The sequence below is a fragment of the Amphiura filiformis genome, chromosome 5 (genome assembly GCF_039555335.1).
Source record: "Amphiura filiformis chromosome 5, Afil_fr2py, whole genome shotgun sequence".
Lineage (NCBI taxonomy): Eukaryota > Metazoa > Echinodermata > Ophiuroidea > Amphilepidida > Amphiuridae > Amphiura > Amphiura filiformis.
The window spans coordinates 55,712,488-55,830,489 of record NC_092632.1 but is presented as its reverse complement, the minus strand read 5'-3'; the positions used below and the strand labels follow the sequence as shown (position 1 = coordinate 55,830,489).

The 118,002-nt window shown below is 36.1% G+C and overlaps 6 protein-coding genes and 1 long non-coding RNA gene across 14 annotated transcripts; 3 read left to right on the top strand and 4 right to left on the bottom strand.

The window, feature by feature from the left end:
- The first annotated feature begins 9,543 nt into the window (after positions 1-9,543).
- LOC140153409 (26S proteasome non-ATPase regulatory subunit 14) lies at positions 9,544-17,810 on the top strand. The gene is made up of 7 exons (XM_072176162.1): positions 9,544-9,704; positions 10,165-10,284; positions 11,470-11,540; positions 12,085-12,235; positions 12,702-12,884; positions 13,967-14,092; positions 14,982-17,810. Exons 1-7 carry the CDS (start codon positions 9,582-9,584, stop codon positions 15,141-15,143), a joined length of 936 nt encoding a protein of 311 aa, XP_072032263.1. The 5' UTR covers positions 9,544-9,581; the 3' UTR covers positions 15,144-17,810.
- Positions 17,811-19,197: 1,387 nt separating this feature from the next.
- Positions 19,198-22,656, bottom strand: LOC140153408 (uncharacterized). Its single transcript, XR_011859105.1, has 2 exons — positions 20,534-22,656; positions 19,198-20,081 (listed from the first exon to the last, which is right to left on the bottom strand). It is a non-coding gene; the product is annotated as an uncharacterized lncRNA (long non-coding RNA).
- Positions 22,657-25,663: 3,007 nt separating this feature from the next.
- LOC140153407 (chitinase domain-containing protein 1-like) lies at positions 25,664-41,115 on the bottom strand. Its single transcript, XM_072176161.1, has 12 exons — positions 40,825-41,115; positions 36,912-37,055; positions 35,759-35,891; positions 35,127-35,171; positions 33,413-33,519; positions 32,839-32,900; positions 32,288-32,401; positions 29,851-29,955; positions 28,595-28,759; positions 27,921-28,010; positions 27,394-27,436; positions 25,664-26,733 (listed from the first exon to the last, which is right to left on the bottom strand). Exons 1-12 carry the CDS (start codon positions 40,957-40,959, stop codon positions 26,635-26,637), a joined length of 1,242 nt encoding a protein of 413 aa, XP_072032262.1. The 5' UTR covers positions 40,960-41,115; the 3' UTR covers positions 25,664-26,634.
- A 236-nt stretch (positions 41,116-41,351) lies between these two features.
- Positions 41,352-67,027, top strand: LOC140153405 (uncharacterized). 4 transcript variants are annotated; one of them, XM_072176160.1, is made up of 9 exons: positions 41,352-41,385; positions 45,983-46,122; positions 46,977-47,158; positions 48,319-48,454; positions 54,873-54,953; positions 56,439-56,570; positions 57,316-58,039; positions 60,489-60,543; positions 61,506-67,027. In XM_072176160.1, the coding sequence occupies exons 2-8, from the start codon at positions 46,030-46,032 to the stop codon at positions 60,497-60,499; spliced, it is 1,359 nt and encodes a 452-aa protein (XP_072032261.1). In that variant the 5' UTR covers positions 41,352-41,385; positions 45,983-46,029; the 3' UTR covers positions 60,500-60,543; positions 61,506-67,027. The 4 variants fall into 4 exon arrangements, with proteins under 4 accessions (XP_072032261.1, XP_072032260.1, XP_072032258.1 ...); XM_072176159.1 differs by lacking the exon at positions 60,489-60,543; XM_072176157.1 differs by lacking the exons at positions 60,489-60,543; positions 61,506-67,027 and having other exon boundaries at positions 57,316-58,210.
- A 2,374-nt stretch (positions 67,028-69,401) lies between these two features.
- LOC140153404 (uncharacterized) lies at positions 69,402-85,304 on the bottom strand. 3 transcript variants are annotated; one of them, XR_011859104.1, is made up of 5 exons: positions 84,850-85,187; positions 82,711-82,847; positions 79,627-81,716; positions 70,332-76,887; positions 69,402-70,029 (listed from the first exon to the last, which is right to left on the bottom strand). XR_011859104.1 is itself a non-coding variant. In XM_072176156.1 (4 exons), the coding sequence occupies exons 2-4, from the start codon at positions 82,814-82,816 to the stop codon at positions 76,507-76,509; spliced, it is 2,577 nt and encodes an 858-aa protein (XP_072032257.1). In that variant the 5' UTR covers positions 82,817-82,847; positions 85,200-85,304; the 3' UTR covers positions 69,402-76,506. The 3 variants fall into 3 exon arrangements, 2 of the variants coding, with proteins under 2 accessions (XP_072032257.1, XP_072032256.1); XM_072176156.1 differs by lacking the exon at positions 84,850-85,187 and adding an exon at positions 85,200-85,304 and having other exon boundaries at positions 69,402-76,887; XM_072176155.1 differs by having other exon boundaries at positions 69,402-76,887.
- Positions 85,305-87,043: 1,739 nt separating this feature from the next.
- LOC140152288 (uncharacterized) lies at positions 87,044-87,592 on the bottom strand. Its single transcript, XM_072174592.1, has one exon. The coding sequence runs from the start codon at positions 87,590-87,592 to the stop codon at positions 87,044-87,046; it is 549 nt and encodes a 182-aa protein (XP_072030693.1).
- Positions 87,593-89,541: 1,949 nt separating this feature from the next.
- Positions 89,542-109,946, top strand: LOC140153403 (adenosine deaminase-like). Of its 3 annotated transcripts, XR_011859103.1 has the most exons (11): positions 89,542-89,612; positions 92,743-92,814; positions 98,961-99,022; positions 100,078-100,200; positions 101,172-101,428; positions 101,965-102,080; positions 103,546-103,689; positions 105,017-105,114; positions 105,697-105,826; positions 107,179-107,416; positions 107,477-109,946. XR_011859103.1 is itself a non-coding variant. In XM_072176153.1 (10 exons), the coding sequence occupies exons 2-10, from the start codon at positions 92,770-92,772 to the stop codon at positions 107,269-107,271; spliced, it is 1,068 nt and encodes a 355-aa protein (XP_072032254.1). In that variant the 5' UTR covers positions 89,542-89,612; positions 92,743-92,769; the 3' UTR covers positions 107,272-109,946. The 3 variants fall into 3 exon arrangements, 2 of the variants coding, with proteins under 2 accessions (XP_072032254.1, XP_072032255.1); XM_072176153.1 differs by having other exon boundaries at positions 107,179-109,946; XM_072176154.1 differs by lacking the exon at positions 89,542-89,612 and adding an exon at positions 89,770-89,893 and having other exon boundaries at positions 107,179-109,946.
- The last annotated feature ends 8,056 nt before the right edge of the window (positions 109,947-118,002 follow it).

The following is a 118,002-nucleotide window of genomic DNA, read 5'->3' as shown; positions in this document are numbered from 1 at the left end:
GCAGTTACCATGGAAACATGTTCAGTATTACATTTCATCAATAAGCTTCTGGTTTTGTTTTAAATGTTTTTACATTTTAGTGTAGGCCTAAATTGCAATTGTGGAATCAAGTTCCATGAATTTCAAAGTGTTGCTTAAGTTTACCGTAGGCCGCTGGCCGCATCATGCGGGTATTGATGACTAGGCCTAATATTGTAGGTCTCAGAGTAGCCTATAGCATGGGTAGTTCATAGCATCTTCCGAATGGTAGTGCCATTTCAGGGGCGTAGCCAGCTTTTTTGGTCAGGGGGGGCAAAATAAAATTTCTGGGGCACAGACGAAAAAAATTTACAGTTGCATCATACAATACATAGAGACAAAAGGCTTTATTTGGACGATGTGCGCGCGTAGCGCGCAAAAATTGGTATTTTACACCCCCCAAATTAATTAATATTTTCAAAGTATTCTAGAGTACGGCACAAACTTGCTACTAATTACAATAGTGTTATATTAAATAAAAAATAAAAAATAAATAAATAAATAAATAAATAAATAAATAAATAAATAAATAAATAAATAAATAAATAAATAAATAAATAAATAAATAAATAAATAAATAAATAAATAAATAAATAAATAAATAAATAAATAAATAAATAAATAAATAAACAAACAAGTTCACAAACCACCTGAGTGGCAGGGCCAGAGGGCAAAATATGTTCCAACAGGAAGGAAAACGTTACAGGAAATGCGGAAATCACTTGTAGTCAAAATGTTAACCATAAAAGGGATGTGTGTGTCCATCTTATGTAGCCATAACCACGACCCTTTAAAATAACATATATGCTGTAATAATAATAATAATAGTAGTAATAATAATAATAATAATAATAACAACAACAACAACAACAACAACAACAACAACAACAACAACAACTACAACATCAACAATAATAATAACAGCAATAATAATAATAACAATAATAATAATAATAATAATGAAGGCTTTAATATTTCATAGGCCATGGGGTATTCTGCCGAGTCTGCCCTCCTGCGTACTAATATAATGGTTAATGGTTTGGACTCAAAGTCAAATCTAGAGTCTAGACCTCAATGAAGCCGTCACCCCGAATATATTCACAGCACAGATCCCATCACGCTAAAGGTGAAAGAGTGAAAAACTCACTCCGAAGAGTGATTTACTTATAAAATCAGTCAAAAAAGTGAAATGTGTGGTTTTTAAAACTTTAAAACTAGCTTCTGTTAAAAACGTTGTCCTTCATTTAACTCCTTGAACGAGTTGAAATTCACAATTTTAGAGCGGTTTTCACTCTTGTTTCACTCTTTTATGAGTGGTTTTATAAGTGAATCACTCTTTTGGTGAGTGAGTTTTTCTTTGGTCTTTAAAATTTAGATAGCGATCTGTGAATATATTAAAAAAAAGACTCCCCCTTTTTGTTGTTGTTGAATAAACATGATTTTTCATGCCATGCTAATTTATCATGTTTATAGCTAAATTGAACCAAAATGAATGAAAGCTCATGTACTCTCTTAAAACCAAAGATTGAAAAATCAATCTTAAAGATTGTGTTGAGGGAAAAGTCTAAAATTAGCTTAAAAATGCAATGGAATTTAGCTGATTTCTCAATCTTAATTTGGACTTTTCCCTCACCCCAATCTTTCATAGGCTTATCCGATGAAAATAGCCTATAGGCTGGCTCAATTAACATACGGGTCATAATTTACGATACTAGTATATCATATGTAAGCCGATGGATTCGGGGAAAACTTGTGTCCTCATATCAGGCCAAGTTACAACAATTTTGGTCAGTGGTGACCTTATCAGGTGAAGCTGGACGATCTAGGCCCGGCCTAAATGTTTGACTGAAATTAAACATTGCAAGTTCATCGCTTTATTGAATTGTATCTGCCAGATTGAGAACTTAAAATTGGGAACACTAAGAGAGCAGAATGATCACCGACAGCCGCCTGACTGAAGGCCTACTAGGGTTAGGCTTACTTGTCCACGGCACACAGTTCGAACACTGATGCCCCGGATCCGGCAAGTGCTCTCCAAGAGATCCTACATCAATTGATCAATACATATTTTCTTTGTATCTCACAGTTTTGTCAGTAATAAAGTTAATGAGTTAAATTACTGTTAACTGGTTAAGGGATCTAAAATGAGCGTTTATTGCGTTTCGACAGTATTTTTTGTGGGACATGAGAGCACCTCAGACCTATCGAATTGCATTCTGAATACGAAGCATGTCTTTCTGATATCAAATAATTTTCATTTTTGAAAATCACAATATAATACAAATTTTATGACAAATTATAAAAGTTTGATATTTTTCAAATTTTTGATATTTAACAGTCCTCGAAGTAAATTATATAAATCTAATGACATATTCTTAAAGTGTATGTAGCAGGAGGGAAAAGCCGACGGTCAATTGAAAATTTTGACCTTTCATATTGAAGATATGGATTTTTTCCCAAAAAGACCTAATTTTTTTGGTGTTTTGGGAAAAAAAATCCATATCTTCAATACGAAAGGTCAAAATTTTCAATTGATCGTCGGCTTTTTCATCCCACCTACATACACTTTAAGTATAAATCATCAGATTTATAAAGTTTACTTCAAGTACTGTTAAATATCAAAAATATCAATTTTAATGATTTGCCATAAAATGTGTATTAAATTGCGAATTTCAAAAATCAAAATTATTTGATATCAGAATGACATTCTTCGTATTCAGAATGCAATTCGATATGTCTGATGTGCTCTAATGTCCCACAATAAATACTGTCCAAACGTTCATACCCCAGCCCTTAAAGGCTCAGACAAAATACGCAATATTTATAATTGCTAAAAATCAATGCATAAATGCGATGTGGGGTAATTATAGCAGACTTTTGCCTTGAAACTTGGTCAAAGTGTTTCTGTGTTTTAATGTGTTAGGCCTATATTGCAAGCCGCTCTCTAATTTGCACAATATTAATGCGCTAATTTGCATAAATGCTAATAAATTATCATATATGCAAATTAGATGCCCGGAGGGGGTTCTCCTGGTTGAAGGTATACGGGGATGTGCCACGGTTTTGGGGTAGCTTTTCAGCAATTTTGGTATATCAATGGGTGGGTTTTCAGTGGAGATCAATGCACCCAATTGGGTGCATTTGGGCAAAATTGCCTCTAAAAGTGCCCAATTAAGGCAAATTTGTGTGCTTTTTGTGAAAAATTGGTATACTGATGGGTGGCAAAAACAGCAAAAAGTAGGCCCATCCCCGTAATTTTTTTTTGTCGAAGACCCCCCCGGATTAGATGGCGGCTAGACTAAGTTAGAACAATAGCACTTCGACCAAATTTCAGTTGGAGCTGGAGTAGGTCATGTAACTCATCATTACTTTCCTCAAATATCTACAATCAAAATTGAGTGAAAATGTTGATTATGATTTATGAATCATGCATTCTTTAGAAAGGACATCTACAACTGTACTTCAAATTTATACTGAGCCTTCAAAATGTAACAGATATTATGTTACATGACTTGGTAAACATTTCAAATCATTTCTGATAAGAACATTAAGCCCTCTATGATGCCGAAGGAATTTACTAAGCGGAAACCTAGTATCAACCGTCACTTAGATCGGATACTGTTAATGGGGCACTTGGGAGCTAATATTGTACTTTTTTATGAAATTTGTTTATGACTTTGACATTTTGCCAATTTGTTTCATAATAACGTAATCTGCGATCATTGGTATACCAACAAATTTGATTATGATCACTAGACAAATTGGGGCTGATGGCACGCGCATGTGGCACTCCATGTATAGGCCTAGCCTATGTGACCGCCATATATTAAAGCTCAGAATAGATTCAAGAGCTTTCAAGCATCGACCTTAGAAGCTCTTAGAAGGAAGTTACCATGGTCAAGATTGTCTTTTAGAGGTCTAAAACCCCAGATCAAATCAAATTTACTCAACAACATCTATATTATGTCAGTTTACAAATTTTCCTTGCATGATCTCAATCATTGTCAATTGAGATCATGCAAGGACAATTCGTAAACTGAATTCTATGCAAGTCGAGTTCAGTTCAGTCCAATCTGTTCTATCTCTTCCCTGAGATGCCATAGCGAGAAGTTCATGATAATTATGATGGTATCTTTTATTTTAATTAAGAACTTTGGTATGCCATAAAAGTCATTAAAGTGCTTGATTATTCATTTAATAAAAAAACTTCACCCAGCGGTATTTCTATCTAAGAAAACATGCTCTGCAAAGTCTCGTCGTACTGACACATCATATCTTTGATCTAAAACATAATATTTGTGAACTTCCTGATAAGTTTATCAAGACTGCCAAGCTAATTAGCGTCTAGGGACAAGGAATTCAACGTCATATTCTCCCTCTAATGGCAGACTCAGTCAAACATGATTCACTATGCTCTTCCCACGATTGCCGGCGGATTATAGACTCAACTCCACACCATAGCTATTATAGGTCCGGGCTGTAGCTAGGCACCTACTTTTTAACTTTCATCAATACTGCATGATGGATGACACACACACATACATACACTACACATGTACACACACCCCCGTCATACATATACTGTCAGTCAGTCAGAAAGAAAGTCAGAAAGAAAGAAAGAAAAAGAAAGAAAGAAAGAAAGAAAGAAAGAAAGAAAGAAAGAAAGAAAGAAAGAAAGAAAGAAAGAAAGAAAGAAAGAAAGAAAGAAAGAAAGAAAGAAAGAAAGAAAGAAAGAAAGAAAGAAAGAAAGAAAGAAAGAAAGAAAGAAAGAAAGAAAGAAAGAAAGAAAGAAAGAAAGAAAGAAAGAAAGAAAGAAAGAAAGAAAGAAAGAGGGGCGTTGATATCATAAAATAAATACTTTTTTTGATTGTAGGTTAGGACAACAGAGCAATTTTAATGTCTTTTAATAATTAGCTAGACATTAAATCCTACATATATAGAACAGTAAGTAAATAAGACAGTGAGTCATTTTTGTTTGTTTGTATTTTACCTCATTATCTTCCTGACAGTTTTTAAACTAAGGGACCGATCACAAACACTTGTAAAGGGGGGGGGGGCTGATGCAAAAAAATTTCATCGCGAACATTTTTCGGGGGCCCCTTTACAGACCTCAAAAATTTCAGGGCCCTTTTTGACATGAAAATTATGGGTCAACCCCATAGAAAAACATATAAACTCAATTTTCCCAGGAAAATGTGTGGTCATTTTTTTCAGGGCCCCTCCTTAGGAGGGTCAAAAATTTTCAGGACCCCCCCCCCTTTTTGCATCAACCTTATTACCTAACAAGTGTTTGTGAACGGTCCGATAATATTTATATTTGATAATTTCATTGCGGGCATAGTCATGTGACCGAAATTCGTTATGGATTGGATTTAAAGGAAGGTGACCTGAGCTAATAAATAGAATTAAACTTACACGTATAAAATGTTAGGCCTGTAAATGTAACTAATTCCTTTTGGAATTATTGACATTTATACAGCGTGATACTGGTAGTTTACAGTGATTTTATTAATGAAAATCATCCTGATCATGTAATAAATTGGTATCAAATGAAAGATCCTATTTTCCTCATTACCCGTATTGAAATTAGGAGTTCCAAATCGTGTATTTTCGAAGATATCATCAAAAAAGTGTTGAATTAGTCTCAAACGTGGTATACCACAGTCAAGACTAATTTGACAGTTTTTGATGATTTCTCAGAAAAATTTGGACCTTTTTGACCAAAAAGCATAAAAACCTGATTTTTTGCTCGCTACGCTCGCAAATTATTAAATTTGGGGACTTTTTGTTATACTTTTGTAAATGCGGAGGGTGCGACCGCACCTCCCCAAATTTACAAAAGTGTACAAAAAGTCCCAAAATTTCAAAATTAAAGAAAATAAGCAAAAATGGCCTAGAAAAAGGAAAAAAATACAATTGAAAAGAAATAAATAAAATACTAAATGAAATGGGTCTTCAAAATTCATCAAAATAAAGTAAAATCCGTCATAGATTTACCGTACAACGCCTGTCCTACCTCCCATTGCAGCCATGGTACCCAATCACCCATCCCAACTTTGCAAATCGCAATGATCGTTACAAGATTCTTGTGAAATTTTATTATGTCAGAAATGTGCTAAAATTACAAAGCGGAGAAAAGCGGAATTTAGCATAATAATTTGTAAAGCAGAAAATTCTTGGCTACATAACTGGAGAAAAGTCTATGAACTTTGAACAAACAAACCGCAATAATCGTTGTGAACTACACTGTTTGCGGTGTTTTTGTTTTTTGCACCTTAATTGAACGCGAACGAAAATATTCATATAACGTGAAAATCATATAATTGAATACTAAAATCGAGTGAATATATTAAAAGAGCATAAAACACATATTATTTACATAAATTTTACTTTTATTTCCTTATTTCTGAAAATTATAAAGATTTTAGAAACACCAAAATCACACAAATCGATGTGTATTTAGCAGCAGACTAACGTGCCAGGTAAGGCAAAATTTTACTGAATTTTCTGCTTTTCGTTGATTGATTACGATTTTTGGAAGTGTTTCATAACTTCTGAATAAATATATACGTACGTACGGTTACGTCACATTCATCAAAGCTCCTTACAATCTGATTTTCAGCTGGTTTATTTCACGTTCACTGAACAATGCAAAATTGCATTGTCACTCACACAGACTCATTTTGTGTACGATTAAGCTTACTCACATGCTCAGTGATTGTGGCAGGTTTTTTTTGACAGTAAGTACAATTGATTTCCGTTTAATGCTACTCTCGGGATCTGTTTACATTTAAACATTTAAAATAAAACAGTCAGGGGTCGAAATAAGCGATAGCCCGATAGCCATGGCTATTAGGTTTTCTGTCGGGCTATTGGGTTTTATCTCCATGTAGCCCGTCGGGCTACAGGGGTTTTCATGCGCGCAGAAAATGAAAACATGTGAAAGAAAAATAAAAGCTTCGATCTCCAATATTTACGGCCTGTCCAGAAATTATGTAACATAAAATGCAATGTAACGACATTTGTTGAAGTGAAGTCACCGTAGCATTGTAACATAATTTAAAAATAGAAATAAAATACACTCCGCCGGTATAATTACACAGATTGCGATATTGTCTAGAACCACTGCTGCAAAGTTATTGCAGTGCTGAATGATGACATGTACATGAGTTGGAAAATTGTCGAATTCTAGGGATCGGAAAGAAATGCTTTGTGGGTGGTGTGTAGAGATATGCCATCGGTGAAATACGACACAATGATCGGCCGTAGAAGAAAAAAAATGACAAAAAGTTGCCCTTGAATTATGTTTTATAGTCATCATACTCCAGTAATTCAATAAATATCATAATATTTGGCCTAAACTTGAACTCATTTGCAATGAAATGTCATTTCTTATTGAGAAATGCATGGGTTCCATGTGGTGCCAATGGTGTTGAATTCTGCACTTTGCCGAAGTTTACTGCATTTTGTGGAATTCAGGCGAACTTTTATGGCATAAAGCAACACTTTTATAGTAAGTAAACTGCTTGGGAACTTTCTTAAAAGGTGAGATAGTTGGTTACAGGCGAGAATCGTGGCGTGAAAAGCGAGATCACATTTTTTGCCGGGCTTATTTATACCATGATTCATGAATCTATACCGGTAACACATCATTCATTGTAACCAAAATCACAAAATCTGATACCAATTAATTAAAACGGTACATTCAATACTTGACAGATTCGAGATTAAGAACCCTTCATTTTAGGATTTGAGCGCATATTTTTAACACTTTCAGGGTTCTGAGAACCCTGGTTTTAAAACCTAGTGCTACCCCTGATTATGGGGGTAAGGGTTACTCACTAATAACTGAATATTTGAACAAACGATTGGTTTGAATTGTGCAAAAACAATGTCTTTTTTCAGGGCTATTGAATTTCCTTCAGGGCTATCAGAAAAAATGGCTAGATAGCCCGGATGGCTATCAGGAAATGGTCCCTTATTTCTACCCCTGAAAACATTGAATATTGTCAAAATACTAAATACGGGGCCTGGCCCGGTTAGTTATTTTAATTACTATTTTATAATTTTTAAAAACAGCTAAATTTTCACTGAACAATGTAAAATTGTCATAATTAGGCCAAGTAAAATAAATAACATGTATATCATCCCCGCCCTCACCGATTTTTGGAGATTTTCAAATATTTTTGTTATTCATGATTTGCTTTGCCTTGTTTCTAAAATTGTTGTTTAACTTGTGACGAAGAACATGTTAAAAAGTTCTTGGTTATCATTTTATAAACACATGTCATTGCAAACACTTTCTTCAAGGCAGCTAGGGGTAGGGCTTCGAGAAATAACAAACATATTAGGGGCCCTCCTCCCCGATTTTATGATGTGTATCATGTGTATTGACAAACACTTTGCAATTGCAATTTTACGCAGAAATGAATGGTAAAGAAAGAACATATTAAATAACAAATAATTTTTATAATAAGGACCTCCCTCACCGATTTTTGAAAAAGTCCGGATTATACATGTTATTTAATAATTTGTTTACGTGGCCTTATCAACTAAAGTTAATTTGGAGATCTTTTCTTTTAGTCCGTGGACCCGAGCTGAAGGTTGAAATTACAAATTTATCAAATTAAACTTTTGCTTATTTCTTTTGTGGTCTGGGCTGTGTGTATTGTGTACACGAATGTATTAACACAGAAGTGATAAACAATCACACCGATTGGCTGATCAACGGTCTTGACAACAATCGGTTGACCCATTGCTTGTAGAAGGGGAGGAGAAAGTAACAGGGGTGGTACATACACACACTAGGTAATCATGGCAATTGGAATTGCTTTCACCAGCTCAAATACACAGTTGATGAGTTACCATTGTTGCCTTCATGCACATAAAAAATTCTTTAGCAATGAAGCAGCGTTTCTTTAATGATTTTGTATGATTGTATCAAAACAAATAGTGAAAAAAAGTGCAGTGATTTATAGTGCGCTACGCACAGGCACAACGCCTTGATGTTGATCCACAAGCCTCAGCACACTTTACAGGTTGTCGCTGACCACTACGGCCCCACATCATTCCATAAACCATTTAACAACAATTCGGGGACTTCGCTGCTACAAGAGCGCACACCCTAGAATTTTCACAAATAAGCTTCGCAACCAGGATCAGCTCCCCAAGTTTCGTATAGGTTACAACGAGACAATAAGCGGTAAGGTTTCGTATAGGTTACAACGAGACAATAAGCAGTAAGTTCCTTGTCCAGGGGAATTTCAAGGTAACTCAATTTTTCCATGAGATCGTGGAAAACACCCTAGTACTTTCTCTGTCATTTTCTTTCATTTCTTCAATTTCTTCTGTCTTTCTTTCTCTCCCCTTTTGTTTCTTTTGTTCTCTTTCTTTGTTTTGTTCTCTTCATTCTCTCTTTCCTCCCTTGTTTGTTTCTATCTTTCTCTCCCATCAATTGAAATTTCAGACATTTTAAAAATCATAATGGTTGACCAAGACCATGATGTGTTTCATATAACAGTAACCTTTCTTATTTATCTGTTATCTAAATCTTTGAAGAAACCATGGATAGATTACTGAGATTGGGTACTGGGATGCCTGGATTGGGTCAAGGAGGACCACCAAGTGATGCACCTGTTGTTGATACTGCTGAACAAGTCTACATCTCGTCATTAGCTTTGCTTAAGGTAAGAGAGGGGATGCAGGATTCATGATCTCATGTGAAGTACTGTTTGTGGGGTTTAGAGTAATAATAATAACCACACCTTTGATCAGAGTTCTTTTGCATTTATTGGGCTGATGTAGCATGTATACAGCAGAAATATGGAAGTGGTGTCCTGATTTGAATCACATCTTGCAATATTGAAAAAGCCATGTAGCATCATGTGACCTAGTTCCTTTCTCACAATAAACCGGATGCATACTTCTGCAAGTGTGAAGGGATGTCACTGAGGACTGTAAAATGTGTTGAATTCTATTTTGTTTACAGAGTAAATAATGCATAAATTTCAACCAATGCTACTGGGCAGCTGTACATGTATTAGCTTAATCAAATGTTACGAAAATGTTATATTAAGTTTGATTGTGATTGTTAATTGCAGTGATTAGCTCATATTTTCAGACAATGCTATTTATGTTCTTCTTTAGATGTTGAAGCACGGACGAGCTGGTGTACCAATGGAAGTGATGGGTCTTATGCTGGGAGAATTTGTTGATGATTATACAGTCAGGGTTATTGATGTGTTTGCTATGCCACAGTCTGGAACAGTAAGTACAGCAGCATGACATGTTTGTAAGGCATTCAAAAAACAACAAATAAGTATCCCATCCCCCCTAAAAGATTGGCCTAGCAAACAAGGACTTTTTTCTGCAAACTTACTTTGGCGAAAATTCATTTTGCCTTTTATTTTGACAGATTCTTTTTCCTGATGAAATTTGGCAATAGAAAAACTGCCCATCCCTAAAGACTATCCTTAAGAAATTGATGATTATCAATAAATTGCATTAAAATTTACTAAATTTCCAATAATGTACCGGTACATCAAATGCATGAAAACATGTGATCTAATCATTTTGAAATGGGTAAAAGTGACAAAACAGAAAATAGCAGCAGACCAGCAGTGAATAAATTCAGAGAAATGGTACAAATGATATATGTCTGAAAAGTAATGATCAACTATACTGACTTTAATCAGTGAACACCATGAAGGCAGAAATCGGTTGCCCCAGTTTCAAATAAATCCAATGTTGTATGTATATATGCCTACATTGTATTACACTACTTATTTATATCTGAAAACTTTTCCCCACTGTAGTGCATGCATTGAAACATTGGCTAATTAAATCAGGTTGTGAAACATTGACACCTCATCAATGTTCGCTAACCAAACAGCGTAATTGTGATCCTGGGGTGTTTCCTTTCTTTTAATAATAAGCAGGGCACACATCGGCAAGTGTTTAAATACAATTGTTTCCACTTGGCATCAATACATTTTTGCCTGTTTGCTGGTAAAAGTGGCAAAAACTAAAAAGGTAATGAATGTTTCCTTTTCTCCTCAAAACAAATTATTTTAACATAATATCTTTGCCTCTGTTATTTGCAACCAAAATTTTCTTACGGCAAGAACTTTTTAAAGGGGCATTTCGTGATCCACAGCCTAATCCCCCCACTTTTCTTTAAAAATGTAATTATTTTTTTATACGACTGGAAACCTCTGGCTACACAATGTTTATGTACAAAAACAAATTCTTGCAGAAGCAAAAATATTAGGTTTTGCCAGTTTTTGCCATTTTGTTGGCAAAATCCAAACTGTGTTTCCTGATAGACTGTGTAAGTACAAGTGGATTGCAGGTGTTCAAATTTTTACCAAACGGATAGCCATCATGTTTAAGAAACCAACCTAATATTAAACACCCAACTTTTCTTTCTTTTTTGTTCCTTTTTTCCTACAGGGTGTAAGTGTAGAAGCTGTGGATCCAGTGTTCCAAGCCAAAATGTTGGATATGCTCAAACAGACTGGCAGGTAAGTTACACAAAATATTTTACATATGCAACACCCCTGTGTGTCTCAACACCATTGGTTTTCTTGGAAGTTTGCAAAACAGGGTTGTTTATATTGGCTATCATCAGTATATGTTCACTTGCATTATTACCCTAGTCATCAGTGCAAGTCATGCCATTTATGTGAATATTCAAACAGCATCAGGGGTGATTGGATTGGGACAGTCGGTGGTTGATTATCATCTCTCCTCTTTCAAACCGGGTGGCTAACTTAATATAAAACATTTGCAGATAGCTCGATGTCCCCTCTAAAGAATAAAGCACTAATGGTTCATCAACTCAAGAGTTTTGAAATTTCTCAAACAATTATGTATACCTAGGATTCAAAATGGCACCATTTGTACCATGTACAGTATTTCTTCTTGTTGCACCCAATACACACCATGGAAGTTTTTGTCACCGGAATTTATTTTCATGTGCTTTTCTTATTAGTTTAAACGCAATAGCCTTATTTTGAAGCTCTAGGTTAAACTCTTAAAACATTCACCCTCTTGTTGCTATTTCAGACCAGAAATGGTGGTTGGCTGGTATCATTCACATCCTGGGTTTGGATGTTGGTTATCAGGTGTTGATATCAATACACAACAGAGCTTTGAAGCTCTATCAGAAAGAGCAGTTGCTGTGGTTGTAGATCCTATACAGAGTGTCAAAGGAAAGGTAAGAGCATTCACAATTGCTATGACTCAATTTGATTCAGACTCTCAACCATGTTGACTTGGACAAATTTGTTGATTGTAATTGGTGTCAAAAATTAATGGCACAAGTGCTGTCCTATGAATTATGAAATCCATTCTAATAAAATATATTACACATGTATGATATTAGTTCAAATTCTTGATACATAATTTATTATGTAGCGTTAACTAGATTCTATGAAATCTAGTAATCTCATGTGAGCTCGTCTTGGCCAAATGTGGATTTGTAGCAACAGCAGATTGGTCATTCACAATGACTGGTTACATTAATTGAGAAAAGTCAGGCCATCATAATATTGCCTTACAAAAATAGTTCATTTATTTTTATATTCTCAGCTGAAAAAAGTTTGTCCAAAACAAAAATAATGCTTCAAAGATATCTGATCTTGTCTGACATTGTACTATTATTTCTTTCTGCTTTTCTCCAGGTTGTTATAGATGCCTTCCGATTGATTAACCCAAACATGATGGTTCTAGGACAGGAACCAAGACAAACCACTTCCAACTTGGGCCATCTACACAAACCCTCCATACAGGCTCTTATACATGGCCTTAATAGACACTACTATTCCATTGCTATCAACTATAGGAAAAATGAACTTGAACAAAAGGTGAGTTTGAGACTTGCAGTTGCATAAATAAGCCAGTCCAGTCGTTGAAAAATTGTACAAATATTTTATGTCGGACATAATTACTCCTGATGTGTTATCCATACCTGACCTTCTATCATCCCCAAAGGTTGTCAGGCTGTGGGGTGGTAGAAAATCTTTTGAGATACAGTCGAAACAAGTTTGATATTTCTATTGTACCTTCAATACTATGTTCACATCTTAAATAATACAAATTTGATGAAGTTGGTTTCTAGCATTTGCATACAAGTCAAAATTGTGCAACTCACAATAGGGGACTCTTTTGGATTGATATATAATAGTGTACACACAGAAGGTTGCAGCACTTGTGCCTACGTTCGCTTTGCTTTGCAAAATGCACATCTAGTGTGTCCTTTTTTAAATTTATGTGAGCGTAAAGAGGGTCCAGGTTTTTAAATTTGTTAAATTGCTGAGGGCTGAGAGGCTAGAATTGACTGATTTTGTTGATATGCTGGGGCTGGTTCTCCAACCACCACACACCTTTGTTCCATAACCATTAAGGTATAGGACATTTTTTGTTTTTGCTATAGCCCCCGAATGAAATGTATTTAATTATGTTTGTACTCACTCAGGTAGCATTGTGTGTGAATTTTACATCCAAACTAAGTGCTATTCTTTTTTTATGGGCATTTTAGTGTCTAAAATGGCCCAAAATGGGTTTTTTTTCAATATTGCCGTCCATTTCTAATCGTCACCCCATAGACTTTACATGTAAAATAAAAAGGCTCATAAAAATTTAATAGCACTTCGTTCAGATGTAAAATTCACACAAAATGCTTTTTGAGTGATTACAAAGATAATGAAATACTTTTCATTCGGGGGCTATGTGGAATTTTTTTTAAATGTATTCCTTGTACAATGACATTTAACAATAAAATGTCCATTGGAAACAAAGGTGCACACTCCTGGATACACAGTAAGAAACACCCAGTAACTTTTACTTATTGCAAGTTGAACAAAGAATAGTTTGTACTGCATTTTAGCATTTGCAGTGATCTTGTTCTTATTAAACCTTTTAAACCTTTTATCTGTTTTGCTGATAGATGTTACTTAATCTGCACAAGAAGAGTTGGATGGATGGATTAACACTGAAAGACTACAATGAGCATTGTAAACTCAATGAAGGCACAGTCAAAGGCATGCTGGGCTTGGCTAAAACATATAATAAGGTATGTAGTCACTTTGGTATGATAACAAGTATGAACTCAAAGAAGTGTATTTATATGCGACTTGATTCAAAATTGGGCACTGATTTGTCCAAACACGTCACATGCAGACATGCTGGTACATTATTCTACAATGATGAGCCCTGATTGAATTTGAAATGTGATATAGCATGGCACATTGTAGGCAGAGCATTACGAGTGGTCACATGTACAATTTTTCATTGATGTGTGTTGTCACTTGCTGTGGATACACGCTCTACCTTGATGTGAATTATATTATTCCCATTAAATCACACTATTTTTGCAGTAACATTATAGATATAAAGGGTGTAGCAGTATCCTTTACACCCCGAGTGTCCTCGGCAGTAAAACCGTTTAAATAATGTGTTTGGCTCCGACTTGCCCAGTACTTTTGTACTAGGACACATTATTTGGGTATAAAGGATATTGCATTACCCTTTCTAATTTCTGAAGTGATATGTATGCATTTAACAGGGTCAGAAATTAGCAACCAACTGCGAGAATCCAAATTTTGCAAGAATACATGGATTCTCACCATATAACTTTGTATGATAAATTAAAATATTTACGAGAATCCATTTAGATTCTTGCAATTTTGTTGACGAAAATCTTTACGAGTATGGATTCTCGGATTGATCCTGTGCAATGTAAAACCATTTAGATTATTAAAACAATTTAAATATAGATAAACAATAAATATACATATATTGAAATAAAGAGAGAGAGAGAGAGAGAGAGTGCTTATTGAGGACAATTTTATATTCAAAATGTTCAACAATGAAGATAATCTGTGTAATCATTGTTTTCTGCATAAGAAATATTAACATATAATTAATTACTTTTAATCTATTATTTATCTCATTCTCTTCAGGCTGTTGAGGAGGAAGACACAATGACTCTAGAGCAGCTTGCAGTCAAAAACGTTGGCAAACTGGACCCCAAACGGCATCTTGAGGAACATGTAGAAGTGTTGATGACAGCCAATATTGTACAGTGTGTAGGGGCCATGTTAGATACGGTTGTATTCAAATAGAGAAGGACTATAATATATACATACCATATTGTTGTACTCATTTTTGTCTTGTTCAATGTGAATGACAAGGGATACATAGTAACTGAGTGTGTATCACAGGATTTGATTTGATTGTCGAATATCAGTGACAGTATATCAAAGACCAATGGGGCATACAGATGTCATCATTTTGCTAAGTGGCATCGCTGAAGAGGCATGCTTGCGTTTGTTTTCACCGACAAACGTTGACCCACCTATGACATTGCACTCATAAAGTGCGGATCTACAGCAACTGAACTGTGGCTGTCAGCCACAAAAGCCCATTCTTTCAATAGTGAAATGTCAGTTTGTTGAGGTCCACGGTTACACTGTTAACTACATAAGGTCCATTTTTGTCGGTGAAAACGTGTAAGGGTGTCTGTGTTTGTGGTATCTGTATGAAATAGAGCAGAAAACCACTTCCAGTGCAAGGTGATGATGACCGTCACTCCCACATTTTTGAAAAGTTTTGATATTTTTCTTTACAATTCACATTAGAAGGGTGAAATGTATCATATTGCTCTTTTAAAATACATCTAATGCATATTCAACTCAACAGGTCTTGCAGTTCTTGAGTCAAAATATGGGAAAAAGTCATTTTGGCCTGTAATGCCGAAACAGCAAGAGTGCGATATTTCAATTCCTGACTAAGCATTACAGCCTTAGTTTTATTATTTGGAAACATTACGTATAAGAGAGAGAGAGGGAGAGCGGTCAAACCTGTTACGGTTGGGCATTACCTTGAGGGTAGTTGCAGAGCATTTTGTACTATTTATTTGTAAAATTGTGTCTTTGCAAACAACAAATAGACATTAAAGCTATATTGTAACATTTATAGGATACTTCAGAAATCTTACAATATTGCTTCAATATGTGTTTCAACTGAACTTGTAGCCATACACTTATAAACACTCTTGGTAAGGGAACGCAAAGAATGCTCCTCCAAGGTGATTGTTTGACAACAGAATAATTAGAAAGCAGCTTTATAGTGAAACTTGGCTTATATATAATATTGGTGATGAGAGAATATAATACTGCATGAGCCATGAAAATATTTGGCTCAGTTGATATTTTCATGCCACATGCTGTATATTGTTCGTATAACACAAAGCCATCCAATTTATTATGTATACAATGTGAAGCTTTTTCAATGCTCTATTAGCATGTTGAGTGATTAGTACAACAATAAACGTTGGTGCCATTTGAAAGCCATCATCAATGGTTGCCAGTGGTCAGGGTCTTAGCTAGAAATTGTGGGTTGCTCATCATTTGAATAAAAATTGCCTGTCCTAATTTGACCTTTAAAACATTTACCAGACATCTATAGCCCATTGGGGGTTCAAAGAGTTCAAATATGTGCTGATATGGCCTTGTTCTACAAATTGGGTCTACTAAAAAGGGCAATTAGCTTCTCAAAACATACAATTTATAATATAGCATCTGTCAAAGGCATTAATTTTGCCCGTCCCAGGAGCAAACTGGCCGTCTAACATGACGGCCAGACGGGTGGCTAGCTAAGACCCTGCCAGTGGTACATCATAACAAACTGCACTACTTTAACAAATAATGCATGGCATTGGCCTCTTATCATGCAGTGCTTGTCGCGCACATGAACCCTAAAGTGCAGTTTCAGAAAAAACAGCATGGTAAATGGCAGTATTTCAAATCTGTGGTATAAATAAAAGCTTCATATTGTAACATAATTTAAATTGGACTGAACATTAGTTACAATGACAGTTTTAGAGACAAATATCAAGTTACTCGATAATCCACTATTCCTGACATTGTTCCTTTGTTGGAGAAAGACACATGGTAGTGGATCACCATGGAAGTTGAATACCTTCTTGACTAATGCCAATTGAATTCATTCAAATTTACTCTCCTTTGACTGATTTTCAGTTGGAAAATCTCAAATATTTTTCTTTTAAACCAGAAAAAAATCCTGAGAGTCCTGAGAAGTTTCTTCTAGATGGTATGGACAAAATGGTGGTTGGTAGTCCTATCCCTCATGTTGGCATGGGCCATTGCGATACCAGACCTGCCAACTGTCCCTCATTTGGGGTTTACCAAAGTGAAAATGAGGGACAGTCCTGTTTTCTGACAATTTCAGTGATGGCAAATTTAAATGTAAGAACAACAGAAAATGATGAAAATATCTTTTTAAAATTTGCTATAGCATTCTCTTTAGTCCATTGTGATAAATTCAGACCTGCAAAACCTTCCCTGAATTCTGAAAGTATTGCACACCTCAAGTCTTTGAATTTGCCGCTACCTGGTTTGTGTACATGTACAAGGTTTTGGTCTCAATGTCCCTCATTCTGAATTCGGTAGGTTGGCAGGTCTGCGATACACGTTTGTGCTAAAATATTCAACCCGCCAGAGCAATTTAACTCAAAATGTAGAGAATTGTTTTGGTGAAAGGCTTCCATGCAAGGTAGAAAATACTGTATGAAAAAGATCAGACCAACTCCTTGAATCCAGAGAATTTTATGAAAACATACAAATTCCAATTTTAAACACATTTCAGATTTGAATGTTATATTGATTGAGAGAACTGTTGGAGAGAATTGTTAACTTGTATGCCAGTTTGTATATTGCATTGTACATTGTGTAAGTTCCTGTTGTCAATATTAAAATGACAAAAATAAAGCTCTGTGGTCAGTGGACATCCTGATTTTGTAGAATAAGGTATTTTTGACCATTTAGGACACCCTAAAGACACCCATCTGGCAAATGCCTTGTTTGCAGGAGTATGCAATTTTCCTGAGGTCCATTTAGGAACTGAAGTATCACAATTAACAAATCAATCAAATTGCATTTCAAATAGCGTTGTTACCTAATTTTAAAATTAGAAGTGCATCCACAGGGGTGCTAATTAGGGAAGGGGCTAATATTGGTTGAATACAATAATTGTATATGTTCAATATGTAATGAAAGTTGACCTTTAAACCCCATATATGGATTATTCCTTAATAATCACATAAAGAATGAACCGTTCATGTATGATACCACACACAGTGGCAACTCGCTAACACGAACCCTCTTAACATGAAGTTCACATGTTATTAGAGCTGGATAACACGAAATCCTGATAACAAGATTTCAAGAAGTAAAATTTGAATTCCGCACAACTTGGTGTTAATGAGTTTTCATTGTACTTGATCATGTAACAGCATTAGCATAAAATCAATAGGCTAAGGACACTGCAAAAGGTGGGCCTTTTAAATTCTAGTAAAGGCATGTGTTTAAAATGCCAAACAGAGAAAGTACATAAAAATTTGTCTAGTTTTGGCAATGAATTACACATGATTCCAGGTCGGCTTCTGTTAAAATATGAGACGTATCATTAATATGGTAAAATATGAGACATACTATTAAACTTGGCTGGAAATGGGACAACTTTGCAGCAACTTTCAAGGGAAGCAATAATTATTCATCAAAAATGAAAAAGCAGTTATTAACTATGATTATCTCCAAAATAAAAGAAAGGAACATAATATAATAACTGGACTAGTCAAATGGAAGAGCCAATATTCCGTGCAGCGAAAATGTAAGCAGCAAATCAAACAAACTGCGCAAGCGTAGGTGGGATGACTGATACAACAAGCTGGAAATGTATGAAAACTACAACATTTTATGAGTATAGGGCTCAAAATATGACAAAATGCTGTTAATAAAAATTTGTAACAAAACCTCATTTTGGCATGCTTAGAATCATGCATCATTCCAGGCATTTCCATGCAGTGTTTGTAGGCCTTGATTTTATGCTTACGTGTGTCAGGGACAAATGATTTGCGCTGAAAAAATAGGTTCCGCGCAATCTCAGTGCAATTGGCTATTTTTTCCGCGCAAATCATTTGTCACTGGGTATCATATATAAATGCGTGGTGTGAAAGACAAAGTTACATTCTTTATGTGATTGTACAGAAAATAAGCAAGTTGTTTTAGCAGGTTCGCTGTTGGACAAGTTTAGAACTGTCAAGAAAATGACCACTATCAGAAGCCAGACAACAAATAACTGACAATACAAAATAAGCATGGTAAAATTGTTTATTCCACTCTAGATATGTCAAAATATTGTACAATAAACATTTTGTGTATCCCACATTGCATTAGAATAACCATGCAGGTACCTGAGCAAGTTAGAAATGTCTTTTATGAGCCACTTGTTGTCTTGCTTGGAGTTGACAAGATTGAGATATCACATCATTTCAAGGAACATTTTGAACTGAAATAAAAAGTTATTTTTTCCCTCAATAGTTACCTGGATTCACATTTCAAATATGGCAACACTTTATCAACACATCAATGGCAAAAATATTTTAAAAAGACTTGTAACAATACTATTCATTCATATAATCAGAAAACTGAATTTTGGGTATAATAATAAAGATATTCTACTTCATCTTGAGCATGGTGGATAGTCACAGCGTTTTTCTGGCGGCGATTTTTTTTCCCGCCGATGAACAGAGACTTTGTCGAACTTGTTCAGCGGAAAATGCTAGCGAGTCCATTTTTTGCCGCCGACAGAGTTGCGATAGAAAAAGTTCCAGTAGAAATTTTTTCTACTGGAAACGATTTTAGCTGGCGATTTTCTGTGCTTGTCCAATTAGGTAGTGTTATTTCCCCACATGACTTGCCCCAAGTAAGTATGAAGAAATCACAGACACCATGGGGAACTTGACCGACCAAATTGAACAGCTTATATTAAAAGTGGAACAATATCCTCATCTCTATATCTTACGTCGGGTGATTATCGTGATGTCCAAAAGAAAATGAATTCCTGGCAATCCATTGCTACTCGTTACATATCGAAGGTGTGGATGCAGGGAAGAGAAAGATCTTTTGAGCGCAATTTAATAGTCAGTATTTGCATCATGATCATGATGATGTACGGTAATCTAAGCTACTTTCATGATCCTCAGTGGTATATGGCCTACCATACCACTGTATAATTATTATTAATATTTTACTATAGGCCTATAGGTTTTTAACCTGACCGTTTGACTCCGCCGGAGTATTGGCCAATATGCAAGACTCAAGACTATTATTTTCCTATATGTGATCTATTTCACGGTAAATATTCAAAGCACAAGAGACTGGGGAGAGAGCGGGAGAGAGAGAGTGAGAGAGAGAGAAAGAAAGAAGATCTTAAATTGTCCTTCAAAAATCACTGGTGTCCTATCATGCATTATACTTCATACGAAAATGACAGTGTTATAAAATGCATAAAAACGGACAAGACGCTATTATTTAGGCAACATATGTCACCATAATAGACTGGCAACGCCAGCCTATAATTCTTTTCTCACAATTGACAGCGTGAAATCGCGGCGAGTTGCCGCCGCGAGAAAAACACTGTGACTATCCACCAGGTTTAATACCATTATAACCTTGGGATATTCCCATAAATAAAAATACCAATTACCGACACCAGCCTAATTTACTTGTGTTACGTCACAATACATTTTGGTATATTTACACTGTCTTGATAGTACTGTTTATGGTTTATACAAAATATAGCAACACTTAAAGGAGTATTTCGTGATCCTAGCATCCTCTTTTTATGACATTTTCAGTAGATATCCACGAAAAAAGCTTATTCCCAAAATTTCAGTTGATTCCGATTTTGCGTTATGCGAGTTATGCATGATTATGTGTATTACACTGCTCCATAGAAAATGTGTTGTAATTTCGTTCTGGTATACCAGAACGAAATTCAAATTTCACGATATCTTTGCTAAATGAATTAATCTGCAAGAATCTTTTTGTATATAAACATTATGTAGCCAGAGGTTTCCAGTGATATAAAAATCTCAACTTTTTTTGAGAAAAGTGGGGGGATGATGCTGTGGATCACGAAATGCCCTTTTAAATAATTCATGATTAGTTTTTTCACAAAATTAATCTTTACATCCAAGGAAACCTACAAATTGGTAAATGAAATTTTAAAGCATTATATGCTTGGGTTTTCAAGACAACTATTTTCTTAGCCTCATGTATGAGAAATAAAATACTACATTGTATATATAAATAGAGAATCATTGATAATATTCCTTCACAATATTTTAGCATATGAATGAAAAAAACCTGAAAGGGCAAGAACTGCAACAGAAAAATGAAACAAGCAAATGATTTTACAAGAATAGTACACACTGGATTTGATCAAGTGCACTGATTTGCTCCAAAATGGTTACTTACTACTTAAATACAGCAGTGCTTAGTGCTATGGTAAATCTGCCATTATTATTGGTTTGTCATGTATGGAGATCTAAATAGTACAGCATTTATTGATAAGTGATGAAGGAGTCCATCATTCAATAGATGATAGACTCCTAAGTTTTTCTATCCATTTACATTTGATTTGCAAAATGAATAAAAACACATTTGTTCCCCACAGATCTTAGTGATACGTTGTTACTCTTGTTACTTGATCTATAATGGGTATAGAATGGTTGTTGCTGCTGTTCTCAAACAAACTACATAATCATTCAGAACATATAGAATCATCTAAAGTAAACTTGAATCATTGTCAATAGTACTGGAATGACTTGAATCACTTGATATCAACATTTAGGGATTCAATCATGTTTCACCGTTGTTCATTACCGTTTAATAACGATGCGTGCACGTCGTTTGTGTGATTTACCTCGCGAGGGTCAGCTTTAGCTCCCCGAGCGAAGTAAACCACACAGACGCGGGTTGTTAAACGGTGATGAACAACGGTGAAACATGATTGAATCCTTATCAATAACGAAAACAAGCTTAAGACCGTATAATTCAAAGGATTATTTCATGAGGAATGTCAGTTAATCATTGCCACTCAGCCTTACAAAAAGTTCGGTGATTTCAGCAATAAAACGACAGAATAAAGCTACCTCCAAAAATACGGAATTCAATTTGAAAGTGTGCATATATGTGAACACGGGTTCCAGGCATGACGAATTTACGCATATTACGCGTAACACGTATTTGCGCTTCCTTTTGTGTATACGCTATTGTACAAGTGTGGATTCATCACAAATTAACAACGGTTGACTCCTGTACAAATGTATAGGAAGAGTTGTTGAAGTATGAATTACTGATACGGACAATTATGCAATACAAAACATGATTGTATTTTTTGCACATTCACTCAACACAATCTCTTTTAACAACAAAACCCTCTGACACAAGTAGCATCTTTAGATAAAATGTACAGAATATAAAGAAACATGGCTACAAGGTATTTTGTAAAAATGATCAAAATTGGGTCACCATATCTATAGGAAAATGTGCAGCAAGCAACAGCAGGTAGCTTGTTACCTTGTTTTTGAAATGATCTTGTTAGGAAGGGCATCAAGCGGTACAAAAATATTGTCTGTTGTTACATAATATTTGACAAGAAAACAACCTGGATACCTTGACACATGAATATAATTAACACTGAATAGCTAAGAGAGTTGTGAACACCAATAATAAAGCTGTGCACAAGTAGGCCACAATTGCCATCACACAGCAGGTTGCAAGTACTGTAGGCCACAATTTATATCACACAGCAGGTTGCAAGTACTGTGCATAAGTAGGCCATAATTTATATCACACAGCAGGTTGCAAGTACTGTGCATAAGCAGGCCATAATTTATATCACACAGCAGGTTGCAAGTACTGTGCATAAGCAGGCCACAATTTATATCACACAGCAGGTTGCAAGTACTATGAATAAGTAGGCCATAATTTATATCACACAGCAGGTTGCAAGTACTGTGCATAAGCAGGCCACAATTTATATCACACAGCAGGTTGCAAGTACTGTGAATAAGTAGGCCATAATTTATATCACACAGCAGGTTGCAAGTACTGTGCATAAGTATGCCACAACTTACATTACACAGCAGGTTGCAAGCACTGTGCATAAGTAGGCTACAATTTATATCACACAGCAGGTTGCAAGTACTGTGCATAAGTAGGCCACAATCTATATCATATACAGCAGGCTGGAAGTACTGTGCATAAGTATGCCACAATTGACATCACACAGCAGGTTGAAAGTACTGTGCATAAGTAGGCCATAATTTATATCACACATCAGGTTGCAAGTACTGTGCATAAGTAGGCCACAATCTATATCATATACAGCAGGCTGCAAGTACTGTGCATAAGTATGCCACAATTGACATCACACAGCAGGTTGCATGTACTGTGCATAAGTAGGCCACAATTTATATCACACAGCAGGTTGCAAGTACTGTGCATAAGTAGGTCACAATTTATATCACACATCAGGTTGCAAGTACTGTGCACAAGTAGGCCACAATCTATATCATATACAGCAGGCTGCAAGTACTGTGCATAAGTATGCCACAATTGACATCACACAGCAGGTTGCAAGTAGTGTGCATAAGTAGGCCACAATTTATATCACACAGCAGGTTGCAAGTACTGTGCATAAATAGGCCACACTTTATTTTACACAACAGGTTGATTGTACTGTGCATATAAGTAGGCCACAATTGACATTACACATCAGGTTGCAAGTACTGTGCATAAGTATGCCACAATCTATATCATATACAGCAGGTTGCAAGTACTGTGCATAAGTAGGCCACAATCTATATCATATACAGCAGGTTGCAAGTACTGTGCATAAGTAGGCCACAATTTATATCACACCACAGGTTGCAAGTACTGTGCATAAGTAGGCCATAATTTATATCACACAGCAGGTTGCAAGTACTGTGCATAAGTAGGTCACAATTGACATCACACAGCAGGTTGCAAGTACTGTGCATAAGTAGGCCACAATTGACATCACACAGCAGGTTGCAAGTACTGTGCATAAGTAGGCCACAATTGACATCACACAACAGGTTGCAAGTACTGTGCAAAAGTATGCAACAATTTATTTTACACAACAGGTTGATTGTACTGTGCATATAAGTAGGCCACAATTGACATTACACATCAGTTTGAAAGTACTGTGCATAAGTATGCAACAATTAGCATCACACAGGAGGTTGCAAGTACTGTGCATAAGTAGGCCATAATTGACATCACACAGCAGGTTGCAAGTACTGTGCATAAGTAGGTCACAATTTACATCACACAGCAGGTTGCAAGTACTGTGCATAAGTAGGTCACAATTTACATCACACAGCAGGTTGCAAGTACTGTGCATAAGTAGGCCATAATTTACATCACACAGGAGGTTACAAGTACTGTGCATAAGTAGGCCACAATTTATATCACACAGCAGGTTGCAAGTACTGTGCATAAGTAGGTCACAATTTATATCACACATCAGGTTGCAAGTACTGTGCATAAGTAGGCCACAATCTATATCATATACAGCAGGCTGCAAGTACTGTGCATAAGTATGCCATAATTGACATCACACAGCAGGTTGCAAGTAGTGTGCATAAGTAGGCCACAATTTATATCACACAGCAGGTTGCAAGTACTGTGCATAAATAGGCCACACTTTATTTTACACAACAGGTTGATTGTACTGTGCATATAAGTAGGCCACAATTGACATTACACATCAGGTTGCAAGTACTGTGCATAAGTATGCCACAATCTATATCATATACAGCAGGTTGCAAGTACTGTGCATAAGTAGGCCACAATCTATATCATATACAGCAGGTTGCAAGTACTGTGCATAAGTAGGCCACAATTTATATCACACCGCAGGTTGCAAGTACTGTGCATAAGTAGGCCATAATTTATATCACACAGCAGGTTGCAAGTACTGTGCATAAGTAGGTCACAATTGACATCACACAGCAGGTTGTAAGTACTGTGCATAAGTAGGCCACAATTGACATCACACAGCAGGTTGCAAGTACTGTGCATAAGTAGGCCACAATTAAACATCACACAACAGGTTGCAAGTACTGTGCAAAAGTATGCAACAATTTATTTTACACAACAGGTTGATTGTACTGTGCATATAAGTAGGCCACAATTGACATTACACATCAGTTTGAAAGTACTGTGCATAAGTATGCAACAATTAGCATCACACAGGAGGTTGCAAGTACTGTGCATAAGTAGGCCATAATTGACATCACACAGCAGGTTGCAAGTACTGTGCATAAGTAGGTCACAATTTACATCACACAGCAGGTTGCAAGTACTGTGCATAAGTAGGTCACAATTTACATCACACAGCAGGTTGCAAGTACTGTGCATAAGTAGGCCATAATTTACATCACACAGGAGGTTACAAGTACTGTGCATAAGTAGGCCATAATTTATATCACACAGCAGGTTGCAAGTACTGTGCAAAAGTAGGCCACAATTGACATCACACAGCAGGTTGCAAGTACTGTGCATAAGTAGGCCATAATTTATTTTACACAACAGGTTGACTGTACTGTGCATATAAGTAGGCCACAATTGACATTACACATCAGTTTGAAAGTACTGTGCATAAGTATGCCACAATTTGCATCACACAGCAGGTTGCAAGTACTGTGCATATAAGTAGGCCATAATTTGCATCACACCACAGGTTGAGAGTACTGATAATAGAGCAAACCTAAATGTGACACAATCTGATTCAAACTAGACCAAAGGATGCCATTTTGAAAAAATTGAGCTATATACTTATTTACAAAGCACAGGGCACTGACTGCTTATATGGTAAAAGATCACATCCTCCAAGCAGCAGCCTTTCAACACACATCTTGTCTGTATTTGGGAGTGTGAATATACAAACAGCACCAGGTTGGATTGTGACAGTCAGGGTAAACACCCTACTCTGTTCAAAACTGTGATATATGTGTATAGTTATGGCTCTCTATATACACTGGACCGTTGACTTAACATCCCCTCAAAAGGACAGTGTAGTCTCATGGTTCACTTACCCATTGTAAATGAACTCTGAGGAGAGCAAAAGTCTCAATGTAATTCACAGATATTGCCAATTAAAGTCAACCTTTATACCCATGTCAATACCTAGTATTTCCTAGTCAATACCCAGAAAGTTACTACCACCAGGAATTGAACACAGCACCTCATGTACCAAAGCCTAGTACCCTAACCATTAGGCAATGCTCTCACACAACATCATCACCTTTTTGAGTAATCAAGCATATCTGCTTACATCCCTAGTAGACTTGCTTGAAAGATATGAGCTCTGATAATGATGAACATTTGGCCCTTTACTTTTTTTGCCTGTACTCAATTTCTCAGTTTCTGTCTTTGGTTAATTTTGATCAGATCAGATCACATTAAAGTTTGTTCGGTTTATATAAGGCGGAAAAAATAAAGACTCATAACACTGTGTATTGATATAGAATAGCATGCATGCACCCAGTTGAGTGCAATGCTTACACTAGTCGTGCGTTGCGTAATGCATGACTAGCACACGCTTATGTGAATTTACACAAGCGTGAGTTGGGACTTTATTGACGCGCACAGTAACAAAAGCCAAATAATTTCCGCCTTATATAAACCAAACAAACTTTAATATTTGAGGAAGTCATCATAGTAGATCATAGAAGTAATCCAATCCTTGACCTAACTCCCATATAGAGATTCCTGTGCCTAGTTCTGCTGCCAATTCAAGCCGCACCTGGATAGACTAGAAAGAGAGAGAGAGAAAAAAGATATTTATAACCCCGGATTATAACAAGGGTGAGTCAATGACAACAATTATAGAACACTTGACTTACTGACATAAAAATAATGCATATGAAAACTTCAAGCATCACTTAAACTAGCAGAATTATATGGTCACTAATTTGTATTTGAATTTCAACAATACTAAGAGACCAAATACTATTTACAAGAGTGCTATATCCAAATGCTATAATAATTAGTAATCAAATTTATTAGTGAGGGTTGAGTGATGTTTGTCATGTTTGAAAGTTTTAATAATGGGTTATGTGTATTTCTGGGTTGATTTTTGGATGCAAGACTGCAGGATTTCATCACTATCAATGGACATCATGTTCTTATGTGTGAATATACAATCACACAACACTTGTTACATATTTTAAAGAAGCATTACAAAATCACATTTGAAAATTATGATTGCCTCTATGGAAATAAAGACCCAAACTTGTTCACTTGCATGCTCAAGCTGTATCAAAGTGATCTGATACAACAACATTCTGGTTGCTCTGTTAATGAAACAAAAATAGCAAAAAATCTGGAAAAGGTTTTTGGAACTTTGACATCCTAAAAAATAATTGTGGTATCATGATAGTTGCCTACATTATAGTGTACAAAGAAATCTTACCTTGAGTGTAGGATACCATACTGTGTACCCGTTATATGGTCCCCTGAAATAGATTTAAATACAATGTTGAAATTATTGACTAATTTATCAAATCGGGCATCAAATGGCAAAGTCTAGCATCATTTGTTAAGTCAGTGTGGAGTATGACCTAGTGGTGTTTGCACTCAAATGTTGAGACAAATGAAGCTAACACACATGAGCAATGGTATGGGCTTTATAAAAGAGATCCCAAGTTTTGATTGTCATTCACACCTCATATGCATGATTATACTTGGGAGCGGAAAACACCAAAAACTATTGTTTTGATATATTATTGGCCTAAACTCAAGACCTATGGACAGATGCGATTATTGGCTTATTGACTCATTTCCGACAAGATCAATGTATTAATATTAATAAGGACACTGAAGTTTTTTAGTTAAATAGCTAAAACTTGAAAAATATGGCTCCCGCCACCCCACTCGCCTGGTCAGTCTATGCAGTGCAAGAGACAAATATGGTATACAGACTCAGCACTTTATACTTACTTATTCTTTATTGTGAAATAGTGTTCTTGATTATCAGCAACTCCTCCTGCTGACCACACTAATTCATGCTTTGGTAGTAGTTCAAGGTATCTGATGCAGACAAAGTCAATAATTAAATCCATGTAGTATAATTATGTTTTAGGTAAGCTAATTACTGTGCAAGAACCCAGGAGGAACCTGCCTTGTAAGTTGTCTTTTGAGACCCAGGTGCATTTGATATTGTTTAATACTGCTTAATACTGCTTTCACACTTGACATTGGTACAATTTGAACCACATGCTAATCTGAACTTTGAGGAATATTATTATTTAGGGTTGTCTGGTTTAGCGAATCATCGACTGTCCCTACAACCTTTTTCATTGCTACATTTAAAACTTTAAAAATCCAATGGGCACTACTACCTTTCTTACAGTACCTCTGATTGGTTATTCTTACAGTACCTCTGATTGGTTAATACATTATTTTAAATCTGAGCAACCAATCAAAATAAAGCTTTTAAATCTCTTAACAATTTTTACTAAGTCTCCTTCATCCTTCAGCCAGACTGATTATTCTTTCTTATCATATCTTTGATTGGCTCAATACATGATATATCCATCTTTGTAACCAATCAAAATAGTTCTTAGATATTTTAGATAATTTGACTGGTAATGCCCATGGGGCAATGTACTTACTTTGATGCCACCACAGGTTCTTGATGGGCTTCTATTCCATCAGGTGGTTGCAGGTATCCATAAAAGTTGAGGCCCAAAAGAATCTTGGATCTGTATTCTGAACCGTCTGGTGCCAACTCCAGGATACAAGCCTTCACCCATGGGTAGGGTGCATTAGGATAACCACTGTAATGATAAGAATATTTAGAGGTTAATAACTGCGCATCGGTTATTTGGAGGGCACTGTGAAAAATCTAAACATTTTGCATTTGGAACCGAGGAATATCCCGAGGGGCATAGCCCCGAGGGATATTCCGAGTTCCAAAGCAAAATGTTTAGATTTTTCACAATGCCGGACATATAACCGATGCAAAGTTATTATCCTCATTCATAACTGTCACTTTGATTTCTTCACTGTACAAACTAACACAAAATTTTGCTCAAAAGTTTGTAAAAATAGATGAATTTTTACATCTTCCCTTTCCTAAAATCGATCAGGCTAAAACAGGACGACCAATAACAAAAGTGCGTATCACAATCTGTGCAAATATGGTAGCGCGCAATCCAAATACGGCAGCCAGTGCGCGCAGTTTGTTCGGCGCATGATACAGCGCTCACGGAGGTTACTAATATTTACTTTCGAACAATTACGCATTTTGCGGTCAATTGTGATATATTAATGACCTCGATTTGCGTTCGCGTTGCTACAAATAATAAAATATGATTGGATCAGACGCATCGTGCATATTCATGAGGTTATGAATGATATTTAGTCATGCAAGTCCTAATTATTATGGATAAACTATATGAAAATGCAAGTGCACATGAGTATAAATACAAAGTCTTTCTGAAAAGTTACAACATTTGTAAAAAAATGTGGGAAAAGCTCAGAATATTAAACAAATCTGCATTTCAATGGGATAAAGTGAGTCAAAGAAATGTCGATTAGGTCACCCACCTTAAGAGGAAAAAAGAATTCTCTTAATTTTACCACATGTAAGGGTGACCAACTTTCATGTTAACATGTTATTAAGGCCTATCCCTCCCTGAGTGCTCCAAAGCTAGAAAAGGTTTTTTGAATTTTAACACCCATAAAAGCTTTTTAAACAGTTCCTGAACACTTCTAAACTGTTTTAAAACATGAATGCATTGATACAATAAAGACATATCCCATCTAGGCAAATTAGGCCTAAGTAAACATGTTTTTGCTATGAAACAGTAAACATGTTAAGTCTGGAACAAAAGAAATGTTATAATAATTGCAAAGATTTACTCACATTTCTGGACTAGTTCTTGGGTAATCGTAGGTCATCAGACTAAATGCATCCACCACTGGTGCTAGCATATCAAAGTCTGCTTTACCAAACATTCCTTTCATGTAACTAGAAAGAAAAGAAAAAAAAATGTTTTACAATCTAGTTGATTTACAGTTTCACTGAAATAATATCAGTTGTTTCCTCTTACCTGAGGATATGATGAGTTGAATCATTTAATTATAGGTTAATAAATGCGTCTCACTTGTTGGGAGTGAAATTGTGCAAAATAATGCAGCGTACTGAGATGTTCATGCATCTAATGCACAAGCCCCGAAGGGGGAGTGCATTAGATGCATGAACATCTCAGTACAAGTGCATTATTTTGTACAATTTCTCGAGCAACAAGTGATACGCATTTATTAACCTATTTCATACACGAGAAAAAATCTTGTGATTTTTGCTATTTTTATAACAAAATCGTCACTAAAAATGTTTGAAAAGGCAAGCAAATATAAATGCATCCACCCGCAAGAAAAATGAATGTGTCTGAAAGCACTATGCATCATCAAAATGCACTGATATGGAACAGCTTCCTGGACCACACTCACAGCCCAATAAATGGCACCCAGCACAAGAAATCTGTGAGCAAGTGGAATAGTGTAGAATAAGACCTGTTTCTTGAAGAAAGTATGTGAAAAGCAGAAATCTGCCCGTTCCACACTATTCCACTTACTCTTTGGAAATTGTCATCCGTGTAAGTATCTTATACACATTCTCACAGATTTCTTGTGCTGGCTGCCAATTATTGGGCTGTGAATGTTGTCCAGGAAGCTGTTCAATGTCAGTGCATTTTGTGTCAGTTGCACAACTGCTTGGTTACTGACATGTGTTTAGACTAGAGTATTGAAGTAATCCGGTGTTAATTTTGGTTCATTTTGATGCACAAGATTTTTAGATATGACCTTGTGAAAAATTATAAGTTTCTTTTTTGGCTTAGTGTATATACATCACTTGAGGTAGAGAACACAAAACACTGACATTGTTAGACTGCTCCGTAGTCCATTTGTCCATTGTGCATACTCTGGTTATTGCATTTAAGCTTAAAACTCTGATTTAATTAATTTGAGCACAATTGATAGATTTTCACAACTGATCTTTTCAGTCACAGTACCCCCTCTGTTTGTTAGCTTCCCAAGTGGACTACTGACTTTGGATTGCAGTTTGCATGCGTAACACGGCTGTCTATGGATGAGATTGTCGGATTTTTGGCCTACTAAAATTGGCCATGATGTAAGGCCAAATAAAAAAATAAACATGTTTCACGTCCCCTCCCGCTTCCTTTTTTGAGGTTTCCTCAAATATATTTTTATTTTTTGAAATTCAGTTATAACTTTTCAAAAAATATGTCTGGGAAGTTGAGATGCATTCTATAGCCTTGTTAAGATACAAGAAACACTTTAGGAAGGTTTTGTGATCATTAGAGGGGTGTAACTCTCAGAACAACAAATAAAAAAGGGCCTCCTCCTTTTTCCAGGCATTATTGTATACGCTAAAACAGCTCTAAGTATGGGTATTTACACCAATTTTGCAATAAAAAATAGAAAATAAAAAGCCCCCTCTTCCTCCTTTTTATCGAAAACCCGGACGTGAAACATGTTTTATTTTTTACTTGGCCTAATGCATCTTTAAATGGATCTGGCTTGTGATTGGTCGCCCATATCTCGTTATGGTTTAAATCCTCCGGGCACCTGCCATTACCATTAATAACTACATGGTACACAACTATGCGGCCTTTGTGTTGGCGGAACATTAAACTCCCAGTATAGTGCATGAGCGCGTCTTGTACCATGCTTGTACTTCCAAGCTTTGTGCGTGCGGTTATATTGGATTGATAAACAAGTATGATTGACAGTGTGTGTGTAGGGACTTTGCCCGATCAAAGTCCCGTTTAAAATGCAGTGTCCATAGTCGGTTTTTAACCCGGACTTTCGCGATTAATAAACTGGTAGATTCTAAATTCAGAATTGTTCAGTATTGAAGTGCCAATATAATTATGACATTATGATATGTTGTATTCAATAATATAAGCCTACATATACTTTACTTTTACTGCCACTAATATAATTATATAAACTTTTTCATAACAATTTTATACTAGTATTTTGATGTAATAAATATCAGTATAATTTCGAGTTCAACTGAATCCTATCATCATGTCATGATTAATGACATGTTTTATTTATCAAAAATCGACTATGGCATAGTCTATGACATTGTGGGTATTAATGGCTTCCCCAATTTTGAAAGCTCCCATTCTTGAATACCGATAACTGTCACATCTTGATATGCTAGATTATTTTTACATTTGCCATATGCATTGTTTATTTAAACACCCAACCTTATTGTGATGAATAAAGTGTTCTGAATTGGCAAATCACAGAATGTCACTTTAACTTACTCTAAAGGAGCTCCTGACTTTGGTCCACGAAATGGAGGTGGCACAACAAGTATACAAAGCTTCTTAGCTGTATGCATGGCATCGCATAAATCGATGACAAGATGATGCAGATTTCTGAAAGACAAAGTTGATTTCAATAAATAACACTGTGCATTTGCACAAACATTAGAATTAACAGGAAAAGATATTCTGAAGAAAAGTTGACTTTGAGCAATAAATGATGCTTTGTTTTATGGGTGGACATACTTTGCAAGTAGGGTCGGTTGGTTAAGATTTAAAAAACAAAATCTGGATGCTAGAATATCACAGAAATTTTTGCAAATATTTCCAGTCAAAACCAATCAGTTATATTGAAAAAAAACCCAGCAGATTTGCAACAAAAAGTTCTCCCAGAATGCAAAATCTGGGTCAATGGGCCCATAAAACAGAACTTTTTTCATCGCTCAATGTACCTTTAGCCAAATTGGGTCACATATTGTCTGTTGCATGTGACTTAGAATAGGGAAACCTAGCTGGTTAGCTAGTGGTGTGGCAAGGTCACCATTACTTACTCTCTCAGCTGACCACCAAGCTGACTCCATACTTCCAATACAACTCCATCAAGTTTATGTTTCTGAAAGAGACAAACAAGTCTATAAGAATTGCTCAGATTATGGTTGGGAGAGAACAATTATTAACAATTATTTTATTCATATACATGTACAACTGAGTCATAATAGGCTACAACAATAGAGTACCGAAATGATGACGTCACAGAAAACTTTTTTTGCATTTCAGCATTTTCATGACCATATTTCAGTAGAACATGATGAAAAACATCCACAGTCCAAGTTTGGTGGGAATCGGATCATGAGGGCCCGAGATATTGCCCCATGAATACCTAATTAGCCCCATTGAAATCAGTGTAAATTGGCCTGGTTCCCCAAAATTTGACTGGGATAATTTTTCATCATGTTCTACTGAAATATGGTCATGAAAATGCTGAAATGCAAAAAAGACAATTTTATGACGTCACACTTCGGTACTCTATAGGCTACAAACTGTATCCATCTCCTACAGTTTGAGAAACTCTTTTGCATTTTTTGTTTGTTTCTGGGATGATAAGAGAGTACTGTAAAAACTCACCTTGTAAAAATTGACAATAGTTTTTGCAAGATTCTGCAATACATCTTCGCTGTTAAAAACAGCTTTATAATCTCCCCTACTCCAGCCATCAAAAAGTAATCTAGGTACTACAGAAAAAGAAGTAAATTTAAAACAATGGCGTTTGACAGCAAAGTACATTTTATAGACAATTCTATTACCTCCACGACCCATTATTCAAAATCGCGCACTGTGATTTGTTGAAACGCGTCACGTGAGAGCCCATTATTCTGCAATAATGGGTCGAGCGCCGTAACACATTCTACGCACAGCATCACGCTTGGTTACGCGTGCAATATTTCCGCGATACGCGTTGTCACTTACGCGTACGCGCTCCACCTTGAAGTAAACAACTTAAAATATAAGTATTTCTCTTTAAATCACACTATCTTCTGGTAATTCAGAGATGTCACAGGCTGACCCAAAAATCCTGAACTTGCGGCGTAGCGAGCGGCTGTCGCGCTAACACGGCCGGGGGTCGGGCGAAGCCCGATAGGGGTCGAGGTTTTTTCGCCCCTCGAAGCCAGATGGTTTCTGCACATTTAGCACCACAGTAAAGGCCATTTCAGAGGGTAAAAAGAACAGTTCAAAGCTCCTGGCTTGTTCTACACTTTTAATAAAAAAGTGCTTCCTTCTTCCTGAAAACATCTGTTAAGCATTTAGCTCTTGGTCCAGGGCCACTCCAAAATCCGGAAATCCGGATAAATCCGGAAATGTGACATCTCTGGGTAATAGAATAGAAATAAAGGGTGCAGCATTATCCTTTACACGCAAATAATGTGTCCTTGGCAGTAAAAACGTTCAAATAATGGGTTCGGCTGCGCCTCACCCATTATTTACGTTTTACTGCCTCGACACATTATTTGGGTGTAAAGGATAAAGCATTACCCTTTATTTCTTAATTAATGCAAGAATTAGATACATGGATCACAAGTGTCGCAAGTTAATCTTAACTTTCACATACATATGTGTTGATAGTAGAAAAGATAATGCTTGGAGAGCATAGTTATATGCCAGGGTAGGCGATATACACCCACATTTTTGGAACCAGGTGTATTCAGTGACAGGGCAGTGATCAACAACATACTACTTGTTTCAACAAAATGTATCAAAATCTAAATACATATGCTGTCACCAAAAGAACTGTATTTTTTTTAATATTTTCTTTTTTCAAAACATTTTTGCCTGTTCTCAACTAAAACCCCCATCTTTAATGTTTTTTGGTTGAGAACAGGCAAAATGAACCAAAATCAGACCTTTGACAAATAATCACCAACACTTACAAATGTTTAAAAAAAAAAGAAAATATTTCAAAAATTACAGTTCTTTTGGTGAGAGCATATCGAGGGTTCAGAACCAGAAAGCCTTAACTCACTATGACCAGGTCTCACAAAATGAGCATAAAGTTGGCTCCTTGCTTTGTATTAAAAAATCAATATTATTTCCTCCACAATGTCTTTTGTTTTCTTTTGAATTTTGTCATGATTAATGAATCTTTTATAGTGCCTGCCCTGGTGACTTTATGCTCATTTTATGAGAGCATGTGATTTTGAGTTGAGGCCTTCTGGCTCTCAACCCTCGATATGTACAGTTTTGCTTAAAAACACAATATGTATGGAACAGAGATGATTAAGTAATCTTTACATGTGAGTCAACTGGTTAATAAGTCACTACCTGTCTACAAAATGTGACTTACCAACTTTGACATCTCTTTGACCTTTCTTGACATCTTGAACCCAACCTGCAATGATGAAAAATATGAAGATGCTCCATTTTAAATCTATATATACACTAGATTTCGAAGTTTTCCGTTTGACGGAAAAATCACGGAATCGGAGGTACAACACGGAAAATGGCATTTTTTTATGATGTGACAAAAATTGTGAACAGATAAGAGAAATAAATGTTTAAAACAATCATGAGTTGTGTGTGTCAATTTTTATGATATAAATACTGTTTAATAATACCGAAATAAAGGTATATTACCAAGGCAACCCCCTATATCACTCCAAACATCGTAATAGTCGGTCTATTACCGTGAGAATATTCCAATCAGAGCATATTGATCGCGATATTGAAGACTTTATTGTGACATTAATATTATAGTTTATACATGTTAAGCTTTATTCATGGCACAGATTTACAAATTTTACAACACAGATTACAACATGGAAAATGGATTTTAGAAAACAGTAAATGTGAAAAAACTTTTTGAATGCTTCTTTACTGAAATGTGGGATATAATAAACCATAGATCACTATGTACATTATCAATATCATCATGCATACACCAGCATATTCTAATTTATGTACAATTACAAAACCTACCTTTGTCTATATCATGTCCTCCATTAACAACAAAGACATTATTGCCTTGCCTTTTGACCTGCAGCCAGACTGGTGAAATCAAGCTAAATTTACCTCCAAATATTTTGGCAACATCGTATCCATGGTTATACCACTGTCAAAATACAATTGAAGAAGATAAGCTACATATTTTTTTTGCTCGCTTTACAAAATTAATGAATCCCCTTCTGCAAAATAAATGGCTGATTTTACACATGTATTTAGTAAAAAATAAATTTGTTGGGCCCACAGAAACAAGGTTTATTTGTTTGTTTTTTTATCACTTGCGTACTTGCATGCCTCAAAGACAATGCCTGATATATGTTTATAAGCAGGAACCATGCAGAGTAAGCCTACCTCAGTGAGCTCATAGGTACTACCGGAAGTGAACACATGGTCACCATGGAATTTGTTCCTGACAAAAGTGAAAACTAAAATGAAATATGTACACCTACTGTAATGTAATTGGTGGTGAAGTCCTTGATATTCAACAGCAGCAAAATGGTCCAGTTCATTCCATTCTTGAAGATCATAAGGTTCATAAGACCTGCTGACTTCACTACTAATGACATGCTAGTCCGAATAATCAGTCCCAGAACAAAATATTCATTTACTGACATGATCGTGTTCTATCTGGGTCAAAATCTTGATGGCAAACTGAACAACAGAAGTACATGGTACCACTTCACAGATTTTTAATCCCTATTCATGTTTTGTGAATCACTCTATTGTGGACCATCCTTCTGATACTTGAGTGTTTGGACAACCGAAACAGTTTTGACAGGTCTTTTATCTACCTCTCTGTTTGTAAACAGACATGGATGTCAAATTGTCATCCTTGCCGAATAGGAAAGTAACAGCGTAAGTACGGCACTGATGACATGCATGTTGGTACAATGGCATTGATAATGAAATAACAGAAAGATGAGATCATAATATTAGATTTGCTGGCGATCAATGTGGGTGAGCCTTCAATTGGAAAACTTCCATTTTGTTGACATATATGTAGAAGTGTTAAAGAAAATTGAGACAGGTGCATTCAGATATGTAGTGACCATGTTCAAAAATGAGAAGGAAATGTACCCTTTTCTAATGGACTTTTCTCTTCATATGTGCTTGAAACATTTTCACTTACAGGTGTAACATATCCTAGGACAGAACCGGCAAAGTTTTTATCATCAACTTTAGAGTAGTAAATACCATGTTCCTTTATGATATCTTTATAACGAGGTGACATTGTCACTAGTCTTCTATCAACAACTGTCTTAGCTGATTCATACTAGAAATAAAGAAGAAATTAAGAAAGAAACATTAAATAATATAAATTAATAAACACATAATGATACTCACAAAGCAAGAAGTGATTTTGATTTTCCTATCAGTATAACATAAACTGAGCTCAAAAAGAATAATTTTTCACATGGTCATATCTTGAAATCCTGTCTATCAAATTCTACCAAAATTACACACAGGTTTACTTCAATACTCTACTCTTAAAACACATGTCAGTTACCAAGCAGTTATACAACTGACACAACAGCAAAATGCACTGACATGGAACAGCTTCCTGGACCACATTCACAGCCCAGCCCTGTTTCATGAAAAAAGTGTATGAAAAGCAGAAAGCAGCACCGTTTTATCATCTGTGCAAGGATCTTGTGTGCATTCTCACCAATTTTTTGTGATGGGTGCCAAATGTTGGGCTGTGAAAGTGGACGAAGTCCAGGAAGCTGTCCCACGACAGTGCATTTTGCTGTTGTGTCAGTTGGACAACTGCTTGGTTACTGACATGTGTTTTGAGTAGAGTATTAACAAGTTGTAAAAACAAGTTGTAAAAAATTATAAGTTTCTTTTTGAGCTCAGTTTACATCAAAAGTCAGAACTTACTTCAGCACTTTGTTGAGGCTATGTACCATACTGTGAAATATTGTGAGCTTTAACAAATCAGAAGGTACAGCAATAAGCCACCATAGATCGGGTCAGCACAGATTGTCAGCTCAATGCAACCCCACCGACTGTACCTCCACCGAGTCCACCCTTGACTACTTGGACATTTACCAGTCAAACTTTTTTATTTGTCATTCAAATGAACTGGTTTTTTTAATATTATTTTTAAGAAAGTTTTAATGATAAATTGATACGGACTTCCAACTTAAATTGATGTCGCAACACAAAAAATAAAAATATTTGTTTTTAAAACTATTCCACCTTTTAAATATTTGATGAACCAATTCACGACATATGACCTTACAACAATGTCAATGGATTGAATCTGTGTGGCGGGTCATAAAATTGTTAAGGCCGAAATAAGAGGGATCATGAAAAATGTACCCTGCGACCGATGGGGGGGTGGGTCTAGTTCGCAAGGCAAACTTAACAAACCGTGCAAAACAGACGTGTCATTTATCGGTATGACATTTTCATTATTGATGCTGCCCTATTTTAAGTTTGCAAGGAAGAGGCATCTCAATTTGAGTGCAGATTTGTCAGTAAAATCACACATGTACTCACTCTAAATTGTTCATAAAACTGATCCTACGTTCCTTATAAAAAGAACCATTATGCTGCATTGTATGTACAATCACCACAAAAGATGAAAAAATGCATTTAAAAAGTTATTACATGTAACCTTATGGCACTACAATCGTAGTCATATTTTTTGTGTCAAATTCTAATTACACAGGGCAGGATTGCTCCAAAGGTATGTCTGGTTCCATACAGCAATACGCAGTATTGCTGTCTGGTAAGCAAGTACGAATAATTCTGCATGAATTGAGACGTCAAAGCAGGTCAAACACAGAGGACATCACGTAGTACTATCACTCAAACAAGCAAATCTCTTCACGAATTGACTCACCTTGCGATCCTACATCATCAGTTGAAACAAACATCTAAGTGTCCAAAAACAGCTTTGTCATTCCTCAAAACTACAAGTAACTTCATTAATAAAAAATTGAAATCCTACTATTACCCGTTATTGAAAATTTTGTTCGATTTATGTCAACCAAAAGAACGCACGAGTCCAGTTCAGTTGACCAAAATGGTAGCTCCTGCCTCCTGGTCACCTCAGATATGACGTCAGTATCAAGCTGCTTATTAAATATTCATGAAACCGACCATGTGGTCACAATCGGTGGATCGGATTGGTTGAAATCAACGCCACATTTTTGACCTTTAGAGATATGCATATTCATGTATGAAAACAGCGATGCGGATATAGTAAGCCCTCGAATTAAGGATCTGAAGGGGCATGGCAACTTTTTTAGGGCAAGTTGATAATTGCCTTGGAGTTTCACTGAAAAGGCAAGGCAGCACAGCAGTTTGTAATATTTCAAGAGGGCATCATGGCAACTGTTGAAAATTTGAGAAGGGCACCAAGGCAATTTCTCAAAAGTGAAGAAAACACACACAAACAATCAAACATAGATAGATGATTATATAATAAAGGGGCAGGGCTGGGGCACCCACGGCAACTTCATTAGAGGGCACAGCAAGTGACTGCCTTGGGTAAAGGACATATTTTAAGGGCATTACGGCTGTTTGCCATGGGTGCCGTGGGTTAATTTCGAGGGCTGGATATAGTATCATCACCGGGACTGAGAAATGCGACATTTTCGATGTTTGTACCGGGGAATTTCAGACACGAAGACTCCGCAGAGATTTCTTCAAAATTCGTCCAAAGGTAACCAAAGGGTTGGGGATCGAACAGTGGGCGGTAAGTGACCAATTTGACTTTCAGCACAAGTGTTTGGCCTTACTCTAGGTGCTCCAAAGGCTTGATTCAAAGACAAGTGCATGTTGTTTTGTAGTTGATTGCGTGCGGCCATGGGTGGCCTTACACGTGGGCTATTGCCATAAATCTCACAATTGATGCTTTTGTAGCGACTGGGAATTTCCCCAGCCTAAGAGCTGACAGCTGATATTTCGTATTTACAGCACTAAAGTTGAAGTTGCATTGGAATTGTGTGCTCTGGAATCCTTTTTTTTTTACAGGATTCATAATTAATGGAGTATTTATCCCAATTTCAAACATACATAATAGGTAAGAAGTACAACAACCCGTGTAACTGTATAATATTTGGATAAACATGCAGCTATTTAAGCTACAGTCACAGCCAGGAGCCTTGTATTGTTAACTACAACCTCTAATTGAAATTATTTTGCACTAGTTTTCTGTATACAGATCATCCAATATCGATACTGCAGAGATAAAATATGTAGGTAACCCAGGCAAACCTTAGTTAACACATTTGCTAGTCAGTCAAATTCGCCGACAATGTCAATGCATATTTACATAGAAATTTAAAACAACTGGCGAAGAAGGAAACATACATAAATATGTTTTCTATACTTCACTTGACCCAAATATATGATTTTTTATGGTGATAAGTCACTTTCGCACATGGAATTTTAGAGGATTTGGATAGCAGTTCCATTAAAAAAAGCTGCTATCATAATGAGACTAAGATCTAGAAACACCCCCGACATGCCGTTTTGGGGAATTTTGCTAGCTGAACCTTTTTGATGAAAGTCAATCTTTGACAAGATGAAACTTTGCTACAAAAGTGCTATGAAAAATGGTTTTCAGTTTTGGCTTTGTTTACTCAAGGGCTTTAATTTGATATATAAAATGATGCAGTTTGATGGCAAATTTGAATTCACCTAGCATTTTTTAATGGAACTAAAAAATTCCAGGTATGCTAGGTGATTATCAAATTGCCATAAAAAAATCATATATTTGGGTCAAGTGAAGTATAGAAAACATATTTATGTAGGTTTCCTTCACCCACCTATTCTCGAAAAAAATTCAAATTTCTATGTAAATATGCATTGTGTTGGGGCCCCGGTCTCGGCGAATTCGCTGACTAGTAAATGTGTTAACTAAGGTTTGCCTAGGACTCTAGGTTACCTATAAAATATGGGTTCCCTGGCCTGGGCTCAACTTGGTCAGAAAAAAAAATTGTCTCCAACATAATAATGAGTATGACTCCCCCTTCCGAAGGAAATGACATCCCTGTTATTAACCATGTGTCATATGATATGATTACCGTTTTTTTCTTGTTCTTCTTCTCTCCCTTCTTCGGAGGCCCTGCTGCTTGAATTTCGCCAATGGACGTACACACAATGAATACTGCGAACGAGCAGACACATATTTTAAACCACGAAACATCGCTCAAATTCATTTTTATGAAGTTGTCTTGATCACTATTTTAAATAAAAAATGTCAAGATTATCTATCAACTGGAACATTTATTTAATTATTGATATCGGTTGGCATGGAACAAAAATATATACAGAGCGAAAACTGATCATTACTTTCTGTTCATGGGCGCAGCCATTTTTTTCCCAGAATGCCCGACTTTCCCCCCAGTCTTTAGTAACTATATCAAATATTTTCATATAAAATCATTGTGAGAAATAAGAACCTACTGAAATATATTCATATATTTTTACAAATACAATCATATAGAAGGGAAATAAAGTATTTTAAAATACAAAGGTAAGTTTAAGAAAATACAATTTTAACTTGTGAGAACGAGGATTACCGGAAGTAGATGTCAAATTGACTTTTGACCGGCGCTGATTTTTAAAGTCGACACAGTTTTCAGGTAACAAAATTGTGTAAGCTTATCCTAAAAAGACCACATTTGATATGATTAAAAACAGGCATGATATTTTTCCTATTTATGTAGGAATCCCTACTTTTTTATAGCCTATATTTACTGTAGTAAAGTAAAGTTTTATTCAGATTTCCTTTTACAAATTAAGCGTACTGCTTAGTGCCGTACTATTACGCTGACTTTCGTATTCGGCGAGGAGGACGATTTCGACCTCCTGGTTTGTTTACAAACAGAGAGGTAGACAAAAAAAAATGTTCCGATTGTCCAAACACTCAAGTATCAGAAGGATGGTCCACAATAGCGTGATTCACGTAACCTGAATAGGGATTAAAAAGCTGTCACGTAGAACCATGTGCTTCTTTTGTCCAATTTGCCATCAAGATTTCATATGGAAACAGTTCAGACCCAGTACAAGATCATGTCAGAAATTAATATTTTGTTCTGGGTCTGATTATTCGGACTACGTACTGCTAGCCGTCCAGCGCGTATTATTTTGCACAAGCTCCAATGCACACGCTTGGCGTCGCGCGCGTATACGGGATGGTGCAGCTGTCAAAGGAAATCTGAATAACACTTTAGGTATGCATGGTATGCTAGGCTAGGCATGTTCACAAAATTTTCAAGTAGGATATTTCGCATGGAAATTATTTTGTTTAAAAAGGAGATTATTTAACTTAAAAAATGAGGGGTCAACCATGTCTGTAGGTCAAAAACTAGCGAAGTTATGGGCAAATATGTCTGTTTTTAAAAAACTGCACTTTTCTGCGACCATCATTGACAATGCCTTACAATGACTTACTGTACAAAAAAAGCATGCAATGCATCATTTTTTACCACGATGATCCATTTTAAACAAAGGCGATTTTATTTTATGAAATCTAACTTTCACTGCATGCTGACTTCTGATTCTGTATCAAGGATATAGTACCAGCACTTTTTAGACTACGTCGTCAAGTTTCTGGTGTCGAAATTTCAAATTTTTGTATTTCCCTATGGGGATTACACAGTTAAGCCATTGACTGTGAGCTACTGTGGTCCAAACTTTTTGGATTGAATGTCGCCCTCTATAATAAGCAATGTGGACATGTCTAGCTAGGACGCTAGGTGAATTCAAATTTGCCATCAAACTGTATCATTTTATATATCAAATTAAAGCCCTTGAGTAAACAAAGCCAACACTGAAAACCTTTTTTTTCATAGCACTTTCCGTAGCAAAGTTACATCTTGTCAAAGATTGACTTTCATCAAAAAGATTCAGCTAGCAAAATTCCCCAAAACGGCATTTCGGGGTGTTTCTAGATCTTAGTCTCATTATGATAGCAGCTTTTTTTTAATGGAACTGCTATCAAAATCCTCTAAAATTCCATGTGGTCGCATGTCATAAGTTGGGTATGCAAAAAGGGTGGAGGGATTACATTTTCGGAAAATTGTGTTACAAATTTGATTGGCTTTCCGTAACGTAACCCCATATCCTACAGCAGTGGTTGATAGTACCTCATTTTAAGCCTAATTTTATACTCTTTCAGTCTACCGAAGCATATAATTATACATTATTCAATAAAAAAATCACATCAGTTGAAACGAAAAATGCCAGGGCTGGAGGAGCAGGCGGATGTTGAACCAGCGGAAGAGGGAATGTGCAATAGGGCCTATGTGAAAATTCACATGTCAGCATGTCAAAACTACTGGTTACTTTTTCAAATCTAGTGAGGGTATGACGTATTGACAGCTTTGAATGTTGAATTTGTACATCTAAAACAATTATTGACTACTTAAGGTGGTACTACACCCCGTGATAAATTTTTTGACTAATTTTGCATTTTTCTCAAAAAGTAACTACACACTGGTAACAAAAGTTATGTATATTATAGGGGTAAGGACTCCAATTACTTCACACTGAAATTTCAGTGATTCAAGACAAGGGGTTCATTATATGTGTTAAGAAATTAGGTACATTCTAGCGGTACCTCTTTACTTATCATAAATAACATACCACTTGTCTTGAGTCACTGGAATTCAAGTGTAGTAACTGGATTCCTTACCCCTATAATATACATAACTTTTGTTACCAGTGTATTATTATTTTTTGAGAAAAATGCAAAAATAGTCACAAATTTATCAACATGTATAGCGCCACCTTAAGGGGGTACTACACCCATGCATTTTTTTTGTGCATTTTTTTGCATTTTGTGAAGAAATGAGAAAAAGAAATTGGACAAAGTGGTATGCAAAATGAAGGGGCAAATCTTCTCGTTCAATTGGTGGCATCAGTATCAATGAAGCGTACATGCTTCTAATGATATAAGCCAAAAGGTGGTACATCACTGATGTTTTTAATCCACTTCATTTTGGAAAGCTTACTATCAACAGATTTCGTTAAAATTTTGGATATGTGTTGCTAACACATTAGGGAAATAATGTTGATATGTAAAATGGGAATAAGCGGTCCCTGATCTCTTTTATGACTTCATGAACTTGGTGCTCCACAACTATCAAAAAACGCGACCGGTTAAAATGCTTCTATTTTCAATGTTGAGCTATATTTTGTATTTTGAACTTGCGACACTATTTCACTGAAACTTAATTAAGCCATAGGTAACAGGTTACCACAACCACACTACAGCAATGTTGAAAAAGATTGTATTTTTTGTCACCCATACCACCATATTAGGTAGTTTACCGTAAGCTTCATTTTTGTGATTTTGGTAACTATTTTATATTTATTTGCCCAATTCATATCAACTAGGCAATCTAAATTGTACTCACCATTTACATCCCAAGGTATTTTAGTATATCCACCTCACATATTTCCATTATATATCCAGTAACAAAATATCAAAATTGATGCCTCATTATGACATGTTTATATATCACAGACTACCACATGTTGATGCCTGAATTTGACCTGAACCAATTGACCTATAACCTGACCTTTGATGACCTTATAGCCTTTTTTAATCTCTTTTCCTAACACCACATTACATAAGATAAATACATGGTGTACTATTAAATTGTCTATGTGTAAGAGATTAGGCCTATTTAATTTATTCAGTGTTATAATCAGTGAGTACATTTCTATAGATGGTATAACAAAGGATTTAATGTATCCTATTCATGCCCCCTACTTGAACATGTTGAAAAGAATAAATTATGGACAATTTATGGTTTGTTATGAAACAAACATCTGAGTTACCAGGATACATGTAAACAAAAAATATATGGGGCTAAAATGACTTACTATACAATGGTTTAAAACCACCTTTTTTATTATTATTTTATTTTTTTCTTTATTTCACATGATCCGTGCATATATTGCCTAGCTATAAATGAAAAAATATTTTTTTAGACCAATCAAACCAATACATGGGTGTAGTACGCCCTTAAAGGGTTATATGTTCCATTTTTTTCATTTTTGATGAAATCCTAGTTGAATTTCAGTATTTTTAGCAACATGCTAATGTACATTTCTCTTCTTGATATTCATTTCCTCAATAGTAGAATAACCGTCTTGCTAATTACTCGTAAAAAGGTCATTGACCTTCACAATGTAATTAATATACCGGTACGTACAATTATTTTAAATAATTCATTGGAAGCATTAATGTATTGAGAACATATCCTCCAAATCTGATGACATTCTTGCATAAAATAAAAATTTTACAGTCATTTTTGTAATTGAGGTCCGATTAGAGAAAATGCATTTGAAAATTGAGATTTACATAGACGCCTGTGTATTAATTAATTAGTAATTAAGCATTATCTCATAAATTAAGCATGTGTTATGGTTAAAAATGGTGTTAATTATTAGAGGTTGTCAAATACAACATATCAAAAAATACATTTTTTGTCATTTTTGACCATGTAATTGAAATTGTACCCAACTTATGACATGCGACCATGTGCGATTGTCTTATCACCATAAAAATCATATATTTGGGTCAAGTGAAGTATAGAAAACATATTTATGTAGGTTTCCTTCTTGACCAGTTGTTTTAAATTTCTATGTAAATTTGCATTGACATTTTCGGCGAATTTGGCTGACTAGCAAATGTGTTAACTAAGGTTTGCCTGTGATACCTACAATGAATACTAAATAGGCGTACAGTAACAGTACGGCACTAAATAGGTATGCCAGGCAAACCTTAGTTAACACATTTGCTAGTCAACCAAATTCGCCGACAATGTCAATGCATATTTACATAGAAATTTAAAACAACTGGCCGAAGAAGGAAACCTACATAAATATGTTTTCTAACATGATTGTACAACAAATACAGCCCCCAAAATGGTCTACTTTTAGCGACCCTTAACTCCGAAACAGTTTAGTCAAAGTTAAAAATGCGATCCCCAACCCTTTGCTTACCTTTGGACGAATTTGTAGTAATCTCCTGGGTTGAAAAATGGCCGGTACTTGGTTCTGTATCTTCAACTATTATAACATTCTTGGTGTGCGTAGTCCTGCTTACACGTATGTAGGTGCAATCATTTTCGCAATACAGATCCTGTTAGAAATAGTATAAAGCTTAACTTGATTTCATGTTTTCTCCCATAAACACTGCTTTCTGTGTACTTTCCCCCCTTTTAGCTGCCAGTGTTGAATGATTTGATGGTTTTCAGGGCTACTGATATACAATGGATCCGGACCCGTATCCATACCATGGATACATTAAAAAGCAGAAGAAATGTGCAGAAGTTTTTCTTCCTGGATTATATGAATTCCACAAAGTAAGTATGCACGGTATATATTGATTTCAAATGATAAATTAATTAAGTTGTTGAAAAAATCTTATGTTTCATCAACAGTTTTTTGCCAAAATATCTAAAAAACAAATTTTGCTTCCAATCCAATCAAGACTGTTATGGCCATGTGGTTTTCATTTTCACATCAAATATGATGAGAGTTAGTTAGTTTTGAAAAAAAACACCGGCCAAACATAATCTAGAAGCACCAATGAATTATAGATTTTTCATCCCTTGTTTAGAATCTGAGGTATTAGAGCTCGTGTAATTCATACTGCTAAATTGGGATGATGGGGTGGCTCCTTTTGATTATAAAAATGATAAATGACATCTCTTGAGCATTGCACATGTTTACACATTGAGCATATATTAGTGCATGTTATTGACACGTTATGGAGACCGCAAACAAGCACACAATACTTAGTTAAAATATCTTAATTTGTGTGGCGGAGGCAAGATGAAAATAATCAGGAGGTTCACAAAGTTCAAAATACAACTTTATATAAAAATTTGCTCTTGGTTCACGAGCGAAGAATGCAGACTTGCAGAGGCAATTTTAATGATTTGACCCCTTGCACAGCACAAGAAGAGTTAAAATATCAATTTTCTGTCTTCACATATCTCATGAATATTGCTGTCCTATTGGTCAGTGCACAGAGTTGATGATTTGTCCATGTGCAATTGTTTAAAATTGTAGAGGACATGCACTTTTTTCAGATGACTTACGAGCGCATTTGTATGGGGTAAATTTTGTTGGAGGTCCACCTCTTTGCCTCCCATGAGTAACATGCAAATATGACATCTTTGACTAACCTAATCTCATTCCTTTTCCTCATTAGGAAGTTAGTAACTACATAAATGCATTGTTGAATACACTTGGAGGTATCATCAAAGTTGGCATAGGAGAAGATGGCTATGTTAAAGGCGTCGCCTGCCCTAGGAATGTAGAGGATAACATTAAATTGACTGTAGATAATACTGTCAAATATTATCAACCAAAAATATCACCATCATGTTACAGGTATGTGGCACACTTACTTTCTCATTAAAACTGATAAGCATGTTGCCTTTGGTCCAAGTTTGAAATTTAACTAGATCCCCACCACAAATAAATACAAACCTAACTTGACTGTGGTGAAAATCCCCGAACTGGAAAAAACTTAAAATATGTTTATTGTACCCACTCGGATCCTGCCAGTGATTACCGGTGTGGTCTGTACACGAATATTGAAAATTTAACGCAATTAAAATTTAGATTAATTTTATATAAAACTTCTACACTACGGTATGGTACTTTGCTTACCGGGAGCCTTTTGCAGCCCACTTCGGCATCATCAGCCAGATGATGTCAGCTCTGGTGGTTCTTGTTAAAGCACAACGTTTTATCCTTTTCATTTTGTGCTAATTTTTTTTATTGTTTACATATGACCCCTCGGCACAACTGAGCCCGGATGTCGCCAGTGCCACTATTGAGATATGCTCCATCGAACTTAACAATAAACAATAGGAAACAAAGGATTTATTGGCTGTTTTATTGATTTTTCACTACTTAAATGTCAAGTACTATAGACATGATATACATCATTTTAAAGCTAATTTCAAGCAGAATATTTTGGTTGAATATCTCAAAAATGATGATTGGCGACTTCAGGGCTCAGTTGTGCCGAGGAGTCACATATTTGCATACGTGAGATGGCCCAAAGTATGTATTTTATGTTATGTGTTTGATGCATGTGTCTATTTGGATTCTGTACATAATGGTGGAGCTCTGATGATGGAGGATCATGTGTAGTAAAGTCACTGAGTGGGCACTTCTAGGGACATGGGTGATTAATGGAATGAATACGATATATATCTGCATTTGGATGACACCATGCATTTTTAGTTTGCCATATAAATTTTCTTGAAATGTATTTAAGTGATAAGTTTGACTATTGAATTAGGCCACTATCCTCTGATTAAAAAACAACTGATTGTTAACACAATCATTTCGTCTCTGCTCCAGACAGCTTTGTATAATCAAACTTCTTTATAATTAAACTATATATATGTGTGGCAAAGGAGCCACAAGGTGCAAGGCAGACTCAAACTCATTCCAGAGAGATACATGCCTTTTGAGATTTGATTTAAAGAACAGTATTAAGATTAATGACACATTTTTATTTGTTTATTTTAATTCAGGTTAGATTTTGTACCATGTGAAGTCACAGATCATATAAACTGTGGATATAGCTATCCTATTCCTGACATCAAAGTTATAGAAATCCATGTATCGGCAGGTCCTGAAATACTCTATATGGATAAAAACAATCAGAAGGTACAATAGCATTTTATTCTTCTCTAGCTATCTTTGATTTGTTGTTATTTTCCATTGATTGCCATTCTGTTACATAGAATTGAAAGATTATAGTGAGTTGTTACTGTAACGGCGGCGCGGTGACACCCCGTATTTTATTTTTTTTTGTAAGCTTTCCTGTTTCGTATTTTTATTTGCCTTAGTCACGCATTCGCGATCGATTTTCCCTGCCAAATCTTAGCTCACCTTTCTATTAAACATCTCCATCAAAATCCCATGTCTTTATTTATTCCATTTCGGTAGTATTTTGCCTTCAAAACCCAAATTTAAATTAGATAAATACCACGATCGTCTGTGCAAGTCGCCATTTCAATATTGCGATTGTGCATAGAGCGAAGATCCTGCATACACCTTAAGGTCGCGCTGCGCATTTTTGGAACTCGCTATTTAAATTGCTTTTAAAATTCCTTTTTCTTATTTATTTGTTAATTCACAATTACCCCAACCTTTTTGGTCATGTTAGGAACATCTCCCGTTTTTATCTGGACGTTTATTCAAATTTGGAGAGTTCTTCCACCCTTTTCAAAAGTCTTGTTTTTCTGTTTTATCCGCCATCTTCAAATTTAGGCCTACTCCTCCATTTGGACAATCAGGAGCCTTCAAGACAGAGTTGTTATTCCATTTAATTCTTTTTATTCCTTTGTTTTTCTTCAGCATGGTCATTGACATAATGAATATTCATGAGTTATCACTTTAGACCTTCCAGCACCTTCTCTCTGGAAGCAACCAATCATACCTCTTTATTTTTTCATCCCTTCATGAGCCATAAAGTTCTCGTCCAATCAGAACCTTTCTACCACCTCATTTGCATATGAGAAGTTTTGGAACAAAGGAGGATGAGAACTCCAAAACAATTTGGTAGCACTTGTTATCTAGTCTTCAGAGGGACAAGACATACATTTTCAAGTGACATCTTGACACTGATTTACTGATTTACTGTTTCAAGCAAGTTTGGTCATCCAAAACGAGGTATGATTGGTTAATTACAAATGATTAATTAACCTAACCTCTGGATAGGAATTCCTATCCAGATGGTTATTTTTGCTGTTTTAATGGCAAAAATGTTTTATTTTTATTTTTAATTGATGATGGATCATCATCTCGTATTTTGACTTGCTGATAAGAAATTTTCTTTTCTTTTAAAACAACCTTTCATCTTAATCATCACCGGCGAGTTACAGCCAACAAAACCTTGTTGTGTTTTGTAAGGATGATCGATTTTTAAGCTTCCATAAAATACGAGATGAAATGCCATCATCAACATTCTTTTATACATGTCCTCTCCCATTATTTTTGACAGCGGTTGGTCAAAAATAAACCCAAAATATTCATAACAATTGTTATGAATTAATACTTAGGTTTTGCATCCATAAAATAGGTCCTTTAACGCGGCTGTGTACTCTAGCCATTGTTTCTTTCTCAAAATTGAGTTTTTATGATATGTTTGTACCTTGTTATGTTTTTTTATAAATACAAGGAATGAAAATCCAGATTTGTAAACTCCAACTGCAATATTTTAAGGATTTTATTTCACTATTCCACTCGTGTTTGAAATTGAAAAGAAAAGAAAATCTTTGTTGTACCAGCAAAGGTACACGCTACGAACAACTCATCGCGTTGCGTGTCGCGCAATTTGTTAACGCACAAATACGCCGACGCGACACTGCTGACGCTTATCTGCATCGCCAAGTGGCGCATCTTATGGAAACACTACGGAAGCACTGATTTCACAAAAACCTAGTGGTCAAATGGCTCCGTTTTAGCTGATAAAATGTGGGTTTTTCAAGTTCTTTCCCCGATTTAAATATCAAGTTATGAATGGATTTCGCTCAAACTTCTCAAGGGGCTGTGGATTTACCCGATGTTCACGTAATATAAGTTACAAAAAGCGAAAACTGCCGCATTCTCCTGTGAGATACGATGAAAGTGCAAAATGTGACCACTTTAAACTTCAACGGCCATTATTTCAATGTTCATTTTCTCGGTAAAATGACGATTTAGGTACACGATAACTCAATAAATACAGCATCTATAGGTAAGCAAATAGGATCATCGTAAAAAGCATGATCGACTCAAGAAACGGTTTTCTCATTTTTTTATATTTTGGTCTATTTCGATTTTGGGCATCATTTTGTGCAAATAGGCGTTTTGAATTTAAAAGTTCATTTTGATGCCTTATATGGTCAATATCTCAAAAAATAAGGCCAATATCAAAAAATTAAAAAACCGTTTTTGGAATGGAGCCTCAAGATTGAGCTAAAAACAAAATAAAATATTTTGGAAAGAGTGTTTTTTGTTATGATGTACCTAACAAATATTGCCAAAAACTCACTTTTTTGTGATTTTCTTCAAAATTGTTGTTTTTACCCCAAATCTGTATTTATATTAAGATTTATTGATGTCTTGCCTTCATAAAAATGTATACTTTTATATGTTTTATTGCGAATAATTACAAAGTTATTGCACTTTTACTACATGCATGTCTGAGAGTACACAGCCACCTTAATGAGCATGCACAAAGTAAACATCGCCGCATTGTTGTATTCGAAACTCGTTTTATGGAGACTCACGAAAGTGCACGTACAGTGACCTCTGACCGAGTGATAGTCAGGCAGCCAAGTGTCGAAAATGACATCATTTTTATATAGTCTTGGGCGAGTTTCATTTTCGGCCAAACTTATTTTCGTGCATGTTTAAGGTGAAGGCACCTATATTTATTTTGATCACTTTAAGGTGACAATTCCCCAAAAATATTTAGGTTATACACTTTGGATTCATTTGGATTCCTTCTGATTCTTTTGGGACTCATCTCTAAATTCATTTTAGGATTCTTTAAGGATTCTTTTCAAATATTAATTTCAGATTTTCTTCTGATTCTTTTAGAAATTTACTTTGGATTTTTCTTAGAAATTTCTTTGGATATTTCTCATGAATTTTCCTTCGCATTAGATTTTTATCCAAAAATTTTATAAAACAAGAAATTCCTTTTAAAAGGAATTGAGGTCTAAAAATGTACGCATTTATGAAATAATGCAATGGTTTTTAATGCTAAGTGACGAATATTTTTCTTAAAGTGTTATTTATTTATTTCTCTCAGTTTCGTGAGATTTTATGATATGGGAAATGGTTCCCGCAGGGTATGCGGTTCCGTGTTTTGTTTTAATAGGCCTACAAAGTGATGTCAATTTTCAATGACGACTTCATTGAAATATTAGCTTTAGGAAAATACTTCGTCACTTGTCTACGAAAAATCATATTTATCGTATACCTTTTTAACAATATTCATCTTCATAAATTACATCGTCCTGTCAACACATTGTGCAATATTTTGTATACCCACTCTGATATCAAAGTTTAATATAATATAATATTATGGGTCAAGAAAACTCTCATTTGTACGATTCGCATCATTTTACTTTAGGCTTTAAAGTCTCCGTCTCCATTTAATATTTATTAAAAATGTGTGATGATGATAATTCAGCCAGAGTATCTATATGTTGTATCGTTTCATCATCTCTCTGAGATTAATACGTTACGAGATGGTGAATCCTTCGGGTAATTTCATGATCACATGACTCTGGCATATTTTATTATCGTCATCACTCATCCTTAATTTTCCCCTTTTTACATTCTTTCACTCCATTTGTTTTCCCTTTTTCAAAATATATACATTTGTGTTTCATTTTTCATAAGTACATCATATTTCCAGTTTATTCATTTCTGGCCAATCTCAAATTAGTGTCCTTAATCAAAGTCCTTAGGCAAAACTTCTTTATCCCTCTGCAACTTAGTATTCGATTGGTATTAGTGAGTGAAGCGCCCTCACTGGCTCGCGTCTTCCTTGCATTACATTAAGTTAGAATGTTTGAAAATGTTATCAATTTAACCTCATATGCAATGCCAAATGAAATGTTTCCTGGCAACCTTTGGGCACCCATTCGAAAATGTTATGAAATGTTTTGTGTTTGCTGGGTTTTTCACTAAACAACATATCCTAGATCAAAGCTTGTCCTGTTGCAAAGTGAAGTTGGTTAAACTTAGTATGTCAATTGCAAGTTAGGAGTCGAGGCTCTCTCACCAACAAACACAAAACATTTTCTAAAACATTCGCAATAGGTTTGAAAAGTGCCAGAAAATATTTAAATGTTGAGTTATACATACATACATACATACATCGATTTATATTGCGCCTATACAATTTTAGCTCTAGGCGCATTACAATAAGAGAAAACAAAGAAAGAAATAGCAATGACAAGAAATGGATCAAATTGGAAAAAGATGGGTTTTTAAAAGCTTTTTGAAACTAGCCAGTGTTTGGGCCTCCCTGATGTTGCATGGGAGGTTGTTCCAAATTCGAGGACCAAAGGAAGTGAAGGCGTTATCGCCAGCTAATTTGATTGTGGGAGGAATGGAGAGCCGTGTAGTATCCATGGAAGAGCGTAAATGACGAGATGTGGTGTAAGAATGAATTCCAGATTGAAGGTAGAGTGGAGCTATGTCATTGACACATTGATATATGATGGTGAGGATCTTGAAGTTGACACGCTCCCTGATGGGCAACCAATGTAAGTCCTTGATGTATGGGGTTATGTGGTCACGACGTTTGAGGCCGTAGATGAGACGCACCGCCCTATTTTGAATTCGCTGCAGTTTGGATAAATTGATGTTGGTGGTGCCAGCAAGGAGAGAATTGCCGTAGTCGAGGCGAGATAATATGAGTGCACGGATGATGTGATGGCATGAGTCAGTATCAAGGAAGCGCCTGACTCGAGCAATATTGCGAAGTTGGAAGGGTCATTAAAGGGTATAAAATATTTTAATATAGTAAAAATATACCATTCACAAACATCTTTTGAAGGTAAAAACTTGCTGTAAAACATGCTAATTTAATGGTACTATAAGTGTTAACAAAATATTTTTGCAAGAATATTTGCAAACAATATATTACAAAAACATTTTGACAACATTTAAAAATGGTTAATATAGTATTTTTTCATAAAAAAAATGTTTTAAAACATTTTTATGACCTTTGTAATAACCTTGTCCTGACATTCCAATTTTACCAAAGCAAAAAAACAAAAACAAAACATTTTGAAAACATTTTTTTGCTTACTGGGTGTTTCCCTCTCTTAATCTCAATCTCAGGCTGTCCAGTTTTTGTCAAGTTAGCTCAAGATAACTTTTTAGATAAGGTGTTCGACCATGGTGCAAGAGGTTGCTGTGTTTGAACCATGGCAGTGGTTTCTGCTTCTGCTCTATACTGTGCAAACACCGCCGGTACTTGGTGGTTATCACGCACAGGTCGCGTGATATGACGGCCTATATCTTGAAGTGAGCTCTTTTACATAGTTTGTTAATGTCCATTTCATCCAGTTTGCTTTTAAAAATTTTAACTTCTGGAGCGTCGCATGTTTCTGCCGGCAGGAGATTCCATTCCCTTGTAGTGCGGGGGTAGAGCGAGTATTGGTAACAGTTCTTATTAAAAGCCGGTATGTCTAAAAGATGCGGTCCATGAGAATTTCTGGTTTTGCGATTGGTTGTATTGCTTAATGGCTTAATATTTGATGGCGCCAAGTTGTGAACGTCCTTGTAAATTGTAATTAAGCGGAGTTTGGTACGTCGGTTTTCTAGCGTTTCCCATTGGAGATTAGTCAGCATTTTTGTGACACTTGATTTCCTGGAGTGATCATTTTGAACAAAGCGTGCAGCACAACATTGGATTTTCTCTAAAGTAGCCTTGTTGGAGTTCTGATAGGGATCCCAGATAGCGCTACAATACTCTAATTTCGGATGCACAAGAGCCTTGTATGCCATTTCTTTAACTGTCTTGTTACATGAGTACAGATTTCTTCTCAAAAGTCTGAGCATTTTATTTGCTTTGTTAGATGTCTGTTTTATGTGGTGGGCCCAAATGAGGTCGCAGCTGATTTCGACCCCTAAGTATTTCTTTGTTTAACATCTGGAGAGCAACTCCATTCATTGTATAATCATGATGAACTGGTTTAGTCGTGTGGGTGACGTGCATGGAGTTAATACGCTCTTGTGTAAAAATTGAGTTCGCTTGAAATTCTCCTGGACAAGGAGCATACTGCTAATTGTCTTGTTGTTACCCATACAAAACATGGGGATCTGATCCTGGCTGCGAAGGTCAATTGTGGAATGTCTTGGTGTGAGCTTCTAAGCTGCAAACCCCTGTATTGTTGTTTAATGGTTTGTGGAAAGATATGTGGCCGTAGTGGTCAGCGACATCCTGTAAAGTGTGATGAGGCTTTTGGATCCACGTCTGGACATTGTGCCTGGGCTTAGCACACTATAAATCACTGTACTTTTTTTTTTTTTTTATTGTTAACCATTATTATATCTTTGTTTATTATCATAGTCTATGGTTCTTCATGATAATAAGCCATTGATACTCAATCCACAAGAGATTCGAAGATTGGCAATTGCAAAGTATAAACAGGTAAAGTTACATTTTGAATATTAATGATTAATGATAAATCAGCTTTTGGTTATGCTTTTAATGATTTCTTTGTTCAAACAGTCAACCAGTATGAAGTATTGGGTCTGATGGACCAGGCTCAGGCCAAATGCTCAAGCTGCAATCCCGGTCATAATTGTTCGAACACTTTAACATGGGTACTTCAAATATACCCCCATTCCTCCGATCAATGTTGGTAGTTGTTTTTTTTGGTCATGCACCCCTAGAGACACCCAACATTGATTGGTGTGGCAGGGGGAGTGTTGCAGTAGTAGGAAAGGGTTCAGACTTCACACCAAAGAAAGCAAAATTTTAATATGTCATAACAGAAATACGGTTTCAAACAGTCCTACTTTGACGCGAGTGTTCGAACTATTTACGTCCGGGATTGTGGGTTAAAAAGCCTATATGTAACATGATCAAGGGGAATGAGTCGCATGTCGGCCCTGGTCGAAAATGAGTTTTACACATGTTCTAAAGAGGACAATTTGAGCTTTCAGAATCTGAAAACCCCATGTTGATATGACTTTCCCTTGATCGTGTCGCATATAAGCATGTTTGCAATATGGAAATAATTGAAGTTTAAGAAGAAGGAAAAGAAGACCACTCGCAACAAATCATACATGTGAACAATTCTACAGTTAGTTGGGGAGATGTAGACATTTGTGTAAAATATCATGTAGTCTCATTGCTCTAGAGTTGATTAATTAGCACAAGTGAGTTTATTTGACCATAAAATTACTTCTGGAAAACCTCATCATATTATATTTCACCAATATCTGTTTGTGCTCATTAATGTAGCACAATTTCAAATTATCACAATATTTAGCATGTCATTAACCTGTTCGTAATGCCGACCATCCAAAATGACCGTGGGGATTTTTTTGGGAGGGGGGCTTAGTGAGGCCATCATAGGTTTCTACAGTAAAATTCATGATTTTCATTTTGCACTTGTGATATTTTCCAACAGATATTTACTATTAATCTGGTAGTTAGGTTGAAATAGTCATTTCCTTTCATATTTATAGAAAATCCGGTGAAAATTGCACATAGAATTTTTAGCCGAAAATCAGTTTTGCTTTGCTTATACATAACCAGAATTTCCTAATTGTGTGAGGGTGTGTTCACACTATGACATCATAGCGACAATATGTGGGGAATGTTTGTACTTATTTTGGTACTACTGAATAGAAGAGAACCATCTATACATTGGAACCAAATATAGCAGCCATGAGAATTTTTAATTTTAAAATTGAATTAAGTTTTTTTAGTCAAAATTTCTGCAGCTTTATTTAAATTCAGCCTGTTTTTGGTACTTTTTGTAGGAAAGTGCAGTCTCATGCCTGATATAATGGTATGTTGCATGTTTACAAAGAAAATTAGATGGTTTGCAACCCCCTTCATAGTATGTGTTACAAAACATGGCTCAATGTGATGAGTGTTTGAACAATCAACATTTATTTGCAGGAAGTGCTAACTGCAGATACCCTGTGGGATGTCATCACACCAGCTTGTTTCAAGAAAAATGAAAGTAAACTAAAGAAGCCATCCAGTTCTGCAGTCATTTGCACACAAACAACTCCAGGATTAGCACCTGTTGTAAGTATAGGAATGGAAATGCTATAAATATATGGGATTCAATCCTTACCTTGGGTCCTTGTAGGAAGTGTTTTACATGGAAATTGGATAAATATGGGATTTAATCCATACCTTGGGTCCTTGTAGGAAGTGTTTTACATGGAAATTGGATAAATGGGCAATTCCAAGCACCATCATTCCGCAACACGAAGTTTGCAGATTAATTCTTTTTAATGCAGCAGCCAATTAGGTAGGTGAATAGTATAATGGAAACTATTTTTGGTAAGTGAAAGATTAAAGTGGGAGAAACTTTTCCAAACGACACTAATTTGCATATACAAACTTGCGTTGCGGAATGATGCTTGGAATTGCCCAAATATGGGATTCAATCCATACCTTGGGTCCTTGATCGCAGTAACTCCAAAAGTGAATTCCCTGCACCCAGGCGCAGCAATAATCAACTGCTATAGATATTAAACAAAATAGATTATTTTGCTACGTAGCGCAACAACTCCATCATGCGGTGCCAGTGGATACAGAACTCCCTTGAGCAGTTAATGCCTAGATAAACGCTTGACATCAAAAAGCAAACATATTTTGGATGTTGAAACAAATAAGGTATCAATATGTGCAGGATGTAAATGAACTTCTGTTTCCTATTTCAGTTTGACATTTGAAGCAACTGTAAAAGGGGAAGTTACTCTTTGTGATGTCTTTTGTTTATAGACACTATTTTTAACAAGTGAATATATCCGTTTGTTTATAGGCAACACCTAAACCACATGCTAGCAGCAGTGCAAGTGTAAGACTAGACTCATCCAACACACCTTGCCCAACTCCAGTAGCAGAACTGTTTGCTTCTACAGATTCCGCAGAAAACACACCAAACACTGTAGTTAAAGTTAGCAGTAAACGCAGTCTCTCACCGGACAATAGTGGTACTGCAGTCAAGCGAATGCCACCTAGATCATGCAAGGCTGCCTCCAGATATGTGACAATTGAAGATTCGCCAGAAGTAGTATGTATCGGCAGTTTCAACAACAATCCTGGTATACCTGGAATTGATGTACCTATTCTAGTCAATGACTCTCCACTATCTACACCATTTGCAAGGGAATCAAACGGTGACACTGTTGTCAGACGAGTCTTAAGATCTAGTTCAAAAATTAACGATAATGTGGAACCATCGCTTGTGAAGAATCCAAGTGATCTGTTCAGCGATGAACCTGAGGAAAGGGGTAGAAGCAGAAAGAGACACAAAGCTGGAGACAGCAGTAGACATAGAAGCAAAGAAAGGACGCCTCCTCAGAACTCTAACAGCAGAGGCAGACACAGATCTAGCCCATCTAGACACAGATCTAGCCCATCTAGACACAGATCTAGCCCATCTAGACACAGGAGTAGGAAGCGATCTGATAGCAAAAGCCCAGAGACAAGTCATCAACGACGTGGGGAAAGGCCAAGACGTGTTGAAAGTAAAACAAGAAAAGGTAAAACGATGAAGCAGAACTAAGCAAAGGTGAAGAAGACAAAGTTGATGAAGCAAGCAAAATTGGTAAAGTGAAGACGAACTTGAGAAAAGATAAAGGAACTGATGTTCAAGACAGAACAATGCAACTTAGATCAGGTAGCTCAAAGAAAACAAGTGAAGAAAAGGACAAAAGTGTGAGTAACGTTATTGAGGTAAATGAAAGTACCAGGAATGAAAACGATGGAGAGACGCAAGTAACTATTAGAAAGTTCCAAGAGAAAGGTAGGGTTGGGACGGTGGTTAACAAAGCTGATATAGACAAGGCAAAGAAGAAAAGTGAGAGTTTGGGTGCAATTCCAACTCAGAAAATTCCTTGTATAATAAATCTCAAAACTATTGTGAGTAACGTTATTGAGGTAAACGAAAGTGCCAAGAAAAGTGAGAGTAAAGATGAAAATTCCACCATAAATCAGGATAACAAGACAGGGCAAGATGGAGGAGCCAAAGAGAGTAACAATTTTGTTGTACCTAAATGGAACCTCAACGTTGCTCCTCCCCATACCCTAAGGAATCAATTTGCATTTCCTGTGTCCCATAGAAACCAAGTTCAGCAAGCTACAGGTAACCAACGACCCTTCCACTACCGACAACCTTACCACTCCCGTCCTATCCAACCTGGTATGAGTCAACCACCTTATCAAAACCCTTGTACTCGACCTGGTATGGGATATGGGAACCAAATTCAACAGGGTTACAACTTTGCTCCTTTTCAGCATGCTAATCGATACTCTTTCGTTAGACGTAACCCTGGTATGCCATATCTGGGATGGAATCGGCAGCATAATACCCAGCCGGTCAATCATGCTGTTAATGAGTTTTGTAACTACTTTTACCGACAAAGACATTTGAAACACTAGTCATATCAATAATGATAAAGCGTAAGCTTCAGACAGAAATGTATGAAACGATTTCAGTGATTAATTTCATTTTGTGAAAAAGTTTTTGTTACTAGATTCTAGTTAAGATATTTGTTTTGTGTATGTTTCTCCTAAAAATGAACATAAAGTTGAAATGACATGATTTGACCATTTTACTGGTATTAGTATCAAATAAGTTGGGTCACACTCCACACATATAGAACAATATTTAGAGTTTGAAAGTAGGGAATATTTAGACTTGCAACAAGCCCTCAGACATGTCCTTTAATCTGAAGAAATTTTTTTTACTCCACCCACATAGGCCTTTGCACAGACACTGCTCCACCATACAGGCCCATTTTTTGTACAAGTTGAAATTGCATTTATGCTTTCAACAGTGTGCAGTATGTATCACCACAGTCCCCGCTGATCACTGCATGAAACCAAAGTCAGTTGATCATAGCTGGCTTGTTAATATGAGAATACCCTATCACTTGTGACATGTAAGCTCCACAGTACATGGTGTGTGGGATGAAGGCAGGCCCAACATGGCCTGTATCCATTCTTTGCAATGTGCTATAATCTGAAGTATTCTGGTATGGTATATAGGTAGCTTGTTATGGGCCTACAAAGTGCTTTAGCCACAGTTGGCTATATGAGTAGAAAACCGAAAAGCAAATGGAAGAAATTGGATATTTGGATATGTGGTTTAATATTACTATTTGATATGGGCCTACTAAACAGAAATAATTTTCCCCTGACTTTCGGATGGCTCATGCACATTAATATTTTTTATTAACCATCTAACTGCTGCATATGCTGTGTCTAGACAACTGCTATATGTACATACCCAATGCATAGTCTTCTAATTAACATTGGCACTAAAAATTGTTTTAAATCTTTTGGAAAACATGCCCTAACAAAACGTGATGTTAGGCCTACAGCAGCCAGCAGCCGACTGATACGATAGTGATGTATTGATCAATGATTTTCTGAACTGTTTGATGCATGATATAAGATGTTTTCCAGGGGTCATTTACCCCCTTTTGGTGTAGAGTTCCCCCGAACCTCAGATTGGCTCTTAGTCGACCTGCTAACTGACCATCATGGAGCTGGTCTGAGGTTCAAGGGTTCACCTAACCTGGTCTAAACAGTTTCAGTTCACAGGCAGACTGACTACATATACAGACTAGGGAAGGTAAGGGGTTGTTAGATCATCCCAAGGTGGGCCCCTGGACCCCACCCATTTATTGTGTCCATCATTCTGACTTTCTGGGGTTGGCAGGTCTGTACGTACATTATGTTGTCCCATAGGCTACCGTGTCGTAATTTTAGGCTGTCAACAGCCCGAAAATTCAACTTGGACGATATCTTTATCAACCAAATCTGCAAAAATTTTTATGCACACCAAACATTGATTAAGTTGGGGGTATGAGGCTGTGGATCACTTTGAGATGTTTTGTGATACATTGAGATGACTGTGAATTTGTATAATTCTTGTGAAATCTTGTAAGTATGTAAATAGTATCTTGAACTTGTTTTGTGTTCCAGGAAGAAAATAAAGGAAGTTTACACAAGAAAAAATGTCATAACTTACGAGATCTATGTAAGTAGATGGCCTACATGTATTACCATGCTGCTGTGTTTTTGACCCTTTTGTGTGCTGTTAGAATACTTAACTTGTCTTGTCTATTACCTGCTGATGACTTCCCTATGACCTTGCTTACTTCCTTATGACCATGTGGACAAGCAAGCATCATCATCTTATTGCCTTGTCTGTGTATCATAAACCATTGCATGCTGCCTTGCCTTTTAAGCTATTTGACTGTGCTATCTTTTGAGTGATAACCTTTTAACAAATAAGCATCTATTCTTATGTTTGCTTGCTGTGTTTGCCATTATCCTTTTATCCACTTCTGTGGGTTTTTTTCCTCTGGTTTGGTTGCCATTTACTCAATCTACCTTTCTTTATTCTTGCCCCTCCTGCACTTTTTTCATATAAGTTGCTTGCCTTTGTATGACATTTTTACTAAACATTCCCTTGAAATACCCACCTACCCTCTCACACACATAAACCCCACCCCCACACACACTCACCCCGGACCATGCTTTTTAATTTTAATTTACAAATTATTTTGATTGGTCAAGATTACGATTTCCATTACAACTACAAACATATATACACCACAAAGTTACATTTGTGATGCAGCACATCAAAAGGGGGAACTTTGCAGCAAAGTTCTTTTCAAGATATAGATTAAAATAGACAGAAAAAAAGGAAAAAAATAATAAGAATTTGGAATGCTTTTTCACGTATAAATATGAATGCCTCGATCAATTTTAGCAAATGAGAAGTAATTTTAAAGCTTGCAAAATGCTTTCCAAACAGAAATACTCTGGGAAATACTGAACTCAAAATTGACTTCACTTGCAAAGTCCCCCTTTTGATGTGCTGTATCACTTTTTAGAAGTATTATATTTACCCATCTAGTTGTAGGTGTAAAATCAATCTCACTTTACAACTCACTTGATCTTATACCCTCTATCTTCTCTTTTTTGACCCTTCAGAATCTGGAAGATGTTAAGGATGTGATTGATAAACGGGGTTTTCTACGGACTCTGGTTGGTTTTAATACTGTGGACTTGTGCATTTGCTGATGTGTGAAATGATGCTATGATTGATTTAAATCCAGGTATGAGAGATTTGTTTTTGAGGCGCATGTAGTTACCCATCTCTTGCAGAGTAATGTGCTGGTAATTCTTACAGTGATTGGGATTTTACATTGAATACCATGGACAGCTTGCAGTCATATCAACCCTATGCAATACTATGTCATCAAAACTCTTGTCATCAAAACTCTTGTCATCCAATTACGCTTCCAGAGAATAATATATTGGACATGATTCGGACAGGTGATTCAATTGTCCTTCTGAAATGCTTGTACCCTATAATACCTGCAACGTGGCTGTCATTTCAACTGTTAAATTGGCTGGGTTGGTATAATGTAAAATATAATGTGAGCACCTGATTGCCTGACACATGCACATCGTGTACTACATGCTGCTGATTTGATAAGAGCAGCAGCATTCAACATTTAGAACTGCTCATCTCATATATTGGTCTCACATGTTTCAGGTGAACATGTCAGAAGCATATTAGGTGGGGCATGGGTAGATCCCCCCCCCCCTGTAGAGGTCAAGCCAATTCAAACTTCTGGGTAGCAAAACTAGCAAGTTGATCAAATTGATACTGCGGATCTTCTTTTTGACCCATTCAACACCTAAATTTGATTATGGGCCAAACAAGTGTAACATTTCAAATGTGTGCACAATTGTCCCAGGAAAGTAATTTTAGTGTTGGTTAGTATGAAGACTTACAGTCCATCAAAATATGTTACCCTGTATAAAGTCAAAATAATGGGCTCCGGGAAAATTGATGGGACTCTGGGAAAATGGTAACCTCACTCCCCCTTATAACTCAATCGCCCCTGAATGACACTGTGCCATATGTATTGTAGGTAACTAGACAGTGTTCGAAATTGATTTCAGAATCCATTTCTTTTTCTTTTGAAAATTCCTGTTCCTCAGATCAATGCATGAAAAACAGGAGTCATGATTATTGATAATGATCAGTGTTACAATGTAATGTAACTTTTAACACTTGTAAAATTAAAATTGTACAAGTGTATTACTGTGCACAAATTGAATCCTGATAGAATTTGCTATCATTTTCTATAATCACTATGAGTGACCAAATCCAATCAGTAACCGGTATTTTCAATCTTACCCATATCTTGGCAATGTGTATATAATAATAATTACCTATGATATTCCTAATTTTAATCAAATACTCAGTATTGTTATTTGTAGCTTAGGACATGAGGTCCATTCATAAGTCATTGCGATTGCATTGCATTGTGGGTAAATCAGCTGTAAAAGTTGCAGCAGGTCAAACCAGGTTACTATGTACTCATTATGTTGCATGGCGACTTGTGGTATATGGCAGTGGTGATTTTCACAGCTGCAATGCAGATGCAGTGAATGAATGAGCCTTTAGTTTTGTACCATACCACATTTTAATAACAATGTATAAATATAGTTTATTCAAAAGATTAATATGCGATGGCAGATATCAAGTGTCAGATAAGAGTGTTTTCAAACATCAGTGTGCTGAAATAAATGGCTCAACTAGATTTCAGTTTTGAGCTTTGTCACTTTGCTGGCAGTGGCTTAACCTGTTGAGTGGGGCAAGGGAAAAGCCCCTCAATACATTTTGCACCACCTCCAGCCCAGCCCCATTCCCTGGTGGGCTGCTGGCTGCTGTGATATTTCAAATTTACCACTTTTTCGCTGGTAATTGTTTTGCCGTCAGGCCCATGGTACAAGATAAATTCTCAATGGACCTCTGTTACTGAATATCCAGGTGAAATAAGGGTGCAATGAGGGTTCTGTTTTGGGGGATACCCTGTACCAAATTAAAAAGATAATTGTTTTTTTGGGAGCCACCCAGTATAATACAAATCAACAAATTTAAATGTGTATAAATTAATTATGTTGCTATGTTTTGTTTCAGTAGTTCATGTTGTGTATGTACCCACAAACCTACTTAAAAGAATTATACATTTGTATCCTATATATTTTTCTACAACAGTTGTTGAATTATATGTGTATTATTATCATTTGGTAACAGTACTTTGTTATTTTGTAATGTTTATTGCTTTTGCATATATCTATATTATTTTATTATATGCATGGATATTTGAGCAATTGAGTACAGTTTTCTGTAAGGCAAAAAAAATGTGTTTGCTTGCCCTCCACCGATCGACCCAATATTGGCCAAAATCAGGGTTGGCCCTTTTCAAACTAATTTTTTTTTTTTTAGATTTCAGTTTAAATATGTGATGCGATCAAGCAAAATCAGTTGGAACTCGGAAATATTGATAGAGATACTGACTCTATGGTGTGTCATGCGTGTCGACGGTCTGAAGTATTGATTTATCTTTGCCACATGACCAATGCTCATTACTTAGGCCTATACTGTAGCGTGTCATTAAAAAATATATATATTTTTCCAACCTACCGACCCACCCCAAAAATTCCACTGGAGGGCAAGCAAACAATTTTTTTTGCCTAATGTATTTTCAACATATGCAAGGCCTGTTCAAAAGAAGTGTTGGAACTTTTTCATTGTTGTTTGAGTCTTGAAAAAATCCATAGCTTGTTAAGTCCAGATTTTGATGAGAGATATCTGCATTGCAGCCTTTAAATGAATCCTACATGAAGAACTAATATGATATGATTATTTGTAAGACAGTTGTATCTAGCCCGAAACATCATGGCCCTACTTGTTCCTTTCTCACCATAGGGCCATGAATGCTGTTCGTATGTAGAAACGGGCACCCTGAACTCGGGTCACGGTTCAATTAGGAAGAATTCAAAACATGGTGACAATCGATATGGTCACAAATCTGGTCATTTACACTTTCAAATGTGCTCAAAATTTACACACATGAAATATGTTTTATTTAAGTCTTATTTTCACGTAATGCACGGTAGGAAGTGGTATTTATGTGAAAAAGTGGTATTTTGTGTGTACCCGTCCTACCCTGGACAGGTCTAAGGTAGACATCTTAGACCTTGAAGCAGAGAAGCCGGTGGAAATCGTGGTGACGGAGGTGTGAGTACCTCAGGTTAAGTTGTATCATACCAAGCAGTTGCAAGGAGCTAAGGATTTGGGGGCGACATATATAGTTTGCATCTACTCTTTGCTCACTCTATACGATATATGGATCTAAAGTTGCAATCATACCCAGTGTCTACCAGTCAATAAGGTCCCTAACAGTCAATTTTGAGTTTCCCGTCACATAATATCTGAAAACAAGTGAGGTAATTAACCTTTTCATTATTCATTATTTTTCTGCCTTTCATTATATGACCAACACGCATGTAAAATGTGCTGTTATTTACCGCTCACTCACTTGAAGATAGAGGTTGGCCCAACTGAGATTCAAAAGTATATTAAAAAGAGTCTGCTAGGTTGACAGCAAAATGTATGTTTTGATTTTGATTTTATCACAAAAAATAAATGGATATTCATCATTTTTTTTGCAAATTTTACCAGTTTTTATCAGTATATTGTGGAAAATCACAATAATGAATTCAAGTGAGGGTCAGAAAATGAAGTGAGGGCGGGTGACGGGAAACTCAGAATCGACTTTCATTGGCCTAAACTAAAGTCAACTAGGGTACAACACATTACAGTCCCTATCAATGACTGAACAGTCCACTGATATTAAATGTTTGTTCACCAGTGATTTTCTTCTCAACAACTGCTAGTATGATACATTTATCATGTGAGCCAAGACTGCTTCAGAAATGAACACATTTGTTGGAGGGGGTGGGGCTGGTTTTATTTGGGTTACAACCTATATATTTCAATTCAAAGCATGTATTTGTTGCATTACATAATAAACATCTCAAAAAAAGTAACTAACCCCCCTTATATAATGGCCATTATTCAAAAAGGGGCTGTTGTATTACAAATCTGTAAAATGCGTTGGAAGCAGAATTTATTTCTGCGCATGTTGGCACCTCATTTGATACGATAGCCCAGAGAACAATAAAACACCGGTCAATTTAATGTAGTGAGGTCCAGATTTGAAAGTTGCACTTACATACAAATTTTTACAATACAAAAACACTGAGATATCATTTCACAGATTTCCTTCCATTACACTGAATACAAAATCAATACAATTTACTGCAACTTTCAAATCTTGGGTACATTGATTTAAATGTACGCTGTGGCGTCAATATTTAGTCAATTGCTACAAATGAGGTGTCAAAATGTGCAGAAATAAATTCTGCTTCCAACGCATTTTACAGATTTGTAATACAATCACCCGTTTTTGAATAATGGTCATTATTTAAGGGGGGTTAGTTACATTTTTTGAGATGTTTATGTATTTGTATGTAATTCTGAGTATGAAGATGTGTAGGGTTGGCTATATTTTAATCAACTAACTCATAAGTGAATTTGGTTGTCATTACTGTGTGTGAACATGCAAAGTATTATATAAGTCACATAAAATACAAAGCTCACTTTCTATAGGTAATATTCCCAACTGTGTGTACACTATTCTATATCAAAGGGATGATGGCTAGCCAGTTGGATGACATTTGGACTGGGAGTTGACATAAATTTTGTCCCTGGCAGGGCCGAGCATGTGCTAAGCCATGTTCAGGAGGGAGTTGACCAAGTCCAAAGAGGTGGGAATTTGGGCAGGACTAGAGTAAAGGCAAAAAGCTGGGGTTTACAGCAATTGCCTGGCTAGCAGGGACATGGCCAAGGTTTATAACTCGAGGATTGTAAATCCAATTTTGGTGTTTTTTGTACATGCTGTGACCTGCTTAAGGGTTGGTCACCCACCTTTGCACAGTATTTTTGTGGGACATGAGAGCACATCAGACACCCCAAACTGCATTCTGAATACGAGGAATTCCTTCTGATATCAAACAATTTTGACATCTTGAAATTTGCGATATAATATAAATTTTATGGCAAATTATTAAAAATTGATATTTATATAAATTTTATGGCAAATTATTAAAAATTGATATTTATGATATATAACAGTCCTTGAAGTAAACTTTATAAACCTAATGATATGTAGCTGGAAGTATTCATAATGTAATTTGGTTTGTCTGATCTGCTCTCAGCTCAGGTCCCATAGATATACTGTGCAAACGTAGCTATTCGAGAAAAGAATACCATGTGGAAAATGAAAGTCGACTTTTCATATTTGTTGTGTAAGCTGCACAATAGTATAGTACTTAGTAGTGCAAAAAGTGTGACATGATACTATGCTTTAACTACAATAAACTCAAATATCTAATATAATATTCCTGACATGGTATTAAATTCATTCTGTCATTGTTTTGATGAAGGGAACAAACCCAAAGTTGCTTTCATTAGGAGGCTAACCCCCTTCCTCCCAGAAACTGAAGTGTGAAATGTTGAAAATTCCAGCCATAAAAACCAACTTAAAATGATATTTTAACTAGTTATTAAATGTAATCAAGAATTTTTGACCCCTCTCCGACACAGGATTTTATTTTGTTCATAGGACAGCATCAAACTTTTGGTTTGTTCCCTCAAATATCATAGAAGACACACCTAGATGTATGCTACTAGGAAAACAAAGAATTTCATTTATTTATTTTGCATAGAAAATGCAACTCTGTGCAGAATGCAAAACTAGATTTTATTTCAGTAATATATAACTTGAACAATTAATGCAATGTCACAGTCATGATCATTGAACTCTGCATTGTTTAGTCCAAAGGAAGATAACAATGTCAACAGAAGTTGACTCGGCTATGTGTCATCTCAAGTTCTCTGCAGCCTATAGGCCTATATAGACTATATAGACATATATTTATGTTATTCTCTAACAAACTACAAGGAAGTGATAACACATTACAAAAAAACATGGTAAATATGGCACAAAAGGTTAAGACAGGTTTATAAACAATTGGGCTAGTATACTACTGTCAGTCTGTCACAGTCTCACAAAATACTACCATGCCAGTTTATAGAGGAAATAGGATGCACAGTTCTAGCATGTTATTTTAACATAATTTTTCAACTGGGAGCTATAGCTATGTAGCAATCTCATGTACTGTGCTGCATGAGAAGAATATGATAGCCAGTTTACAATTTAAACAGTGTTGTGTTGCCCTCTTAATTTTAAAGGCCTTAAAATATTTTTTTCCCATTTTTATTCACCTGTACTTGGGCCTGGTGGAAGAAAAAAAAAAGAACGTACAGACATGGTCCACCAGACCCCATCTTAATTATGGTAACCAAGATAGATACAAAGATACAATCAGATTATGACAATGAGATTTAAATAATACTGCCCCACCACGACAACAAGACCCAACCAATACCTGTGTTAAAATTGTTTTTTAAAGAGCAAATGCTGCGCACTACCAAGAGTGATGAAAAAGGCAAGCAGAAAAAGAAGTGGTAGCCCAGCAAAAGCATGAAAACACAAAGGCAACTGTTGGGTCCCCCTGCCATGGGTGGGCAAAATCAGCACCATACAACATGTATAATAAGAACAAACAAATAATGTTGGTTACAAGAGGCCTTAAAATATTGTTTGGCATAACATAAACAAATATTAGGGTATGTAGGTAGGGATTTATTTTACTTTTAAACCTGTAAATTGCATTTGATAAAGGCATTGGAACTTGTTTCTGTGGTTTTTTTTAATTTAATTTAATTTTTCTTTTTTTATTAGTCTTTTTTGTTTTATTTTTTATTTTAAAAAAAAGAAAAGGAAAAAAGTCAGGGTCTGGCCTAATTTTAGGGTTGGTCTGTTTACATCCATCAAACTATTTTTTAGGCCTAATCACACAAATGTCATAAATATTGAGGGTTTCCCCTTTTTCGTCAGTATCCAAGGTCAATTGAAGGAGAGCAACACAAAATTGTTTTACAGTTCATATATTTCAACACATTACATTGTACATTTTCATAATACTGATCAACAATTTATTAAAATGAGTCATTTTAAAGTTGTATTATTGTATTTGAACTTCATCAGAAGTCACACTTTCTTTGGAAACCCAAAAGTAAATAAAGCCCGGGGGGTCACTCCCATTGTAGCCTGTACACCATCCGCGATAATCAACTTTTGAAAAGCACCCTAAACACGGATTTCAACCTTGGCTAAAACGATACCCTTTTCACACCCTAAACAGGGATTTTATTCTTTGTATCAAGTTTCATACCCTAAATTTCATTTCAGCGTATTAGCAATTGCAATTTTGCTACCCTTTTTCCAATTTTTCATGTTTTTGACACCTAAACACGGTACACGCATATCGTGCCTACCCACGAAAAACTACCCTTTTTACGCGTTTTCATTATCTCGGATGCTGTACAGGCCACAGTGGGAGTGACCCCCCCTCCCCGGGAAATAAAGTCTGTACAAGATGTAACTACAATTATGACTTCATGCATGTAATGCCACAAAAGTCTAGTACACAAAATGCTAATAATTGTTGTGCTGACTAACTCCAGCGGTGTAACTATAATAGAATCATAATAATCTGTGACCTAGCAGATTTCATGCATTCAGTAAAATATTGGGAATTATTGAAGTTTGTCATCAATGGTGTTTAAAAGAAAACATCTCAATAAGGCAACGAAAAAAATAAACCCTGTTCTGCAGGTGGGTGGTAATTTTAATCAAATGACTATAAATCATCAAAATCTGTAAATAAATTGCTATTTTTTTGCAATATTTTCCCTCGTTTTGCACTTTTTTTTCCAGTCAAAATAAATCTACATTTTGCCCAAAACAGCTGCTTTTACAAGCATATAACAATTTCCGTCAAACTTGGTCACTTTTGGCCAAAACATGACTGATTTTACATGTAAATTTTAAAAAAAAAAGGGAAATCTGGGTCGGACAGGCCTATAGAACAGGGTTGTTTTTGTTTTTGTTTGCCAAATATTCTAAAATCTCATGAGTAACAACTATCAGGAAAGTTTTCTAGTCATTTTAAGCCAAACTAATGAGGTCAAATGAAAGAAAACTATCTTCGCCGCTTAACCATGTTAACTGTGGTGTTCTATAGGAGATTGTTAACCATAATCATGTGATAAGACTTTAATTCAAACTAACTTGCTCTGTTGTCCTGAAAACACAATGACTTTGGCTGAATTCAATTAGGTGTAAGTTGGGACATGTGTAAATATTACAAATATGCCAAAAACTTATTTTTCCTGGTCATTCACTGTTCACAAAAGTACTACAAGCCATATGCTCTTGAAAATGTGCCATATTTGTTTAATTTTTCCCGCAACTTCCTGAAGTTCTGCAGCATAGTGCATAATAGTTTGTTTACAATTGGCCTACTTCCCACGTCAAGAGATTGAATTACATTTTCTTAAAATACCAAGCTCTTACATGTATCTCAAGATACATCCTGGTCGACATGTTGTCCCTATGTGTATAATTCATGGTTATATTATTTACAGCACAAGGTAGGTATTAACACAAAATCCTGATATATGCTTACTTTTTGAGGTCAATGCAGCTACCGCGAGAAGAAAAACACACAAATATGTTCTTTTTACATTGTATGTATAGGTCTATGTAAGAAAACTCAAAATCGCAAATTTTCAAACAAGTGAAATGGTTAAAAATAGGCAAAACGTGCACTTCCTTGTAAAGCATAAGAATTTGCACACACGAAGTACAAGGTCTAATGTTGATTTTGAGATATGGAGCCATATTGGATTTGACCCCTGGTGACTGCTAGAGGTCTCAAAAGGTAATACAGGTCAAAAAATAAAAATGCTCAGATTTTGTTGACAAAACATGTTTTTGATGATTTGACAGCTTTAAAATTCCATGCTCTAAGTTGCATAAAGTACCCAAATGACATCTTTTATTGGTATTATTACCGCATTTTGAAACAATCTTTTGTTGTCCCAATTTCAGTACTTGGGAGAGTCAGTGCAGAATTACATGTACATGTAATTCGTTTATCCAGATTTTTCACTTATCTGGCCAATGCTTGGTCCCATTATGGCCAGATAGGTTGGATTGTACTAAGAAAACCACAAAGCTCATAAAATATGATTTAATACCAGGAAATACCTAACATTTGAGTATGACAAATTATATTGTAGGATCTCATCAAGATCAAACAGGGAAAAAACAAGTTATTTCAAAATACTATTATCAAATTTGTCATTGTTTTCCTTATTAGTTCAGCATGGTACCAGTCTTGTCCACTGCTGGACTGGTATGACCATGTAAATAAGTACAAAAATATTGTAAAAAATAAAAGAAATGAAACGTCAAAGAACATTCAGTAGCTTAATTTTTCTTGTTCCAAAAATGAGAGAATAATTGTGTATTTCCAATATTTTCTGTTACATGACACTTCCAAAATAAATGATATTGCTTAATGCAGATCAGATTATAATGTTATTACTGCACTTGATTCAATTCACTCATAGACCATTGAAATCATATTGTTTTGATTCAATTCACTAAACATTCATTTAAAAGGTCATGTGTGGGTGGAATTATGATGACACATTCTGCAAATATAAATGCAATGACAGCTAAACATTTGGAGCTTAAAAATGAAACTAGACAATTATGCCAGGGTGTGACCAACTGGGGAAACATTTCAGACATAGGAGGAACACCTTTTTGGTGAAGACAAACCTCAGTCCACTCTATATCTTTGTATGTCTGCAACAGTTGGGTCTTGTGCAATGAGACCGGTATATTGTGCAAATAGGCCTGCTAGCAGATCCAAACTGGTTTAATTTGTGGAAGGAACACTTAAAGCCATAATGTACAATCTTATAATATGAAATTGGTTCATTTTTTCAGACCTGATTTTTTGGCATACTAAATTTGTAATGTTTACATGTGTCCCAACTTCCATAAAAATGGAACCGCCAAATTTTTTGTGTTTGTAGAGCAAAGTCTTAATTCATGAATTTCGACTTTATGTCCTCCTATAGTACTGTATGTTAAAACGGCCAAAATAACTAGGCCTAAAAAATTGTTTGATTGGCGTAACATAAAAACAAATTTATTTTAGGTAGGTAGGAATTTTTTAAAGCTGTAAATTGCATTTGATATAAAGGCCTTTTTATTTACTTTTTTTTGCAAAAAAAAAAAGTCGGGTCGGGATTATTTTTAGGGTAGGTCAGGTTACGCCAATCAAACCATTTTTTTAGGCCCTAGTAGGGTTTCTTTCACTTTATCTTGTTATTTCAGCTCAAAATGGACAGAAACCCTTCCCGACTTGCATTATTGCAGCATTTTGAGTATAGAATAACAAATTTAAATTTGGAAGCAAATTGTATTCAACAAAAAAAGTCCATTTTGTGCTGTAAACACCATCAAATAAAAGCCACCGGGCAGAGGTCATTTAAAAGTACTGAAGTCTTATTTTGTGCTGTCAAAACCATCACACAAAAGCCACCAAAGGTCATGTCCTGAAGGCACAGAAGCTTTCTACTTGTATGGCCAGTCATATCACAGGATACTGCTTATGTTTGAACATAGATCCTGGCAAGAAAACCCATTTATACAGAGGGAAAATCAGAGATTTTTTGTGTGCACATTATTTTTGCACAAACAAATGATCCAACATCATCATAGCACATGCTTAAACAAATATAGCCTAAATACCCCGGGCTAAATACTAGCATAACTTTGTTTGGTAATTAATGTTTAAGCAATTAACATTTCCACAAGTTCCACAACAAAATGGCTTTTTATTGTTATTTTTCCCCACAAAATGTTAGTTTTCACTATCTGTAGCTATCATATTCCCAGCATCAATATAAATAGCATGATATTATTGATATCCATAGTTTATGAATGTAAGGGCCTCACTTGCAAATGAATGTACATTATACATGCACATAATACCCAGTACAAGTTTGATGTCAGATTGTTTATTTGCACTTTTATGATTGTTCCAAAATGTCACATATGAATTTTGATGTCTCCGAATAAGAGCTGGTTTATAAATACACTGATAATTTGTCCCATTACTATTAAAATCATTAAATAAATGTATACTGTATCATAAAAGACAATAATGAAAGTTCAAATTTAGATCTAGAGCTGCACGTCAGTACATGTACAATCTGCATAACCTTTTTTAAATTTTGAATGGTTCCAAGAAGGTGTCAAATTTATTTCAACTGGTTTCTGACATCCTTTGACACAATATGATTTGTATGATCACTTTATTTACAGAATAGGATACCATCTGATACCTACAGGAAATACTGACATATGTTTACGACGTTATTTTTCAAAAGTTTTTAGTATTTTTTAATTAAAACCTTTTTGCGAGTGATAAGTTATGCATGACAATAAAAATCTGTGAATATACTTGTGGCTCATATCACAATAGACTGGTTGAACCCACAAAAATTCAGAACCATTGAAACCATGAAAAATTAAGATACATCAAAAAAAAATTCCACAGGAAAGAAACTGGAAGTTCATATTGTAATATATAATGGGAAAAACAAACTGGAAATACAATTCTACAAAATATAAGTTTAGTACTGGAAATAGATATAAAAATATAGACTTACTTTTAAAATAATGCATGAATTATCCAGACAAACTGGAAGTACAATTTTATTGTTGGTCACAACACGTACATGTAGTGGCGTACATGCAGGACAAAAACAAAACGTTTCTGAGAAAATGTGAAGGATATATCCTAGTCAAAGTAAGAAAAATAGAGGAGTTAACGGACCACTAATTGCAACATAATCCATTTAATCACCACTCATTTCAGAAAAGCATAAATAACACATCAAAAGTCCCCGAAAATCCAAGTAGTGGAACAGTGCCTAATTTGCATAAATCCATAATGGATGCTTATATGCAGAGAATGAATTTTAAAGTTGGTCAAATCTTGTCAAAAACCATACCAATATATTGTTCTCATCATAAGGATGCAGAAAAAGTATAGTTTGACCTGTTTCTGATGTACAGTTCTTGAGTTATAGGTAAAAAGGTCAAAGGTTAAATTTTGGGGTCCACAGGCATCTACAATAAAAAATGTTTCAATTTTAATCCAACTGGTCTCAAATTGTTCCTTTAATTTGGTAAAAAAATTAATCAAAATGAGAAAAGTTGCATTGTTTTGGATGTTTTGTTACATAGGTAACATCACAAAATAGGTCAAGGTCAACAGGGCTAAATGGATTTGGTCTTTTTCCCCATGTTACCAAGGTAAATTATCACCTGACATATGGCAAACTATTCTTTTGCTAAAATGTTTTTGCAAGCAGAGCAACCCCAGACCATTTTTATCAAAATCAGAAAAATGTTCAATTTTTTTTCCCTGTGGAATCCAAATTAAATTTTGACATTTAACATTTTCCCCTATAACTCGAGAAATGTACATTGGAGATAGGTCAACTACTTTTTCCGAATCCTTATGTCGTGAAGAAGGCATTGGTATAGTTTTTAACAAGATTTGAACAACTTTGAAATTTCACCCTCTGCATTAGCAGTCATTTTGGATTTATGCAAATTTGGCACTGTTCCACAACTTAGATTTTCTGGGACTTTTGAAATGTGTTTGAGTGAGCTTTTGGGAGATGGATGCATGTAAAATGGATTCTGTTGCAATTAGTGGTGGGGGATTCATACTTTTACTGGACTAAAATGCTATAGTTGATTCGGTATACTTTCACTATTATCTCTCAATGGAGCTACTCCATTTTGAAGGTTTAGGTTTACACCAGCGACCATTTTGGGGTCTTGAGATTGCGAAAACCCTTACTAAAGAAAATCACGAAGCTAGTATTATCAACAAAAATTTGACAAAGTCTGTCAATAGTTTGCCTTTTCTAAAGCTGCATTGTGTAATTTGTCTCAGGCAAGCACCTTTTAAACATGTTGAAGCCAACATTGCAATTTGTTTGCATTTGTAAAGGTTGTACTGGTAAGTTTAGTTTGGTGAACTACTCAAATTTGACTTCCACCCCTGGATATCTGCCAGTATATATACCACTATAATATTTTGTGGGTCGCAACAAATAAGTCTGGCAAAAATTGAGTCACTTAATGTGTTGGGGAATCGCTGGTTTACACTATTAAACTGTATAAAGTTCAAAATAAATAGATAAATAGGATATGTCCAGCTTAACCTATGTCAGTATGTGAAAACAGGAGATTTGGGGTTATGGTTTTTTTTTCCCTGAAGCTATATATGCCACTGTGAAACTGATCATCTTTTTGTACAATATGCCATACCATCCACCATATGTGTATGCTTCTTGAAATATACATCAAATTTGCACCATTTTATTGTGACTTTTTGTGACTAAATTTCATCAAATTTAATTTCCGCTGCATCACATAGTGGCATATGTAGATCATACACCAGTATACCAGAGGATATTGGATTCTTCCAGAATTGTTACCATTATGTCAATTAATTAAAGTTCTTAATACATTAGGTATAGTAGAGCTCTCTTACTTAGTGTACTTGAAGATTTATATTTAAATTGTGACAACTTTCATAAAAATGGTCAAACTCATTATTTGCACATAGGTACATTTGTTCTAACAAATGAAGAGTTCAGATGCAAAAAACCATATATCCATTTTTCTCAATTTGTGCAAATAACATGACAAACTACTGTAAAAGTCAATATTTTCGCGAGAAGATATTTTCGAGATTTTGAAAATTTTGTCAATTGCGCGAGAATTAAATTTCGCGGTTTTGATATTGATACAATAGAAAGCTAATGCTAAAGGTTATTTTCGCGAGTTTTTATTTTTGCGATTTTATGTCCACTCGTGAAATTCGCGAAAATAAAAACCTCGCGAAAATTTCTACTTTTACAGTATACAATACAAAAGGTGATCATATTCTATCACCCTACCAAGATGAAAGTTTATGGTAATTGCATGTAAGTTTCAGACTTGAGAAATGACATTTTAGGTAAAATAGGCAAATAAGGTCATTAATATTCATAAATAATGCAAACAGTTTGAAGTTGTTCAGTTGTGTGTTTGAGCTGCAGAGTGGATAAATGGAATATCAGGCAAAAGATGCAAATAGGCTCATTAATATTAATAAATATGCACATGAGGCCACCATACCAAGTTGATCGGTGTTTGTGCTCAAATATTGAGGAAAAATAAAGCCTACACTCATAGGGAAAGTATGGGTTCCATTCGTGAGATCTCAAGACTCATTGTAATGTGTTTTCTTTTCCCCCCATATGCATGATTTTCCCTGGGAGGGGGAAATAGTGAAACTTTTGTTTTGACTTGATTTTTGTCATATAAATGCAATTCATATGAAAATAGAAATGTGACCAGTGGCTTCCTTCAACCTCGACACATTTTCTATAAGATCATGTAAAAATTCACAAAAGGTCCATTTCTGAGATTGCTGCACCCCACTCCCAAATAAATCCTGGCTACATAATAAGCTCATTAATATTCACAGATATGCAAATATCATAACACAAAACTATACAGCACTTGAGGCCACCATAATCCTATCGCCCTACAAAATTAAAGTTCATTGGTTATTGTGTTGAAGCTGCACCAGTGGTGTAGCCCCCCTCCCCCCCAAAAAAATTAAGGACACTAAAGATTGAAGTTTGCATGTGTTTTTCTGTTGCGTTGAACAAGTAAATGTATTCATCCATTAGACTTTTCAAACCTCTCACTGGAAGCAAGATTTGTTTATATATTTGGCTTTTAAATCCTTAGTTGGCAGGTATGATATTTATGTTTTGTTATGCGGTTAGGCCTAAAAAAATTGTTTGATTGGCATAATATTAAAAAAAAATTAGGGTAGGTAAGTAGGGATTCCGCGAAATTAACACCTTGCGAATATATGTATAATGTATTGCAAGTATAGGGCAAGACTAGGCAATCGCGAAAATAACAATCGCAAAAATGTCTCTCTCACTCCACTTCGCGAAAATTACCACTTATACAATAGTATAATTATACAGAACTCAGCTTGTGAATCTAGCCACTTTGATTTCATTTTCCATCAAGCTTGTGACCTCCAGTTGATCAAGCTCCTTTACCATGTCTAAGAGAACCCCCAATACTTCCAATTTTGGTTTTGCCGTATTTTTTAAACAAAATACTTCCATCAGCTTTGCTGTGGGACTCGCCTCTTGTGTAAGACTTCTTGTTTCCCCAGCATCAAATCCCATCATCTGTGCAAGGAGTCGATAATCTCTACCAAGAGGATGTTCCAAATCAAGAAGCTGGCATATTTTGCGGAATCTGTCATCACATCGAAACAATTTGGAGATTGTTTCATTGGGAGCAAGTTCTGGTTTGAGAAAGCGGTATATTTCACCTGATGACATCTCACTTGTGTCTACCTGTAAGTACAATATCAAAACTCATATTAGGCCTGTGGTTCCCAACTGGTGTATTGCAGTCCCCCTGGCAGTCTGAACAAAAAAAAAGAACATCCAACTAAAGTTTGATATGGGGTCCCAACTAGAGTAACGAGGGTACATTGTATGTGTATCGCATTCCATAAAAAGTTAGGAACTTACTAGTACTAGCGATTACCCGTCTTGCGCGGTCAGAGTCTTTCACGGTTTGTAAATTTTGTTTTAATTATTTTGTAATTAATGTGATTAATGGTATGAGAGGAGATTATCATTTAGAAATATAATATGTAGTATCCTTTCCATATAAATCAATGGCTTGAAATTGCAATTAGATCGTGATCGAAATAAATCTTCTTGCCACCATATCATATCATGCATATCCACCGTAAGAAGTCTTGCCCCTGTTTGATGCTGGCCGCCCTGATATTTAAGATATTTATGCATTTACAGTACTTTTTAGCCCATTTTGGGACATTATGAGATGTTGACAATCTTCCAAAAAGGACATTTCATCCTTTTGAGTAAATGTTGACTTTATTGATGTGTGACTAATTAGGTGTTCATACACAGTCCCTGGTACTATACTATGTGATTGTAAATAGGTAATTCAATGACCATTCAGACTACAGGCATAGTATCTTCACAAAAATGCCAGGACAGAAGGCTAATTTCAGGCTGTTTCGGGCTATGTCAACATTAGTGTATTGTGTTGGCGTGAAAAGTTTTAGCATGCAGGTGCGCTGCTAGTGCCTTTGAAACTAATTAACATAATTTGACACCCTTAACGTAAACAAAAACAAAATTGGACGTTTTATTGGGGTGCGGACAACTTTACTCTACGCAGCGCAAAAAATGTTTTCCGAAAAAATGTAAAACGTAGAAGTTTTTAGCCTTACCACTTCGAAAAACTCAGTAATTTATTATAGATGTTAGGCTGCACCTATTTGATTTACATTAATCATCCAAGTAAATTATGGCAATTTGCCAGGAAATATATTTATTTAGGGACTACCAAGCTTGGAAATACCCAGGAAGTTAGCATCATATTAATGTACAATTAGGTATTTGCTGTTACACATAGTCAACATGCTGTGTTGCTTCTTATTTAGGGAGCGATCGTTATTTATGACAGAGGGGGGAATGGGAAAATTTAGGGGGGAACACAAAATTTTTGGGGGTCTTTAGGTAGAACCTGAAATTTTTAGTTGAACCAGGAGGGGGGATTGTTAAATTTTAAATGGAGAAAATTGGGAAAACAAGGGGGAATGCGAAAATTTTGAGCGGACGCGAGGGGGAACGCAAAATTTTGTGTCCATATTCCCCCTGTTGTAAATAACGATTGGTCCCTTATATGCGTGAGTAATTTGAATTGCTAAAAGAAACTATTTACATTTCATTTCTTTGGTGTAACTTTACATAACATGGAATATGACCTATGCGACTTCAATATAAATAAGTTATTCATCATAACATTAAAATGGTTAAATAAGATTCATTTTAGGACCAAAAATTGGTAATAAAATCAAAATGTGTTATCGTTAATGCTGAAAAAATGGTTATAGTTGCAATTCTTCTTGTTGGTCCTGAAGTAGATATATTGTGGACCAGGTCATGTTAAAGTGTGTCAAGGAGTCAACAAAAAAAAGTAAAAAATACAACTATTTGATAAATTTTGTTAACTTTTATTTTAAGGGGCTGTGCAATAATTATGAGCCCCCCCCCGGGGGGTAAAATTTCCAAACGGCTCGCCAAAAATCGCTTGCCCCCCTCTCGGCCTGCCACCCCCCCTTGCACATGCCAAATTTTTTGGATCCCAATTTGCAAACTTTAAATGGTCTATATACATGTTGCGAGTGCAGCGAGCAGGAAAATGTGCATATTTAAGCGCTTCCGTGCACAGATTTCCTAAGCCTTTTAGAGCATTTTATTTAAATGGCGCCTCAAGGATGTGTGCCAAAATCATGTGCCCCCCTCTCGGCTTGCCAAAAATTGCTTGCCCACCCCTTTTGGCTTGCCAAAATTTCTTGCCCCCCCTCTCAATTTTATCCTCCCCAGGGCTCATAATTATTGCATAGCCCCTGAGTCAGTTTTGGCCCTAAAGAGAATTTGAAAACATTTTAATGTCATTTGTCGACTGGTTTCTACAAACAGTACAATGTAAATAAATGGTTATATCGTAAATGGAATCGGCAGAGTGAGATATCAAGAATTTTGAGCAAATTTCCCATAATTACAACAAGATAATGAGAAAGTCCCAAATTTTCGCACAATTTTGAAACACATTTTCTTTATTAAAGCCATAATGTACGATTTTTAATTTGTTATTACATACTTAGAATGCTGAAATAATATTAGCAATAATTGTCGGGAAGGGTTTCTGTCCATTTTGAGCTAAAATAACAAGGTAAAGTGAAAGAAACTCTTTCTATACCAAATGTAGGAGGACATAAAGTTCATGAATTATGACTTTATGTCAAACTTTGCTCTGTTGACCTCCAAACACAACAAATTTGGCCATTCCATTTTGGTGCAAGGTGGGACAAAATATGCCAAAAAATCAGGTTTCAAAAAATTAACCAATTTCATATAAGATCGTACATTATGGCTTTGATGTAAGACAAGAAATAGCACATGAAAATCAGACCATGTCCCCCGGGCATGTCCCCTTAATTGTCAAGTTTGCAATTGTTTCTCTCTGAGCGCAATGTAAATTTTTCTCACCTTGATTTCAGGTGAAGCTACTTCAGCTGCTCCTTGGTTTTTCCTTAATGACGGAGGCGTTGAATCAGGTGATGAAGGTGGTGTTGGTTCATGTGGAAATCCTAACTCTTCTTCTCTCTCCTTGCGCAGTGCACTGCACACAGTTGACCTCAAGTTCTTCCTGAAATAGCGTGCCTCCCGTTGCAGACCAGCAATAGTGATAAGCTCCAGAGGAGTCTCATACCCGCTGTCTTGGTATAGTACAGGAATAACAGACCAATGATGTGATCTGTTTTCAACAGCAGCTGTAAGGCATGCTGAGTAACGATGATTACACCACACATCTTCAAAGAAGCTCTTGCTTAATAACAGCATGGTGTATGTACATCTGGCTAACATGGTGCTAAATATTTGAAATTTTGTCATACCAGCTGGAAACTCTTCCACAGAGATCATCTTCCAACCGTATCTCTTTCCTACTTCTTTCATGTAATCCACTTGCTCCCAGTCTTTGTCTCTGGTGCTGTGGATTATAAGTACGTCATAAAATTGCTCTGTTGGAGAACATTTTGGTGTATATTTTGCAGGAGGACTGTAGTTTACTTTTATTGCAGAGGACCTGTCCAATCTTGGAGCTGGAACTTTTGGAACAACTGGAGTGGGTGGTTCGTCTTGACCTACCAATTCTTCTTTTAATGTCAATGATTCACAACTAGCTCCACTTGTCACCAGTTGACTACTTCCACTTGCCATGGGCTCCCTTTCTTCACTTACTGTGTATACTTGTGTACATTGATGAGATGCAGCATTTTCTGTACTTGATTCACTTGATGTTGAGGTTGAGGAATGTTTCTTAGAAATGTGAAGTTTGGCTATATCACAATCACCTCCCATGGACGAATCAATATCTACGGTAGCTGGTTCCGTGCTATCTTGAGTTCTTACATCACTGGAAGACACACTACTTTTGCTCTTCTTTTTGTCCTTTTTAAGTTTTCCTTTTAGTTTCTTAAAAGAATTATTAACTTTTGCTACATCACAATCATCTCCCATGGGTGATTCAATATCTACAGTAGCTATTGGTTCCGTGCCATCTTGAGTTCTTGCATCACTCGAAGACACACCATTTTTGCTCTTCTTTTTGTCCTTTTTAAATTTCCCTTTCAGTTTTTTCATTGAGAATGACTTTTTTTTCTTTTTGTCCCTACATTGTACTGATTGACTCTCTTGTGTTTGTAAATGGTGGACAGGTTGCTGTTGAGCAATACTTGGTGGGGTTGATGCTGCATGCTGCTGGTCTTCCCGTTCTACTTGAGCAGGTTTGAGATCATTACATGTATGCTGCTGGGAAGGCAATTTGATGTTGGCAATATTTGCTGTTTCTTGTTGCGTTGTTGAAACAGTTGGTTGTGGCAAGGGCTGGTTACTACATGTATTATCTCTATTATACTGTACATTTGTCTGAGGCTGCTGTATATGACTTTTCTGAATACTATCTGGTTCAAGTTTATTGTTTTCTATTTGCCCTATATCTTGGTTCTCTAATGTCTCTACTTCGCTCGCTTTGTTTTCTACATTGTTAAGTTCTTGTTGAGATTTTAGTGATGTGGCACAGTCTCCTATAGAAAGTTCACTCAGGTCTTGAGATTTTACAGATGTGACACATGCTTCTACTATAGGAAGTTCACTAAGTTCTTGATGAGATTCTTGAGGTGTGATGCATTCTTCTTCTATAAGATGTTCTTGCTGAGATTTGAGAGGTGTAGCACAATCATCCCCTACAGGTAGATCACAAAGTTCTTGCTGAGATTTTACAGATGTGACACATTCTTCTACTATAGAAAGTTCACTAAGTTCTTGATGAGATTCTCGAGGTGTGATGCATTCTTCTTCTATAAGATGTTCTTGCTGAGATTTTAGAGGTGTGGCACAATCCTCTCCTATAGGTAGATCACTAAGTTCTTGATGAGATTTCAGAGATGACTCATCATCAGACACCACTTCTGCATCAACTTCTATGTCTGGATCCTTGTTTCTTAGTTCCTCATTTGTATTCAGCAGTTCTGGCATACAGGCCATGCTGCTAGCAGTTTTGTCAACTTGGCACACATCTGGAAGAAAATTAAACACAATATGCAGATATCAGAAGAGTGACCATCTATGTGCAATGGGAAGGCGATACATCCATAGCATACCCGACCACTATTATAGTCCCCCTGTGTGGGCTTCTAGCCCCTGGGGCTACAGGTTTCTGGGCACGTCCCTGCACTGACCTATCCATATATGCAATGGGAAGGTGATACACCCATAGCATACCTAACAACTATAGTCCCGCTGTGTGGGCTTCTAACCCATGGGGCTAAAGATTTCTGGGTATGTGCCTCCATATTGAAATAAACGTCATTTATGTAGCTGTCACAGTCAATAGTCCCCGTTTTAGGATGAATCTCACACCAAATGTCCCAGCTTTAGGATAAAGTGCTGGCATATATATGCGACACACGTTTAAAGATGATGCAAGGAACAGCTACCTCAACAGTCACTGATTCCCCGGGAATAAAAATAATGTCATCTTAAATCTTGTGTGACACAAAACTTCTTCCATCATCAGATAACTTTTTATACAGGCTGGGGTATCCCTTTGAACTGTTGGTACTGCAGGAGTGTGCCCATAAACCTTCAACTGTAGTCCAGAAAGATGGGCTATGGGTATGGATGACTGAAATGTGTCCAAAAGCTGGGGGTGACACCTGGACAATTTTGGATCCGCAACAGTGCAGAAATACTAAATTTGGCACATTGTAAAATAAATGCATCAAAAAGGAGTATAACATTGAGTAAAATGTGAAAATATTAGGGGGAAATCAAATTAGGTGAGGCCAAAAATGGAGTCATTTGGTTAGGGCTTATCTAAAATCCGAATTCAGAAATATTTAAAAAAGGAGGTCATTGGGTTACATACAACAAAAATCTGGTTTGTTTGGTGAGAGGGGGTTGATAAAAAAGGATCAATGTGTTTATAAACTTGGAGATGTATAATGTGTAAAAAATGAACCACACAATGAAGTAATATGATAATTGTGACAGTCATGTATAAACTCTTACCAGGGATAACTTGTTTATCTTGGTCTTTGTCATCATCCCTTTTTGCACCCATCTTGTGATCATTTTGGACTAAATCATCTGCATTTGGAAGCCTTTCTTCTGCCATCTCAAATCCAATTGGGTGTAGTTCTCACAATCTGATATAAAGTAAGACAAAAATGTACAAATGATAATGAATCGCTAAAGAAAGATAACAAGAGGAGAGGGTGCAGTGTATACGCATGTCTTTTCAGTGGCATATCCACGCTTTGTGGATCACCTTCCCAGTTTGTATCAGAAATGCTGCCTCTCTGGAATCATTCAAGACTCTGCTCTACTCTGCTTTTTTCCATAATATTGTTGCCTTTGTTTCCTGTATTTGATCATTTCTGCTCTTCTTTCTTTGTAGCCATTGGGAAAGTAATAAATAAATAAATAAAGTAAGTTAAGGGGAAGACAGACAACCATAAAGACAAAATAAATATGCATGCTTTCTTGTGTTTTGGGGTCAGAGGCGGATTTAGGCAGCCCCTAATTTGTGCAGATCTGCCCCCTATTGAACATTCCTGGATTCGTCCCCGGGTGAGTGTGTGTGTGTGGGGGGGGTGGGGGGGGTGTAGCATATATGTATGTGTTTGGTTTTTTAATCCCCCCTATATTTTCCACCCCTCCACCAAATTATTTATGAACAGTCCCTAATTTGGGTATGGGTGTGGGGTGGTCTTATAGCTAATACCCTGTGGAGCCAATTATGGGTCAACAACCTTATGGAGATTTTTGTTCTATGCAACACAGGGCATTAGAAATTTCTGTTAATTGATTGCAATAAGTAAAGGTATCCAGGGACTGGGCCAGGGGGTCTGTGGAGCCAATTATGGGTCCAGGAACAACCTTATGGAGATAATATTTCTCCATAAGGAAATTTTTTTCACAAATGTATTATTTTCATAAGGTATAGAGTTCATGTATGGGACTTTGTGAGTGTGGGTGTACATGAAAGTTACAATTATGATGAAATTTTGATCAAATTACATTGTTTTCCAGTATCAATAATGCAAACAATTATAATAAACCAATCCTTATCAAAATAAATATTTACACTAACTTCCTACTCATATTTTTCACTTAACAGCAATCATCCTTGTTTTACTGGTTGTTTTTCCTCTTGGTCCTTGCAAAATGTATCTAAGTACCGGTAATGCACTGAGAATGTCGATTTAAATAGGGCCAATAAGGAAAAGCTAACAAAAACATTTCTTTCTAGTCCTGGGAATGGTGGAAATATTGGGTGTCCCTGGTACTCAGTGCATTTATCATTTTAACCATTTTAGCACTGTTTGGGGTCAGTTTAGGCATTCTTGACATGAGCATGGAACCTTAAGTTTCCGATCAATTAATTACTGAGACTATACAGAAACAATATAGAATAGTTTATGTCTCAACGCCTTGAGGCATGTTTCGTGTGTGCATATATATGTATGTGATCACGCATACAAATGTACATGTGTGCGCCAGCACTAGTATGAGTGAACGTTTGTGATTTGAAGCGGTGCCCAATGAAATGATGTCATTATCACTATAAACTCGCTGCCGTGATTGTGAATATACATGATAGTACAACTGTAATATTAAAGGAGTGTTTCGTGATCCTAGCAACCTCTTTTTATGACATTTTTCAGTACATATCCACGAAAAAAGCCTATTTCCAAAATTTCAGTTGATTCCGATTTTATGCTTATGCGAGTTATGCATGATTATGTGTATTACACTGCTCCATAGACAATGCGTTGTAATTTCGTTCTGGTGCACCAGAACGAAATTCAAATTTCACGATATCTTTGGAAAACGAATAAATCTGCAAGAAATATTTTGTACATAAACATTATGTAGCCAGAGGTTTCCAGTGATATAAAAATCTCAACTTTTTTTGAAAAAAGTGGGGGGATGAGGCTGTGGATCACGAAGTGCCCCTTTAAACTCAAGTACAAATCAATAAGTATAAGTTCTAGGTACTTTGTCCTTTGTACACACCATGCTGGTAGGCATGCATGGTCAGTAACAATATCAGCAACAAACAACTTCAACATCTAAAGTTTTAATATAACAAACATTTTTGCAAACAAGAAAAAATTGAATGTACAAATTATTTTACATGTTTACCAGTATCATGGTCCATATTCCCGTGATCTCGAATGCTTTGAAAAACCACCAGAAATATGTGTGTAGAGACACTGCATCAATCGGTCACAGCCTTCCATCAACTACAGACAGACATATAGTGGTCGTGGTGGTTTTTCTGATGGTTCTTCAGTCTCAGATAGCTGATGCTGGCTGCAATTATTGAGGATGGACATCGGTCGGCATATTCGTGAGAACGTACTTCCGCAATTCACCATCTAAGACTAAAGAATCTACTTCCATGAATTCACTAATATCCCTGACGATTGGCTACCAGCCCGCACTCTCAAACAGCTTCACATTCAGACAATAAACCCGGGACAATGACTCACCTTATACAAATGACACAAGTTTTCCAAAAATACTTGGGTATTTCCCGGAGTATTTCCTGGTCAATTGCGAGCCTCTACTCCCCAAATCCAACTCTGTAGAATGTGTCGCAGTCTTGTGTTTTTTTCTATATATGCACGCGCATTGCATTGGTCAATCTGTTGAAGTCAACCTGTCAATTCCGCGGAAGAGTCTATTTTGGGAAAACCCCGAACTTCGAACTTTGAACTTCAACTTTGTAGTACGGGACCCGATATAGGTCTCGTTGTCATTTTGTTAGTTAGTTTATAGGAAAGTTATATAGAGCAGCGGCGTAGCAAGAGCCCAGGGGGCCCATGGACAAGAATCAGTGCGGGGCCCTTTTAGCATGGCCGGATTTTCCATTGGGCCAGAGTCCCCCCCCCCCCCGAATTGCCCTGCATGTGCATGTTCTTCTTAGCCCCGGGGGGGGGGGCACTTCAATTTGAAATGGATATAGGTGTAGGGCTGGCGCTTTCGCACTAAGGGGCATTCGGTGAGAGCAACATGTAAAAAATATGGGGTCATTGGGTGAGAGCATGATTTTTGGCATTCGGTGAAAGCAAAATGTAAAAATATGGGGTCATTGGGTGAGAACATGACCTTTTTTTTAAATGGAATCTTTGGGTAAGACCAAAACAGGGCCACAAAAACCTCGAAAATCGAATTTCTAGTTCTAAATGGCTTCAAATTTCTTTATTTTTTCAAAATAAGTAACAAAATCAGTGATAAATGAAAGTTGCTGTTCAAATTGAACTTATAAGGGTCTTTGGGTGACAGATCAAATGGAAAAATAGGGGGTCTTCGGGTGACAGAGCACGGAGCGAGCATGTGTTCGTAAAAAAATATGGGGTCTTTGGGTGACAGCGATGCTGAAAAAGGGGTCTTAACAGCCCTACATGCGGCGTCACCTCCAAAGTTGGAGTGCCCCCCCGGGTTCTTAGCCCGATAACAGCATGTTTTGGATCAAAATATGGCAAAATTGCAAACTTTTGAATGCTTCGCGTATATCATACTAGCCCATCACATAGTAAAATTCACCTTCATTTTGGAAATTAAAAATTTATTTCGCGCGCAAATGTCCTAGTAAGATAGGAACAAAATATGCTTATCGTCCTCTAATTTGCAATGCTTCTGCCACCACTGTCGATCTTATAGTAGGGCCCCAATCATTGTAAACCAAACTTGGCCTCTTGAGTGCACACACCTCCCTCACGGTGAGTTTGGGGCCTCTAAATTTTGGCATGGCCCGGGTAAATTCGGCCCTGCTTTTTAGCATCTCCTTTAAATCATCGCTTATTTCATTATCTATTTTTGCTTGGGGCCCCTGAACCCTCGGGGCCCATGGACTTCGTCCACCCTGTCCCCCGCTTGCTACGCGCCTGATATAGAGGCCTTGCATGTGACGTATATCATCCCGTAAATATGGCGGACTACTCAAATGCATTCAACAAAAGCATGATTGCAATCTACCGTGACAGTTCGTCTCACACACACATAACCCTGCACTACGATCAAATAGGTTGATGACAACATTTGATTGAATGGACTGCACTGCGCCATAACTACGGTGAAGGACACCGGCTCAAATCCTTTGTTTGGAGCCAATCGATAATTTCATGCAGCAGGGCCTCTATATAAAAGTAAATGTTATATAATGTGACCTTTCAAACTATATCAGTATCAGTATCGGTTGTGTCGGCAGGACAGGATCACTCTCTGCATTTCACCAACTTTCGCACATAACTAATAAAATGGCCAATTCGTGCAAACAAGACGTAAATTTCTGAAGACGAAAATTTCTGAAGGGGTGCTAAACTAGCCTAAACTAATGATGAAGGCGCTGCTTGAAGACTTCCACTGTTGGTGAATTCACAACTTCATCTGGAAGCTCATTCCAATCAGCTACAGTGTTGACAAAAAATGATCCCTTGTGAACATCAAGTCTTGTGTACAGTCTCTGGAACTTGAGAGAGTTACTCCCTCTTGTCCTTGTGTCATTTGCTGGCATCAGATAGTGTTTTCCCTCGATACCAACCAGTCCCTTGGTGATCTTGTACAGCATTGTGAGTCTATTTCTCCTCCTCCTTTCTTCTAGCGTATCCCAACAAAGACGTGCAAGCATTGTTGTTACACTGCTGTATCTCTTGAAATCACTGCAGCAAAACCTCGCTGCTCTTCTTTGGATCATTTCAATCCTCTGCTTCTGGATGTTTGAGTGGGGATCCCACACCTCACCAGCATATTCGAGTATGGGGCGAACAAGCATGTTATATGTACAGGTCTTCACTTCCTCATTGCAAAACCATAGATTTCTTCGCAGGAATCCAGAGTTCTGTTGGCTTTCTTGATTGTATTCATGATGTGCACACTCCATGTCAATTTGCTGTCAATCTCAACACCAAGATATGGATGGGAATCTATACTTGCTGGAGCTCTTGACCACAAAATGTAAATGTTGAACTTGGAGGGTCCTTCTTGTACGATATCTGCATGAGCACTTCGATGGATTAAAAGCCATTTTCCACTTGTCCTGCCATTTCTCTAGTTTGTTGAGATCTTCCTGAAGAACTCTAATATGGTTGTCATCTTTGCCAGCGACTAGGCAGTCGTCTGCAAATAGACGGACTCTGCTTTCCAGATGGTTAGGTAGGTCGTTTATGTACAGGAGGAATAGGAGAGGGCCTAATACTGTGCCCTGTGGTACTCCCGACAAGACGGATCTAGGTGTTGAAATCTCTCCATCACAGACTACTTGCTGGGAACGCTGAGTTAGGAAACCCCTGAACCAATGATGTATTGGCCTCTGATCCCATATAGTGCAGTTTCATCAGGAGTCTCTCATGGGGCACATTTTTCTATGTTCCGTCTTGAGTTGAAATATTTGGGTTAAAAAACAGATTTTTAATTTATTTTAAACCAATTTTTGCCAAAGATGTAGTTATAAGGAGTAGGCTAGGCCTAGTACAGAAATACTTTGGTGGGGTGGGGAAGGCAAATTGGCCTTGCACATGATAAAAAGCAACTACCTTTGTAAAACCTGAAATTTTTGACTTCTCATTCAAAGGAAGTAAATTCCCACACCCCCGGCCACAGAAGTGTTCGCGATTTTTGCTTGAAGTATAAATCGCCCTGCATGCAGCTACTACTAGGCAACACAAAATTCCTACATAGGCCTACCCAACTTGGATCCGGGATCGAATTGAAATTTTGTCCAAATTTATTGATCGGAGCAAGCCGAAGCGGCACATAATCAGGTTAGGCTGGATCGAGGTGAGTGACCGAGTTCTCACTGAGTTGGAACCCCTTGGAATGGACCAGGTTCTTTCGGTTCGAGTCGGTCCAAATAAGCGGTGTTGTGTTCACTAATCTTTATTCACAATAACACTTCAGATGAGTGTAAGTGCATGTCTTATTGCATAAATGTAGGCCATTCTTAGTTTTCATTTTCCGATTTGAAACTTTGGATCGATCAGATTTGGAAAAGCGCAAAGCTAGAACAGATCGGGATGGGGATGAGGATGAGGTTGACATAAGTTCGGATCGGCCGGTCCGGGGTGTGTGCAAAAAAAAACAAAAAAAAGAATCAGTCTGAATCGAGTAGGTTTGTTCCAAATTTTATGGGACGGGTCGGGTTGGGTCAGTATTATAATTTTACTATTATTCGGGGAATGCCAGGATCAGGTGGACAAAAATCTTGCCCGCACTTAGGTCCAGATCCAGTGACCCCCCAAAATAATCACAAGTGAATGCAAGTGACTAGTAAAGAAAATGTCTAATATCACTCACTCTGAGTATTGAGTTGAGCTACAAAATCCACTCAGAAGTATCCCTTGCCAAAGGCAAGCAAGATGCGTGAGCAAAGCCACCAATCCAGGATGTAACTTCACTTAAGTTTCATGGTAATGTTTTAAATTTTGATTAATATTTTTGCACATATTTGCACTGGAAAATCATAAAAAATATGTTTTTCCAATCGATCCAAATATTTCAACTCAAAATGGAAGATTAAAAAAATGCAAGGCATGTTAATATGGATGGTCACATTCTAACCTTCATTTTGATAGGCCCTATATTAGTTCTATCACAAACTAAAATGACAACGGGGTATATTTTGGTGACACATTCCCCTGCACTATTATACTTCCGGCTCCAGCGTTCGTGCCGGTGAAGAGGCTAAGCTGAGTTTGTACTCCATCGCTAAACGACGAGCGATTAGTATTTGACCAATGAGTTAGCGCGCTTTTCCCAACGCAATAAAAATCGCGCTATCTCATTGGCTAAAAACCAATCGCTATCGCTCAGCGATGTAGTGTAAGTTCAGCTTAATGTCAAAGTTCAGTCAATCAGCCTACTATACAGTTTATTCGTTGTGCCTCCTCGTTTCATAAAAATTTGTAAGTATTTGATTTTGTTGAAACAACGGCATACTAATAATTTATATCTTGCAGATTTGGTTCACAGATTTCGTTGTCACGGATGTTTTATTTTTAAGACAGCCTTCTACCATGTGTACCGATTAATGATTTAATGACTTTGCTTTGGCAATGTTGGTTGGTGGAACTGCTGGGGCGCATCACAAGACACAAGCGTTATTCATCACAAGTGACCATCTGGCTGCTGGCATGATCTGGATATTGTACTCCGAATATTCCCAGATTACTGCATCACATCACAGGTTGAAGACTATCTATAATAAATTCCGAGTTGCAAAACTTTTCGTGATAAAAACTCAAAGTGGTGATACTACTGCAATTTCACTAGCCCTACTACTACTGATAGGCCTTTTCTTAATCTCTAGCGTCGTACCCGTGATTCGCGCTGGTCCCCGCTAGTGAGTAGGCCTAAATGGGAGCGTTCGCTATATTAAAACAGGAAGAATTACTGAACAGGTAGAATCATTGAAAAGGCCGGGGGGGCACTCCCTATCTGAAATGGCAGGGATGTGCCTCGGCCATGTTAAAAGTAGGGGGCATTCAGGTCAAATGTACAATTACAAAAATATGGGGTCATTCGCATTTTACACAACCTAAAAAAATGGGGTCATTCGGTATGAAACTTTGAAAAAAGGATGGTCATTGGGGTAACAAATTGTAAAATGGGAGTCATTGGGTACAGGATTGCCAAAAGAATATCATTAATAAGTACCGGTACATATAAATAAGTGCCAAACTGCGAAAAAACAACTTGGCCACCTTGGAAATTTGAGAAATCTCATTATTTCTGGAGGAGAACACAAATACCACCTAAATTTGGGAATTAAAAGGGGGGTCATTGGGTAGCAGGAAATAGAAAAAGGGGGTCATTGAGTACATTTTTTTAAGGGGGTCATTGGGTAATAGGTAGGACCATAACACAAAAAGGGGGTCATTGGGTACAAGCCGGTTTGAAAAAGGGGGTCTATCCGGAGGCACATGATGCATATCTGTTATGGAAGTGCCCCCCCCCCCCCCGGGGTGAAAAGGTACATTTTATTTATATAAATCTGTCTCTTCTTACATTTCCTTTCTTTTTTCCATGTTATTTATTTATTTAACCCCATTCCCATTATTTTCTAAATCTGTTATTTCTTACATTTCCCTTTTAGCTTCTCTTTTTTTTATTTGCTGCCTGCGATTTCCCGTTTCCATGTTTTTTATTTAATTCTGTTCTCATTATTTTAGCTTCTTTTTTTCTTACATTTCCTGAATGGTTTCTTTCCTTCTTTGTTTCGTTCCGTTTCATTTAGTTACTTTAACCCGTTGGCCTATTACTCGTACCTCTTTTGTCATTTTAATTTCCATTTTCTTTATAGTACCGCTTCATGTTATTTATACAACACACATTTTTTCCCGTATTTATTACGTCCTCTCATAGCGTGTATGCGGACCCGTCCATGTACCTTTTTGTCTTTTATTTTCTATTTATTTTTCCTTCTTTCTATATTATCATGTCCACTTTCTATATTATCATGTCCACTGGTCTCTGGCTCGCAAGTCACGTGGCTATGAGCCGTTTCAGCGCGTTGGCGTAGTGCGCACTAAGCACGCGGCGCTGACGCGGTGCCTACCAGCTGCAGTTTTTCATAACAAAAACCCTGTTTTTGCCCATATTTTCACTGTTTTTGCAGCCAATTCTTGACCGATTTCAACCAAATAAAGTCCAGGCAATTTCTCGTATATTCCTCGATCTCCCGTATGAATTTGACGACATTTTGATCGAAACTGACGGAGCCTTTTAAATAAACCACACACATACACACACCCACACATACAACATTATCCTATTTATAGTAAGATGTATTAAAGGAGTATTTCATGATCCTATTCCTAGCATCCTCTTTTTATGGCATTTTTCAGTAGATATCTACGAAAAAAGCTTGTTCCCAAAAGTTGATTCCGATTTTGTGTTTGCGATTTATGCATGATATGTGTATTTCAATTGTCCAATGTCACAATATTTTTGTTAAACAATTGTTTTTAAGTTAATCTGCAAGAAATATTTTGCACATAAACATTATGTAGGCAGAGGTATCCAATGGTATAAAAATCTCAACTTTTTTTGATATATGTGTTGGGATGATGCTGTCGATCACGAAATGCCCTTTTAAACACACTATATCCGAGAACCGCTAAAACCCACTAAACCGCTCCACCCAGGGAATAGCAGTCACACTGTTTAACAGTTCTCTGGATATATATATAGCCAGGTTTTATGATATACATGTTGCATGGTTTTAGTTCACCACAGTCAAAAGGCCCTATACTAGTAGGGCTAAATTTCACTTATGCAAACCATTGCATATTCACCATTTTTTCAATCAAAATACGACCGGAAACATTGATTATGCCCACCTATTGACTAGTCACGCATGCTGTTTTATAGCACGTATGAACAAATGTTACAATGTAATGCCCGGTGGCCTGGATGTGCGATCATGGGGTAGGGAAAATGAAGGTTACTTGTTAGTTTTTTTTATTTATTTTGATGAAATAAGAATCACAAAATGTATGTATGAACAGCGGCAAGCAGCCCCTGTGGCATAAATTAGGGGTTCATTCATATATTTTCATGACTAAACGGTTGTTTATGGCGAGGGGCCACTTAGCTGTTTATGTCCGCTCTCAACCAATCACACACGCCGTTAAATACAGGCTGCAGGGGGTTGCGGTCGCACCCCCCCCCAAAAAGGCAAAAGTATACAAAAAGTCACCAGAATTTGCGAGTGTAGCGATAAAAAAATCAGGTTTTTTACGCTTTTTTGGTCAAAAAGGTCCAAATTTTGGGAAGAAAGTCCACTTTTCACAAAATTGCCCCCCCCCCCCTGGGAAAAAAAAGTCCACTTTTTCAAAATCAGCACCCCCAAAAAAATCCTGTGTACGGGCCTGGTTACAAAAACATGCAACCCTTTAATCATGAAAATATATTAATAAACCAAAATTATCAAGATGTGACTGAATAATAGCTGGTTGAATGAATTTATGAATAGTCAATGTTATTGTTTCTTTATGTATGGTTTTATGTCATTATTTTTTCCTGCTTCTATAGAAACGACTTATATAGGAAAAGATCAAGATGCCTGAATTAGACGCTACCACACAAACACCAAAGACCCCAAAGGTAGGCTTTCTCAAGAGCAGATCTATGAATGAATAGTTGCTATATGTTTTTTACATTTTTTTTTCGACATGCAGCTCAAGTTTGCTCAACCAAATAGCTTTAAAAAGAGGTGTAAAATGTACATACTTGTTATTTTTTTATTTCAGGGGTGGAATGGGTGGATCCAGGAATTTTCAAGGGGGCTGTCATCGCAGCGGTGGTTCAATGCCCACGCAAAGTCAGGTGCCCCCTTCCAAAATGGGGGGGGCTAAATCTGCCTCTAGATTTGCTTCAAGAGAAAAGTACTTTATTTTGGGTGTTTCCATAACCTGACCACCTTTTCTGACTACCTTTTCTGACTACCTTTTCTGACCAGCTTTTACAGTGAGCCCTGTGATATTTGATTCTTACACTATAGACCACAATGGCCTTATCCCAATGCCATAGTCCAATAACATTAACTAAACAATCATAGTGCAAAATTTGACCTCAAGTTGCAGAGTATGAGGTTTTTGTACCCCAATTTTCAAAGGTCATTCAATAAATGTACAAATATGTATTGGAGTTAAAGAACTGTGCACTAACAGATGATAAATGTTTTGGATCCTAGTTTTTTACGCCATAATCATAGACAGTCATGCTGGGTGATAATTAGCAAGCTTTTCTCTGGGACTTGTTAATAGATAAACAACATTTTTAAGGGTACATGGTTGTTATTTCTTTCTCACTTTAGATTATTTATTTGTACCTTTTGCTTGTCGAGTATCCTTTGATTTTGTTTTGTTTAATACAGTTTTGTTTGTATATTTAATGTCTTGGATGCACCATCGGATCGAAAGTGCCACTGATGTAAAAAGCAATTTCCAAATAAAACTTGAAACTTAAAAACTACAACACTTTCATGGAAAATGAAATTATTTAAAACAAATAAAATACAATTTTGCACACACATCCAATTTTCCTGACTTCATTCAACGAGTGCTCCCTAGTGTTACCTCAGCACTTCCTCACCCTGTTCAGACTTTGTCTGTCTGATGGACAATTAAGGGTATGCGATGTATTGTTGGTCAAAGCAGCAGAAAACAAAGTAGTTCACAGCACCTTGCAAATGGTAGTGAGCTTTAGCAAAAATTGCATTGCTCAATAAGCCCAATCGGCATTGGAAGTTTGCAATGCATTGTGGGACACATTTTGCAGTTTTCGGACACTTTGTCCTTTGACCTATCGGGAAAATTCAGAAAAATTGGGGTTTTGAGCGTACAAAATATAATTTAAAACGTGTTACTAGAATAAAAACAAACCCAAAAATTTGATTATTGTATAAATTAATTATTTTATTATTTATAATGATAACATTATTACAATAATAAATTAATGATAACAGCAATTTTCCAGATATGTCAGAGGTCAAAGTGTCCCAAAAAACCTGAACGTTATGGCGATTGGGCTTATTCATAGCGGCCAGAGAATAATTCAAATATCACAGATATACTTTTGTAGGTCCTGTGGTTCTTGAGTTATGTTGTAGAGAGGGCTGAAACAACAACACTTTTGTAAAACGTACATAACTCATAAACAATAAATTAAGCAAGTTTTCCAAAGTATATGATTTGTATAATGAACTTCTGCAAAATACCAAAGTGTTATTTTTCAATAATATATTGATTCAGATAAATGAAAATCTGCTTCGACCAACAATACCTCCTATACCCTTAAACCCATATTCACATTCATGCTGCACCCTTAATATATCATTATCAGGGCATGTTTGACCATAGGCCTGAATGTGACCTTGTGAAGTGGTAATTGTGTTTACTCTATTGATTATTGACCCAGCACCTGAAATGATAACTGTCTCCTCTCTAAACTTAGAAGATAACTGCCCTGTGAAAAACCATGGAAGTATGGAAAAACAAAACAAATTTCGCTTGATGATTTCAATTTTATGTCACTTAACATCCAGAATGGTACAACATTATTGTGCAAAGTGTAAAGATAATAACAATGAAGCAAACATCAAAATAATGTCAAATAAGATTGTCAAAAAAGATTGTCAAAAAAGATGGTCAGAAAAGGTAGTCAGAAAAGGTGGTCAGGTTATGGAAATTCCCCTTTATTTTGTTGATTGGTTAATACTCTGCATGCATGCTAGCCATAGGCTTTGACATATAAAGTTTGAGATTTTTCTTCAAAATACCAAGATCTATCTTAAGAACCACTGAGCCGAGGCCCGATACAAGGCGTGTTTGTATTTAAATTTTAATGCATTTTTCATGCTGATTCCAAATATGGTAATGAAAATGTACAATTTTCTGAATTTTTCTAATTAAAAAAAATTATCATCTGTAGTCGACACCCGCGTGGAGAGGTTAAGATCCAATGTTTTTGATCTTGAATTTTGAAGCAATGTTTTGTGATATATTTGTTTTTAATCAGGGCACCGTTCATGTACACAACTTATAAACCATTTGCCTTTCAAATGCTAATTATGTTATCTAAAGTTGTGTGGGAATTTGAACCTAAAATGTTTGCTTTAGAGACTTAATGTTGAAAAGGAAGAATCAAACAAGAGGATATAATCAGGTAGCTGATATCTATGTTGATTTAGTACTTTATATCAACTGCATGTCTATCATTTGGCATCTCTATATTTTAGTAGCTTTTAAACAAGAACTGTCTTTAAAAAGACAATGCAAAAGATGAATATTATGTTTCATAATTTTACATTATTAAGTGCCTGGAATAATTTACTGGATGAGGAATTCCGGTATTTATTTGTAAATACCAACAAGGACTTGAGAATTTACACAATCCAACAGTGTATACTCAGTTTACCTCCAATCAACAGAAACAATAGGATATTTGCTAAATAAGAGTTCTTGCAAAACAAATTGGGGAAGTTGATTTTAAAAAAATCAGTTTTCATGGATAGAAGATGTACCGGTAAGGGTGGCATTCGAGAAACACAATGGACACATGCATGATCAGAAAGAAAAGTGTGGGGGGGGGATGAGGAAATTGCATTATGCATTTATGGGTTGCAAGGTGTGTGATTGGATGATTGATCATTGGATGATACTGGACCTTTATGCACTATCATGGAAGGAGAGGTAGCAATAGGTTTAAATAAAAATTCCTTTAAAAGGAATAGGGCGGGCAAATGAAAAATTGTCAAGAGAAATGAAAGAATGAGTAAGTCAAGTTCACAATATTAAAAACAGGGAAAATATGACACAACATCGATTTCTAATGGGGGAATAACACAAAACGTATAAACAAATTTAAGAGTTTTTAACTTTATACGTTTTTACACGTTTGTTATTCCCTCATTGGAGGTTGTGTCATATTTTCCTTGATTTTAATCTTATCTATTGCTTATCCTTTGTTCTCTGCTGGTCAGTTGGAACATATTTTCCCTGTTTTTATATTAACCCTTCACATCATATCAGAAGACATTTTATGTTAACATTTTATATAAAACATTGTTATAAAACTTTTGTAGATAATAGTTATTTAAAACATTTTCGTAATCATTTTTTTTTTATCATCAGATAGAAAGACTTCTGCTCATCTTCTCTGGTGAGATAACAGGGCTGGGGTATCTTTCCATATCAAAGTTTAAAAATCTGTCATATCAATTTCCTCAATATGTTGTTTTGATACAACTTATGAGGTGAAAAGTTTGATTTTACAATATTTCGATATTATTTTTTAACTTTGTAACTTTATTATGATTAACATAACTGTATTTCAAAGCGTCAAACTATATCATTATTTTGTCCCAACAAAAATAATCCAGGGAATAAAATATTCATTCATATGTTTATTTATTTTATTCAACCTGGGCCATTTCTACTGGTGTACATGCATTCTAATAATTTGTCTATAATACCTTATACAAGCATCGACAAGCACTATTTGTCACAAGATTTAAAACGTAAATAGCCTATGTAGGCCTACACACTGAACACAATGCACATACAAGCTTCATTTAAGTACATGCCGAAGCTATTAGTATAAAATGATATATATGACCTTCACGATGCTATTAATTTAGCCCAAAGATTAGGAAAACTAGCAAAACTGGTGAACTGGTACTGTTCAAATAAAAACATCTGCAAATCTTGCTGCAATTTCCAAATAGTATTTCTATTACTTAAATAATTATTTTTGTTATTTCTTTTAATACAAACACATTACTGCCTATGACGACTTTATCGATTACTTACATATCAAAATCAAGTAATAATTACAAAACTCAATGCAGTAAACTATCACCTCTGTGGGTGTTTGGGATATAACCGGCACGAATATTTTCTCAACACTGCGGCATGTGAGAAAGTAGGTCAATAGTCAGAGAATACAGGGCGGTGCGGCACGCACGCCTCCAAAAAAAACCTGAACCCCAGAAAATCCAAAATATGGAGGTGCAAATCCAAAAAGCAGGGTTTATTTTTTGGCAGTCCTGTTTTAGGTACTTTTTTATATCATGTTTATTTAGCCAGAACACCAACCCTAAAACATAGTCCTAACCCTAACTCCAACTTTCACCTCTTAAACCCCCTACCATCATGCTAACTAAACCCTAACCCTGAACATAAAATTAAAATAATTCAAACCCTTAAGGGCTGGGGTATGAACGTTTGGACAGTATTTATTGTGGGACATTAGAGCACATCAGACATATCGAATTGCATTCTGAATATGAAGAATGTCATTCTGATATCAAATAGTTTTGATTTTTTGAAATTGGCAATTTAATACACATTTTATGGCAAATCATTAAAAACTGATATTTTTGATATTTAACAGTACTTGAAGTAAACTTTATAAATCTGATGATTTATACTTAAAGTGTATGTAGGTGGGATGAAAAGCAGGCGATCAATTGAAAATTTTGACCTTTAAGTATTGAAGATATGGATTTTTTCCCAAAACACCAAAAAAAATTAGGTCTTTTTGGGAAAAAAATCCATATCTTCAATATGAAAGGTCAAAATTTTCAATTGACCGTCGGCTTTTCCTCCTGCTACATACACTTTAAGAATATATCATTAGATTTATATAATTTACTTCGAGGACTGTTATATATCAAAATTTGAAAAATATCAAATTTTTATAATTTGTCATAAAATTTGTATTATATTGTGATTTAAAAAAAATGAAAATTATTTGATATCAGAAAGACATGCTTCGTATTCAGAATGCAATTCGATAGGTCTGAGGTGCTCTCATGTCCCACAAAAAATACTGTCGAAACGCAATAAACGCTCATTTTGGATCCCTTAACTTAAAGCCATATTATAACATTTGCTGAGGAAGATGCCCTCACTGAATTTTTAAAATTCCTTTTTTTACACAATTAAATTGTACTTTATTAAACCAATATACCCGCAAAAATCAAGACTCTAGGTGTTGTAGTTTTGTCAAAATCCGATTTTTGAATAAAACGCCGGATCCAGCGCTTTATTATTACATACACGGCGTGCGGGACGGTGATATACACAACATAGGGTCGTACCACAACATGACCGAAGGAGTGGTACGTATTGGCGACATGTGCGCTGGTAGTAAATTCCAATTTTCTTTGCTCTGCCGTAGTTGTTCGGCTCAAAAATAAAAGGGATATATCTGACAGTAAAAGCTAACATTTTATGGCAAAGAAATGCTAATCTATTTTGTTTAAAAATGTTATAATATGGCTTTAAGTTCCGAAAAATCACAATCACACTGTTTCGCACAATGTGACTATGTTGTGTAGAGTCAATATTGCAGAATTATACACCCCAAATATCGCTGTGTGCCACTAATAAATATACCACTACTTTATACCTACATGAAACATTACCGTAAGTAAGGAGTACAAATCTACTTTTCAGTGTTAAGGAAACTCCAATTTTTACTCGGCATGACTTGAAAATGAGTTATTTTATCTGGTAATAATAGAATAAAATGTGAAATTTTGACTTTCAAAAGTAATTTCTGGTACAATAATTGTCATATTTGTTCGGGAGGCGGAGGGAGCTTTCTCCGAAACCCCTGGTGAAAACTAGTCAGAAATCTGGTCTTTGTATAGAGATCTGGTCCCGCTAGACTCCCTAGCTAATGTCAGGGATCACAATTAAATTAAATGTTGCTTTCTCTTGATTGGCTGTTACTCTCTGTAGGTTGAGTTGCATGTTCATCTAGATGGTGCCATAAGACACAGCACAGTATGGGAATTGGGAAAGTAAGTGATCAAATTAGTAAATTAACTACTCCTTCTAAATGCTTAAGTTTGTTCAGCTTATACAAGAGGAAAATTATTCGGCTTTTGTTACTGCGTGTATCAATAAAGTCCCAACTCACGCTCACGTAAATTCACAAAAGTGTGCACCAGTAACTGCGCCCAACCGAGTGCATGCCATTCTATATCAATACATGTTTTTTTCACCTTACAAAAGCTGAACAAATTTTAATTGATGTTTGTGCAAATTATTGGAAGTTGAAAAATCCATTTTGCCTTTCAAGAAAAATAAATACTCAGCTTCCTTTGTTTTCTGCCATGGCAAGCCGTAGCTTTAGGGGGGTAGTGTGACTCCCAGCCTCTCCCTTATAATTTGCCCAAGATCTTTTGTGATGTCATTTGACATATATCATCAATGTCAATTTTTAATTGACAAATGCATTACTCCTGTCCTACTCTTTTCCCACATAGAAAGGAATGGTGCTTATTACTGCAGGCATGAGAATTTCCCTTTTTAAAAGGAATTCCTTTTTTTTTGCCCAAATTTCTGTGTTTTTATTTGTCTTTAGCCCCTTTTTTTTATTGAAATCTATCATCATGCCTGTTACCGACATGAGCATATATGCTGGGGATAGGCAATAACACTTACAGAATGGTTTATTTACAATGTCCTATGAAGCAAGCATGAGCCAAAACCAAATTTACCTGTTGATATTATTTGTTGATTATTTCGTAGCTTTTTGTGGAGCAGTTAAGCAAACTAGGCAAGCTACTTTATAGCAGGAAGTTTTTGTGAGGTTTCCATTTTTGCAGCTATTTTCAGAACTGTGCATTTAAAAAGCCTGTGAAAATATTTGTACCCAGTTGTTTTAATGTGCAACTGTTTGTAATCACAAGACTGCTCCGAACTGTTCAAATTGTGAACAATTATTACCATGAAAATATGATGCTTTACAGTAATTTGTATTGCCAAATGTTGATCACATTGCAAGCAGACGACGGTCTATTAAATTTGTATTTCTCAAATCACTTATAAATTATGCTATTTTCCTCTACAGGAAAAAAGGCCTGAATTTACCAGGAAAAGATGAGAAGGAATTTGAGAAACACATCAACAGCCTTCAAATGGGGGATCTACCAGCATTCCTCAAAACTTTTGAACACTTTCTGCCAGCTGTTATGTAAGTACGATACCCTGTTATTATTTGCATTTGCAAGAAAAGAATATAATTGTAGAATTTCTTATACAATACACAGCTTAGCACATGCAGGTATTTGCAGTGTATGTATGGCATTTTGTGATTCAGAAGTCGCATAAAGCCAGGGCCATGCATAGTTTCAGTGGTTAACTGTGCATGTAAAGCCTGTGCAATAATACTCAACATTGATGTAGGCCTATAGCACAAATGTAGGAAGAAAAAACAAAAAAACACCCCAAAACATGAGAGGAAGATATTGAGTAGCCAGGACTTTTTCAGAGGTGTTTTTTATCAGTTTGTGAAATATTCTCATACTCTTAGTATAGTACACACACAGACACACCTCCTCACCCAACCCACCACATCCCATCCACTGACACATGCCCTCACCCAACCAGGGTTGTAGCTAGACCAAGTTGAGTGCCGGCTAATTTTATTATCAAATTAGAGTGGTGGCTCGGGGCACAATCTTTTTAGCGAACATGAGGGATCGGGGAATAGGAAAGGGGGTATACCCCCAAACATTTTTTGGGTTTTTTACTCTTTTCATGATGAATAAATCATTTGTGGGGGAAAAAATTAAAAATTAAAAAAAAACCTGCACCCAACACCCATATATACCTACACCCACATCCTAACACACCATTCCATATCTTTTTGCTTTTATTATTAACTTTTCACCCTGATATTTAAGATTTTCAGACTTTTTTTTGTACTTTTTAGCCCATTTTTGACAATTTTTGTCAAATTCTGGCACCTTAAAAGTTGCCTTGCCTCCCCTCTTATTTTAACATGTTTTATATTATATTTACAACCAAATCGACAACGCAATGAAATAGAACAAAAAGAGCAGCTAAACAAGTAAAAGGTCAAAAGGTGCAAATGTTAATAAATCAACAATTTTTCACCTTTTCTATTTTATTAAAACTCATAACCTTTTGATTCGTCCTTAGTGGTGATTTGGATGCCATCGAGAGAATAGCATATGAGTTCTGCCATGACAAGGTCGCAGATGGTATTGTTTATTTTGAAGCTCGCTTCTGTCCACATCTGATGGCAAATAAAGTAGAGCGGTTATTTTTTGGGCAAAAGCCAGGTGACGTCACTCCAGAAATGGTGGTGCAGAGAGTTTGTGATGGGATTGCTAGAGGATATAGAGAATATGGGATCAAAGGTCGCCTCATCTTATGTACTATGAGAGGTGTACCAGGTATGGATAAACTGAAAATATTATATCTGTAAAAAGAAAACATTTGGATTTGAGATCAGTGATGGATTTCACTGACATATGTTTTGACACATGCTATGGAGATTGAAAAAAAAGTAAAGGGTGCGTCAGTGAACTCGAAAATAGTGAGAGGGTACACAAAAGAGAGTTTGAGCTAAAGCGCTGACAAGTTGAGCGCTTTGTGTATGCTCCTGAAAGATGAGCGATGTTGTCAGGTCCAAATCCAAACGCTGTACCGGCGTCAGCTGAGTTCAAGTACGCTTAGAGGGCACCACAGGCAATATTCAAATCTGTGTTATTATTCTATGACTGCTAGTAGCTTAACCAATGCAGGTGGAGGGGACACTTAATTACTAAAATCGATATAGCTGTCAGGCTGGGGACCTTCACAGTAAAAGGTATTGTTGAGAACTTGAGAAAAAAATAAAATAATATCAACAAGCATTAGGGAATTTCTATTTGTCTGTTTGTTATTGCTGTTATTGTTGTTATTTTTATATTTTTTATTATTTCAATAGAGTGGTGTATGGAAATACTTCAACTTTGCCAAAAGTTTAAAGGCCCAGTAGTTGCCATGGATATTGCTGGTAATGAGACTCTTCCTTTGGATCCTGAACACATAGAAGCATTCCAGGTGAGCAATAAGAAATGGGTGCATGGGATAATATGTTGTGGGTGTGGTGTGTGTGTGGGCAGGGGCATAAGGTTAGACTAAATCCTTTGTCTTCTACATTGTGCATGTACATGTATTTGTGTTATGCTTATAGTGACTACTGAAACTTGCCATTTGTATCGTGTCAGACTCATGAAAGTATTCTCGCACGACTTTGGTCGTAGCGCCGTAGCACAACCTAAGGTCAGTCTTACATGGCACATCAACCAGATAGACAGCAGAATTTGGTAATTTTGAAACTTTGAGGTCCACATTTTTTTGAGCAAATCAACATTATGAAATGTTGCTTGATGTACATGGATTAAATTTTTCACAGACACGATTTAATAATCACTGACAGTAATCTTAATTTACATCATGTTTAGCACATTTAGACAAACATACTAAGGAGCAGAGACAAACATGTTGAAGAGATAAACATTTAATGTGTTTGTGGTGCTCAGTCTTAGGCTTCTGAACACAACCTTGCAAAATGGACATTGTTTTGATGTAGCGTAGTAAAATTAAATATTAAACTGTTCATCTGGACTTACTGTTTTGAGCTGACTATAGTATCATGTCTTATCCGAGACGCATTTTAAGGCCTAATGGGCTGGCGCTGAAATGTTGACTTGTGACTCGGTGGAGTGACGTTACGGGAGAGTCAACAAGGAACTTTTTTGATGGCTGTATCGTAGGCCCTGACAGGTTGTGGCGTAGTCCTCCTCCTCAGTTGAGTAAAGGCCCCGCACACCAGACTTATATGGCCGGCCTCCTTGACCCCTCGCTCAAACTACTTGTGTTCTTTGTCGAGCACTAAAACTTTCTTGTTCTCAAAATTATGATTTGTAAACTTGAGGTAGGAATATACTGCTGAGTCGTTGAACCTTGATGAACTGGGTCTGCGATGTTGGTACATGCACTTGTGCAACGGTTGTTTTGTTTCCCCTGTATACGAATCTTCACAGTCCGAGTCTTTACCCTGTACAGCATAAACTATGTTTTTGTGTTTATGCTGGAGGGGGTTTGTCCTTTGGGTGCACAAGTTTCTGCTTCATCATGTTGCAGGGATACCGGAATGTTGTGTTTCCCGAAAATCTGGTGGAGTTTCTCCAAAACACCTGCTTTGTACAGGATAGTAATGTTTCTTGTGTGAGTGCTCCTTGTGGTAACGGAATCCAAAGTTTTCGGTTCTGGTGCCTTTGAAGGCTTTTGTTGCAAATGTCAGGTTCTGATACCCACAGGTACCTATCGCTGATTTGAGATGGTTTTGTTCTTTACTTTTGTTTCTTCAGTGGAAAATTGACTGAAATCGTCTTTTTACAGCTGACGCTGAAGCAAAACTAATCAATAGTAATTGGCCATTCACATAAATAACAAGAATCTTTGTATGAGTTATATAATGTATTTTATTGTAACTGTTTCCATAATTGTCAAATGTTTGTAGGAAGCTGAGCGATTAGGCATTCCTCGTGTTGCCCATGCAGGTGAAGCTGGTCCAGCAGAGAATGTCAAAATTGCCATGGAGGTGCTTAAAGCCCAGAGAATTGGACATGGCTATCACATAGTGGAAGATGAGTCTATCTATAAGGTATGTTTTCTCACTCAAGATAGCATCTTAAGTTGAGATTTTGGAACCTCATCTTTTTCTTCTTTTGACCCAAAGAGTCTCGACTCAAAATTGTCCTGTGCGTAGCGCTGAGATAAATCTGCCATATTGGTTTGTCATGTATGGAGAAAAAAAAAGTTTGCCTCTGACATTTATTTATAAAAGCAAAAAATCAAACTACCATTTGCATCTTTAAGCTTGAGTATCATAAAGGTTTGTGTATAGCATTTTACACATGCTATCAGCTCAAAGCATACAGCCCATGCATCAAAATTAAATCAAAATTTGCCAGGCGAATTGGATATAATCCAGAGGTACACTATTTTGCCCCATGAACACACACAAGTATATATATAATTATAGGCATATAAGTCAGCATATCGAGTCAGCAATTTAGATATTGTTTCTTATTGTATCTCTAAATGTAATGATGAGAAGTATATAAAAGTATTCATTTTCCGAAAGGAAATGATGCAAGGAATACAACTAGCACAAAAGATTCCTGCAAAAATTTGAGAAAATCTCACAATTTGATTTTACTTTACTGATTTGAGAAAAGTATACGGACTATATACATTTTTAACTGGTCTTTGATCAGGGGAAGTGGTTATAAGGTGCCAGGTACCCAGTATTTATAGGCTATGTATTATGTAGCAATGGATATAGGATTAACAGTAGTTTTAGTTACATGTATGGCTTGTAGAAATGTTTCCCTACTCTGAAAAACTAAGAAATTTGACATTTAAAATGTAAGACATTTGTACTGAAATAAAAACCTTTATGGGGGTGCTTACCTTAAACCATGAGGTCTAAAAACTCTTTGCCACAGAACCAGCTTGGATGCAAAGTGCTAGGTAGGCAATATTAATCATGCTTAAGGAATCAGATAATAACCTATGCATAGTATTTTCGTGGGACCTGAGAGCACATCAGACACGCCAAATTCTATTCTGAATATGATGAATGTCCTTCTGATATCAAATAATTTTGATTGTTTGAAATTCGCAATATAATATAAATTCTATGGCAAATTATTGAAAATTGATATTTAACAGTCCTCAAAGTAACTTAATAAATCTTAATCTTAATTAATTTTGACTTTTCGTACTGAAGATAAACATTTCTTTTCCAAAAAAGACCTACAATTTGTAGGTCTTTTGGGGGAAAATGTGTATCGTCAAACTATTGATTCAATCAGCCAAGCAGGACCCCAATTTTAATAATCTGATTCACAAACTGCACCCAGAAGTTATAACAATGTGACTAATTAAGTTATTAACCATAGTTTCGATAAATGCAACTTGTCTAGATGGTGAAGGATACTAATATTCATCTAGAGCTGTGCCCAATATCTAGTCTATATACTGGAGCTTGTAGTACTGACTGGTCTAAACATCCAGCTATCAGGTAAGCTCATAACAATGACTATATTCCTTTATCATTCGGTAAAAATGAATAAAAATATGCTATAGCTTGGTCGCAAATCCTAGTACCGTACTGACGCGAGTATAGTCCCACCTTCGAGTAAAGTCCCACCCCCAAATTTTCGAAAAATTTCAGAAATTTAAAAAAAAAAAAAAAAAAAAAAAAAAAATGTTTATGTTATTTATTTTTTCGGCTTTGGAGTGTCCCACCCCCAATTTTGAAAAATGTTCACCCAAAAGCGGGTGGGACTATACTCAGCCAGTCACGGTACATGGAAAGACCTAATGATCACCCGCTCCACAGCTGACTGATATTGATGAGTGTATCACATTCATCCTGTGGCCTCAAGTGATGTACCTCACACCAGTATAGTTTAGGCCTATATTGCATGAACATACATGGGGACAACTAATTGTGTTATCAAGGTGGTGGAAGCTAATGGTAGAAATAAGTTCATGTGTTACATCTTGTTTGTTTGTTTACCAAGTTTTTGACAATGTTGTAGCTATAACAAAGCTGATTTCCAACTGAACTAGAAATGGATTATCTGTATTGATTATCTAGGTTTGCTCAAGATGGTCTCAATATTGGGCTTAACACTGATGACCCCACCGTGTTCTGTAACATCCTAGATGATGATTTCAAGGTTGCCAAAGAAAAGTTACACTTCACTGATGAACAAATTATACAGTCTGTAAGTACTAGCATTCATAATGAGCAAGAGTGTCAATTAGGCGACGAAAAAAAAGAAACCCTGTTCAACAGGCGGACGGACCTTTCAAGTAGGGTCGGTCGGTCGGCCTTCTTTTTTTTTTTGGAAATGACCCAAAAATCACCAAAATCTGTAAATAATTTGCAATTTGAGAAAATACAAAAAAATTTGTTCCTGAAATTTCTGAAATTTGGGTCGGCATTCGGCCCGTAGAACAGGGTTTTCTTTTTTCGTCGCCTTACCAACACATTTATCACATTGTACAGGATTTGGTTTTATACTCGCTCTAATAATGCACACACTGAAAGGTCATACATTTATTAGATTATAAAATGTAAACTATATTGAAGTTTTGGGAAAAGTTGAAGGGTATTGGACCTCAAACACTGTCTGAAATAGAAGTAACATTTGGTATTATTGATCTCTTTCTGTTGGCATAATAGAATTGAATACCTGAATGGAAGAAGGGCCCAACTCCATTTTTTTACAAAAATGAGTTAGACCCAGCATTTTATTGCCAGCAGACTGTTCTTCCTTGTGTGTGAAAGATGATCCAAAATCCACTCTCCAAATAATCTTCCACGTACACTAAATCATGGTTTCCATGGAGTAGGGCCCTTCTTCCACAAAATTTGGGTTAAAGAGGAATTTTGTTCATCCATGAAATCTGCTTTTCACTATGTAATAAACTTTCTTGCATACATATTACATGCTTCTGTGCAATTAATGGATAATTATCAAATTTCTGTAGCTATTTAGAACACATCTGCTTACGGAATTGGCACTTGCAGACTTGCAGTATATTAGTGGAAGAAGGGCCCAACCCAAGACCTGTACCGTTGCCATGGAAATATCATATATAATTTCTGTTTATTAAACTTTTCCAAATATTAAGTTTTTTCTTAATATTTCAAAAACAGTTTTGATGGAGTTGGGCCCTTCTTCCACTCTGGTATTAATGAGTCTGTCATTGATCATTAGCTAATAACACCTGTATTATTCCAAATCTGTTTGAATTGATTATAAAAGATCATTGCGCTTTATAGAAAGCTGCTGATCACTTTGGCCAAAGACATACCTTGTAAACCATTTAGTAGCATTCAGGGACACAACACAGAACCCTAGTCAGCCTGCACATATAATAACTATCACAGCCCTTTGTACAGATGGACCAATTGTTGGCCATTGAACACACACAAATCCTTGAAATTGTTGTGGTCCTCAGTGGCTTGTGAGCAATGTAATTGAGTACCCCTGTGCTAGTCCTTTCCTTCTTTTGGAAATGAAGCATTATTCTTTCAATCACTTTCATATCATTCAATTCTCATTATCAGGTTTTTAATTCAGCAAGAGCTTGCTTCCTGCCACCAGATGAAAAAGAAGAACTCATCAAACAACTGGAAGAAGCATATAACAAGAAAAACTGAGTTGCCATGACAACATGTAAAGATGAGTATCAGGATATCTGTGTCTGTGTTTATAATTTGCAGCTGTTAAAATGATTGTTAAAAATAGATTTAATATCCTTAACTTCATAAAAACACTCTCCTATTTTGGTTGTAAAAAGCAAAGGTGCATTTTTATAAATCGTGCATTTTTATAAATCTCTTATTTTGGTTGTAAAAATCAAAGTTGCATTCTTATAAATCTTTCTTTAACCAAAGCTTTCCAAAAACTATGCAAAGTTTAGAATGTGAACTAGTCAAGCAAGATGAGTCATTTTGATGCGCCACTTTTCCACATTTTTTCCTAGCCAGATTAAAATCATATCTTGTGAACAATTCAATCGTAACTCAAGTCCCAATTTTGATAGCAATTTCAGCATATGAAGCTTATTGAAATGGTAAGAATGTGACATGAAAAACTTGACAATTGTATTAGCTTGACAGATGACTCGGTTTGCTTGATTGTGACACAAATAATCTGCTTGGACTAGATTTGAAATATGATTTATTTTATACTCAAAAAGCAAAAACCCTACCAAGATTAATTATAAAGAATGTCACAAAAGCCCACCAAATAGAAAGGCTTAATTTAAAAAAATCAAAAACACATACCATAAAAACTTGATAGTTAGCATATGTGCTTACTATCGAGCACTTTTGAAAACATGAAATTGTACTTAAGTCCGGCGCTTTACCAACTGAGCTAATGGGGTTGAGACGCACATTTCCAGGTTTACTTGTTCCTATATAACTATGTGTATTGATGATTTGCTCAAAACCCTTTACACTTTTGTGGATGGGGCTCTTCATGTTTGCATGTTTTAAAAGCGCTTGATAGTAAGCACATATGCTAACTATCAAGTTTTTACGGTATCTCACCAGTGTTTATACTCGATGTGTAATAACAAACACCTCATGTGTAATGCATAAAGTTGTTTGATTGGCGTAACATTTGGGTAGACAAAATCTTACCTATTTTTGAATGCAAAAAGACAGTGATACATGCAGGATATTATGAAACGGTTAAAATGCATATTATCATTATTTAGATAGGTTGGGTTACGCCAATCAAACAATATTTTAGGCTTAATGAAAACTTGCCAAAGACTTTTCGCTGTTCAGCTATTGACTAGCAGTCAAGTTAGCTCAATTGTATAATGTTTCATTGGTGTGTAGCAATGCAAACTTGAGCCTCTGCGTGGCCCAGTTGAAATAATTGAGCTAACTTGAAATTCTCATGGGAGGAGCTTACTGCTTATTGTCGTGGTTACCTGTACAAGAACTGTGGAGCTGATCCTGGCTGCTATGGCTTATTGTGGTATGTATAGATGAGTTGAGCTATGACATCACATGTTTACAATCAGAATGCCCTTTGTTGTTTCATGCTGGGAAAAATATACACACCACATCATGATCAAAACCCAACTTGCAAAATACTTGTTGTTTTAACTTTGTGATATTCTGTAGCTTAAGTAGCACTTGTAAGCAAGTTTGATAACATTTTTGTTATTATTTGCTTCAAAACCAAAGTAAATGGAAACAAAATTCAACTTCCTCCATGCAAACTATAGCGTCTTTTGCCCGGCAGTTTTTATCTTGGTCCAACAGCTAGAGGACATGTCAAATGTAAACACTTGTCAACTTATCTATAGGGTTTGTGGTGCTTCGTAGTGAAAGAAGTAAGCTTACAGTACTATTTTGTAAATAGCATTATGCTGGTTTCATACTTTCTGCTGCATGCCTTGCCTTCTCTGCAAGCAGAGTGGCATGCCACTGAGTGGCAGTGGCATGACTATGAAAGCCAATGTTGCCGCTCAGCACCACCAAAAATCGTTTCCCGTTCTCATATGTCAGAGTGGCGCCACTCCCATGTTGACTTGAATTCAACTCCTTACGATCTGCCGCTTTGGGCAAAGCGGTGTAGAAGCTGATATATCGGCTTGCTGCAGGTCACTGCTAGCATTTCTGGTGCAACTGCACATTGAAGCAAAATTGTCGTCAAAGTGGCACGCGGCAAAAGCGTATGAAACCAGCCAGCATTACTTTAACTTTGTCAGCTTCTGGACTGTATAATTACTTTTGCTGCATGCAAAACAATGTGCTGTTATTACTTTTTGTAAAAATATTTGAAGATTTACACAGGAAATTTCCCAATTTGTTTTGTGTACATTTTTTAGAACATGAATTAGAATGATTACAACAAATAGTGCAATGAGTTATTATAAATGAATCAGTATTAACTACAATTCTATAGAGGCTATAGATCTGTTTTAATTTGAGCATAAGTGCTTTATTTTATGTCCATTTAATAGTGAGTTACATTACTTAACAATATGTAGTTTGATAATATTTTACCTACTTTTTATAATAATGCAAGTAGTATTTTTTGCATGGGTTTTATTGTACATGATCACTGATTACAAATTTTGAGACTTGATAAAATTATCATTGGAATGTTTGTATGACACTGAGCGAGAGTCAGAATCATCATTGGAATGTTTGTGTGACACCAAGTAAGACTCAAAATCATCATTGGAATGTTTGTGTCACACCAAGTAAGACTCAAAATCATTGGAATGTTTGTGTGACACTGAGTAAGAGTCAAAAGTTATTTTGACACTGAGTAAGAGTCTCAAAGTTATCATTGAAATGTTTGTGTGACACTGAGTGAGAATCAAAATCATCATTGGATTGTTTGTGTGACACTGAGTAAGAATCAACATCATCATTGGAATGTTGGTGTCACACTAAATGAGAATCAAAATCATAATGGAAATTTTGCATGATATTGAGTGAGTCAAAATCATCATCAGAATGTTTGTGTGACACTGAGTAAGAGTCAACTCTCATGCTTACAAGTATACTTATTCAGTTTTGATATTTAACATTAATAATGTGTGCCCTAGCAGGAATAAATGAGGCTGATATCAAACTGTAAGTTAAAATATGTGGAAACTGATTAATGTGCAACAAGGTCATAATTGATGTTAAGGGTATATGATGTATTGTTGGTCAAAGCAGCAACAAAAAAATGTAGTTCATAGCATCTTGCGAATGGTAGTGAGCTTTAGCAAAAATTGCATTGCTCAATTCATAGCGAGCATGTAGAAGAATTCAAATATCACAGATATACTTTTGTAGGTCCTGTGGTTCTTGAGTTATGTTGTAAAGAGGGCTGAAACAAATTAAGAGATTATTCAACAATAAATTAACCAAGTTTTCAAAGTATATGATTTTTAGAATGAACTTCTGCAAAACACCAAAGTGTTATTTTTCAATAATATATTGATTCAGATAATGAAAATCAATTTTTTTGGCTACTTCGACCAACAATACCTCGTATGTACCATGATACCCACTCTTTCAAGTTCATAATGGAATAATGAAAAATAAGTGAAAATATTAAGAACACCATATGAGATGTTATTTAAATTTTTTATGATGCTATAGAGTTATGAACAAAATACAGTGGAAACTTGTTAACACAGAATCTGTTGACACAAAATTCTTGATAATACATATTGCTTTTCAAGTCCCAAGCATATATTTTATACATTATAAAGACATGATAACACAAAATCCTGTTAACACAAACTAAAATCTGAAGCTCTGACAATTTTTGTGTTAACAAGATTTCACTGTATGAATATAATTATTTTGATTATTTGAGTGAAGTGAACCCTTACCATACATGAAGGCCTTCAATTGGCTGTTTGAAAGCCTTCACTGTACAGGTAATTTAGCCTTCAGATAGTAGCTGTTATTTAGCATGTACTAAGCCTTCAAAATGATGAATTATGTAAATTAGGTACAGCTAGTGACAGCCTTCACTAGCTGTTCAATAATAGCCGTCACTAGCTGTTCAATAAATAGCATTTCACTAGCTGTTCGATGATTATAGCCTTCACTTAGCATGTACTATAAGCCTGCAAAATGATGAATTATGTAAATTAGGTACAGCTAGTGACAGCCTTCACTAGCTGTTCAATAATAGCCTTCACTAGCTGTTTGATGATTATAGCCTTATTAACCTTTATAACAAAGTATACATAGTCATATTTAAGCTTAACTATACTTACATTATCCATGATGCAGCATTATATTATTGCACATAAAGATAACTACATGCATTACATATGATATTGTCTACATAACATGCATCCCAAAAAGTGAAAAACAAGGCCTATAAATAAAGCTGGAAACATCCAAAGTATTAAGATTCCGTCTGCATTCATCCACACCAGTTCAAAATGGCATTTAGAATAGTCCCATCATGCACCTATTTGACCCTTGGATCAACCACTGAGGAAGTGAAGGCTAGTGAAGGCTATAACAGCCTACAGCTATAAGCCAAGTTCAGAAATTGAACAGCTATAGCTAAACTAGCTGTTCAAAAATGTGAAGGCTAAATTATAGCTGTTCAAAAATGCAAAGGCTATAATTATAGCTGTTCAAAAATGTGAAGGCTAAATTATAGCTGTTCCAAGCATATAGCAGCTAAGCTACTGGCTGTTCAAACTTACAACTGCTGAGTAACAGCCTAGTGAAGGCTTAATTAGCTGTTCACTTTGGTAAGGGAATGCAGTGTTAGATCATTTCAGACTAGGCTTGCTTTCTTTTTTCACTTAAATAACTGTTCCGTTAGCACAAAAACACTTTGAGAAAATGTCTTTTTATCAGAAATATATTTGAGTGTACATAAGCTTGCCCTAGAGGTTTCAAAATTAGCATGAATCACATGCTATACAATGTACAATAGTGTGTTCTCTTTGATGTCCACTTGCAAGTGACATTACTGCTTGTTTAAAAGGGCATTTTGTGATCCACAGCATCACCCCCCCCACTTTTCTAAAAAAAGTTGAGATTTTTATACCACTGGAAACCTCTGGATACATATAATGTTTATGTACAAAAAAATTTCTTGCAGATTAATTCATTTAGCAAAAACATCGTGAAATTTGAATTATATTCTGGTACACCAGAAAGAAATTACAACACATTGTCTATATATGGAGCAGTGTAATACACATAATCATGCATAACTCGCAAACACAAAATCAGAATCAATTGCAATTTTGGGAATTAAAGCTTTTTTCGTGGATATCTACTGAAAAATATCATAAAAAAAGGATGCTACGATCACAAAATACTCCTTTAATCTAATTTTCACATCTTTTGAATCCTTTTTTAAGGACAAAATCAAGATATTTTCATAGGATGTTAGTCAAACAGTACTCAGAGTATATTATAGGCCTATAGCTTAACAGCATAATATTATTCATAGTATAACATTAGACTATATAGAAATAACATTGATATATGTGCACATTGTTAATAATGATAATACCATACTGATACTTTTGAATGTCATATCTTATTTTCAGATTTTTTGGCTGGTAAAAGCCAAAAATGTTCTGTCCAAAGCTTTGTTTATTCTTATTCTAAATGACAGGAACTTTCTTTGTCAACTCATTACTCATCCTAACTTTTGTATAAAGTATAAACATATAAACTAGGTAGTAATGAATACCTTTTGTGTGTGTGAAAATATTAGAATGTGGTTATAAATTCATTCTAACATAATACATAAGAGAGAAAGATAACAAGTGGTTTGTGTATTATCAGAATTTCAGGCTCTTAAAAAAGAACTGATAAACATGGAAAGTAAATTTTTTTTAACTCCGGTGGTCTGCAAACTCACTGGTGATTGTCAATCGCGTAGAAAAGGCAAGGTCAATGCGCTGATGACTAATGGGTCAAAGGTCTTGTTGTCATGACCGTTCAGGCGTTCATTAGCCAATCAGCATCAAAAGCATGAGTGTTTATCACTTTCACATTCACGATCATGTACACTTGACGCATGGACCACAGAAGTATTAAAAAAATTACTTTAACGTGTTCACATGATTTGAATTAATGTAGTGTACATATTCCATAACACACGGGGAATGCCAGTACAGAATTTTAATGACTTGAGTTTTGTGACACCACATAATTCATGTCAAAGCAATTTGTTGCTCAGGTGCTTCAAGTCAATCTCACTAAACAAGCGCACAAAATATTTATTTTGGTAAATGAGTATAAATTATATGAAATTGTAAATTAAAATTATCAAATGAATTTTTACAGCATAATTTGTACAATAATAGTTGTGGGGATTTGGGCTCCTTGCACAAAGTCCACACAAACAGATGTCTCATGTGTTTCTTGTATACAAAAAAGCAGACAAACGAAGTATTTTTTTTCAGTGACACTTTCAGGATATGTCAAGTGTGTGCTAATGATGAAACCTATTAAATTTGAATGGTAGTCGACATCTACAAAAAGAATAACGAAGTATTCAGAATTGTACTAATTTAGTTGGACGTTCACAAAGTCACCCAATATTATACCTTATTAATCTGCATTGGCAACTCTGTATTCCGTGCGATCCAACCAGAGGTTGGTCCATATAGTCGTGCACATAGTCGTGCATAGCCGGTTTTGCCTACCGTTGCCATTGGTTACGAATTTATACTTCTATCTCAGACTGGCTGAGGGCCAATTAAGTGGAAGTTGCCCAATAGTCATGATAGTATATCCCCCCATTGACTCGGTCGCTTTTAGAGTCGTAACGATGTGGTATAGACTTGCCAGTCTCGTGTACGCCGTTTGTGTACACAGAGACTGGCTTATGCCACTGTGTGTGTCATTGGGATCTATACAAACGTAGCAACATTTTTTTTGCAATTGAGTTAATTTATATAAAATTGGTACTCCCATATCTGATTTCTAAATCATAATTATCCTGTTTAATGTATCCAAGTACCTTACACTTGGAATTTGTGATACTTCAAAGATAATTTTTGAGCCATCGACCTTTAGATGAAACAATGCAAGTCACAAGATCTCGCGAGATGACCCACCTCTTTTACAGCCGGTTTCTGTCTTCAAGTCATGTTCGCGATACAGCCACGTTGCACTCTGGGGTCGAGACTAATCAGTTACGTCGTTAACAACGAGTAAACAAAATGGCTGGGAAAACGGAGGAAATTGTGTCCTTAAAAGTGTTTCAGCGTGACGATCAGAAACCTCAAAAACTATTTTTGTTGGGCCGCGCTTGATATGCTAATGATATACAGGTACATTGTAGGATATAAATTGGATGGTAAATAAGCCAAATATTGCAAGAAATCTACTCGCTAGAATCCTAGCGACCCCGCAAAAAAATGACCGTCCATGCGAATGTAATATTGAAATCGTAAAATCCCTACTAGTAATAGACCTACTTGTCACTAATCGTGGCGCGTGATCAAGTCGTGATAAAAAGGTCAAAGTGGCTGATCAATGTGTGGGCAAATGTTCAAGTGGCTTTTTGACCAATCGGCTTTCTAGCAGTAAAATATGGGGACCAATCAGGTTGTATCAATGTGATACCAATAAACTATGATGTATGACTCATCTTGTTAGGCCTACTAAAAATAAAATTCGGTTTCCGGTAACCCGCCCGCCCTCTTTTTTGGTGCCGCAAAAAAAATAATTTATGCCACTTTTGGAAAAAATAAAAATTTTCAAGAGTCGTCCGTGTCGAAATTCTGACATGAAATAATTTATGCCACTTTTGGAAAAAATAAAAATTTTCAAGAGTCGTCCGTGTCGAAATTCTGATATGAAGTTGTTGGAAATCACATTATTTTATTTTCCCCCGACTTTCTGCCATTCAATGATTAAAGAAATAGCCTACAGTTGAATTGATAGATAATATTTATCGCGATATAGGCCTAGGCCTATGCACAACTATTTTATTTATGAAAACAGCGTGCAGCAGGACTCGTAATAGGCCTATTAAGTAGGCCTACAACTATTGAAAAACTATTGAACTACCCAGCAAACACAAAAACGTTTTAAAAACGTTTTAAATAAGTTATATTTTGGCTTTTGGTTTAGCTAAAAACGTTCTAATAACATTAAAATGTCGGGTTATATAAAGGTCATGATAACGTTTTAAAACGTTTTGTATGAAAACACAATAGGCCCTACAACAATATTTTTCAATGTTTTCAAAAAATGTTATTGTAAACTATTTTACAAACATTTTTGCCAAATATTGTGTCAATACTTAAATAACATTATGTTAAAATGTTTGAACCCAGCAAACACAGAAATGTTCTTAAAATGTTTTTTTCAAAACCTTTTAATAACATTTAAATGTCGGGTTATATAAAGGTCATGAAAACGTTTTTAAAACCGTTATTTAAAATATTTTGGGCAAACATTTTTTCGCAAATATTTTTTCAACCCCAAAATAACATTCTGTTTAGAATGTTTTGTATCAAGTTTTCAAGAATGTTTTTGGAATGTTATTAAAACGTTTTTATACCCTTTATAGGATAACCCGACATTTAATCGTTTTCTGTAAAACATTTTTGTTTGCTGAGCAGTAGATTATCAAAAAATGTTTTTTAAGGTTATGAAAATGTTTTATACTCTTAATATACCCTTTATATAACCCGACATTTAAACGTTTTCTGACAACCTTTTATAACCTTTTGCGAATGATGTCGAAAACGTTTTGTGTTTGCTGGGTATATTTTGTCTGTGTCCGCAAAAAATTTGATAAAAACGGTAATAGTAGGCCTAACACTATAAGACAAAGGCCTAACGCTCATTAAATCGGTGTTGTTGTCGAACTAATTCCCATAAAGCTCGTATTAAAAAGAGCAAGTAATAAAAAAGTTAAAATGCTAGTAAAAATGATGTAGGCCGAAAAATTGTGTAATCTTGTCCTAGACACTCAACGATAAACCCCTATCAAGTATGAATAAAAGACTGTTCATTTCAATTTATAAACGTTGAGGAAGTTGTGCATTTTGTCAGCACCGATATAATAAAAATTAAAATAACTAACCTGGCAGATTTCAGGATTAACCAACATTTATTTTCTCATGCCGCTCGCCCAGGCCTGCATATTATCCCGTCAAGAAACTCAACCCTAGGCCTACCTTTTTCAACATGTAAATATAATTCCATAGCGATAAATAGTGAACGTTGCATTGAAGATGAGGATACTTGGATGATACAGATATTAAGCACATGTTAAATGGGGGTATGGGGATGTCCCAGTTTGTTTTACAAGGGCAATTATTATTTGACCCAAACTTTTTGGTGGGTGGGTTCATCATGACCCGAGACAGAACAAGTTTGTATTGGTTAATGGGTCAAGGTCATCCAGGGGTCATCTGAGGTCAAATTAGTAAAAACTATCATATGGGCATGAAACTTGATAGGATAGATTCAATATTTAGAGCCAAATTTGTGGAGGGTAATTTCGGGGTCACCAAAGGTCAAATTAGTAAAAACTGTCACATCACATTGGCATGATACTTGGTGGGTTCAATATTTAGAGCCAAAATTTTGGAAGGTCATTTTGGGGTCACCAGAGGTCATCTGAGGTCAAATTATTAAAAACTGACATATGGGCATGGCAATTGGTTAGTACAGTCAACATTTAGAGCCAAATTTTTGAAGGTCATTTGGGGTCACCAGAGGTCATCTGAGGTCAAATTAGTTAAAACTGTCATATGGGCATGAAACTTGGTTAATACAGTCAACATTTAGAGCCAAATTTTTTGAAGGTCATTTCAGGGTCAACAGAGGTCATCTGAGGTCAAATTAGGTTAAACTGTCATATGGGCATGAAACTTGGTTAATACAGTCAACATTTAGAGCCACATTTTTTGAAGGTCATTTCGGGGTCAACAGAGGTCATCTGAGGTCAATTAGGTTAAACTGTCATATGGGCATGAAACTTGGTTAATACAGTCAACATTTAGAGCCAAATTTGTTGAAGGTAATTTTGAGGTCACCAGAGGTCATCTGAGGTCAAATTAGTTAAAACTGTCATATGGACATGAAACTTGGTTAGTACAGTCAACATTTAGAGCCAATTCTTTTAAGGTCATTTCGGGGTCACCATATGTCATCCGAGGTCAAATTAGTTAAAACTGTCATATGGACATGAAACTTGGTAAGTACAGTTTACATTTGAGCCAAATTTTTTAAGATCATTTGGGGTCACTAGAGGTCATCTGAGGTCAAATTAGTTAAAACTGTCATATGGGCATGAAACATGGTTAGTACAGTCAACATTTAGAGCCAAATTTTTTGAAGGTCATTTTGGGGTCACCAGAGGTCATATTAGTAAAAACTGTCATATGGGCATGAAACTTGGTGGATACAGTCACCATTTAGAGCCATATTTTGGTAAGGTCATTTGGGGTCACCAGGGGTCATCTGAGGTCAAATTAGTAAAATGTTGTATTGGCAAGAAACCTCTGTCGAGATTTGATCCCCAAGTGAAGTAAAAAAAAAAAAAAAAATTGGTTTGATTTACACTTATTGATTTCACGTCACGTTCAAGTCATTAACTGTTTACAAGTTAATATTATATTTGACTATTTTTGGATCCCAAAAGTTTGGTTATGGACCCCTATTTTTTGGATTTAAGATAAGAGGGTCCATTTGGAGTTTGGACTCCTTACTTTTTCTACCCCTAATTATGGTCATTTCAAAATATTATTTTATCTGTTTAGTGTTTTGTATTGCATAAATTTCCAAATTGTATGTAGCAGTTTTCTATAATTGCACAAACAGAAAAAAGCTTTTATATATAGACAAGAACAGTGAATGACAGAGAGTAGGTAAATGATATTGGACAGTACGACACACTTGTGT

Excerpts from the sequence above, each read along its gene's own strand:
- LOC140153409 (XM_072176162.1), top strand. The coding sequence starts at position 9,582 with ATGGATAGATTACTGAGATTGGGTACTGGGATGCCTGGATTGGGTCAA. Across the intron at positions 10,285-11,469 it reads CTATGCCACAGTCTGGAACA|GGTGTAAGTGTAGAAGCTGT; the intron begins GTAAGTACAGCA and ends TTTTTCCTACAG. Across the intron at positions 11,541-12,084 it reads ATGCTCAAACAGACTGGCAG|ACCAGAAATGGTGGTTGGCT; the intron begins GTAAGTTACACA and ends TTGCTATTTCAG.
- LOC140152288 (XM_072174592.1), bottom strand. The coding sequence starts at position 87,592 with ATGGAGTGTGCACATCATGAATACAATCAAGAAAGCCAACAGAACTCT.
- LOC140153407 (XM_072176161.1), bottom strand. The coding sequence starts at position 40,959 with ATGAATTTGAGCGATGTTTCGTGGTTTAAAATATGTGTCTGCTCGTTC. Across the intron at positions 32,402-32,838 it reads CTTGGTGGTCAGCTGAGAGA|AAATCTGCATCATCTTGTCA; the intron begins GTAAGTAATGGT and ends TTTGTCTTTCAG. Across the intron at positions 28,760-29,850 it reads CCAAGAACTAGTCCAGAAAT|TGGTTATCCTAATGCACCCT; the intron begins GTGAGTAAATCT and ends TTATCATTACAG.
- LOC140153405 (XM_072176157.1), top strand. The coding sequence starts at position 46,030 with ATGGATCCGGACCCGTATCCATACCATGGATACATTAAAAAGCAGAAG. Across the intron at positions 47,159-48,318 it reads ATATCACCATCATGTTACAG|GTTAGATTTTGTACCATGTG; the intron begins GTATGTGGCACA and ends ATTTTAATTCAG. Across the intron at positions 56,571-57,315 it reads CTCCAGGATTAGCACCTGTT|GCAACACCTAAACCACATGC; the intron begins GTAAGTATAGGA and ends GTTTGTTTATAG.
- LOC140153404 (XM_072176156.1), bottom strand. The coding sequence starts at position 82,816 with ATGGCAGAAGAAAGGCTTCCAAATGCAGATGATTTAGTCCAAAATGAT. Across the intron at positions 81,717-82,710 it reads AGATAAACAAGTTATCCCTG|ATGTGTGCCAAGTTGACAAA; the intron begins GTAAGAGTTTAT and ends ATTTTCTTCCAG. Across the intron at positions 76,888-79,626 it reads TAGCTTCACCTGAAATCAAG|GTAGACACAAGTGAGATGTC; the intron begins GTGAGAAAAATT and ends TTGTACTTACAG.
- LOC140153403 (XM_072176153.1), top strand. The coding sequence starts at position 92,770 with ATGCCTGAATTAGACGCTACCACACAAACACCAAAGACCCCAAAG. Across the intron at positions 99,023-100,077 it reads ACAGTATGGGAATTGGGAAA|GAAAAAAGGCCTGAATTTAC; the intron begins GTAAGTGATCAA and ends TTTCCTCTACAG. Across the intron at positions 103,690-105,016 it reads AAGATGAGTCTATCTATAAG|ATGGTGAAGGATACTAATAT; the intron begins GTATGTTTTCTC and ends CAACTTGTCTAG.